Raw genomic sequence first — 138,041 nt, forward strand, 5'->3', positions numbered from 1 at the left:
TAATAAAGATAAAACTGCAGTTTTTCAACTTATTAAAAGTTTCAGTTTATGTAATGTTTATTCGATCTCCTAAGTTTTCTTATGTAAATCAAACAACGTATTTAATGAAATTATTGAATCAATAGACTACACGAGATTAATGAAAGTATAAAATCAATTTATCATTTTATACAGAACGATGATATACCACGATTGCATACAAAATTTTCTTAAAAAAACTGGGCATCAGACCATATATTACTCTTAGGTGGGAAGTTAATTTAAATTGTGAACCAAACTGAGTTTTAATGCTTTCAATTCTTATGATGTTATGTAAAAATGGAGAGAGAAAGAGAGACTCAATTAAGTTCCGATTACTAATTACACCAATCAAAATTAATGACGATATCATTGATCACACTATTTGGGTGGTGATGGAGGTGCAATGGAGACTCACACCCTCTATGCAATGTGGGAGCCACAATCACAAAAATGCATTACTCAATAATGATACCCTTCACAACATGGACCCTACAAGTGCCCATAAATAGCAACCCTCCTAAGGGATGAAGGGATATGTCACCACTTCTGATTTATCTCAATAAATCGATCTCGATATCGAGTGAGTTTGAATTTGGAATTCATATACCATTTCCTTGGTAAGAGAGCGATCGACTGCTACTCACTCTTTCACTCTTTTAACACATATTTCCTCATAGTGTCGACATGTGCTGCCAGGGGGATGATCATGAGGCGCTTTTGGTACAAAGAGTGTGCGAGTTGTATGAGCAAATCTCAAGCCTCGAGAGCCTCAAACCCTCCAAACATGTCAACACTCTCTTCACCCAACTCGTCCTCACATGCATGCCACCAACCCCCATCGATGTCTCCAAGTTGTGCAAAAGGGTCCAAGAAACTAGGTCCAAACTCATAAGACTCTGTGGGGAGGCAGAGGGGCTTTTGGAGACCCATTTTTCAACCCTCTTAGGCTCCTATGAAAACCCACTTGACCACCTCAACATTTTTCCATACTACTCCAATTACCTCAAACTCTCCAAACTTGAGCACACCATCCTCAGCCAACACCTCTCTCATGTACCCACCAAGATTGCCTTTGTGGGTTCTGGCCCTCTTCCCCTCACCTCAATTGTGTTGGCCTCCAACCACCTCACCACCACCTCCTTCCACAACTTTGACATTGACCCTTCTGCCAATTCTATGGCTCTTGCCTTGATATCATCCGACCCCGACTTGTCAAAGCGAATGGTATTCCACACCACAGACATAATGGATGTCACCAGTGCCTTGAAAGAGTACGAGGTTATTTTCCTGGCAGCTCTGGTGGGCATGGACAAGGTGGAGAAGCTGCAAATCATCGAACACTTGGCTGAGCACATGGCCCCCGGAGCGATTTTGATGCTGAGGAGTGCACATGGTGCCAGGGCTTTTCTGTACCCAGTGGTTGACCCCATTGATGATCTTAGAGGGTTTGAGGTTCTTTCAGTTTTTCATCCAACTGATGAAGTCATTAACTCCGTTGTTATCGCGCGTAAATATGAATTAATGCCCGCGGAGATACACTCATCACCATCATCATCATCATCATCATCATCGCTTGATCAGCAAGGGATTAATGTTGGTCCTAATAATCCAATAATACTTCTTCCCAACAAGTGTTGTGAGGTTGAAGCCTTCAATCCACTCAATCATGGGAACAACATGATGATTGAGGAATTGGCCTTTGAGGAGAAACTTTCATAAACCTAGCTGCTTAATTTCAGTTGATCATGATGCGTTCATCTATAATATGTTGCTTGTTTGCTTAATTCACATATGCATGGAAATAAGGTCCATTTACTTGGTTTAGTTTTTATGTGTTTAATGCATATCTGACCCTGTGTTTAATTATAATTAATCTACTCGTTAGATATCCAATTATGTATCACAGGCATCTAAATTTTAATAAAATCACACGGAAATTGGATCCTTATTATTTATCGGCTTTGATTTGTCATGGCATTCATGCCTTACATGATCATGGTGTTCATCTACTAACAAGCTAGATATAATGTTTGCATAATATTGTATTTTTTTTTTCTTGCACTTCAAAAAATAAGAAGACCCAATTCATATCGAAAGTACGTTTTGGATTCCAATAATTTTCCAAGGGAAATCCGCGGAGGGCAGCTCAATGCAGGTAAGGCCTAGAGATTTAGACTAGCCAAAACTGAAATTATAGAGAAAAAAAAATCAATTAAGGACCAAGTAAATTTTTGTTTATGTCACTTAACCAGTTAATCCTTTACAATAGTGTGAATATATATAATTATAAGGATATAAAATTAAGGCTAGTACAAGTCAGTTACAATCAATTAGCTAGCTAGGGCTGATCTCTAACTTATTCATATTCCAAGAGTTGGGCCAATTAATTAAGAATTCTCAAACCATTGATTAATTTATGTTTGATGATCACGTGATGTTTTCTTCTTCTTCTTTTTTTTTTTTTTTTTTTTCCTTAGGCTCAAGTATATATTGTTCTGTGCATGATATTTATATATGAAACAGTAGCTTGCACGGTTTCTACTTTGACTTCTGGTACTCCAACCAGTGATTACGTTAAGAAGAAGAAGAAGAAGAAGAGGTCAATTATTTGTTCACATTTTGTGGTCTATAATCTATATGCTAGCCAATAAATGGCATGGGCTGTCGCACCTACGTGTCTGATGTCATGTAGTGTCTCTTATATCTTAGTCTTCTTCGTCCTCTTCTAATGCATCCATTAATTAATATTTTCATGTTCTCTTCTATGCATATAATGTGGATAAGTTGAAGGCCAGGTTATTCAGACTGGGGAAGAAAAGAAAATGACCCATTCAAATATAAATTATCGATGAAATGTTAATATATATATGTGTCCTTTCTGATACTGATAGCAAGCTAGTCGTTTAGGAAAACAACAAATAATGTAGCTGCGTGGTTGCGTTTGTCTAACTATGATTTGTTCAAGGAAGTTGATTAATCATTAATTCATATATAGTTGTGAACTTGTGATTAATTAATTAACTTTATATCTATCTGATTTGTCTCGTCAGGTCAATCTGAACCGCCATATATCCTTAATTGTTGCTTTCCCAACATCACATCTAATCTGAATAATTAAGCAAATCAACTATCACCAAAAATTCAAGACATGTCTGGTTCTTGATCAAACTGTATAGCTCCATTTTATTTAACATTTTCCCAAGGAATGCGTAGGTATATATTCTCAAGCTAGCTATATATTTGTTTGTTCGATCTTTTGCAGTTTTGCCTTCCGGCCAGATAGGAAAGAGATTGCTAATTTACATTTGACAAGAAGTCAAGAACAATTGTTTCTTAGAATTGAAAACCCGGATGTGGACAACTGATTTATCTTAAAGTTTCATGAAAACCATTGTTCATTGAATTTGGACATCACTATCTATATTATATACAGTCAAAATAAGTATTGAGGAGTGAGACAAAATTGTAAGTAGCAATTGCTATAGGGTTTAAAACTTTTATGTAGCTAAGGTCCACATTTTATATGTGTACATCTCTTATCAACATATATGACGTAATACACAATGAGAGACACAAAAAATGTATACAACCATATTAGAAATTTTTTTTTTTTTTTTTTTTTTTTTTCAGTTCTAGATCACTAACAATAAAGCATCGCTCTAATTAAAGCTTAAATATAGTTTATGATCGTGCAAGAGCAAACTTTTTTTTTTTTAATGCTATTCACCTTTTCCAATTCATCTTCTCCACTAATCTTCTCATTTATCACCTCTCATTTTACAGTATATTTTCATGATTAAAACTGTTCATTTTTTACATAATTATTTAAAGATCATCTCTGCAAAAAATCAACTAAATCGGAAATCATTTGATTATGTAATCGTGATCAAATGAACAGATGATTTTGGTAACAATTTGATAAGATAATAAACAGTTTTAGTCATAGTTAAATCTAAAAAATGAACAGTTCCGATCATAAATTTATATTATAAAAAAAAATAATAAAAGAGAAGGTTAACAAGAAAGTTGATAACATTCCTTTTTTTTTTTTTTTTTTTTTGGGTCAAGTGCGAGTGCAAACATTAATGAGAGAGCTAAATTCTATCAAACTATGATGTATTGTTGATTAGCTAAACCCCAATTATTAATTAATGACACCAATTAAGGGTGGGAGCTAAATAGGAAAGTGTGCCTTTATAAGGCAGTTAATATTAATTAATAATGATAGCCCTTCACAGTTCACAGTGTACTCTGGGCTCCACGATTGCATGCCTACAAAATAATGGCCCTTAATTTAGACTTTAGAGAGGGCTGGTGTGGATGTTGTCATCTGCAGCTCTGAATTTAGGATATCTTGCTCATAGTGTCGACATGGGCTACCAGGAGGAAGAGATGTGGGTGCAAATTACAAAAAGTAGTCTCTGCCTCTCACTCTCTCTGAGTAGTATGAGCAAATCTCTGGCCTTGAGACTCACAAACCCTCCAAAGATGTCAACATCTATCCTCTTTACCCAACTTGTATCCTTAATAAAACCGGTTAATATTAGGCTTATTTACACCATTGTATCATGTGAGATACATTTTTTTTAACTTAGCCCTCTGAAACTTAAATCATTTCAGTTTGTCACCTGAACTTCACACAGTTGTTGCAAAAAACCCTATGCCGTCAACTCTGTCAATTTTTCCGTTAAAATAGCTGACGTGGCACCTATATGGCATGAGTGAGACCCTTTTCTAATTATGTAAGATCTATGTGAACAAAAAAAATTATAAAAAATTGACATAGATCTTATTATTTTTTAGTTAAAAAATTGTTTTTTATTTTTTTTTTTTGTTCACATGGATCTTACATAATTAAAAAAGGGTCTCACTCATGCCATATAGGTGCCACGTCAGCTATTTTAACGGAAAAATTGACAGAGTTGACGGCATAGGGTCTTTTGCAACAACTGTGTAAAGTTCAGGTGGCAAACTGAGAGAATTTAAGTTTCAGGGGACAAAGTGAAAAAAAGTGTATCTCACAGGGGACAATGATGTGAATAAGTCTTAATATTATACAACCTAATAAAAAGTGAGTAGTACTGTATATGAGATCTTGATCATTGATCATCAGTTCCAATCTCTACATATTTATATTGGTTAAATTTCACATGTTGGCCATAATTGTTGGCTTACACGGTGCATCATAGTCCGTTTTGAGTATATGGAAATAGCGCCACCAATGATTACATCATAGTCGGTTCTAAGTATGTACAAATAATACTATTACGTATAAGTTATTCATTAGTGTTAAAAGAGTCCCAACTTTTTATTTAACTTCTAAAATATAATAATTTTTTAGAGTTTTTAAAATTGTAACGTGTAGAACAGACATCCAATTAATACACGCCAACAATAACATTTAGGGTCCCTATCACAAAATCTTTAAAAATTGCTTTTGTTTCTAGTTTTTTTCCCCTAAATTGTATATTAATTTATACTTTTTCTTAACAGAATTTTATCCTAGACTTTAATAGAGGCATTGGTTCGGCATTGTAAACTTTTAAAGTATATTGGGATTTTTGCTTCGAATTTATACAAGACTACAAATTATATGTACATTAGTTTTGACAATAATTCTTAGGCAACATTGCAGGCAGACTTGCACCAAATTAGTTAATCCAAACAGCTAGCTAGCTCAACCTACTTAATGGGTTTCAATAGAACATGGCTTTGAGGTTCTCTGTCTCTTTGTTCCTTAATTCTCACAAAGTGATAATAGATATGGATTGTACGCTACGCCAATCTCACAGGTTAGGGCAATAAGACCCATAACTATTTATTTATTTTTTTATCTGAAAGAAACACTCACTCGAGTCTCAACTATTAAAAGGGTATGTATCAATCTTTTGTCTTGTGAAAAGCGTGGGCCTAGCCCGAAAGAGAATATATAAAAATGGGCCAGCAAACCCATAAGAGATCATTTCTTTAATAGAGAGAAGTAATAAGGCCCAGAAGTCATATGGCTCTGAATATCTCACAACCGTGCCCAAAACGATAAAGCAAACCCTAAATCCCAATCCAATTTACCGTGTGCTAGAGGCACCTCATTTTAGTGCTAGTAACCTTTAATTGGGGTAATTCTAATCCAATAAAATAGAAAGTTATATATATATGAAGCATATTTATGTCTAAAACTATATTATAAACGACATAGTTTTGAACATGTCATATCAGCAGAGAATGCAAAATCGAAATGGGATTCCGAAAAATGAGAGATTAAAGCAATTAAGGATGTCTATTCCTGATTATGGTGTATAACTATATGATACGTCTGCATGAAGACAGCATGTCCACCAAAACCTATGGATTTGTCCTGGTTATGTGCAGACAATGCCCTCTAACATTGCCTAGAAATAAAGTATAAATCTACATAATTATAAGGACACTAAAGGAAATATGGAATGTACAAGCTAGCTACCATTACTTTACTTGCAAGGTTCACAATTAGCAAACATGAAAAAGAGAACATAAATTTATAATCAGAGCTAACGCTAATGGTTGAACCATTCGAACATCAACCTGTGCCTACATTAATGTCACATATCATCGTTTGCAGTTCCAACCCCGGTGTGATTGAATAACATGGATGATCCTCCAATGCCACCACTGACTCCCTCCATGAGAGCAAACCTCATGTCTTCTGATGGTTTCCAGTGTCGCTTCCTCTGGTTTATGAACCAATTGTTGATCTGCTTTTGGTCCAGTCCAGTTACCTCTGACAGCTGCAATTTCTCCTCTTCCTGTATATGCATACCAAAACCAACTTTTGTATTATACATACATATTTTGGGGGTTGAACTTGCAATATTTGAAATATGGGATAAGCAACTTATGCTATTTTTTGGCAACCAAGATAATTTCCCATTTATGTCGATTTACATAACATACACTTGAAAGGTATGAACCCCATGAAATAGATACGTATGGAGGTATCTTTGAGTTTTATGTGAGCTATGGGTGAACTACATATTCAAATATATGTATGAAAATTTTCTCGTACAGAACTGTCAATTTGAACTGTTGATTATGTGCAAATTAAACATGCCAAATATCTGGCAAGATAACATATTACCCTTTCAAATATAAATTTCTTTTCTATTGATCGACTCCTTTTTATTTTTCATATTTTTGTTAAGCAACTTGAACTGCATCAGAAACCTTAGTGCAGGAACATGTCATAACATAATTACATGGAAAATGTGAAAAAATACACAAGGAAATTAAAACCAGAAAACATAGAATGCGCAGCCATGAATATTGTAATGAAACTGATTAATTAGTACCGTAGGATAAGGCCATGTATAATGAGTAGTCCACCAGTCCAAGAGTGCAGTCCTGGCAACCATTGGTAGCTTCCCTTTCTTTCTTTTCTTCAAGAATTCCTTCCTCAGACTGCTAAGATACCCACTGTACTTATGCAGCAGCATATCTTTCAGCTCACGATCACCCGAATTATGAACACCACAAGTTTCTTGACTACTCTCTGCTGCGCCTTCCACCTCCCCACAACTAAATTCCTCCTCTGAACTTCCACCCGCTTCATCTGCAAAGCTAAAAAATTAGTAAGGAATCAATGATCATAACACATCTTATTGAAGTTCAGATAACAAATCGCATTGTCACATGAATCACTCCCATGCATTATATCTTAAGCTTTGGAAACCATCAATATCGAACCTATTGCTCTATTTATTTTCTTTTATCTGAGTTGAGATTTGAACTTTGAATCTTTTCCAACAAAGACGGATTCACATTTATTGTTTTAGGCAACCCATTTTTACACCAGCCGATTGTAAAATATTCTATACCTACTATTTAAACTGGTGAAGGTGTTAGCAAATATAATATGCAAAAGTGAAGATCGACTATAAATATATAGCAGCTCAAGACCTTGAACAAGGAAAACCTTTCGAGTTTATTGTGAGAGATTGATTAGTTCTTTCTTGTAATTTCTGGAATTAGGGTCTTGAATCTTGATGTTCATTATCAATTAGGAATTACCAATTAGGGTTTTTTATGTGTAAAATTAGGGGAGCATTTCTCATCAATAAAATTATTTTTTTATCAAAAAAAAAAAAAAGTAATCTCTGACTTTCTTGTATGATTCCATTGGCCTCATCAAGTGTTTGTTTATAGCCTTCTTCCACAATGTCAAGGCCTTCAAACAGATATATATCTGGTTCTAGGGCATGTGCAAAACAAACAACATGACCCAGAATCCTAAGCAACAAGACCTTAAAAGGTCCTAAACCCTAAACAACAAGAACTAATGGATCCCCCAGAATCCATGTCATGTGCAAAACAAGATGGTCCATTTATGTTAGCAAATTACTTAAGTACTAACTTATTAACTTAAGCATAGAAACGAAAGGAGGAAAAAAAAAAATATATACTAAAGTAGTGGAAGAAATTAAATAATCTAAAAACGAATGAATACATATATACATACCAGAGTGATGGACGTCCCAGGTGGGTTTTGGGAAAGTCCCTTTACAGAGGTTGCTGAGTTGCGATTCAATGCTGGTCAAAAACGTGGTGGCTTCATCCAACTGTTTCGATAGCTCTTCCTTGTATCTATGAAGAACCTCACAGTACGATTCCTAATTGCAATTAAAACACCAATTAAACCTCACAAATTAATTAATTTAAATCTTGTAAATTGGGTTAGGATGGAACGACAACAGTTTGACACCATGTTTGTAATTCTTTTATCTTTACCCTTTCTTTTCTTTTCAAATTAAGACTTGTCGGGAACCAAATGGAAGGAACAATATCATGAGTCATCATGATTCATAAGTATGGAATAAAATACCACAAAAGAATAAATGACTGAATAAATTAATTAAAGAATAAAGTGAATATTAATTAATGTATATATATATATAATAAATGTACCATGAAGTCATCAAGTTCTGGATCAGCTCCTATCTGGGTGCTGCAAGTGTTTATTGGAAGGTGGCTTACCCGCCCAATTTCTTGAAGAAGATTTTGCATCTCCGGTGGTGCTCCAACCTTCAATTATATAACAAAGAATTACAACAACTACTTAATAACTAGTACTAATTAGGCACACAATAATTGTATAATATGCAGGTGAAGAATGAATTAACCTTTTGGAGTTCAATGTATGCAGAAACTAAATCTGGGTAACGAGGGTGGTTGGCTATCTGGGTCTTGATGAGATCAGACATATTATGATGATCCTCGGAGGAACCCGAACCCATACCCATGCCTTGTCCCCTCTGATGATCCATCGTCGTTTCGAATAGGAACGTCATGTTATCGTCCACTCCCCCATGAAACCCATCAGTACCACAAGTAGCGCTGCTAGTGCTGGGTATATTTTCAACTACTTGATGAACATTAACATGATCATGATCATCTGAGCTTGGTATCACATAGTTCAGCCCCCTATAAAAGTCTTCCATATCTATATTTTGGTCAAATTCAATCTCTGATTTCAGCAAAAAGTGGGTAATTAAGCAATGGTCTCTAGCTGCTAATTCATACTTGTACCCAGTTCAAGAATAGACAAGTGTGTGAGAGAGGGGCCCAGCTATCTAGGCAGATATTAAAGTGAAGCAGCTGTGAACTGAACTAGCAAGAATAGCTTTCAAGTTGAGTTTGAAGCCGCCACTACAGAGACAGACTTAATTTAGTTGAAGAGTTTAATGATATATTAAGTTATGTTTGCCCTAGCTAGCTAGTTTCACATGGGAAAAGGACCAGACTTTGCTTTCTTTTCCAAGAAAATAACCTGAGAAAAGAAGAAACGCAGAGAGAAAAGACGAGAAAGAAACATACAAGGAACTGTTTGTTTGCGACTTGGTGTGATGCGAGCGCGTGAGAGAGAGAGAGAGAGAGAGAGAGAGATGAGAGAGAGAGTGGACTAGTACATACTGTATATAAGAGAGGGTGACAACTGACAGAGTGAGGGAGATTTGACAAGGTTTGAGGCACATAGCCCGTATTTATAGACACAGAAACCTTGTGCTCTTGGCATTGGACTTTGAGAGCTTTATTAATAACTCTGGCAGGACGTGACATTCTGCTACGTTTCTCCACCTCATTGGTTCTCAGACTGCAACACTCACTGTGCATCATTTCCAACAATTGCCTCTTCTTTTCATCTGCACCACCCATATATCATATATCAACTATTTTTACTTCCGCCTAACTCTGCTTCGGAACGATCACCAGATTACATTATCCTAATTACATTCAAGGGAAATACCGAAATACTATCTTCTCTTTCGACTTTTCTGTAGTCTTATAATCACAAGTGTCGTGGTCATATAAATAACTTTTTAAACACTCTCTTGATGAGAGCATATATATTAGGGATTTAGGGTGAATCACAATTTATCTCCCTAATTATTGGGATTAACACTTTTCCTCATTTTTATTTTAAAAGACCGTGGGAACCCCGATAATTAAAGAAATGAATTGTAATTAACCATATATTTATGTGCACTACATCAAACCCTCACGTACGCATAAAATATGAATCTGGCCACGGTGTAGTAGGGGAGAAAAACTACAAACACTTATTCTTCACTACCCAATAGTACTGGTCCGGTCCACTTATAAATTTATGACTCATGGACCATGGTAAAACAATTACATTATTTATGATCGATTATATATATTATAGAAATTAAATTTACCATATAATTGAATCTCACATCTATAAAACATGTAATTAATACTATCAAAATTTTCTATAATACGGGACATTAAATGTGGAATGTGAGCAGCTAATATTCCCACATTTGTATCAATCCATAGAGAAACCCTCTAATAATGAATAATGTGAGTAAATGTTATATCTCTCTAAAAAAAAGGTTATACAACTTATACATATAATTTACTCCATTTTATATGGTGCGAGGGTCTTTTTAACTTTTTCGTGCCTCCTTATTAGTTATTGCTAATCATTATTCTTTTTTAACACCTAAATCTGCGGGGCAAGGAAAAGTCTAAAAGAGGATCTTGGTTTTTTGTGTCTCACACTCTCACATCATTAATAATTTTCTTAACCTTGATTACCACACAACATTGTCTCCTTTTAATCATCAAGAATTGTTCTGTAATGGTAAATACAAGACATGCCAACAAATAGAAAATGGGGTAAAGGAAAGATATGATGGTGTTTCCTAGAAAATGACTGCATTTCCCCTTAATTAACTTCAATTTAATTGCAAGATTACCAAGACATTTTAAATCGCCTTTAATCATCTCTTCATTGAAAAAGAAAAGAAAAGAAAAATGTAAGAGTAAAATAATAGGATCATTTTTGGCGGGAAACAGTGGACCTTCTATGATCATTAACATTTGAACAGAAAAATATGCATAATTAATCAGTGTATCTGCAAAGTGAGAAAGATTACTCAGGCAAATCTTTGACTCAAGAAAATTTGCCATGCATCCCTTTCAATGACCAGGTAAACTTCCAGAAAAATAAAAGGGTTGTGTTATTTATTGTTTTCCTCTGGCATTATTAGCCCTTTTCATTAAAAATCGTAGCCTCCTCAATTGAATACAAAACTAGCAAAGCCGCAAAAGCATAAATATATTAATAATTTAGTGGTGAGAATGTGAGATAGATATTAAATTAAAAGGGTCAAGTGGTCAACAACATAAAAAAGAAAAAAAAAAGGATTTAAATAGCCGGTCGTCATTTATTAGTTTGAAATTGAATAATGTTGGTGATCGTAGATTCTAGGCCAGGTGATGAAATTAAAGCTTGCTAGATAGCAACAACGAATACAAAGAGTCCCCACTCTTTCGGGTACAATTATATGCTTTCATTATCAAACAAGTGTGAGAATATAAGAATCAAGACCACCCTATACAAGGTAATATTTGCAATTAAAGGCAACTTTACTTTAGAGAGCAAATAGGAAAATGCAAATCTAATTTTATGGATTTTACACAACTCAATTGGGTGATTTTCTATTGTTAATCAATTTGATAAGTTAAAATAGTTATTTTTTAATGATTTAAATTCGCAATCTAACAATATAATATACTAAATTGTTTAGTAAAAAAGCACTTTCCAACTTGGGATTGTATTGCAACAATTTCCCAGATACATACAAAAACTACTCATTCGATCATAGCATGTCTTCTTGGTTACTTACTTAGGTAAATATTTGTTGGACCAAAATAACTTAAATGCAGGGTCAGGAACTTAGGAAAGGAGGCAAGGGTAATCTGGTCTGCTATGTATTTTTATGGTAAAATGCATACAGATGCAGTAGTGAGTTGTACGAATGGCACTCATGCATTTTCACACTTGGGATTTTGACAATCATCATGAGTCTGCTGCTGATAGATTGTACAAGCCAGGTGGTAGTGACCAGGTTCCAAGGGTGCAGGGACAAGACATATATGTGGGCAACTGGGCATGCACGTGACATTGAACCAGTTGCAATAAAAGAGTAGAGACATGAAGAGGAAGGTCAGCGAGAGAGTTCGGTTTGGAACTTAGGATTTCAGGCAATTCCCGCAGTGACAAGTAAAATAGGCAGCAACAGCTGGCCGCAATTTTAGCTTCAGGAATCAGAATCAGAATCATCAGAATATCATTGAGTAAAAGTATCACAAACAAATACAAAGTCCCCATCTTCAGTTTTCAGTCTTTGAGTGTCAAGTCTTCTCACCGATTCTGCTAGCATTGCTCAATGCATGTTTTATGGGGTTAGTAACCCAAAATATATGTAGGCCTTGGAAGATGATATGTGACCATGATTGTGTGTCTAGTATGTGTAGTCACCTTCCACCTAAAGTTCGTGTGGGGGGTTCACATTTTACATGCAGGTAGTCACCAAATGGAGCAATTTTTTTATGTGACTATTACAGTGTTAAATGGTGTTACTCGATCATTATGTTATAATATATATATATTCATTAATTTTATTTTTAAGAAATATAAATTCGTCGTTCACATATATTATAATACGTAAATTAGTAATAGTCTGCGTACAAATTTTTTTCACTAAATGGAAACCCTTTCTTGGCTACCAAACATGGCTCTCATCTGCCCAATCTTGGCCCAGTCCATGCTTAGACAAGGACTCAAATACACAAGACATGCATCGGCCGAGTTGGGTGGCCCATTTAAAACCTCACACCCCCCTCCAAAAAAAAGAAAAAGAAAAAAAGGGTGTGAAAGAATCAGTCTGGCTTAATTATATAATCTTTTGTTTCATTGGTACAGCTGGTTTTGTATGATTTTGCCTGTAAGGGGAAGGCCCTCTTACATCATAAGTCTATTCTGGAGGTGTATTTAGTTAATAATTTCTCGATAAGGTAGGCCTAATGCGGTACAATTGATATGACTCCACGGAGCTTCTCACATGGCCATTTTACATGACATTTGCCTTTTTTTCTTTTTTAAAGAAAGAGACGTGAGAAGTTACTGTAGGAAGAGGAAAAGTAGAGTATGCGAGATGGGAGTAACTTGAAAATGGGATAATGTGATTATTATATTATTCTTAATTCTTAAAACTGTTATCAAAATACCACATCTATGTAAAGTCAGCAAGGATAATAAACATTTCTTATGATTTTCTTTTTTGTCTTTGATCATAATATTTCTTATGATTGATAAAGAGGGTTTTATAATAGATAGCAGATTTAAAGTATATTCTCATCCCTCCATTCTCAACGCATTTATCTAGAGAGTGAGAGAGTTGCATACTAACTATACCATTCTAAACACTAGTTCACCTCTAGGAATTTCTCCCCACCTCTCATTCCAAACATTTGTAAAAGTCTGTAAGAGAGAGAGAGAGAGAGAGATGCATAGAAACTACACCATGTTTAACACTAGTTCAGCTATAGATAGATGTTCCATATAATCATTGATAAACTGGTCATGGGAGCCCTCAAATGAGAGAATTTAGTTCAAATTTTGATCTATTTATCCCAACTACACCATGTTTAACACTAGTTCAACTACAGATGGATGTTCCATATAATCATTGATAAACTGGGCATGGAAGTCCTCAAATGTGAGAGTTTAGTCCAAATTTTGATCTTATTTATCCCTAGTGACAACTGCCTAATACTTTACAACAACGATTATCACACTTCACAGAAGTGTGATTTTTTTAGTTCTACTAACACCCAGCTGCCTTGAGAAAGTTGTCAAATGGACTAGCAGGAGGCAGCCTCAAAGCTAACCACGGATCCTTTTGCATTAATGCAGCTTCCTGAGTATCCCCAGTTTCAATAGTTAACTGCATCAACATAAACACCGGCATTTACATGAATATAAAGCACACAAAAAAAAAAACTGATAAATCATACACAGCAGCTGTTGTGAAAAGGTTAAATGACTAAATTGAAGTAAACTGCAGCTATCATCCCCTACAAATATGGCCTGTTCTTTGTTTTCTTAAAAAACTAAAAAGGGCCTGACCTTCTGGAGTGTTGTGCGTTCATCTGCAGGAAATGCGGGAAACATTTTGTCACTGACACTGCTCTGATGATTTTCATGGGCCAACCAGTTAGTGAGCTTATTCCTTGTGCCTGTGCCAAGGGCTTCACACTGGCCAGCCATTGTGTTGTATGGAAGGGGTGACGTAGAGATAGATGTTCCCGCTACTTGACCGGCTACCTCAAGTGCCTAAAACAATTTGTTCAGTATTGTAGGTGAAAAAACTTGCAAAGTAATGATCTTAATTGATCCACATATATACAAGGAAGGTGGAAGAGGGGAAGTGGTTACCGATTCTAAAAGCTGTCCAATGCTGATAACATGCTGAGAGGGGTCAGTAACAGATGCTTCACTTATCGCATCATCCTCAACTGATGAATTTGTAGGAAATTCCTGCAACATGAGAAGTCATTGAGAATAGCCTTAATTTCATTGTACACATGACTATGATCAGATGTGGCAGGTTGCATGCCAATTCAGCAGTAGCAAGAAACTAGCCTAAATAGCATACCCCATCAAAGGACTGTGATTGTTTCAAATGGGCAGCCATTTGATTTTGGTCAAAGTCGAGCATCGATTGTGGACCAAACATGAACGCATCGTCAGGTGTGAATGACTCTGAAAGTTGGTTTGCCACATCTTCTGCCTCCATCTTTAAAAGGAAAAATAAACAAATGAGGATGTGTGTGTGAGAGATGTATACATTGGGGTTCCGTGAGTTGATCGCCACGCGGTTAAACGTCCGGAACTAATAAGCACCTGTGCGTGTGCGTGTAATATACAAATATATATATATGTATATATATGTAAACAGAGAGAGAGAGAGAGAGAGAGAGAGAGAGAGAGAGTTGGGAAGAAGAAAACAGAGGTCCATCAGTAAACCGTCATACCTCAGTAATGTTTGATAGAAACTGAACTAAAATTTCCATTGTGACATAGTCAGATTCATATATTTTGTTCCGCAAATCAAATAGTAACGAAGTAGCTATCTGGTTATCAGTAAGAGATCCATATTTACTAATATCTGCCTCAGGCTTTACATAAACTTGAAGATCACCACTGATGCCCAAATATGGATCAACCTGAATATGCACAAGATGTAAGGAATTTGCTACAGAGTAAATTCACACCACTAGCAAGTTATAAAATTGTAATATGCTCGATGATCAAAGAGCTTAAATGATCCTATTAAAAGCTAGAAACTTCATTCTATCAAAAGTGGGAAATGTGATCCTATTGCTGCCCCTAGTTTTAAGTAATAGGAGCATTCAGGATCAGGATAAGATATACTCACATCATATGGTATTAATGACTTGAGTAGATCATTCAGATCAGGAATGTGATAGATCTTAGCTGCAAACATCAACATGCCAACTGATAGAACAAGGATAGATCTCTGACATGCTGAAGGCAACATTCCTGCAAAGAGATTAAGAAATTTAATCACAAATTTTTTTCATCAGAACTGAATGATTATTTAAGGATTTATGCTCTCCACACCATTGTTAGGATCAAGGGATATATTCCTCAGAGACAGCAGAAGTTGAATGAAACGAACTATAGAGTTGTCATTTGGATTCTGCAAAATCACAAATTTAAGAAATTTCATAAGAAACTACAGTACCACATAAGAGATACATGCATACATGCACAAAACCAGATAGATACATTGAACACAGGCAAATCCGCATATCCCATTGGAATCGTGGATTTCTTATTTAGAAAAGCGGGCAAAAACCTATCACCAAGAATAAGACCACCACATAAAATGAAAATCGTCAACAGGATTAGACCACCTCAGTCCTAAAAGTAAACACTACACAAAACACTCAACCACATCCTCAGTTAGTTTAGGATAGATATGCTCTCCCTAATGGAGGTATAAATGTAGAAGTGCGAAGCAACAGAGACATAATAAAAGAAACAATTGAAAAAAGAAAAAGCAAATAACGTAAATTAAAATTTTACCTTCAAGCGTGAAGAAATAAGCATTAAAGTGAAGGAATGAGCTATAGCTTCAATATTTGAAGGCAAATTATCTGGGAGAGTGGCTTGTATCCAAAAAGCAGACAGCAAGTGTGCCATTTGATCCTCAGTAAACTTCATAACATATGGTTCCTGAGCCAATGAACAAACCAGGAAGTATACAGACTTAGTAAAGCAAGCAAAAGCTACACACCACAAATGTTACCAGTTACAAAAAAAGATGAAACTTCTTACTGGCTCCGTTAAGCTGACTAACGCAGCCGTCCTGTCAATAATAGAGCTGATTTTGTAGAAATTAGGGGAACTCTTGCAGGTACGTCCCTGCTTCCAGTCTTCCTCTACAGTGTCTCTCTCTTTCGAATCATCACGAGCATTATTATTCACAGGCTTTTCTGCTTTGGGGCCATCTTTCTCCTTCCGGAGCTTTTCAAGTCTAGCTGTAATCGAAGCAAAGGCAGATGCTGTATTCGAATCCCATCTTCTTGATTGGTATACAAAACCAGATTGTACGGGCGCAATCTCATGTCGGGGCCGATCAGAACTTGGGATGAGAAGAATAGAGAATATCTGGTGTGCTCCAACACGCACCTCAACATCGGGATGCACCATCACTTTCAAAAGTTGGACAAGAAGGGATTCGGGAAATACCTACAAGAAAACATTAAAACAGGTTCACTATGCCGTATTCAAGACAAGCAGAAAACAATAACGTTCACCCTTCATTACTTCAGTGTCATATGAATCATATCTATTAGAATGGTTCCTTCTGAAACCATTCTATCTCACATCATATTGGAAATGTTTTCTTCAATCAAATTAACTAAGGGTCATTTGAAATCGTAAACCATTTTTAAAAAAGGCGTGTGATTACATGTCCACCAATTTACATTTCCCTTAAGATACAGAATCCAAATTATGTCATCCAAAATCATTCAATCAAACATCAGTTGGTCTTCCTTAATGTAACTTGCAATTATGTCTCTGACTGTAATCAACCAAATATGAGAGTAATTTCCATGTAAGAGTAATCAACACGTAAACCCTTCTCAAACCAGCAAAGATATTTTCAACTCCTCTTACCTGCTGTGAACGCGAAGAGATCAATGCTAATGAGATCATATGAGCAAGAATCATCACTGATCCAATGGTAGCTCTGGCAACAGTTCCAGATGGAAGCTTCTCCAGAGTTATAGCCATCATGTCAAATAGTGGTAGTACATTTCCAATCTATTAAAAAACCACCACGTGATTTTAATAAATAATAGAAGCACCACAGAATACAAACAACTACAAACACCAAAAGTGTAGAATTTACCCCTCTAGCAATTTCTAGTAAGCAATCTTCAATAGAATTTTGTAGCATAATATTTATGTTTGACTCTTGCTCTCCAACCGATTCAACAGTGGCTTGAAGACTTTTCCTCAAATGCCTGCACAAGTCAGAAACAAATCCAATTTCTGCCAGCACTGCTCCAGATCGAATTTGGCTAGCCAAAGCACTAGCAACTTGAATGACATAAGATTTGAGTTGAGGATCATGTGAAACATTTTTGTGGTCAAGATGACGAATCACATAGGCTAAAATTAACTGCTGATTCCCTGAAGCCAAAATTAGAAAATAACACCCCATCAAAGGGAATAAGTGCTGACATAATTTTGCAGAGCATAATATCACCACAAAGGATTTCATTAAGTGCAGAGAAGATAAGAATACCTGAAGCCTCCATAAAGTACGACATATCAGACAAAACCAACAGAGCTAACCCACTCCGAGGAACCCAGTGCTGCCCAGCATCAAAGTAGACAAACATTGGATCCAATACTCGGCGCATTGTTGTGCTCTCCTTGGCTAATTCAATCATTCTCTGAATACAAATTTGAGCCCACACCTTTGGTGTCTCTATCTCTTCTCTAAAACAATCAAACAATGAACCGAAACTATTACAAAAGGGAAATCAGAAGAAAAGAAAATAATTATTAAGTGATGCAATTAACATAATCCAAAATTCAAACCCATTGACTGACAAGCTCTCCTTGAGAGGCTTTCAATAACTCCTACCTTGTCAGAAGAGAAGGATCCTTCTTTTCTGGTCGTGGCTTGATGATCATGCAGCTAGGGCTAGCATCACTGCCAACAACTCTGCCTTCACTTCGAACTACTTCATCCACCCAATTATGATGTGGCTCCCCTCTGACATCATCTTCATTATGTGTATCTGGCTCATAGTTATCCAAGGTGACATGTACAATCTGCATTCACAAGAAAAACTTGCAATGCTCAATATTGATGAGAGAGGCTCCCTTGATATTTGATAATGCAGTTAACAAATTGCAACTTGTATATATATGACTGTTCTTCATAAGACCTAGGGACACAACGCTCATGTTCATCTGTATCACACACTCCTTCGGATGCTTCAAAAGGCTTCACCTTAAAAGTAGAGCAGAATTATCAAGGTATATGCATTTTGTCACACGTGATTATTATTTTCACAATTATTACATATATTTCTTTTCCCAAGCAAACATATGCTCAAATATAGATAGGGCTCTATACAAATAAATAATGATAATAATAATAATAATAATAATAATAAAAGCACATATATATTGGGGTCTCATCATGTGTAGATTTTTGGAAGTTGATGTGTTGGACACCCCAAATTGGTGTTGACAGACAACACTCCTCTGTTCCCGCATATTATAAACCATTTGTATTATTTATTCCATTTGTGTCCATCTGTTTGATTTAAGATCTTAAATAAATATCCATAAGTACCATTAATTTCCTTTGGCCATTAGGTCACATCAATCTAATACAATATCAACCTATGTGTCAAAAAAATAGTTTGAAAGACAAACAGACTAGTCCAAAAACGAATGAGACATTTTCTTTTTCAGTGCAATGGGGGCCAAATGAGACATTTAAATGTCCCCAAACAGTGCAAAAAAGCTAACAGTAATTTCATAGACATTTTAATATCTTCAAATAATGTAGCTTACAAGAACTAACCTCATCAAAATCGGTAAAAATATATGAAAATTCTGCCATGAATTGCACCTGCCAAGGGAGAAATCTACCAAATTAACAATGTTCCAACTGAAAAACAAAACAGTTCGTAATAGTTTTCAAATTAATCATTATTGAATGAAAACTAGATCCCAAAAGGAGGGGGCAGGGTTAGCAATTAGAAACACTGCAGGAAGTCAAATCATAAAACTACCATGGCTGAAAGGCACTGCAAACTTGACGCTCTCAAGCAGCGCCTTTGATGGTCTTCACCACTCTCGCGCGCCAGCTTACATGCTTTATGGACCAAATTCTCAATGTTATGTGTGTAAGTTCCGTCTGTCTGTTCACAGATTGGGTCAACAAACAAGACAAGTCAAAATTAAGAAAAAAAGAAGTAATATAATGTATTTACTTTGTACAGAGGACTGAATATATCTCCAATCATCCATATTAGATTCATCCATACAGAATAAGAAATGCCACAAGTAGGATCAACAATTTATAAATCCAAGGCCAAATGTCACTTTTCGCCCCTGTACTTTCACTTTCATCCTTGTTCTTTAAATTTTGGCACCATACTTCTATTACGATAGCAATTAGGTCCACTCTGTCAAGTCCATCAATTTTAGTGACGGAAAACGCCAACGTGGCATCATGTGCCCCCCTTGTGACTTCCAAAATTAAAAGAACATGGATGAAAGTGGAAGTACTATCAAAGTACAGGGACGAAAAGTGACATTTGGCCTATTAATTTTGTAATTTTGAGGGGGGCACGTGATTCCACATCGGCGTTTTGACGGGCTTGACAGAGTGGACCTAGTTGCTATCGTAATAGAGTACGGTACCAAAATTGCCAAAATTAAAAGAACAGGGAAGAAAGTGAAAGTAGTGTCAAAGTATAGGGACAAAAAATGACATTTGGCCTAAATCCAATGACTGGATACCAAGGGTACGATACTACAATACATCCTCGCTGTTAACAAATACATTTAGATAGTAAAAAATTTGTGCCCTAGTCCACTTGAGTGACATGCATGATCTATCTCACACCAAATTCTCTAGCCTATATCTAAAAGATCTTCTACTTAACAACACCATGTAACATATAAAGGAAGGATAGCCTATATCCACAGAACTTGCGTCATGTCATGTTGAGAATGTCAGATATTCAGATTAAGTTAAGCACTGTTTGGATTCCATAAAGCTGGAATAAATTATTTCTTTTTATGGTACCTAAAAGGAATCCATTGTCTTCCTACAGATTTATGACATTAAAGCATTGATTAGGCCAATCAAATAGCTTTCATTCTGCTCGACATATGCCAATAGTTATTCTAAGAAAAGGAAACTTGTAAATCACCTGACTATAGATAAATCTCGTTAGGGTCTGGCACCCAAGTATGCGCAGAGCATCTTGCTTAGAGTTGTCCAGAAGCTCAGTAACCACATTAAGCACACTGCATGCAAAATATGCCCTAGAAAAGGCAAAACATATTCAATACAACAAGAGAATTCAGGACATAAAACCACACTAATGAACCAAATATACAACGAAAATAGCATATATCTAATACATAAGAAAATGTAAAATGTTCTTTGCCAATCTAAAAGAGCACAAACTTCCACCTAAAAGAGGATCTGTTACTTGAATTTAGAGTTTCCTTGTGAATCATACAAAAGCTAATAGTTAAACATTAGTTTCATCCAAGAGATTATTATCAAGCAGACCTTTTTTCCCCAAATAATCACCAATATACTTCTGCAATGAATTAAATGGTAAGAAAAAAAAAAAAAAAAAAAAAAAAAACAGCTTACACTTACATCTGCTCCTTACACAGGCAAAGCAACTTGTTGTAAGCCTCTGCAACAATATTGATGAACTTGATGTGATCAAGTCGTAGCTCTTTGTAGCACCTATCTTCAAGATATTTGGCAATCTATTGAAAATAATAGGCAACAGCTATACATCAGCATCAAGCTATTAATTTAAAACGAGCTCACTTTTAAAAGTTTTATTGAATAAGAAATAAAGAAATAGCATAAATGTTTTCCTACCTTTGGGATTCGAACAGGATTTTTTGCAGCATATTCGCATAACTTAACAATTTTCCTCTCATTAGGAGGGCCATCCTGGAATATGTTGGGACACTTCAACTTCAGTATTCCAGATATTTATAAGAAAAGTATAAATATTAGTCTAGATTTTGATCTTATATACATGAGCAATTGATTCCTTGTGAAGTTGCTGCTCATAAAAAAATTTCACCACTCAACAATTTTGGCTTATAAATTTCTTCGAGTCCAAAACTCCTAAGTCTATATATATATTGCTGGACAATCTGGTAGGATTTTGGCAGACTTTCAATTAACACATTCATATACACAATTGAAACGCACCTGATCAATGACCTATTCACAGCTCAACAAAGTAACATGACATGTAACGTTCATATTTATGTATATATATATATATATATCATTGCTTATATACATGGGAAGAACAATTTTGGGAAACTAAGGATGATATGTAGGCTCCATTTAGATTTAGTAATTAATAAAAAATGGAAACACAAATGCTTCAAAGAAAAGCCCTCTCTTAAGCATCCTAACCAATTTTCCAAATACCCTCATTGTTTCCTACCTAAAATGGAGGGATAATCTTCCAGAATGATAAAATACATAAACAATTGAAAGAGAAAGTCTGATTCTTGCTACAAAGTCCACACCAAGGCATGCAAGGGAATAGCAAACGCATTTTTTCTTTCCATCAAGGAGTGCTTGGTAGCACTACCAGTGCCCCGCATTACATGATCAAGTGATCAGATTACAAGCTAATATCTGTGGGGCACAGATATCCCTAGCAAAAACTCAAACAAAAACAAATACGGTACGCCATTCACCAAGGTGTCTGTGGACGTTATGGCTTAAAAGTAAAGGGTAAAGATAGTATTATACTCACAGGAGACTTGGGAAATATTTCTGCAAGCAACTTTTTGTAACGCTTAACAGGTTGTCTGGATCTTGACCTCAAAGCAGGGCAGCATACGCACATGTTCCCACACGCTGGGAAAATCTTTCTGGAGATGACACCCATTTCCTAAACATAAACAAATATAAATAAAAAGATTAAAATTGACCAAATCTTCCATGGAAATATTTAAAGCACTGTTCAACTACCCAAATTAATGGACCAAATGTATAACTAAAAGTACCCAGAACCAAAAATGAAGTACGAAAAGAGGAACTTGATCACCCCAGCAGAAAATCCCATATCACAACAAAACACAAAGGCATACTATACATGCATAAACACTACAATCTAATATCTTTAAGTACAATGAGAAAGAGAAAACAGAAATAAAATGCACCCAACAAGAAATACAAAAAAAAGAGGTACACTATACAGAAAGAGATACAAAGCTATTTTTCTTGGTTATTTACACACACTGGCACACACCAAATGAGAAAGGGAAGCTAAAAAGAGAAGACGTGAGACTTCACTAATACAAACATGAACCAAACATACACAGAAATTGCATCAAAAGAAAAATACATTGAAAAAGGAGATACAACCAAAATGATACATAACAACCTATAAAAAACCAAGTAAATGTGGGAAAAAAAATTTGAATATATAAAAGACAGAGAACGCCAGGATACCATTAAAGAGAGAATTCATAGAAAAACAACAGAATGAAGCCAAGGCAAATATGTCACTGACCCAGAATCAAAACCCACATAGAAAGCCAAATAAATGTGGGAACTTTTTTATTTTGAAAGAAACTAGAGAAACCCAGAATACCATTAAAGAGAAAAACACGGAGAAACCAAGCCAAGATCTTACGTTGTCCTGCAGAGGTAGATCTGGGGAGTGAAACCTTCACCCTCCTACGGAGTTTAAACAGCTAGAGCAAGAATCATAAGTGAGAGACGAGAGTGTGGCAAAACAAAAGAATGAGCATGGGACTAGGAAAGTTATCAAGCATAGACAGAGAGAAGAAGGCGCGTGGATTGAGACGAATTAAGAACATGGGAGAGTATGTGCTCCTTCACGTGATGGGTTGTCAGATTTTCGCTTCTTTTTTGTTTTTTCTCGTTGAAAAAGTGTACTGCTTGTTGGTTTTGTCAGACGACGCAGAACTTGGTAGACTACAAAATCTATTTTTTATTATTTTTGGTATTGAAAAAGTTTCCTAAGAATTTTATTTATTTTATTTTCAAGCTTTTGGAAGTAGGGAGTAGGGACGTATAGAAACTTTACCTTTAATTTGAACCTTTCTGGCTCCAACTTTATTTTGAACTCAAATAGCAATGCACTTTGGATTTTATTTTATCGTTATACCGTTATACGGTAGAAAGACTTATCTATCACAAATTCACAAATACAAGATATTTATTTCTCTCACGTGTTAAGTCAGTAGTAAAAGAGACAAAACGATAAAAACTCGTTATATGAAAATTTTACTCGTAATCAATTTCTCTGTAGTCTGTGGACTCTGTACCCATTTAACAAAGTTTTGTTGCCTTATTTTCAATAAAAAGAAAAAACGACCCCTAGTAAATGAGATCATTAATGGGGGTATTTAATGGTGTCCATGCTTGGCCATTTGAAATTAAAGAAGCCATGAGTAGTTAAGAACATCAATGACAAGGATCCAGTTACCAACTTACCAAGACCAAGAGGTTACATATTGATATTCTTTCCTTTCTCTTTTATTTCGCTTCCAATTCCATCTTTCAATGTTTCCATATTTAATGAGTAGGTATTCGACAGACCCAAAAAAAAGAAGATAGGTATTTGTCTTTCATTTCATTGTTTTGTAATGGGTAAACTACCTTTAAGGCTTTAACCTTGAGTCATTGCTTGACCCACATGTAATGTCTCCCAAGGACGAAGGATGTCACACTCGCACAACATCCTCACCTCCAAGCTTCATGTGAAAATAGAAAGCAATCTATATCATTTGCGAATTATCCACGTCTTATTCAGAGTTATAGTAAGCATTGCTGTAAAGGCAAGTAGGAACCACAAGTGACTCAGACAACCTTCCAAAGCAATAGGTGAAATTATTATCCAAATTGTACTGTACATTTGAATAGTATTTTCTGGCCTTAGAATAAACCAGTTTGTTGTCATAGTACTTGCTCATTGTACATCTTAATCTTCATGGGAAATAACTTCATTTTAATATATGCTTTCACCCAGCAGCTTTATATTCAAGGTATATTTATCAAACCAGAGTAATTGAATGCATTGTAAAGAGTTGATGGTCCAAGATTTGTATTTCCCATAGCTTGAAAAATGTATATATTCTAAATCAGAATAACCTGTAGACCAGATGACCATTTTTCACAAATGTATAATAAAGGGATTCTAACTTCTAATTCCTAAATTTAAAAAAAAAAAAAAAAGTAACATCATTTTTCAACACCTAACTTAGTAACCCAAATGTCTGGAAGGCTTTTATTTATTTATTTATTTATTTGCCTCAGTGAATGGTTGATCGACTTTTTAACACCAGTAATGCACTAAGTTAAACATGAGCGACAGTTTCTAAGAATTTTATATGTGATGTCCCACACTGTTCATGGCAAAACCCCAAAAGGAGTACAAATAAAGTGAGGAATCTCACGCTTAATCAACTTTAGTACTAGGACTTAGGAGGCCTTGGACCTTGGACCTTGGTTGTTGGGAAAAAAATCTTTCCCAAGGTCTGTTTTATGTTAATTTATGCAGATGCTAAGACAAAGAGGATTATATGAACTTTGAAATCATACATTCATAATCTATGCATTAGTAACCTGTATTAAGTTTCCTTTTGACTGAGGAAAACTGTAGTGCTCCAAGGGTGCATCACATGACATATACCTGGCCAATCAGATATTCCTTGGTCTCAGCCTTGAAAATTTTGTATTCTAGTTCTCTTTTTCAGTTTTTCTAATGCATGTGTGGCTTCATATATATGATTGCTAAGATGAGAAGGCCCATATCTGATCACTACCAACATCCACGATCAAAAAGTTGCTTTCATAGTTTCATATAAGGTGTCGACTTGCATGTTATGGAGGTAATAGGCATATATTATATTTAAAGTCTTTGTCTTGGTTTTGGTGGGCAATTAAGTTTTGGCTTTGAGAGACAACCAAGTAGCAATTAGGTTAACATGTGGATGGCACATGATGGCTTTGTCCTCCAAGAGACCCCAAGTTGAAGGTGACCTTGGCAGTCAATGATAGGTGGGCCATGAAGAAACAGGTCATGGCTATTTATTTGATTATGACCGAACACTTGAACAGAGTTGCCCAGGTCCACCCAACCTACACATAGTCCCTCACTAGGGCACATTAAATAGCAATGATCTATTTACTGCATGAATGCAACAGTTCCAAGTTTTCCACCATAGCATTCAAGTAAAAATCACAATGTGAACCCAGACCCCATTCAGATCTCATAGTGGAAGAGATCCAAGGCATGTTGTTTCTTCTACGGTTCTACCTTTATTGGCATCCACCCAATTCTAAGAATTCAATTCTCCCAACATACGCATCCATATTAGGCGTTGCAATCATAAACAGACAAAAGAGGATATTATACAACATTAACGCCCTAATAAATGGAATGATAGTGTCCTCAGTATACTAAAATTAAAAGAGGGGGTGGAGCATTTCAAATTTTTACAAATTCAATTTACAGTAAAGATAGAGAGAAGACAGAAACTTGATGGGTTTTGTGTTTTACAATGCATTTTATCATCGCTTGAGGCAGTACTTCGTACACAGGTTATCAAGCTTCTCCGCATATTCAATCGGAGTTGCCTCATTATAGAACACTTCATCCCATAGCTTAACATGATCTGTTACAAGGTTATTGAGTTAGTATAATGATTATGTGACATACTCTATTATATGCAAATAATGGAAAATATGAAACCTGAAACCCATAAAGATAAGCAGGAAACTATGACACTAACAAATCAAAAGACAATGCCACATTATGGGAACGTGCTTAAAGACTTTTCTGGTTTCTTTGATCCCCACATTCTTTATGTGCAGTGAGAACATTACCAGGTGCCATGGACAAGTCATTTATAGCATATCATATGCAAAATAAGACATTACAGCACATAGAATCTATTCTAAGTCTCCATTTAAAAGTCCAAATCATTGCAACAGAAAGCTAAACTGCATTGACATAGGCCTGCTCTGTTAATAAGAATCATTTAGAAACCAGGTTACTCCTCTAAGCTTCATAACATCTCAAGGGATTTTAAATTGTAAGCATGCATACCAGCCTTGTCTGTCGATGAAAGACACATGATGAGTGTGTCAAATCTTGGAACCTTGGTTAAGTTCTCCAAAAAATTGACGGCCAAATCCATTTCTTCACTGCCAAAGAAATAAATCAAAGGTGCCTGTAAGTATTTCATCAAGCTCAAGAAGAAAAACATATAGATCAGACACATAAACATTACTTACACAAAAAAGGATGCCACACACTTGATAATGTCAACTAGTATGGGAACAGTCAAAGCATTTTTGAATATCTGTGGCAACGTACTAGGAGATATAGCCTAAATGAAAAAAACCACATCAGAAATGAGAAGCACATAAATGGAAATTTAGCATGATTTACGATTTTATGAGCAAATGCCAATTGCACGTGCAACTATCTTTCTCCTTTATGCACATGTGAACATTGTTAACAGGAATGGAACAAATGGGGAACCACTTGGATGGCCCTAAGCATGAAGAAGCCAGATAATCAGATTGACAATGTGATTGCTGGTTTACTTTTGGAAACCATCCAAAAGGAACACACCCATGGTCACCAACTAATGGATGAACAGGATGAACACATGAATCTTGCATCTTGGTAGTCAATATTTATGATACTAAACCACACCAATACTTTTGCAGACCTTCAACATTCTAGCCTGTAGAGCATTATCTCCAGAAAGTCCTCGCCAAGAAACCTCAAATTCATAGGCTGAATTTGGTGGTGTGATTTTTTCTGCAGCTACAACCATGGCTCGGGAAGCAGCTCGAGAAGCAAGCTCTTGTACTGATGCCTTCACTTCTTGCTTCCTATTTGTGTTATTTCTCTACAAAATAATTGTAATATAGACTAATGTCAAGAGACTAAAAGGCATATAGATGCTAAAGCAAGGAAATTTGTCTAAAGAAAATTAAGAAGATAATGCCATAGAGGCATAGAGACCAAATCATAGAAAAAGAACACAACATATAAGTCTTATAAGAACCATAAAAGACACGCAATTGAGTACAGCTTCTTAAACAAGTCTATTTTACTTATTCACCTGTTACTAAGAGGAAAAAGAAAACTCAATTTCAACAAACAGAAATAAAGTCAAAAGGGAAACAAAACACTTATTTTCAATACCTTAGTGTGATCTGGAACTGCACTCATTTCTGTTGTTTGAGTACTACTTGAGACAGGCTGGATGGTATGTCCATTCACTTTGGTATCCAACTTTCCCACTTTCTGCATTTCCTGTACAGAATTTTTCAGTGCTCCAGATGCCTTCTGAAGAATTTTCTGGGAATAAACAATTCAATAATAAAATAAAAGGACTTATCGATACGGATGATACTAAATTGTCAAAAGCCAATCAATAATAAAATAAAAGGTCTCAAGCCCGGATTAATTCTGCAAAAGACCTCTAACAAGAACTGGAACACCAACTTAAATGATCTCATTCTCTCTCCCTCTGTTAGCATGCATACAGTTGAAAGTTTTCATATTCAGAAAGGTAGGGTTTTCTAAAGATTAAGACAATTTTTATTGGTGAATCAACATTACTGAAGTAGCCTTGAAGAAAGTTTCAAGAAAAAAGTTAGAATTAGCTACTTCAGATATGAGTGTAAATTTGCTTACTTTCTCATACAAAGATTTGGCCTCAGCATATTGTTTCTTGATTTCTTGGTTGTGAGGCTCCAACCTCAGGGCAAACTCAGCATCTGCAGTTGGCTATATTCATTACATCAGACAGATCAAAATGACAATATATCAGAAAAGAAACCATATATAATAACATCAGGAAACAAGTCATAGTTTGGTTTTTAACATACCCTCAATGGATTCTTTCAGTTTTCCAAGTTCTTTTCTTGCTGTTGCACGTCGTGAGTATGCTTTTATATAACGATCATCCAAATTCAAGACCTCCGTACAGTCATCCTCAGCTTCCTGGAATCTGATGAACAAAATGGAGAAATATATATAAATATATATATATATATGCTTCAGATAATTAGTTAAAATGTAACCTGTAAGAGCTTAGACCAGCACATAGCAAGTCTGCACACCTTGTTTTACTTTTAAAAACTAAAACACCATCACGGAAATATGAAAAGTATAAGCACTTTCTGAAATTCAAAAGTTCAAACTTTCATTTTATAAAAGTGCACAAATAGATATGGTTGAACATACAAACAAACAAAATGCATACAGTTTATGCAAACATTCGCTCAGTAAACAAAACAGAGGGTGTGGGATAACACTTGCCGTTTGATTTTGATATATGCCATTGCCCTGTTTGCATAAGCTACTGCAGTTGGGGACAAAGCAATGCTTCTTGAATAGCAGTCAATTGCTTCCTTAAACTTCTTCTGCTTAAAATACTCATTTCCCTATAAGTTAACAGATAATAGCACAATAAGCATCAAGATTGACCCAGTTGTTATGAGACGACCTTAATCGTTGAATTATAACAACAGCATAACACCATCAACTCCTACCAAATCTTTCTCTGAAGCAGCATCGGGAAGACTATCCTCAGAAGTGAAACTACTTGATATTGTATTGACTGAATCATAATTCCTTGAGTAGTCATAATGCCCCGAACTAGTTCCCGAATCTCTAGTTTTCTGAAATGACAAAAGCTTTAGAAACTGCCAATGAAAAATATAGTGAAGAGAACACTACCAATATTTAACTCCTATAAACATTGCAACCATCAGCTGAGTATAACCAATATTCACCAACAATAACTTATCACGAGTCAAAATTTTCTTAACGAAGTAATTGTATAAAGAAAATAAGTCGGGTTAATAAAAATTCACCGGCTTTTCCACGTGTGAATCTTGTGGTCTCATTTTTTTGTCCTTGTCCTTAAGGGAAAGCTCCCAGTCCTGCAAGTCACTCAAAAACCCCTGGAAATCCTGGAAACAGGGAACGAACAGGAAAAATACCAAAACGCAGTAGACTACAATTATTAACTAAAACCCTAATGGCATATTCATAATTATGCAAGAACAGAAAAAACCAAAATCTAAGCTCTTAAACTGAAACTTAATTTTTTAGGTACATGTAAAGCACATTACCCCAATCACATATCTAAGACAAATAAAATAACCTTTAAATGGGGCAGCAAGTTTTCAGTTTCAGTTTCATTTTCTTTTCAGTTCCCTCAACTTTCGCAGCTCCCAAACATATTCTTAAATCTTAAGAAAATTAATAATACTAATTGGAAAAGTTAATAGGTAAAGTGGATACCAGAGCTTGGTCGCGACCGTGCTTGCTTGGAGCCCTAGCCATGGCCTTAGGAGCGCGCGTACCCGATGATACTGGAAGAGAGAAAGCGAGAGGGACTGCGAGGCTTTTTCCCAATTCAATTTGTCACTCTTTTTTATTGATCCAAAAATAAATTTGTCACTCTTTTTTATTTTTTTCCCTCAGTTTATAGCTTTTGACGAATGAGTAACATATATGAATTTCTAGACAAGAATGCATGACAGTACTGCAGGAAATTCTTAATTATTTAATAAGTCTTGTCCTAAATTTTTAATAAGTCGACCAAGAATAGTCATGTTCAATCTGGTCCTCCAAATGATGTTTATTATTCTCATTTCATCGTAAGTCATTAATTCATATAAAAAAATTTCTTTAATTTTTTTAATAATTTCAAAATATCCATTAAGAAATTTTTTTTTTTTTAACAAGACTCAAAACTTTTTAGTAATTAATAAGTTTTTATTATGATTCATGATTATTAGTAAATACAAGAGTGAGAATCAACTTCATTTTCATTTACGTTTTAAATAGTTAGTAAACAACTTAATGAAAATCAATCCCCCCCACTCAAATTTCTTATCTCATTCATTCCTTCTTACTTCGATTTATTTTCTCTCATTCTATATTAGTAAACGTGACCTAAGAATGGTCTGCGGTAGCCTTTGTGTTCAATAACTTTCGCACCAAAAATAGGCTTTTTGATGCGGCCCAAAAAAAAAATTTGTTCCCTGATTATTATGCCACATCAGTTGATAATGAATCTTCAAGATAATAATTAATCTCTCTAATATTATTATTTATCAATCTTTCTTTTTCTTGCCAGCGTTCATATGTGTCAATGTACGCGAAGAATCGAGAGCCATATGTTTATGTTTATGATTTCCCTCGGGACCTAGAATCTCATGGCCAGCCCTGCATTTGTATCTATCTAGATTTTCTTAAGGTCAGCCATGCAAGGAGAACTTGTATATATATGAGAAAATTACCCCAAGATCCGATTTGGGACTTATTAGGAGCTATGAACACATGCTTTGTGGGGGTATTGGACAGCCAAACTGACATGGAAGCTTACAATGTTCCATGAAGAACTCAGTTCTATATATGATTTGTATATATAAACTTGTGCTACTATCACTTCAACCTATGTAACATTATACAGTACTTATATTGAATTAAAGTACAAATGAAGTGCGGGATTATGCACAATGTCCTGAGACTGCAAGCCAGTTTCACCAAATTAACAGGCAGAGAGAGGCGGCATCTTTTCATGTATTGCCTTGTAGCACTGGAGACTGCACAGAGGAAGCTTTGATTGAGAGTCCCGGTACTTGTATGGGTTCGTACAATATGGCCCAACGCACTTCTCACGGGGAGGAGGGTAACTGAAATGCACATACACACAAGAAATAAATAAGTAATAATTATCAGGACAACTTTCATGGATTAGATGTAGAGTTGCAAAGAAAGGAAGTAAAATTCATCTGCAGCTAGAGAGAATTGATTGAAAGCGAATTTTGAGACAATATGATCTCCAAAAGTTACTCTTATGACAAAAAACAAAGTGTAGATCAGAAGTCTAATTTGATACGCAGCTGCTTATCATTCAAATTTAAGAAATACTTGAAGCTCAAATAGCTTTCAAAAGCCTCTAACAATGATGGAGGCTGTTATAAATTGCTGCTATTCAAGATCTAAGAGAAGCATCACAACTTAAGCAAGCTATATAAACTGTGTATGGATTTGGAATAAAAGTTACATTACTATTAAAAGTACCTAGAATTTTCAAATGCTACTATACCTGCAAGGCTTCGAGTCAAATATAGTTGGCAAACCCATTTCAGTGGGGAAGGTTACCACCGATCCTGATGGACCCATCACCCATCGAACAGAATCTGATGGGAGTACCATAGCATTTGCAGCCCACTCCTGCAAAAGACATAAATGTAGAGTAATTAAAATAAATGCTCTTTGTCTCCTGCGTGACATATATACAAAGTATGCTAATATGCACCATCTGCTACCTGTGCCAGATCTTCTTGTCGTTTCTTTATCTTATCTTCCCGTTTCTTCCTACTAGAATCTTGGCCCAGAATTTTTCTGATTGCCTCAGCCTAAGATTCAGCCAAGTTTTAAATTAAAAAAGAGAAATGAATTCCTTCTAACTAACATGCATATAATAGGGAAAACTAAAACTTAAAAAAAGAGAAGCCAAACCTCAGATTCTCTAGCTGCCTTCTCCACTTGCATCCTGCGTCTCTGAGCAGCCTCAGCTTTCTTCAGTTGCTGCTCTACTGCACAAAGTTTCTCTTTTTGCTCTACCAATAAAACAACAAATACTGTCATGAGAGAACTCAGAGTGTATTCAACAGGACTTAATTATAATAATAACAAGCAGTTATCACCGACTTCTTGGTGGAGCAGGGGGCAACCCGTTGGGGAACTCAATTAGACTTGCACCTAAGCTGGAAGAGACATCTTTGCCAGCTTGAAGAGCCCTTTGACGAGTAGTGACTGTCATCTCCTTCTTATTATCTGAGGATGATTCGACAAACTCCTTTCTCGATTTCTTCCTTTTAGTATTGGGCTCACCATCAGTAACATATTCTTCATCTTCTACATAATCAGTATCATCAGATACTCTTCCTGATCTTGACTTCTTACCCTCCTTGCCTGATCTTGAAATGCCATAATCTCCCAAAACTACACTGTACTGGCCAACACCACTTCCCTTCAACACCCTTGAAATCTTCCTTTCTTTCCTGTTTTCTCTTTCCTCATCCTCTTCGTATTCCAAACTGCTAACTGAGGTAATCTTAGATGTTTTGAGTTTTTCAAGGTATCGAACTTCCATGTCATCATCATCTCCATCATCAATTGCTCCTTCCAGAAAGCGTCTCTTCGGAACCCGTTTGCTCTTGCGAACAGGTTCTTCAGGCATCCTACCCCTAGAAGAATTGGCCTTCCCAACATCAAAGGCACTTTTAGATAAATCCTTCAGGGGGACCCCTCGTAACCCACTTCCTTTATCTGAACTGAAGGAATGATCATCATCTGAATTTTCCTGCAACAGAGATAGTTAGATATAGTCTAGAGGCTCGATAAAATGTGTCCCTAATCTATGTGACCTAATTAAAGTAAACACCTTTCATGTAAAACTGGGGAAGAGAAACTAGGAAACCAAAGGTCTCAAGAAATATGATTTAAAGAGCTAAAAGAAGCAACCAAAAAACAAAGTTTCCATGCAAATAGAAAATAAAATGAGAATTTGCAATCGAAAATCTAAATTATGAAATTTTTTTTTTCCATCATATCTGATTGCCATAAGCATTTTCTGTAAATGCAGTTTATATTATATGCTACTCGATTCCATATGTCCACCTGCCATACGGTGGATGTTGCAATACCATGGAAATCGTCAAGATTTGTTACAGACAATGGATGTCAAATTTAGAAAATCTTGAAGAATATGTCAATGGCCCTTTTAAACCTGAAGAATCAACTTTTTCCGTGGTCGAGGGGGATCTGAAAAGTGAGAAGATTTTATAGAAGACAACCCAATAGCAGATGCACCATCTGATGTAGACTTGGCTTGAATTGTGCGTGTAACACCACCAACTTTAAGCTTAACCTTTTTCACTTTATTCTCATTCTCTAAACCATCCGAAACAACTTCAAAAGGTCCAATCTCGCTTGTGCCTTTCCAATTAGAAGGGGCAAGGACACCCTTGCTGGACCTTTTGGAATCAATCCCGCTATGCCTATGCTCGTTACTGCCTCGAAAACAACCATTATTGGAAGCTTCATCGGATTCACCAGATCCTCCCCCCTCACATTTAATCATAGTCTGCACAGAAAAAGTTTCAATAATGTTACTAAATGAAGCCCTTGGGCTGCATAGGTTCAGATTGATTTCTCTATTTCGAGTAATTGACCATAATCATCATACTCGTCACTTGACAATTTTCTTACATCATCTGAAAGAGGCATTGATGACAAGGGTGAGATATCATTATAATCCGAAGGCAGTTGTGAGTCGTTCCGAGGACGACGAGCTGTATTGCTCCTTTTCTTCCTCACAGCACTGGTTACGTCACTGAATCCCAAACCTTCAAAAACCTCCATCGAAGTCACAGGGATGAAGCACAATCCTAGTGCTGCCTTTAGTTTCCCATAAAGAAGCAGATTAAGTCATGAGCAACAAAGAATCTATGAGTTTAAAGGTCATACACATCATAAGTTCATAACAATCATCATCATTATCCTTGCCTTTCCTGCATCATACGAGGTTGGCCACACAGCATAACAATGGACAGTAAAACATATTCAATCGACATTATAAATCTAGGAAACCAATACATGCACATAATGTAACAGAAACAAGATAATAAAAAGTAGTAGAAAACTGGAATAAAGCATTGGAAAATTATCAATATACAGAAGCCGTTCTTTATGTTGTGTTAATTAGTTGTCAACCAAACAGAACTAATTGAAAACAATTTATCTTCCATTTGCTAGCTTAGAACACAAATAAATGTTATTAGCTTCCTAGAACTGAAAAGTCCACCTCAAACAAGCTGAATGGTTGCAGACTCATTTGAGTTGACAAGTTATTTTGTTCTCAATATTTCATCTTTGTATAAGGATTTGGAAAATATAGCATAAACAGAAAACCATGACCACAATTCATGACAAAAGAATATCATAAAGAATCTTCGCGCCAAAACAAATAAAAAAAATTGCTGGAAAAACAACCATAGAAATGCAAAAATGAAGATAGATTTGATGGATTTTAGGAATCCAGCTCGGGAAGACCAATATTAAATCAAACTAAGCAGCACAAATCAATCTTCCAAAATTCACAAATGGAATAAATTATAGATATTTAGAACTTAATTGAACTCAACCATCAAAGTTCAGAAAAAACCCATATGGATTATTACATCAGACAATATAAGAAACATCATGCACTAGACCCTTACAAACAAAAGCCAACCAAAATTATCGAAAACTAACATCCATAACATGAGAAATGCAATAATTGAGCCAAAATTGAAATTCCCACATGATAAAACCACAAACAAAATCAGCAAAAAACTGAACACAAAGACCACATCGAAAGATTTAACCTTTGTGGATAGGCAACGAAAATCCTCAGAAAAACATTAGATTATCACCGATAAGATGGCCACACAGCATAACAATGGACCCGGTCAGACTTAAAGAATACGAACTGGGTTTCCTTGAATAGGTGGTGTAATGTGATTGGAGCATGAAAGGCGGTACTGGGTTGAAGTTAGGGTCTTTTGCAGGGGACCAATAGTTTTCACCATTGTTGTAAACTGAGTAGTGCTGTGGCTTTGTTGGGTTATTACCATCTTGTACATTATCCTATTCTTATTGTCAACCTCTCCCTCCCAATCACTCTCTCAGTAGTCAAGTTTTGGTTGGGCTGGGGCTGGGGTTGGTGGACTTGGATCAGGGACTGTGTGGTAACGTAGATAACGGACCATGGTCCATGTTAACTTGGGCTGTTTTCACTCCCCTTGGATATGCTTTTCTGTGTTTCATCTTATTCATCTTCATTCTCTTTTCACAACTAATTTTCAACTTTCATAAGTAAAATAATAATTTATTTATTTTTTTTATGAAAGTAAAGTAATAATCTTTAAGGAAATTACAAATTTGGTTCACTTATTTTATATCTAGTTCAATTTTGGTCCATGTTATTTTTTAAGTTCGGTTTTGGTCCACTAATTATTTCAGTTATTCAATAAAGGTCCAGATTTGTGACTTTAAATTATTTGGGTTGTGTTTTCTTCAATTATAATTGAGGTATAAGTTATATTTCATCATTTCTTTAGTCATAAAAACAAATTTTGAGTATTAGAATCTAAGAGAATTAAGATTGGGTAAAATTTGAAAAATTGGCAGTTTCGAGTACTCTACTTTGGAGTCAATTATCTTGAGTTTTAGAACTCCAATTTGAATGATCTTTATATGGTTGTAAAAAATAAATGCATAACTTTAAAACAAGTATATGTTTGTTGAATTTATGTGAGATTTGATAGGGTAAAAGACATGTCAAATTTGAGAAAACAAATATGGACTTTTATTGAACAAGTGAAATAATTAGTAGACCAAAACAGAACTTAAAAAAGATTGTGCACCAAAATTAAACTAAGTATAAAATAACTAGAGTAAATTTGTAATTTCTTCATAATCTTTTGTATTTGTTTGTCTTTTTCCCACTTACTAGAGGTAAGAAAAAAAAAAAATTAGAGGTTAGAAAAATGTAACGTGTTGATCAAATTATGAGAGCAATTTCCCACATTGGACCCTTTATGGGTCCGCGACTTGTCCTCATGTACATTAGTATGATTTGAACATAATGATATTAGTTGCTCCACCCATTCAATATGGCTCCTCTTCCCTTCATCATTGTGTGCCTAGTGAACCTCATCCCAGTCATTCTCACCAACAAATTAATGCTCTCTCTTGTTAATCAGTGAATTGTGAATTTATTTTTCAATATTCGCACATTTCATATTCAATATTCATAATTTTGTATATTAAATATTTGTATATTATCATTCAACATTCATACACATGGTACGATTGGTACATTTTGTATTCAATATTTGTATATTTGGTATTCAACATTTGTGCTTTCTAGTTTCTAACTTTCTATATTCAATGTTTATATTTTTGCATTGAGATCTAACAGCTTAGAATCTATACTTTCCAGATGAGAAATGTGAACCCGTAAGATCCAACATGAGAAACGTGCTCCATCACATGTTAAAATTTACCCATAGAACTCACATTAGTAAATCAAAAGACAACGTTTTCTGGGTTCTTCTGTTGTTCAATTCTGGTTGGCACGTACGGCCAAAGAGTATCCCACGTTAGTGTCGAACGTGGGACCCACCGGCGGAACTCGAGTGAGAGTCTGAGACATGAGGAATAGGGCATCGGAGAGACAGGTCTGGAGAAAGATACGTGGATGACGCAGCAAACGTCAGTGATAGACACAAGTCTAGTCTACATGACAAGATGGTGACGTTAGAGTGACCCTTCTTCTGACAAATAATAACAACGATCAATCAGTCAATCAAGGACCCTGGCTGTGGGTGATGTGGAAGACAGATCCGACGGTTGACAGCGACGCTGAGACCCTCTTTCCATACACGACAGTAGCGCGCGATGCGCGGGTGCTTTTTTTCTTAGCCCCACGTTGTCAACTCAACGGTCATTTCAATTTGAGAGCTACTATTTGCACACCCTTTTTTTTCTTTTTGCACACCCCTATTAAAAAAAAAAAGACAATAAACCCCCTCCCTTCTTTCCCTCTCTTTTTTCTCTTGTTCACACCCCCCTTCCCCTGTTTTTTTTTTTTCTTCTTCTTCTCCAACCTTCCCCCAGCCAGCCCCTCCACCCAACCCACCTAGCCCCTCAACCCCTCACCCGACCCACCCCTCCCTCCCTCCCCCTCCCCCTCCCCCTCCCCCTCCCCCCTCCACCCAACCCACCTAGGCCTCCAGCCCCTGCACCAACCCCCCCAGCCCCTGCACCACCAAAACAGCCACCACCACTACCACATTCTTCTCTCTCTCTCTCTCTCTCTCTCTTTCTCTCTCTCTCTCTCTCTCGCCCAAGCAAATAGAAAAAAAAAAAAAAAAAGGGTGGCAGGTGGTTCGGCAAACCAGTGCCGAACCCGTCGGTTTCGTTCGACAGGTAACCGCCGAACAAACTAGGTTCGTTCGGCGGTTACCTGTCGAACGAAACAGACGGGTTCGGCACTGGTCTGCCGAACCACTGCCACCTTTTTTTTTTTTTTTTTTTTCTGCTTGGGCGAGAGGTGAGACCACCACCGGTCACCTCCTCATTTTCTCTCATCTCTCCATTTCTCTGTCTTGTCTCTAACAGAGCCAAGCTGCTGCCAGCGCCACTCCCGCGTCGCACCGTTGAGCTTCCACCCCGGAGAAGTGCCCAGCTGCTCCATCGACGATGCGACCAGGCAGTTGGGCGGGCGGGTGTTTGAGCTCAGTGCTGCACAAGGTGGCTGGAAGGAGTTGGAGCCGGCAGTTGGGCTTCGCGGAGCTTGCAGGAGAGGTGGTGTTGCGGGGAGGTGGAGTCGCGAGAGAGAGAAAGGGAGCTAGGAGAGAGAATGTGACGGGGAGGTGGTGCTGCCGGGGAAGAGAGAGGGATGAAGGTGGTGCAGGGAGGGTGCGGGAGAGATGAGCTGGGTGGGTCGGGTGAAACGGGGGGAGGGAGTGAGGTGGTGCTGCTGCATGCGGGGAGGAGAGAGAGGGATTGAGGAGGGTGGCCGGTGCTGCATGCAGGGAGGTTGGTCGGAGAGGGAAGGGGTTGAGGGGCTGGGTGGGTTGGGTGGAGGGACTGGCTGGGGGAGGGTTGGAGAAGAAGAAGGAAAAAAAAAAAAAGCAGGGGAAGGGGGTGTAAACGAGAGAAAAAAGAGAGGGAAAGAGGGGAGGGTGTGTAATGAAATGAGGGTATTTTGGTAATGGGTTGGGTGTGTGTTGAGAGGTTTTGAATTTGAGGTAAGTGTGTGGGATGTGTAGGAGAAAAAAAGAGAAAAAGGGTGTGCAAAAAGAAAAAAAAGGGTGTGCAAATAGCAGCCCTCTTCAATTTTAGGATTTTCTTTTCTAATCTAATTCCTTATTTCCTTCTCCCTTTTTCAAAAAATTTTCAATAATAAAAAAAAATTGTAGCATACCAACCAATTCCAAAGGGAAATTACACTCATCAAAAAATAAAGTGCATGAAAAATATTGGTACATAATCATAGTACTAAGTTACTAAGAGAAAGAAACTTATAATGTTACAATGACTACAGACAACATACCCAGCCTATATAATCATTTGGTACAAAAAGATTTAACTAATGACTAATGAGTAACGACCAACTAATATATATACCTACCTGCTCCACAAGCCTGAATAATATTCATAGCAATAGTAATTTTTATTTTATTTTAAAGATACCTATCTAAGATTACAAAATTTCAAAAAAGGTAAAAGGAGCAAGTTACCATCCAAGTAAATGCCTAAATGGGGACTCTAAGATCCACCAGGGCCACTCCCTGGTCCTCCAAGTGTTAAAACCACACCTTGAAGATCACTTCCAAGGTTTGGTTCTCTGGCTACGGAGGAAGTGTTGGCTCTAGTGACCGAAAATGGTCGTGCCACTAGAGCATGCCTCAGGCCCAGACCGGACCATGGCATGGAATTCTTTATTATTGGCTGCTCCGATATCCTCAGGTATGGCTCCACATGATTTGGGTTCGGAAATGGTTGTACCACAGCAATGGGGATTTGGCTTGTTGAAGATGAAAGACTTTGTGCAGGAGTTGGCCCTCTTGGGATGACCCCAGGTCCCTGCTTGACAAATTATAAGTCGCACAAACAAGTTAACATTGACACATTGCTTTGCATACCTCAATGAACTTAAAGCCTTTTTACAATATAGTTTGATTTTGGAAGCTTACTGGTGCAAATAAGACCCCTCTATATAGCTTTCCATTAACAGTTGCAGTCACTAGGAAACCTGAGTCGAATGCTCCGTCAACTTTGCCTCGAACATCAGCACCAATCTAAGGAGAAAGAAAACCCAATAAAAAGCTGTAACTATAGAGAATACAAGAGTAACAATTATCAGAAAGGGAGATTAAAGAAATGCATACCAGGTTCTGAATAGGCCCTGCCTCCAAGTGTTTCTGTTCTGCTGCTGGAAATTCAATACTTGGTCTACCGATGTTAACATGACGGTACTGCTCTCGTTTTGGTTCGATTTGATATTCTCCTAACAAGTTAAGGTCCTCTGGAGATCTTTGGATGGAATTTCTAAGATCTTTATGGTTACTTAGAACATTGGGAGATTGGCTATTGCTCGAACTCTGATTTAATTGCTTAAACAAATGAAAACCTTGAGAACCTGTGGCAGAATCAGCAAGTTTAGTAGTTGGGGTCTGTTCTTGATCTGAGTGTGAAGGTGATGAATGCTGGGAGAGTGATAGAGAATGCTCCTCTTGTTCAGATTCGATGTCACAAGCTTTTGTAGTGGTTGTTCTTCTCTTCTTTGGATGTAAAGTATCTACAGTAATGTTTAACAATGAAATCATTAGCAATGACTTCATGTATATACCAAGAGGCAAGAATATGAATTCTTATCTTATATACCAACCTGATTTGAGCTGAAAAGAATGCTTTGTTTCTGATTCTGGTTCATAAGCTTTTGTCTCTCTTACCACTACATGATTCCCCATAAGCATAGTTTTCTGCTTCAAGCATTTACAAAAACACTCCTCTTCATTATAGAAACATAAAGGATGCACTAAAGTACTGCATTTGTTACAGTAACTTTTGTACCGTGTTAAAATCTGCTCCCCTGGAGAACTTTCTCCTCTCTTGGTTCCAATGGCTTCCGAAAATTTTGCACATGGAAATATTGTAGCGACCATTGGGATGTTCTGCTCCAAGCTGCAACACCAACAACTCATTGAGAGGACGCTCGTCCTCCCCACACCTACATGTTCAAACCTGCAAATTAAGATGCAACCCACTATATGGAAAGGGAGCTATAATATAAGCTATTAGACATTGATGGCTAATTACCCTCCATAGACAGCAATGTCGGAGTCTGTAACAACAGCAGTATGAGAGAATCGGCCTTGTGGCTGTTGGCCACGTATATCCAGTTGGGTCCATGAACAAGTTCTCACATCTAGGATCCAAACATCATTGTAGTAATGTTTATCTCCAACCCCTCCAATGACACAGAGCTGCAATTTTTTGTTAGAGGTCAATGGCTTTCTGTTTTGAGATTAACTCTTAGATAGTGAAACTTGAATTCATTACATTTTTAAATAAAATAAGATAGCATTATAGAAGTCTCCTGCAGTGCCTATATTTCTATGCCTTTCTACTTTGTACATTTGATAATGTTACTTGCCTTTGTCCCAATACTCACAGCAGCATGACCAGCCCTGACACCAGGTGAAGATCCTTGAACAGCCAACTGTTGCCAAACAACCACAGAAAACCCCAATTTAACTTAATTTGTTCAAAATTTGTAAGAACAATGAAAAATTCAGATACCATTGCAACATTGAAATTCTAACAGGATAAAAAGAAAACATACCCTTGACCAAATCAATGTATCCATGTCAAGCATATCAACATCACCATAGTACCTATCGCCACGGTCCCCACCATACACAAGAAGTTTCTTTCCTATTGCAATAGCACTATGACTGTCTCTTGGGACAGGAATATCACCCTTCACCTCAGGGCAACTCCACCTCATGGTTTTGAGGTCTAGAACATGCAGATCATTCAAGTAATTTGCTTCACCTTCTCCACTACCCCCAAATATCACTAATTTTTCGTCACCAACAAGCGTGGCAGTGTGACTTTCACGGGGTGAAGGTGGAGCTCCTGTAAATTCTGGTCGTGTCCATTCTTTGGTCACGAGATTCAGTATATGAAGATCATTTACCTTCTTGGAGCCATTTGTGCCCCCAAAAACTATCATCCTATGCCCCAGAACAATGGCACTGTGGCTGTCTCTAGGACCAGGCCCTTGACCGGTTGCTACTAGTGTGTTCCAGACCATTGTTTCAAGATTAAGCACAAGAACATCACTGAAATGCATACCTCCACAACATCCCTAAATTGCATAAACAGAAAAATGAGATCAAGATGTAGCATAGCAATCGAAACTCCGATTATATTACCAAAAAAGGAAGTTTTATAGCTTCCCGTTGTACCATATCACACAGAAATCAGCCACATGCAAGATATACCAAGTTATGTGACCGCACAGAGCAAATCTAAGGACAAATTCAATGAAGTTTGCCAAATTCTTTAGTAAAACGCAAAGGACTCATCAGCACAATTAATTATTGTAAATGGTATTATAATAACACTGATTTTGGTCTCTGCATCATCTTCCTTACAGAAACCTTGGAATGCCAAAATCTGCTAGTCATATATAACAGCCAAGACATAAACCAAGTCTTAGGTATGCGATTTTGTAGAAGATCCAAGACATAGGTCTCAGAGAGTTCAGAAATATGTAGTATTTGATTTATGAAAATTTTTAGAATCAGATAGATGTAAGTTTTTTAGGATCAGCCAAGCAATCCCACTTTCTTTTTTAGATTACAGTCCTATTTCTTCATGGTACTCAGACTCTGAAGCAGTTGATGCATGAACTCAAAAGTATATTTCTTTAATTTCCTCTTAATAATATTAAATAAAATTATGCAGAACTTTCAGAATTTTGCAAAAAAGTTTGTTCAAAAGTTTAACATGAAAATAGTTAGAGAATTTCGTAGTAGACGGGGATAATTTTCAAGTTAAATTATGAGAAGGAAACCCTAAAAGGAAAAAAGAAAAGAAAAGGAAAAAACAAATTAACAAACAAGAAAAATGAAATATATCAAAAAGAGAAAGAAAATGACTACATCAAGAAAGCAGGAAGGTAACTACCACATAACTGTCCTACTAATTAGAGAAATATAAACAAGAGGAAACAAAGTTCAAAAAATATTCTAAAAACAGAGTTGAAAAAGAAGAAACGGGGAAAAAACAACAACCAGTAAGAAAAAGTGTGTTGGTCATCAGCCAGGTATAACATATTGCAGATAAAAAAAATAAAAAATAAAGCAAGGATATATACAACATGCATGAAAAAAGCATAACAACTGTTCAGATGAAACCATTTCTGCATTATATAATCACTCACAATTCACAAAACAGTAAAACTAATCCATATGCACACACAAATATCATACAGTGAAAACCTAGTTACAAAACTGAAGGGGAAAGGAGCAAAATTTAGAAGTTCTCTCTCTTTTATTGTTGACAAGAAAATTATACATACCCCAAAGACATACAAAATCCCTCTAGAATAGCAAGCAGAGTGCCCCCATCTCTCAGAAGGATTAAATCCCACAACCTTGGGATAGAGCCACATTGCCTTCTTCCTTGCAGTTTCACCTCCCAAAGACCCCATTATTTGACTCTCTCTCTCTCTAAACTTTGGTATGTGTATTACATGAACACAGTGTGTTGACAAGGATGTAGAAATAGAGAGGGAGGGAGAGGGTCAAAAGAGGACATGAACGAGCCAAGTGATGTATCAACTATCAGTGTCAAAGGACATGAAAAGATGGGCGCTTTCAAGTCCAAAACACTGTGGCAACCAACACCAACAACAACAACAGCACAAGCTTGTGGTGAAAACTGAAAAGAACATTTCTTTTTCCCTGCATCTTAATATTCTTTCATATTGTTCTTTAAATAGCTTATGTGTAAAGAAAAAAAATCTCTAAAAAAGTAAGAAAGTAAATATATTAATGGCTGGACAAGGCTTTAAAGAATTTCAACAAGTGATGTAAAATCATGGAAATGTGACTGTTATCAGAGAGAGAGAGAGAGAGAGAGAGAGAGTTATTTTATTTTATTTTTGTGTGTTAAGTATAAGTTTCTCACTTTTCACACTTGTCCAGCTGAAAATGATGGAGTGTAGGGACAGGTGGTTTGTGGGAAATGATGGTGAAGATGTTTGGGGTACTGAGGAATTGTCGACAGCATAGAGCATAGGTTATAGGTTATAGAGAAGAGGGGAGCTTTCCTTTCTGAGTTTCTGTTTTTAAAACTCTCACCCACATGGTTTACTCTGTTTTTCTTTCCTGCTTTATTTCCCACAGTGGTGATATGATATATTGGGATTGATGGGAGTGGATCTCTCTCTCTCCCACACACAACCCACATTCAATTTTCAAGGTGGGGTTTTTATTGATGTCCATCTACAAATGTCTCTCTTCTCAAGAGGGTCTTTGGGGGATGTGTAGTGGGTCTTCGTGTGTGTGTGTGTGTGTGGAAATTCTTTTGTTTTGGGAAATGGGATGCTGTTTGTTTACCTCAAAAGGTTGGGTGTTTTCTTGAAAATTGATCACTCATCACACCGTTAGTTTCTCCCCACACGAGAGATCCATCATCTTTTTCACCTATGCTCTACACCTTCACTTTCACAAAAAAAAAAATAATAATAATTATAGTAATATAATTTCCCAACTAAAATTTACCTATTTTTTATTGTATACAAATATACAATATATGAGACACAAATATAGTCACTATCACATAATTACATTTTTGTCTTACATATTATATACAACAACAAATAGGTAAGTTTCTTTCTAACTTTACCTTAATTGCTAGTATTATGATTCGAGCTAACCTTCTAACTTTTTCACTACAAATAAAAAAATTGAAAGAAGGCAAAATTGTTTTTTTTTTTTTTGCCAACAATAAGGCAAAATTGTTAAAAACATTTCAAACAGATCAATTTCTAGATAATTTTGTATTTCTTTTTAAGGCATTTTTACAAATACATTGCCTTCATCCAGTTGATTAACCTTTTTTGCTCATTTCTACCGATGCACAGAGATTGAGGGAGAGAAATAGAAGAGAGAGAGATAAAGAGATGGCGGGGGCTGGGCTGCTATTGATGGGATGAACAATTGAGGATTTTTTTCATTAATTAATATGTCCTTATTCGTCAATTTATATTAAGGTAAAATATGAAATTATATTTTTATTTAAATATTAGGACTATTAATGAATTAGTTGAGGCTAAATAATGACACCCATTTCTAAATTATTAGGCTTAACACGCGAAAGAAAATAATTTCATTTATATATATGATAAATTTTTAAGCGATAAATGAATTTCTTTAGAACCCGTTTGACACTGTTTTTAGAATTGTCAAAAGCGATTTCAGATTAGTAAAATCACTTTTGGTATCGTTTGACAAAAATAAATAAAAGTACTTTTGGCATATAAAAACGCTTTTAAAAATTTTTTTAATAAGCACATGTCAGGTGCTTTTTTTAGGAAGTACTTTCAAGTGTTTTAGTATGAACAACTTATAATTTTTATAAAAATGTGTTTGTCCTTCTTAGCAGAAGTGCTTCTAATAAAACTATTATTAAGTAGAAAAATTATAGGGTATAACCGATATACTGTCATGTGTTATAACCAATCCAACGTGTAAGAGTATTATTGGACGATGTGTTTATATTAGTAGGGTATAGTATTAATAACATTCACTCATATTATAACACATAGACTGATTATACCACGTGTCAATATATCGGTTATACAGAATAATTTATCTACTAAATAAAAATATTTTCAAAAAACAGTGTTAAATAGACCCTTAATAATTTTGTTTCACTGCTCAATCCTCACTTCTTCTTCTTGATCGATGTAAGTCTTGTTTTGCATCTTCTCCGCATCTTACGCATCATAATATATATAGACTACTTTATTATTCATACGAATATTTGCAATGGTGTTCATTAAGGATTGAATAGGAGGGATAATGCATCTGAATTCTGAATTTACTATGATACTTATTGATTTCAATTATTCTGTTAAATTCTGAACACGAGATGAGAAATGAATGGGAAGATAGGAAGATATCGCGAGAAAGAGGAACTCTTACCAACGTAATGTTGACAGCGGGAGGGAGAGACGTATAATACACGCGATAAACACGGGGACGTGATATTTAGATTTGGATTGGCGGTAGCAGCGAGGAGACTGCCTGATTCACGTGACTCAGACACTCAGTCCCCTCATCTCACTCACACTCACATTGTAACTTGAACTTCCTTTTCTTCCTTTTTTTTTTTTTTTTTTTTTCTCCTGTTTTTTCTTATAAGAAAAGAAGTCAAATTGACATGAAAGACAGCTATCTTTTCAGGATAATAGCCATCAAATTTTTTAAAATCACACTCTGCAGCACAAATAATTAGGAAAGCACTTCCTCTTTTAACAATGAAGTTTAAGCCAGAGAATAATCAGTAAAACACTGTTTGTTTTGGGCACAAATCATGTAAACCCAAAATAAATGACAACAGAATTAACTTTGATATTAATAATATACATGGGAAGATATTATATAGTATTACTGTATTAGTACGTGTTCTTGGGGTTAGAGGTGAAGCGTGACGGGTACGTGCTGCTTACAAATACGAAACCCAATGCCCGCAGATGTTAATGTATGTACTATGTAATAGGGTAATTAGGTAAGGTAATACGGAACCCAGTTACCAATACCAGATGCCATAACGCAGTTTGACACATTTCTATATATATCTATTGACTATTGTCTTTTGTTTTGGTTTGGCATCAATAACAAAGAATAGAGAATACATAGTAACTCTCTCACTGTCAGTCAGAGTAACTCTTTGACCAAAAAAATATATATCTATAATACAGAGTAACTCAAATAAACCATCCTAAATTCATGCACGGGCAGTCAGTCAGGCACTAGTTAGTCTAGTTTAGTTATGCACCAACTTTTTCAGAGATGGACCATTGGACATACCATATTGACTTTTATTATAGTTTCATATAGATCAAGAGGCCCAACAGTTAATGGGCCAGTTTTTGTTGGACCGAGTACTACAAACTTGATGGGGCCCAAGGAAGTATGAATTCTCGGACCATATATAATCAACACCACAAGGTGTAAAAAATGCCTCCCTTATCTTTTGCTGCTATTGCCATTGCGTGTACCCATAAACAATGCAGTGTCATATCTCAGTTGCATTATTTTTCTGCCTTCATGGTTTCAAGAGAGGCTACGATGCTCTAGTGTTTCCTTTCATCACTTCTATGTTTAACAAATGACAGAACCCAGAAAAGAATATGATTCAGCACTTATGAGGGCATTCAGTTCGAATCAAAGCTTGATCAGTAAAAATGAGTTTTGAATATATCAATGCTTTACAAATGTGTTGAAATGTATGTACAAGTGGGTCCATTGAAGCTCATCATCTATATGATATGATACAAACTTACCAAGGCATGGTACAGATTGTATAATACAACCCATAAAACATACGAACCGCGAGTAACAAAATATACCTCAGTTTACTATTAATAGAAAAACGTGGGCACCGTAAAATAGGTATTGCAATAACTTGGTTCTGCTTTATGTCAAACAGCCTTTGCACCAGGGCCACAGATAAAGTAAAACTGCAGAGGATAAAAGATGATTTTAGTTAGTAAAATGATCATTATAGTAGTAAAAGAAAAAAAAAATGGAGATGGTTCATTGTATAAAAAGAAAAACCTTACATCAATTATTAACACCGAGCATCAAAAGAGAAAAGAATTCTTTGTGCATCTGTTGGATTCCTCAACCACCGGCAGAACAGCCACGCAGCCCCAACTACTGCTAAGAGTGACAGAATTGCTAGAAATCCGAAATGTGAAACATCGTTGGCAATTATTGCAACTCCCAACATTGTAGACTCTGCCAGACTAGCAACAGCAACTTCTGTTGTCCCAATAATATTTACTTTCGATGATGGTATTCCAGTTTGAAGAATCTGTGCTGCCACAACATCATATGACATGTGTCCCAACCTTGATAATACCTGCATACAAAGTAGGGCAACTTTTCATCAAGCTCAAAGGAAATAAACGATACAATAAAATGTGAGAAAAGCCTGACAATTAGCCCTCAAACTTTGTGTTTAAGTAAACAAGTATAGTCCGGGTGATCCAGGGGCATCCAAATGATTATTTGGGTCAATCCTTTGCATACTTCTTTTCTTCTTCTGTTCTCTAATATCCTTTGTAGTACATATAATTCAAAGTGGAGCATCTGCTAATATAACTGAAACCTTTGCTTTATGATTAAATGATGCAGGCAAAAATCACTACTGATACCTCCAAATAGATAAGAAATCTCTCACTAATCCTGATCAGGATTTACTGACATGCTTTCGAATCCAACATTAAGTAACAAGTTCCATTGTCCAATCAAATCATTACTATGATTTTCTTAGCTGCTAATACGCAACTAACATCCCAATTATAACTACAGCTGAAGCCAAAATTCCACCCCTAAAACTTGTTTCTTAACTACTGAGTCCTTTCTCTACAAGCTTTTGTATTACAGTTGTCAGTTTGATCAATTATCAAATATATGAAAGCAAGAAATGAAAAAAGATTCTTACAATCAAACACAAGAAGAAAAGAAGGGGGCTCTGCTGGGAGGAAGATCCACTACAATAAACAGCAACAGCTATGGTGAGAAGTGAAGCCTGAAAAATTAACCCAGCTGCTCCTGCCTGGAAAACAAACTCCATGAGGAATAGACATAAGATAAAAAATGACAAAAGACTAACAGGAGAATAAAGCAGATAACGCAACCTTTAAAATGCCAAGTCGCCTGACCAGGCTTGCAGACACAAATGTTGCTGCAACACCCATACAAGCACACAGTCCACTAAAACCCCCAATGATAGATGGATTCAGACCTGTTAAACAATGCCACAATACCTTGGAGTTATAATAGGGTTTCTAAGCAAAAAAAAAAAACAAGAAAAGGTTTTACAGTGCCAAGGCTAAAAGAAAATATAAAAATATGAAAAAAGAAATCAATAATGAATATGGCATTCACATCAAAGCACGATTAATGAATTCCCTCGTTTTGCCCTTAGGTTAAAGACAACACATTATCTCCTGATAAGTCAAAAGGAGTACACCCAACACCATGCTTGTAATAAACTATATTCATTATTAAGTACGACCACTGACTGGTAGCTGTTAGAAATCCCTCTCATGCGCATTTTGTTTTACTACTACATGCATGCGGACAAGATCTATTTTGATTGAGCAATACCATTCCCTCAGAACTAGGGCTTGAAATCGAGATCTTTCTTGAGGAAATTTGCATGTAAAAGGGGAAAAAATATTGACGAGTACCACTCTGTGTTAGAAATGCTGTCATCAAACTGCCTGGAGTGAGTACAACATTAAAATAAAGCAGTACATAGGCTAGGCTTGCAGGAAGAACTGGCTGCTGCATGTATTCCTTCCATCCAAGTTTAATAGCTTCCACACCTTTATACACTGATTGCCCAGAAAACAGAACCAGTTAGTACATTATTAAAAATTTCTTTTTGATTGCAAATAGAGGTCATCAGATTTACTTATATAAAAGATGAATTATCAAATTTACCTATATCATCAGTATCAAGCAGAGGTCCTTCAGTGGATGATCTGCAACAGGTTTGTGAACATTTAGAGCGGTCAAGTACCCCACTAGAAAGCTTGTTGGTTAAACATGTGAGAACAATCTGAAAATTGGAAATTTATAGTCAATAATGAAAGATACATTTATCCAAGTAAAAAAAATGAAAGACAAAACAGAGCAGGGAGAAGAGCTATTACTGCAAAAGGCAACGACCACACCATTAAACCTGCGGCAAACTTCAAGCATGTTACTGGGTCATACTGAGAGAGAAGAATGCCAAATAGTGATGCTCCAGCTATCTGTAAATATACAAAGCTATAAGTCCCCTCAAGATCTACTACAAATTATCATCTATCACAAGATTTCATATTAAACTCATTCAGCGGAATTTAAGGTAGAATAAACTATAATACCTAGACTCTTTGTATTCAATTTAATGATTCTTTGTGTATAAATAAAAGGGAAAATATTACATGATGAATCACACATAAAAAATGCACGGAAATAAATCTAAAGAAAAAATTATCATAAGATCAGCAAATACCTCACAGAGAAGATCAATTCGATTGAGAATGGCATTTGCTTGTGCAAGCGCAATGGGCCTGTTCACTCCTGCCAACTGTTTACACAAGGATGCCAGTTTAGGGACAATGACAACTTGGAAGAACAATACTATGTGTGCGTGTGTGTATCCTAATGGAACAAAGAAAACTCAAATTAGCAGTACCAGCACCACCCAATCACGCTCCATAGCAACCCCCAATGCTACACCAGATAGCCTCTCTACAGCCCCAGTTAATACAAGTACAATGAACCAAGGACGGAGGAGGAGGGATGATGCAGAAGGAGGAACAGAATGCGCATGAATTATCATTGCTGCAGATAACAACTGAGCAGCTGCCTGAGAGGGAGAAAAGGGTTAGAACACATAACTTTAGAAGAATTTTCCTGCATACATATTTGGATTACAATGTAAATTAAACTAATCACCTGGATAATATTAAGACAGTTATAGGCGGGTACTCTGGGAAAATAATCCATAAGTGTGCCAACTAAAGGGCCTCCAGCAATTATTGCAAGCTGTTGGAAATGAAATTGAGCTACTTAGTACATTTTCCAACCTTTTTGTCCTATATACTTAATTTATCTCAATAGCAACCTTACTAAAGAAACCCATGAATGCCACAGGTAGAAGGCTTGGATATATCAATGCAATAGCAGAGGGCCAAGCAAAGTTCCAAAGTTGTTCCACCAAATTTCCAGCTATGCAACTAGCATACAAAGCTGAAACATATGCCCTTCAAGTCAGAAATCACCTCAAGGATACAAAACCACTGGAATCAACTATTTTAATAATTCAAATGACACATATAAACAACAGCTTAAAAAAGATACGTCACTATGCTTTAGATGGACTACTTGGGGAAGGCTCTTACCATATAATCCCATTGGATGGGCCGGAGTAGCAGCAAGGGTATGCTGCTCCTCTATTGATAAAACCTAGGAAAAAAAACAATGGCAAAGTAAATAATAAGACAGGAGCTAACAGTAATGTAATGTAAAATGGTATTGAAAGTGGAAAAGGAAAAGGTCAATGGACCAGCATGAAACTCACAGGCAGTGTTGTCAAGAGACTATCTACATAAGTGTCTTCAGTTAGCAAACTCAAAGATTCAGTCTCAAGGATATCAGAGTTAAGATTAACAATTGGGACCGAGCAATCAGGCTCTACAGCTGATGATTCCTCCTGGGCCTCATTTTCAGTAGCCACATGGTTGAATTGTACATCGGTGTTGGTTATTGAACACCTTGAATTAAAACTATCAAATCTGTCACCAAGGGAACAGGAAAAAAAGAAAGGGTTAATAATCACATTCAGTATTTCTGTCAAGTCATGATCTACGGTTCGAGATTTCATTTCACTTACTTTCCTCTAACTAGTTAGTGAGAATTCAATTATTGCTTCAAAATCTTAGAAATCAACTTAAATAAGGGTTTTTTTATTTTAACAGAAGTTTCATTCTACAAAATTACAAATTAAAGGAAATGACTTGATAGATACCATTAAGTATAAGTCCCCAAAATACATAACAATCCAAAATTCAAACTTTCTGCTTTTCTATTTTCTCTTGTATTCTACACTCGTAGTATTTGGCAACCAAACAGAGCTTATCACATACATGCACAGCTGAACTTGATTAGTTGATTTAAAAAACAATTGCTTTAGTTCACAACCAGTTGAGCATCAATAGAAAAGCACCAAATATCCACAACGCACTTCCCATTTTCCTTCACTTTTCAGCAAAACAAACAGAGCATTTAAGTCAACTGTAAAACACAAGCTTATCAAAAACTTCATTACAACTTTGACTGACCATTGAAGTCCAAAAAATGAAAAAGCCTAAACAATCCAAAGTTCCAAAACTTTTTTCCATTTTCCTTCACTTTCTCAGCAAAAAATACATAAAAGCTAATAAATAAAAAACACAAGCTTACCTATCAGAACGCCTTGACAGGTGGTTCAAACTCAACCATCGGCAAGAAGTGATGCGATGACGAATTCGATAGGAAGGCCGTGGCGGCGTCGATGATAGAGAAGCTTGGCAAGCGGAGAATACTTTAAAGGAATTGCAAGAGAGCGAATACTGTGAGAGAGTGACCGTCCAACCACTACCCAAAGCCATTGCTTTTGTTGCTTCAGCCTCCAAAACTTGAAACACCAATTGGGTTCTTGCCCACTCATGCAGCCTCCAAAACTAAGCTACCCTTTTGCTCAGTTTCTCAGTTTGGCTCAGAAAACTGAAGCTCAACACAGAGGGAACCTCTCAGAATCAATGAACAAACTAAAGTTGGGTTTTTTCGGGGTTAATTTTTCAGTGTGTATTTCAGAAGAGAGGAGCTTGGTGTACATAAATCAAAATTTTTTTTAAGTTTTGATTTTTCCTGACAGAATTGTAGCCACTCACAAATGGGTTCCTCTCAGACTCCATGAACAACTTTGACTCAAGGCTGGGTTTTGGGGGTTAATTTTTGTGGGTATTTTGAAGGAGAGGATTTGGAGATGAAAAATCAAGATTTTCAATTATTTTTTGTGGGTTTAAGCTTGGTTTCATGGCCTTATCCATGTCTGGTCTTTCCTGAGTCCGCCGGTTAGCGGACAGTTCAAAGTTGAGTTTTATGTCTGATCGTGTGGCCCTGAAATTTGATGAGTCAGAGTTTGAGGGTTTATGGGCTACAGAATTGGACACGTGGGCCAATAATATTATGCCATGCTGTCATAATGAATTTCCATTTTTCCGCATTAGGATATGATGCATTTGATGAAGCAGACAGAAATGGACAACTGGTTTGGGGTCCAACCAAACCCAGGCCCACTAGAAAAAAGGGCCGTGTATTCAGTAGTAGGCCAACTCCATTGTTCAAGTTCGCTGGAACTTCTTGTGGCCCACAAATAATACATTTTATTGTTGAAATGTAATTTCAATAATTGGCTATATTTTTCCAATATTTTAGGCTTTTTAGCTTACAAGGTGCACAATATCCCACCTATAAATCCATAATATATGTCATCCATGATCTTTGGTCCAATTTTTTGGTTGTCAAAAGAGGTTATAAATCGAGAAGCTAATTCCATTCCATTTTCATCACTTAGCAATTTGAAACAAGATCCAAATGAGACTCTTTTATTGGTTCAGTTCTCCCCCTTGTACATAACACAGAGGAAGTACATGAACTCTATTCCATCAAAACAAATTAGTACTGACCAATAAAGTAACATGTGTAGTACACTAATGAGTAATGACCAATAAGATCGACTTTCAAAGATTGATTTATATATTGATACAAGGGATGTATTTTAAGGATTTATTTCGGTTGCTTTTCCAACCATCCATCCTGGTTTATGAAAGAAGCTGTATTTGTTAAACTTGCCACTTCCTCATTCGATAGCTTCTTCATCCATGAGACACGATGTGCCATGTTTGCTCCAGGGCCACTACAATTTACCTCTGAATATGTAAGTAAATCCCTGTTCAATATACCAAAACAAAAAACTATGAGTGTGATATTGCATAATCATAATCACAGAATAAGTAACATATATAGATTTAATAAGTTCATACTTTTGTAATTTAAGGTATTGATTTTTGAACCGTTGGTTCTGTTCGCATCCTATACAGATGTCTGCATTAGTGACGCTCTCCATAATCACTCGACAATGGAAATAATCAAACAGAAGTTAAAAATTAAAAAATAAATAAATAAACTTACTCATGGCCAGTACTCCATGATGCGTCCCAACCTTGTGGGGTAATGATATTATCCATATATGTTTCGGCAAACAATACTCTGGAGAAATTCCTATATGCCCTTCCTAGATTTATAGGGCCTGTTCCAGATACATGACAATCTTTGAATACAAAACCAGTACTTTCATTGGCTCCTTCACGACCATTTGCTGTAATATAGCCACCACCGCCAATTTTGTCTGTTACTGAATTTATTAGGCATTTCTGCAAAACAATTTGATTAAATGTGTTAAGTTTTAATTTAAAGACCCAAAAAGAAAATATTTGTATTAGTGTGAACAAAATGAAGATTAGAAAAACTAATTAAGGATTCTTAATTACCTCATAAATTGACTGGCCATTGCCCCAAATGAAGTCTATAGCACCTTCAATAGTGCAATTGTAGAAATAGTGGCGACCTTTGGCATCACATAATGTATCTTGCACGCTAAGAAAACTAGAGCTATAGAAACTTGCTTTGTCTCCAGCAATTGTAGCTGCAGGTGCCCAAGTAATATTCCTCTTCCCATTGGCATCCAGCTTGAGGGGATGGTTATATGTATTCTGATAGGACCAAAAATAAGAATTCAGGCCAGTATATATAATTATATATATATATATATAGTAGTGGTCTATTAATTACCTAAAATAAGAGAACCAAATCTTTAATCAATTCTAATTCTAATTTAATTATTTTCCAAGTCTAACACGCTGCTAATCTCGATCATAAGATAATCATGATAGCTTAATAAGGTTCACATGCATCTTTTTCAATGTAACAAAAGAAAAAGAGTAAATGATAATATTTAAGCAAGATGCTTACCACAAATATTATATTCCGTGCCACAAAATTATCTGCTTCTAACTTAAATGTAGGACTGTTAACAACATCTCCACCATCTCCAAATGCGATTACAGGGAAGTGATCAAAGTCTCCTTCAAGAACAATATTTGGTTTCTGTATCACAACTTTTTCACTAGATATATGAAAATAGCATGTTAGACCTCAAAATTTATAGTATATATAGTTTAGAAATTAAAATTTCAAAATAATATGTTACTTACACATAAACACCATAGTTAATGTGGATACGAGTCCATTCTGAGCTATTTGAAGGTATGGAATCAATGGCTTTTTGTACTGAGGAAAAATTTCCTTGACCACTCTTATCAACTATGATGGTACTTATAACATCCTCTTGAAGATTATATTTCCATGCATCCAACCCAGTACTCAAGAAAAAGAAGAGAGTCAATAATATTGACATAAAAGAATGCATATTGCAAAACTTAAAAGATGAGCTAGCTTAAAAGATTTGCAGCAATGAGATTCTAACACACTTTTTTCTTGACTTGAGAAAATGATCATGACATTCTTCAATCTTATATACAAGATGAAAAAGTATACAATTATTTGGTAGGTAGATTGGTTTGAGACAATCGAATATCTATCCATAATAAGTATAATATATTTGGGAAAAATTTATGTGATTGAGGTGAAAAAATGACATCCACAAAATCTATAGAAATTAATTGGAATCTATTCTAATATGTATATCGATGAATTTGACATCTTGCTGATCGTATCATGCCACATTAATTTTCACCATCGGATTACTTTCCTATATTCCTACTTCAAATTTTAAGACATCATATTTTATGAGATCTGATCAGATTTTAAATGATTCCAGGGGATGAATCTATGTATAGGGCTAGCTACATAGGATGTAGTCCATGCAAAATCAGTTACCAGCTACCACTTGTATTTCCATTATGAAATGATTGAAATTGAAAAACAAATATCACTGTCCACTAGTCAGGAAAATATATTTAATTATCATGAACATACCCCACAGGCTTTAAATGTGAGAACTGAGAAGGAACTTCTCTGCAAAAGCCTCCAATATATAGTAGCCTTCCTAAGCGTCTAAACATGCAAGCCACATAATCCATTGATGAGATCAGGAGAGAACCCACATGCAGCTACAGCGATCCATTCACAAGAAAATAAAACTGTTTTTAAGGAAAAATTAAGGAAATTGGCCATGGCACGTAAGCTAATTAATTATGTGCATTCTTCAGTGTATGCATTAAAATGGTCAAGCTATTATAGTGTATATATATACTATATAGATCGTTACTACAAGGTGACACAACCGGGCAGTAGAAATGTTAACAGTCAATTAATATTAGAATAAAATTAGAAATTAATATTTCATTAAATTGTTGAAGCTACTCCGAATAGAGGCACCCAAATATTTTTTTTTATCAAATTGTGAAATTGAATTATTTATTTAATTGACTTATGACTAAATATGTATTTAGATTCGCAATAAGTTTGGCAAGGAAATTAATATTGTTATGTTGCTAAATTATTTGGCAACATATCATTATATTATATATATAAATGAATATATAACTATAACACTTTGAACTAGGTAACACACCATAAACCACATAACATTCTGAAAGAACATTTTATCGACTTTATTCTATTGAAAAAGCAAATTACACTAAATAAATAATTTAGTACAGAAAAATAAAGTAACCACCCCTAAGACTAGCTTGCTAAACCGAATTTGCTTAACTTGCTCGTGGGATTATAAGACCTTAATTACTTGGTTGCTTTTCCATCCATCCATCTTGGTTTATGAAAGAGTTTGTACTTGTTAACTGTGTTACTTCTTGATCTGATAGCTTCTTCTCCCATTGAACACGTTGGGACATATCGGCTCCAGGTCCACTACAATTCACTTCTGAGAATGTGATTAAATCCCTGCAATAATGACCACCAAAAAAAAAAACAATTAAAGCATAATACTCTTGCACAATTATAATCATTATTCTCTATCGATCACCAACAAAAATCAAATGGGGAAATTGAAAAAAAAAAAAAAAAAAAAACTTACTCATGTCCTGTACCCCATGCTGCTTCCCAACCTTTTGGGGTAACAACTTTGTCCATATACGTTCCAACAAACAATACTCTTGAATATTTCCTGTATGCTCTTCCTAGATATGTAGGAATATTTGATCCAAAAACATGACAATTTTTGAATACAAAACCAGTACTTTGGTTTTCGTTTTCTCTACCTTGTGCTGTAATATAACCATAACCTATTGCATTTATGCGACATTCCTGCAAACAATTTGAGTAGTCAAGTGTGAATACATTTTCATAAAATTTTAGGGTCAGCCCTGCTGTTTAGGGAAAGTAATATTTACCTCATAAATTGACTGGCCATTTCCCCAAATGAAATCTATAGCACCATCAATATAGCAGCCATAGAAATAGTGACGACCCATGGCATCATTGAGTGTGTCTTGATAGCTCATGAAACTACAATTATAAAAACTTGCTTTGTCTCCAGCAATTGCAGCCGCAGGTGCCCAAGTAATTTTGTTCATATTAGCATGTACACGGTCATATGTATTCTGTTAGGACAAGAATGATCAAACTGTGAATTTGAGGCTATATAAATCACAATGGCTTCAAATATACATGAATATATATATATATATGTGCTTTACCTTGAATACTATATTTCGTGCCACGAAATTATCAGCAAGCAACTTAAATGTAGGACACTCAATAACATCACCAGAATCTCCATATTCGATTGTAGTAAGACGACGAGGATGTCCTTCAAGAATAATGTATGGTTTGTCTCGAGGGATTATAACTTTTTCACTAGATATAAAAAACAGAACATTAGAACTATATTTATGGCATATATAGCTGATCAAATATAAAAACTTTGAAATAATTAACATGTTACTTACACGTAGGTACCCTGGGTAAGTTGTATACGAGTCCACACTGCATTATTTGATGGTATGGAATCAATGGCTTTTTGGACCGTGTCAAAATTTCCTTGTCCATTTTTGCCGACTATTATGGTTTTTGAAACATCGTATTTTGTTGCAATGTGGCGTGCATCCAATGTACCCCAGAAAAAGAAGAGAGCCAATATTACTATAAGAGACTGCATTTTGCAAAACTTTGAAAAAGGCTTGACAGATTTGCAACTATTTTGAAGAAGATGATGAAGTTCTTCGCTTTATATGGAAGATGTACAGGATCGAAGAGTGAAAGTGCTGTGTCTAATGCAGATTTCTTGCTGTCAGGTTGGCTTAGATTGAGGCGATATCTACTAATATTGGAAAAAAAATAAAAATTATGCATGTAATTCAGGTGAAAACTGACAACCTTTTCATCAACAAAATATTCGGAAAAATGAATTGGGATTTGTCCTAAATTCCTAATAAGGATATATACAATTAAATCCTAATAGGGAAATGAAGGAAATATTGTAAAAAAGTCAAAGCAAAGAAAAAACAAAAAGGAATTTTGATTTAGAATCTTTTAATTCACCAGCTACAAATTATTTTGCTATCATTCCTTTAAACATATAAAACTATTCCATTTTAAACGGCTGTCATTCAATATTGAAGATCCTGAAAACTGATGGCATGATATTTTTCCATCTATTTTCGGCTAAAAGTTGGTTTTTTTCCCTTCTCTTTCAAAGTAACTGCATGCTATTATGTGATATGGACCACATATCATATATATTTTTAATACAGCGATAAATAATTTTCTTACTCAATATTTTAATTTGAGATGGTGCACAAATATGATATAATATCAATGATTTTGGTACATTAATATAAATACATATAAGAAAGTTTCATATATATGACATTAATAATACATATAACATTATGGCAATTAAGAATATATGGGACATTGCCACTATCATGTGTTAATCTTCTTTGGCTTTGGTACATTATGCATGCCCCTCCTGAATTGGTGGTGTGTGGACCGTGTGGTCCTGGCTCTTGGGGTTTGTGGAGGTTTTTTTGGCTGCAGTTTGATGATGTTCTACTGTTAGTCTATAGAATATCTCCAATTCTGTTGTTCACAGTCTTTGGTGTTAAATTACAACACGAATATGAAATAGCACGAAATGAAGATGAGTCGTTAATATGAATTGCATTCTTATCTAGTCTTCAATAAAAAAGTGGGATAAACACAATAACAGGACTCTACATGAAGCTCCCTTTAATTCCACTTGATGCAAACTTTGGTGTTATGTAATGTGTGCAATTTTTAGTGTCCTATGGTCTCACCATATGCGGATTAATTATGTTTCTCGGTTTCATAATTTCATTGTACTTGAAAGTAATTTATTTTCCAACATTTTAACCCATTCCTCTATATCATGAATTATATATGCAAAGGAACTCATGGCTCAAGACACAAAGCAGATTGGTCTTGGTGGTAATTAAATTCATATCTACCATAATGGGGGGCACGTGTAAACCCACAAAGTATTCCATCATGCCCAGCAACATGAGCCTACTGGGTATGCATATTTAGCCTTTGGATCACAAATGTGAACTGTAGAGTGTAGACTGTAAGGAGGAGCAGAGTGAAGCCATTGAAGCTTTTCCCCAACATGCAAACTAAGAACGAGAGAGAAGACCCAACAGAGACCCAGATCTCTGGCTCTCAATGCGCTGGTGACATGAATCCCAATGTAGCCGTTTCTGGGTTTGATGGGAAAAGCTTGGTGGAGAGCTCTGAGACTGAGAGTTTCTATGAGAAACTCAGCAAGTTGAATGAGTCATCTGGGCTGAACCTTGTGTGAGTTTGCTAATTTTGAGAGTTTTAGACTTCTGGGTTTTCTCTTTTCTTTTTTCGCTTTTGAAACGTGTTGAAAGCAAGGATTTTTATGATGGGTTTGTTTATACTATGTTTGGTTCTTGAGAAACTTGTGGGAAAATGAAAGCAAAGTTGGAATCTTTCATCAAAATTGATAAGTTGTATTGTAATGCATGATGAGTACTTATGCGAATGAGTTCTGACCTTTGATTTCCGAAAAAAGTGGCCTTTTTGTCTGCATGCTTAATTCAGAAGTGTCACTGAATGTATTGGGGCAAAAAATTTATGGGCATAAAACTTGGAAATTTTTTGTCACATTCATATTTTGATTATGCTAAGAATCTGCCTTTGAAAGGTTTCTTACAGTTTCTTTTTCTTAAATAAACACTGGCTTACTTATGCATGTAGAGTATATAGGCAGCTGATATGATTGGAATGCTAGTTACTGGTTTAGATATTTCATCCTATGGGTTGATATTTGCTTGATTTATTTCTATGTGAAAACTAATCCAAGTATCCTCCTTTTAATGGGCAGTTTTAATGCCAGACAAACAACTCTGGACATGCATCAATTTTACAAAGAAGTTACCGAAAGAGGAGGATGTCATCAGGTTTATTTCCATAATTTGCTGATTTTACCTATTTATTTAGTGAAAAAGAAAGGAGAGTCCATGACCATGTTATATAGTCTCTTATATCTTCTTCTTCTCTCTCTCTCTCTCTCTCTCTCTCTCTCTCTCTCTCTCTCTCTCTTTTTTTCCCCTAAAAAGCTAGTTACTTTATTCTGTCTGATCTTGATTCATTGAATGGTACCTTAGCGGCATCTGAAAAGTTTGTATTGGGAAATTATCTGAACTTACGTATTTGTGATTCTGATCCTGTTGGAAGTTATTTGAAGTTCTTAATTGTTTAGAAGAGAATATGAACCATTTAACTATTAAGTACTTACATTATTGCAGTAAAAGAATAAGGTGTGTGTGTGTGCTCTGCACACAGTCTGTGCATGTGTATCACTCTTTTTATGCGAAACAAGGCTTGGATGGCATATGCATAAATATTAGTACACGATATGATGAAGTGATTTTCACCTTAAAATTGGAAGGAATGAAGTTGCAGGGCAACATATTATTGAGATCTATAATGGCTCTTTAAAAATAAAAGTGAAAAATTGCTATGAGTTATATGATGTGTTTCCAGGTTACCAGAGATGGAAAATGGCATGAAGTTGCATTCGCCTTAAATTTGGATGGGAGCAATCCAAATTATTCTCTACTTCTTGTAAAGCTTTATGCACTCTTTCTCTACCAGTACGAACAAATTTACTATTACAGGGATCCTGTGAAAGCTGCTTCAACTCCAGGTAGAGAGGAGCTACTTCAATAGCTACTTCTATATTTTAAATGTTTGACAAACTCCAAGCAATGCAAATTTTAATATGTTTTTGGTATTCAAGGAGTGTTTTATAGTTGAATGTCTCTCTTTTCAATTAGATTTACGTTTAATTGCTTGCATGGACATAAGAAGTTTCAGCAATTTTGTAATATAATTGTATCATTATTTTCCTAGTATAAATGTATTAGATGAGAGGATACTTATACTATCAGGATAAAATTTTCAGGTCATACTTTCTATGCTGGGGATACCTCAGGAATAAGGGAAAGGAAGTGTAGGGACATTTCAGCTCAGACGTTATTTGAAGATGATCTTGTGGGGGAGAAGATGCTCAACGAGAATTTTCATCCAGCCTTGACTGGTATGCCACCATTGCGTTTACTTGGTTGATTAAATTTACCGAACTAGAAAATTAATCATAACATTGTGATTATACATTTAGTGGTTATTGAACTTATCAAGGAACGGAGGTGGTCCTATTACTCAATTAAGTCAAAGCTATAGTTGAAACAGAGTTTAAGATAGGCCATGGTGATTTTATAGTTTTATTCAACTTAATCAGAACCCTTGTTTTGCAAATTTGAGTAGGTTCTGCGTCTGCAGAGCAGAAGCGATTACCCCAGCTGCACTCAAAGAGCAAAGAGATGAAACGCCGTGGTTCTCGACAAGGGGCACGAAGTGCTTATCATATCTTCCTCAAGAAAGAATGTGAGAGATTAAAAAGTACTCATTCTAATAGACACAGTGGCATAAGTGCCCGAGAAATGGCAAACAATGCATGGAAGTGCCTCTCTGAGAGTGAGCGACAGGTAGAATTTCCTCTAGATTTCTTCCCCTGTTCTTTGGTGAATGCCTCAATTTGTACATGGTCTATGCTTTTGTTAGTCACTTAAGTGTATTTCTTTTTACTTACTTTATTATAAGCTTACTCAAAGCCAAACCTTGGGGCAGAAATGCGGCCTTGAACTTTCTGAGACAACCTCATAGTGACTTAAGGCCCTTAAATCAATCAACCTCACCCTGCAATGAGGCACCAGATATCTTTTAATACTCTAGTCGGGTTCAGGCCCAATTACTAACAGGAAAGTTTATCTGCTTAAATTGTTGGAATATAAATTCACTATTTTGGTAGATTAAGTTAAGGCAATGGGTAATCTATCATGCATGGTATTGAAGTTAACAAGAAATTATGTTTTTGATTCTCAAATTTTAACATGATGGGGAGTGTTGAATTTATTATCAAGCAGTGGAAAATTTTAAGTGGCGTGACTTTAACAATACAGGTTGATTGTTGCTAGTTCATTCTTCAACTGATCTCCACCCTTTGAATATTGATATATGTGTATATGTATATATTTTGTTTATTTCATTTCCTTGCAGCCATACATTGAAGAAAGTAAGAAGGAAAGGGAAAGATCTGCTCAGGAAGTGGTTGCTGATGAGGAAAACCAGGGGATGGAAAATGCAGAGATGGAGAAGCCTCCTGCGCTGGATGGAGACTTCCATGTGGAATTGCAACCTGATACAGACCAACCCTTCGTGGAAAATCAATCATCAGTTGACTTGGCCAGTACAATGCCGAAGGAAGCGCCAGATGACACCGTTTCACAGGTTGACTTTAGTAACTGATCGATGTTGTTCACTTGATTTTGCACAACTGGATAAGCGGAGAAACTCTAGAGCTTCAGTCAGGGGTTGCTTTTTGAAATGGAAGGTACTTTATATTCAGGGGAAGATGGATGCTTGTACATATCCTAATATGACAGGTGTTTTGCATATGGCTATGCTAATTTTGTGGGGGATTTTGTATATAGTTTGTAAATGTGTTCCCTCTTGATGAACTGTGCCTGCAGCCTAATATTTTGTTGGTGAGGCAGCTGCAACAGGGTTTGAAATGTCTCCCAAGCCCCTTCCCTTGATGCATGTAATCAAAGGCTTTTGTTTTTGGCTGTATCCTCTTTTGTTTAAACTGCAAAGATTTCTAACTACGTTGACCCAATGTATAGATGAAGCTGCTTATGGTCTGCATATCTATATTTATATCTTCATAACCTTTTCTTTACTTGCACACTCACTAAATCTCCACAATACACCAATAATCTCAGCTAATTTGATAAGCAAATGAATCAAAACTCATTATTAATATTCAGGTGTTCCAACATCTAGTAACATGTATGATCAGTCCAAAAAAAAGTAACATGTGCAGTACAGAAGAAAATAGTAACATCCCACTGGACGAGGCTTTATGTTTTGATTTGTTATTCCGGTTGCTTATCCAACCATCCATCTTGGTTTATGAAATAAGTTGCATTTGCTAAGTTTATCACTTCCTGGTTCGATAGTTTCTTCTCCCACTGGACACGTTTAGACATGTTTGCTCCAGGTCCACTGCAATTTGCCTCTGAAAATGTGGTTAAATTCCTATTGAATACAATGTCAAAAACAAAAAAGAGCATACATTAAACAAGCATAATCATTCTCTTAATCATGAACAAAAATTCAAATAGGAAAGAAAGAACTTACTCAAAACCAGCACTCCATGCTAAGTTCCAACCCTCTGGGACAATAATATCATCCATATATGTCCCAGCAAACAACACTCTAGCGTATTTTCTGTGTGGCCTTCCTAGAAATATAGGGCCTGAACCGGACACATTACATTGTTTGAACACAAAACCAGTAGTTTCGTTTGCGCTATCGCGACCATTCGCTGTAATATAACCAGCACCACCGATTTTCCATGTTGTTGAATTTATCTGACATTTCTGCAAATGTATATCTGAGTGTAAGTCCATGTAACTAAATGTATCATTTTTTCAGAGACCAAAAAATAGCCAATTTTTCTGGTGGTGTTAGGGAGATGAATAGGAGAAAAACTAAGGCTTTTAACCTCATATATGGATTGGCCATTGCCCCAAATGAAATCTATTGCACCTTCAACATAGCAGTCGTAAAAGTAGTGACGACCCATGGCATCACTCAATGTGTCTTGCAAGCTAATGAAGGCACAATGATAAAAGCTTGCTTTGTCTGCACCAATTGAAGCCGCAGGTGCCCAAGTAACTTTCCTCTCTTCTATGTCCGGTTGCAGAAGAGCATTATATGTGTTCTGTTAGGACCAAAGTAATCACCAAAGTGTGAAGTTAGGCTCAATATACTATTAAAATTACAAATCAAGCAAAAAACAAGTAGAGAATCTGAATCTATATACTTAACTTTGAATGTTATATAACGTGCCACAAAATTATTTGCAAGCAACTTAAATGTGGGACTTTCAACAACACTGCCAGCATCTCCGTATTCGATCGTAGTAAGACGATTTTGGTCTCCTTCAAGAATAATACAAGGTCTGTCTTGAGGGATTACAACTTTTTCACTGGTATAAAATAAAGAACAAATAATCAGCATATGGAATTTATTGCATATCTTAAAATAAAAGCTCTGAAATAATATGTTACTTACACATAGGTACCAGAGTTGACATGAATCCGAGTACTCCACATCATGTTATTTGATGGTATGGAATCAATGGCTTGCTGCACTGTAGTAAAATTTCCTAGACCATTCTTATCGACTATGATGGTACGTGTAACATCATAACATGCATCCAATGCACCCAAGAAAAGGAAGAGAGCCAATATCTTTGATATAAACGATTGCATATTGCAAAACTTGAAGATATATAAACTTCGCAGATTGCAACAATGAGAACCTAGCAGACTAGCACTTTGCTTGAATTGAGAAAGATGAAGAAAATTCTTGGTTTTACATCTACTGTACAATTCAAGTTTTTGACACGCAAACATCGATTTATGGAAATTAGTTTAATGTCTTAGTCAACTTCTTGGTCAAAAGCATAACGACGTTTTTCTTTTGCATTATGTTACTTGCCTAATTGAGTTTATCCCTCCCCACGTCTAATAGTTTGTGTCACGTTAATTTACTTTTTGATATAATTTATATTCATCATATATTTTGTTGGATCGATATCAACAAATGATTTTTAAGTGTGGTTTGGTAATATTTCCCACCACAACAAATCAACAAAAATACGACATATCGTTCAGTGCTGAAGCGCTTTAAAAGGTTGAACAACATGTCGTTATTTCGAAAAGCTACAAACGACATGTAATCTGAGTTTGACATTATATTCTTTTTGGTCGGCTGACGACTTTATATTCTGTATCTTAAACCAAGACTGGATAACAGAGCAAAGATGAACACATCCACCACCACCACCACAAATCTTCCTTATCACCTCAAACCAAAAGAACCCTCAACAGAGAACAGAGTAGGCACCTCCAAACTCTCCCAGAAAACAATCTTAGACATCTTAAACACAAAATGCACCACTTCTCTTCAACATCTCAAGCAAGCCCATGGTGTTGTACTAAGGTCAGGCCACTTTCAAGACCATTATGTAGCAGGCACCCTTGTAAAGTGCTATGCAAATCCCAATTTCAGAAACTTTGAATTTGCTTTGAGGGTCTTCCATTATGTGTCGAGGCCCAATGTGTTTGTATGGAATATTGTGATCAAAGGGTGTTTAGAGAGCAATGAGGCCCTGGATGCTATATCATATTATTGTAAGATGGTGGCTATGAATAATGCTAGGCCTAACAAGTTCACCTATCCTATATTGTTTAAGGCCTGCAAATTGGTTCAAGCTGTAGAGGAAGGTGTGCAAATCCATGCCCATGTTGTCAAACATCAGCTTGGTGAAGATGGGCACATAAGAAGTGCTGGGATTCAGATGTATGCATCTTTTGGGCTGGTTGAGGAGGCAAGGAGAATGCTAGATGAGGCTCCGGAATCGGATGTTATTTGTTGGAATGCCATGATCGATGGGTACATGAAATGTGAAGATGTGGAAGCAGCTAAAGAATTGTTTGAAAAGCATATGCCAAGTAAAAATGTTGGTTCTTGGAATGCAATGGTGAGTGGTCTTGCTAGGTGTGGCATGTTGAAAGAGGCAAGGGAGTTGTTTGATAGAATGAGTGACAAGGATGAGATATCTTGGAGTGCTATGATTGATGGTTATATAAAAGGAGGGTATCACAAGGAGGCATTGGAAATTTTCCATGAGATGCAAAAGGAGAAAATTAGTCCAAGAAAATTTATGTTGTCAAGTGTGCTAGCTGCATGTGCCAATGTGGGATCACTTGATCAAGGAAAGTGGGTTTGTGCTTACATCAAGAAGAACGACATTCAGTTGGATGCAGTTCTGGGGACTGCTTTGCTTGATATGTATGCCAAATGTGGGCGGATTGACATGGCATGGGAAGTGTTTGAAAACATCAGACACAAAGAGGTTTCCACATGGAATGCCATGATTGGGGGGCTTGCTATGCACGGCCGAGCAGAGGACGCAATTGAGCTTTTCTATAAGATGCAGAAGAGTTCAGAACCGAATGGAATTACGTTTGTGAGTGTCCTAAATGCTTGTGCTCATGTGGGTTTTGTTGATAAAGGTCTTAAAGTTTTTAGTTCTATGAAGAAAGTGCATGGTATTGAGCCTGAGGTGGAGCACTATGGGTGTGTGATTGATATCTTTGGAAGGGCAGGGCTATTGGAAGAAGCTGAGCAGCTTATAAATTCAATGCCTGTCAAACCCAATGCAGCTGTTTGGGGGGCCCTGTTAGGTGCTTGCAGGATACATGGAAATGTTGAAATGGGTGAGAGAGTGGGGAGGATTTTGCTCGAATTGGAGCCACAAAACAGCGGTCGTTATGCACTGTTATCTAACATTTATGCAAAGGCAGGTAGGTGGGATGATGTTGCAGAAGTAAGAAAATTGATGAAGGAAAGGGGGATAAAGACAAGTCCTGGAATTAGCATGGTTGATATTGGTGGCATAGTACATGAATTCAAAATGGGAGATGGGTCACACCCACAAATGAAGGAGGTCTATTTGGTGCTGGAAACGATCATAGAGAGACTGCAAAAAGAGGGTTATTCACCAAATACCCCCCAAGTTTTGTTTGACATTGAAGAGGAGGAGAAGGAAACTGCACTGCAGTACCACAGTGAAAAGCTTGCAATTGCTTTTGGAGTTCTCAATACAACACCTGGAACAACCATTCGTATTATGAAGAACTTGAGGATTTGTGAGGACTGTCATTCTGCCATAAAGCTGTTTTCACAAGTATACAACCGTGATATAATTGTGAGGGACCGTGTGCGCTATCATCATTTTAGAAATGGAAGATGTTCATGTAAGGATTTTTGGTAAGGTCTTAAATTGTAAAACATCATATATAGAGCTCAATGAATTGATAGAGTTTATACACCCTTACATCCTCATCTAACACACCACAACAGTCACGGAGTTTCTCATGGTGTTTAGCTTAACATTGGCTGCAATATCATTTTCTGTGGAAGACATTAAGGTAAGCAACAATCTAATGTGAAACTTTTAATAAATCTTCCTGCAAAGCTACAACTATGTTCTGTCTATCTATTTGCCATAATAAATAACAGGGGTAGTAAAACCAGTGTAGAGTGTGGGTGTGAATCTAGAGTTTAGGAACTGGTGTGGGTCACCATGGGAGCACAAATGCACAAATGGGTAAAGCAAAGATTCTGACACAAAACGTGGACTATATGTAGCCATCTCTAACGTTCTTGCAAGAAAGTTGCACATTATAATTACATGCCGATCAAGGTTTCGTAAATACAGGATATCCTCATTATTTGGGTCGAAACACATGAAACCCTAAATCTCGTGATCCGGGAACTATTTGCACAACCTTCCACCTATTAATGAATACACTACTACTACTACTACGTACTATCACAGATGAATCCTACGCCTACTACATACACGTGGACTCGAGGGTTGGGAGGAAGAGCAACCCACTCCTTGGTGTATGGATTGCATATGTAGTAATCACGCTGACAATGCTCTGTTGCGCAGCACAAAACTAAATCATTATGCGTCCCTAACACAACTGGTAATAAGTTAGGGTTCTCTTAACTCTTAAATTTTGATTAGGAAGACGCAGAGAAACAAAGATCAAGATATAAGTACAACTGATCCATAGATTAGGTTAGGGATATATTTTTTTTTTTGGCCGGGTGGTTAGGGTTAACTCTAATTAACTCTTATTTTACCATTTGTTGGAGAAGGACATTTTAGACAGTTTAACAGCCTTGACACTAATCAAAACAGCTTCCCTATGCAATAGCAGCAACAGTAAACATATATATATATATATATATAATAGATCACTAACTAGCTAGCTAGATGTAAGATATCTTGGACACGTTAACTGCTTAATTTTGGGTCAAATTATAGATCCACACACCACATCACATATCATGGAGAGTCATGGACCTCATGGTTTTTATTTAAATTTACAGCGTTAGGACTGATCATTAGAGGGTATTTATTACTCTCCACACACTATTTTCTAAAACATACTAGACTTTAGTACACATGATACAATTTATGCAGCTTAACAATTTTTATTAGGCTCGCAATGACCATTTGTATAAATACGGTGGGTGTCAGTTGATGATCCTGAAGGATTGCCATAACTCCCATAACTTTCATTAATCCCCTCATCATCTTTGTTGATATTTTTACTATCACCAGCTTTGGTGTTCTTGTCTTCATTATTGGCTTTCACTGTTGGAACTGAGCCACTTAATGGATTTCCATTCTTGCCTGTGTTCCCACTTTCATCATTTGGCTTAACATTGCCTACACTAATATCCTTGTTAATAGGTGTTACTGTATTCTCTTTCTTCCCCTCCTCCGATAAAAACCTTTTGGCATGATCACCTTGAATGCATGATAAAAATACAAATCCAATAGCAAGTATTGTCTTCATGATTAACCTGCACAGGTACTTGAATTCAATAATCGACCATAGGCTCATAGCAATTAAATATAACACATAATTAATCAAACACTAATCAAAGCAAATTAAACTCAAATTCTTAGCATACCTTACCCTTCTTTCTTAACCTTTGCTAGTTGTTTGATAGAGATGGTGAACATACTGAATTCAAGGTAGAGAATTTATAGAAGAAATTAATATCGATCTCTGCATAATTATGATTAGTGAAAAGGGTAAAATTTTGATTATGGGCACTAATATGAGTGCCAAAAATAGTGGAGTAAGTGATCACAATTTCTTCGGCCTTATTGGGAGGGCATCATTTATTCATTTGCACGTCTGGTCCAAAGTGGCCAACCAACGTACGTAATAAATGTGGATAAGAGTAAAAATAAAAATAAATCAATCCATTTGGTCAATAATGGTGTGAGGTTTTGGGGGTGTTATTTATATGGGTGATGCTAGGACCATGTCATTGTACGTACCACATTTGTGGTACCTAGGGGTGTGATTTGGATTGGAAAATCCGAATCCGACCGATTCCTATATGAAAATTTCTAATTTTATTCCGAATCTGAAATTGCCGAATCCGAAAATGCCGAAATCCGAAAATTCCGAAAAAAATTGGATTGGAATTGGAATGTTTATGTAAATTCCGATTCCGATCCAAAAAATTCCGAAATGTTCCGAGGGCATTCCGATCCAATATTTCCAAAATTATGCCAATTTATTCCATATTATATATTTTATCATTTATTTAGTATGATACATATAACATATATTTTAAAAAAGATGACTAATACTATTAATATAAACATATGTACATTATAAATATATGTGTATCATAATAACATAAATGGTAAGTTGGTAACACAAACATGCACCCACATTTTCCGTACATGTAATTACTATTTTTTTTTTATTAGGGAGGGGAATTGAAGATATGGAGCAATTCTACAGTTATTCCAACTGGAATATCTTACCAATTGTAATTACTAATTACTAAATATTTAAGCTTATTATTTTCAAAATTTCAAACATGATATATATATGTGAGTAACATGTATCTACTAATGACATTTATTCTAACAATGTTGGATGAGCTCCAAAGATTAATCCCCCACCTCTAGATATGTGCTATTAAGCCTATTATACATTCATAGTGACATTTATTTCTCTTATATAATATGTATGTTATAATATATAATATATAGCATTAAACATACACAATATATATCATACATAATTTATTTCTTAACATACATAATCTAGCAATGAAAAACTTGCTAAATTGCATCTTTTTTTTTCCTTCTTTTCTAGATTTTTTTTATGGTAATGGTATGAGATGGTATGGTTCTAAATGTTATTTAAATTAATATTTTGAATTTTCTTTTTAAATTGGACATATATTTTAATTACATTTTAATATAAATATTGAAATGCATCATAATCTATTGTCTTTTAATTTTTGTTTGTTTGTTAATTTCATCATTATTCTAAAAAAAAATCCAAACATGTTCTAAAAAATATTATGAAAATGTGAAAATTCCGATTTTTTATTCGAAAATTTCAAATTTTATCCGAAAGTTCCGAAAATGTTATATTCCGAAAAATTCCGAAAATTCCGAGAAATCCGAAAATTCCGAATCGGAATGAGATGTTGAAATTCCGATTTTTTGGAATGGAAATTGGAACATAAATTTCATTCCAAAATTTTTTGGATTGGAATTGGAACACCCTATTTCCGATCCGATCCGGCCGAAACACACCCCTAGTGGTACTGGTACCACATGATGTGACTTCCTAATCTAAAAAGAGAGAGAAAGAGAGGGGAAGAGATTAAGAATGACTAAAAAGCCACATCATATGGTACAATGACATGGTCTCTCTAACATTACCCTATTTATATTAAACTTTGATATATTATATATGTTGGCATTATAGGGTTCCACAAGTATGTGCCACTTCTATAGCACACAGTTGCACTCACTATATGCAAGCAATACATTATATACATAGTGATGGTTGGATGACAGAATTATAATGTCATTAAATATAATAATTTTTTTGAAATTTATCTGGCTTTGATCACAAAAATACTAGTCTCTAGACTCTCTACTCTCTACTCTCTACTCTCTAGTTAATAGTTATGGTGCATTAAGATCCAGCTCCATCTCTCAAGCTTCTACCAAACCAGTTGAATGATAAAATGTGGTGTTTGGGCTACTGAGGCCCAATTATGGCTTAAGATCCAAACTTATGTCGAGCTTATAGTGACCCAGCCCATTTAGCAGACAACAGCACAAATGAGAAATATATTGTTAAATTAAAAAAAAAAAAAAAAAAAAGACCAAAAATATATTACAATTTATGGAGGGGATGCAGGATGCTTGAACAAGTGGATAATATCATAATAAATTGAATTTGAGCCCATTTTTCCACCACTAAAAACAATTTCGATTTCGCGTGAACTACCGGTAAAACCACACGAAAATTTCGAAATTACGAGAAGCCCATGGTTTCTTGAGCAGACATTTCAAGAAACAAGAAGGGTAATTTCGTCCCAATAAGACAAATTATAAGAAATCACCCTCCCCGCCACTCGAAAACAGAATCAACTCAAACCTCCCATGGCAATGGCCATGAAACTACTATCACCACCCTCTTCTGTCGCACGAACCACCAAGATCTTCTCCTTATATGCTAACTCAAAAGGACCAAGACCCATTTCAGTCTCAACCTGCCTCTTCCAATGGAGGCCAAAACGGTTCGTCTTCTCGAAGAAAATGGTTGTGAAATGTGTGAAAGTGGAAGAGAAAAATGTTCAAGAATTTTCAGGGAGTGAGTGGGGGAAGGTCTCTGCTGTGTTGTTTGACATGGATGGAGTGCTCTGCAATAGTGAAGAGCCTTCTAGAAGGGCTGCAGTGGACGTTTTCGCTGAGATGGGGGTTGAGGTCACTGTGGAGGACTTTGTGCCATTCATGGGAACTGGTAAAATTTCTTTGGAGTTTGAAATTTTTTGCATTGATGTAGTTTTTCGTATGTGTCATATTTCTTTGACTTGTCTACTTTAAAAATGCATACAAAACTATAAGAAATGTGGTGGTGAATTTTGTAGTTGCCAGTTCAATGATTTGTATTTGAAAATTAAGATGAGGGTCCCTTTAATTTTGGCCTTTCTAAATTACTAACAATACCCTATTATTAACTATTGTGGAAAAAAGAAAATTGTCAGTCAGTTGAAACTTTGGGGTTATTTGTGCCAGTTAGCATGGGTACAGGTTGCAATGAACTAAGTAATGTAATTTGTTCTTATTATCTGATCTTTTATCTGCTTAACTGCCCATTATGTTTTTGTGTAACTACATTGTTACATACGCCTGCTTACCTGGTGATATTGATAAACAATTTATGAAAACTATAATGTGAGAATAGTATATGTGATGGACCAATATTCTGATCTACTAGGTCTAAAGTTTGTTATGAACAATCTTTTTTATTTTTCTAATGTTGCCCATTTTGCATAAATGTACTAGGTGAAGCAAATTTCTTAGGAGGTGTTGCTTCTGCTAAGGGGGTAAAGGGATTCAATACTGAGGCAGCAAAGAAGAGGTTCTTTGAGATATATTTGGATAAGGTTATTGATAACTGTATTTTCACTTTTGACTATTCTTTATTTATAATGTTATCAATATAATGCAATGTGACTATATCTTGATATGACACTAATTTTAGTCATCAAGTTGGGACTAACCCCTTATATTTTTCTCTGTTTCTTGTAGTATGCTAAACCAAATTCTGGAATAGGTTTCCCAGGTGCCCTTGAACTCATTACTCAGGTATCTAGGAAATCACTCTTAATTGAAATAATCTTACTACCCTGCTACTCCATTTAGTTATTCTTTAATAATATGCTCTGCTGTAAAACAGTGTAAAAGCAAAGGCCTTAAAGTTGCTGTTGCATCTAGTGCTGATCGAATCAAGGTTAATGCAAACCTAGCTGCTGCCAATTTACCATTGTCAATGTAAGGCCATTTAGTCATATGCTGTGCGTCTCAAGTTTGTGTAGTAGTATCTAATAATTTTCATTTTTTTAGGATCATTAATTTTACTCCAGTTATTTTGTTATCATCTTTTATCAGGTTTGATGCAATTGTGTCAGCAGATGCCTTTGAGAAACTGAAACCTGCTCCTGATATCTTCCTGGCTGCATCAAAGATCTTGGATGTGCTCCCTAGTGAGGTACACCAGAAGATTCTGCAATTTTGTTAGAAATAATATTTTTCAATAATGGAGTAGGAGAAATTTGAAAACATCACTCATCATTGCAATCGCCCTTCACCAAAACGAAAAATAAAAAAAGAGATAAATATAATAAAAGTCTAAAGCTATAATAATAAAGGCTTGTTTTCTTAACTGCCGTGCAAAATTTTCCATGAAAGGTTGCTTCTATTAGATTTTACCATAGGCTAAATAAAGAGGTTGTTCTGTATCTTATTCTGTTCTACGCTTGTCTTTAAGGAAGTTCTCTTGATCCTCTAATGGGTAACTGTACTTGACCTTTATCAGCACATATTTCTGTATCTTCAAAAATATATCTTGTTGCTTTTTTTCACTTCTTTCCATTTTCATGGTTATTTCGGGTTATATGTCTGCCTATGTTTTGGCAGTGTATTGTTATTGAGGATGCACTAGCTGGAGTGCAGGCTGCCAAAGCTGCAAATATGAGGTAAATTTGTAAATTTTCCATATTGGATTCAATTAAATTGTTGGAAATGAATCAACATATTGAGTTGGATCTCTTCTTTTTAACCTTGTATCACCAAGTGTATTAATCATCTTTGTGCCGCTTCTATTGCTTTTCTTTTTCCTTTTAAAACTTTAGAATTAAGGATTATGTTTATGTTGAAACTGCTAATCTTTTCTGCTGCTTGCAGATGCATAGCTGTCAAAACTACTTTATCAGAAGAGACTCTAAAGACTGCTGGTCCATCCCTAATTCGAAATGAAATAGGAAATGTTTCACTTGATGATATTTTCAGTGGTGGCGCTGATGGCCATAGTATGTAGTCCCGAGAATATGCTGCAATGTCATTTTGTACCATCAATAATGTTGAATGGTGAAGCTACACTAGTACAATTTTTTAAGGACTATAAGATCTATTTTCTTATGAGGGGCATCCTCTGTATTGGAACTCTTCCTTATTTTTTGATAAATGGTGGAGCTGATTGATCTATAGTTTGGATTGTAGTTCCATTAAGATGGTGTCTCAAAAGTTTATAACGTTACTATTTTCCTATCATTTTTACAGGGTAATCTTATATATATATCTATTGAACATGAGATCTTACGTTGGCATGCCACTGCAGATGGGAAGATGCAGGAACCTCAATTTCTTTATAATTCATCTCAAGGTGCAACATCACAGCTCACAGAAAGAAATACTCAGTTGATACAGAACAATGGTGCTGCCAATGACGGGGTTTTCTTGGTTGGAGGGTAAGAAGGGTTCTGTAATTGCAGCCTTTCAATGGGACTTCATTGTCATAATTTTGGTAGATCAACTTCATTGCTTGAACACTCTATAGAAGATGGTATACTTACAATCTGATTGATGAGTGGAGTCAGTGTCATGTAGTTGAATGAGAACAATTATCATGCACTTGCATTAATGATAAAACAGAAAAGCTGTCCTGTCCTCCAAAATGTGGCTTCTTCTTTGTTTTTGGTGTTCAACTTCATTGCTTGAACTGGCCCAAAACAAAATCATTGCTTGAAAAGAAAATTGGAAGATTTATAATTTACAATTTTAATATTAAGTAGTGTCATCTGTTAACATGAGAATATTTATCACACAGTTTCATTTTCCAATGGAACGAACAGCATATTGAACCACCTTAGCTTGAGGCTGCAGAATAATTTATGGACAGGTTGCAGGGTTCTCGGCGAGATATATTGAGATATGCAAGCTTGGGGATTGCTTTGTCTTGTCTTGCTTTCACCATCTCAAACCGGAAGGTATAACTCAATAGAGTAGAATTCTGGGCAAGGGAGAGAGGAGAGAGAGAGAGAGATATGTTGAATTTATCCATTGTAATTTTCAAATGACCATAAACATGCAACAAATGACATCTTAAATTTTTTTTTTCTTTTTTTATTCTAGTTTCTATAAGTTATATATTCTACTGAGATTCCTGCACAGGCAATGCAATATGCATCACCTAAAGCTATTTGGAATATGATATTTGGGGTCAACAAGCCATCTATTGAACAAAAGGAAGGTACTGATGTCACAAACTTCTGTTTTTGGTATATTATTTCCCTCCGCTACATTTTCTTTTCAGTTTTATTGTCTACCTATTCCTTTTTTATCATTTGAAATTCGTACGTTTTTTGTTAATTTTTTTAAATCTATAATTTTGAATAAGTTAAATTGAAACCTAATTTTTATTATCTGATTAAGTATGTCTTTATTGATTCATACTTGGGCACAAATGAAAACCACAATTTTGTTTTCTTTCATTAATTTTAGGTGAATCCAAATTTGAAAGAATCCAACAATTTGTGAACTATATATCTGACCTTGAAACCAGGTAAACAAGGATGTCGCTGCCTAACCTTTTTCAATAAGCTTTGTGTTCTAGCTGTCTTTATTGTTGTTCCTGTTCATAAAAATATATGTATAACATTCTTCAATGAATGATCTTTTACTGTGCAAGGAGAACTGCTCCTATTGTGCCAGAATTTCCACCAAAACTTGATTGGTTGAATACAGCTCCCATTAAGTTTAGCAAGGTAATTTTTTTTGAACTTGAACTTCTATTTGGTTAAGCCAAGATTTATATTATAGCTTTAATTTTGATAAATAAAAAATTGGCAGGATCTGAAAGGAAAAGTGGTTCTGCTAGATTTCTGGACCTATTGTTGTATAAATTGTATGCATGTCCTGCCAGATCTTGAGTTTTTGGAGAAAAAGTACAAGGATATGCCGGTAATCCTTTTTATCTGCTTCTTTTCATTTCAAATTTCTCGATCTGTCTTCTATCTCAAAGATATAATTGTTTCTCATTCTTATGCAGTTCACTGTTGTGGGAGTACATTCTGCAAAATTTGATAATGAGAAGGATTTAGAAGCCATTCGCAATGCAGTGTTACGCTATGACATCACTCACCCAGTAAGCTTCATTTCATGCTTTGTACTTCATATAAGCAGAAATAGTCTCTCCCTATCATTGATGTTATTGTTAAATCAATTCAATGATCTTTCTTGGTTTAATATGTGCTTAATATTGCATAACATGTATAAATTAATGTAGTGCTATGTAGACCCACTTAATTTTTCTTTATACCCACCAGAAATTTTTCTTTGCAATAAAGTTCCTATTTTACCCTTCAAATTCTTTCCCCTTCCATCCGTCTCCTCCTCGTCCTCACAAAATGCCCACCCTTTCCAGCCGCCGACAATATTGCCGGCATTCCCCTTCCCTGTTGCAAACCACTGGAACCCCCCTCCCTCGTTGGACAGGGGTTATTATTATTGAGTTCAATTGAATTTCTTGCTTCTCAACCATAGAAGTGGTGAATAGTATTTGAACAGAACACTCCTGATAAAATCTGTTTATTTAAATCTTTAATTGCATGTTGAAGTTTCTCATATGCATGCCTTTTACTGTTTTAGGTTGTCAATGATGGAGATATGTATCTATGGCGAGAGCTAGGTGTGAATTCATGGCCAACATTTGCTGTTGTTGGACCCAATGGCAGGCTCCTTGCGCAAATATCAGGTGAAGGTCGCCGCAAGGTACTGACAACCTCTTCCAAATATTTCTTTCATTTCAAGACTGTTATTTGTAGTAGTTTTAATTTAATCTATTTAGAATAAATTTCATGGATTTCCACTAAGTGCTCAATAAATCATAATCTTTTCTTTTGGAAGGATCTTGATGATTTGGTGGAGGCAGCTCTTCTGTATTATGGCAGAAAGAAGATGTTGGACAATGCACCAATTCCTTTGAGTTTGGAGAAAGATAACGATCCTCGTTTATTTACATCTCCATTAAAGTTTCCTGGAAAGCTGGCAGTTGATGTCCTAAACAATAGGCTCTTCATTTCAGACAGCAATCATAATCGCATAGTAGGCTCCCTCCCTCCCTCCCTCACTCCCTCTCTCTATTCCTGCTAATTTGAGATAGCAGCGAGTGAATGTGAACTGGATTGTTATCTAAGAATCCTGTTGTGCATGGAGTTCAGGTGGTAACTGATCTAGATGGGAATTTTATTGTTCAAATTGGTACCGGAGAGGAAGGTCTGTGGGATGGTTCTTTTGATGATGCCACCTTTAATCGGCCTCAGGTAAGGAAAGAGTTGTCTTTAAAAGCATGTTATAAGTTATAACTACTGTGTTGACCATAGAGTTATTTTCTGATCGTTAAATTGGTACTCTCCTTCATTATGAATGCATACATGCATTTTGAGGTTTGTCGTCTCATGTTTCATCTTGAATATTGGCTGTATGCACATAACCTTTGGTCATGTGCTTTCCTAGGGCCTAGCTTACAATGCAAAGAAAAATCTCCTCTATGTTGCAGACACTGAAAACCATGCTTTGAGGTACGTGGTGGCTACAGAACTATACATTGTTCATTTGACAGGCGTAGCTGGCTGTGTTTCCTGCTATTAGAGTATATAAGAAATAATAATAAATAAGAACTATCTGAAATCTTCACATTTGTGAAGCTCTTTTTTTTTTCCTGAAACATGTACCGTAAAGAATGATTAACTTTTTCAATTTCAAGTTTTACTTCCCATGCTTGTTCCCTTACACAACTATAAAAAAATAAAAATAAAAAAAAGGGATTAAATTGGGGCTAATCCATCTATTGGCCTTTTATGAATGATTATGTCATGATTTTGCTTCTGTTGTTGTAGGGAAATTGATTTTGTTGATGATACAGTGCGTACTCTCGCTGGAAATGGAACCAAAGGATCTGATTACCAAGGGGGAGGAACAGGGAGTAGTCAGGCAAGATTAAAACACATGAACTTTGAAGATTAAAAACCTTTTTTGTTTGGGAATAGTAAAGAACTTCTGGTGATATATATAAAATAATTAAATTGAATTATAAAATTCTTGGATAAACATCTCTATTTTATTGAAAAATTTCTAGTTATATTCTGTCAGCTCCTCAACTCTCCATGGGATGCCTGCTTTCATCCGGTAAATGAGAAAGTTTATATAGCCATGGCTGGCAGCCATCAAATCTGGGAACACAATACAGTTGATGGAGTTACTAGAGTATTTAGTGGTGATGGTTATGAGAGGAACTTGAATGGATCAAGGTATAGATAATGTGAAGATGCTCAATGACGTAATCAATATTTTTATGCTAGTATGTACTTCCAAATTTGACAGTCATTTTGTTTTGTCCTTGGGATAGCTCTGCAAGCACATCGTTTGCACAGCCTTCTGGAATTTCATTATCTCTTGGTAATATATCGTAAACTGAAACAGTTCATGATTTTCAATCATGATATCAGTTTTTTCTTTTATATATGTAATCAAATTTCACAGATCATAACTATTTTTTGGGTTATTGTAGATCTGGCAGAGCTCTATATCGCTGATAGTGAAAGTAGCTCCATTAGGGCACTTGATTTAAAAACAGGAGGATCGAGATTGCTAGCTGGTGGCGATCCAGTTTTTTCAGACAATTTGTTTAGGGTGATATTAAAAACTAGTCTATTATGGACATCATATGCAGCCATTAATTAAATATCTTAAAGTTCATGTTTTCTTTTGTACATGATCTGTTTCTATTACACCTGTTTTCTTATAATGATTCCTATGGCGTCAATTCTTTACAGTTTGGTGACCATGATGGAATAGGGTCCGAAGTGCTTCTTCAACATCCACTGGGCGTTTTATGTGCAAAGGATGGTCAAATTTATGTAGCAGATAGCTATAACCACAAGGTAGTTTGGTCATGACTAGTAGTATGTATCTTATGAAGTAGCATGCGCTTTTGAAGGCATCAAGTAATTTTTATGTAAAGTTCAACTTGGAAAATATTGTGATAGCTTTTAGCAGTTTGTGGTCAACTTTTAACTTATTCTTTTCTCTTTCCAAATTCCAGATAAAGAAGCTAGATCCAGGTAGTAAAAGAGTTAGCACCTTAGCAGGGACAGGGAAATCTGGTTTCAAGGATGGAACAGCTCTAGAAGCTCAGGTTGGAAAATATGTTTGCTTTTATTCGAGGAATTCTTTTGGATAGTAATAGTGCAGGAATTTAAGTTACTCAAAAATTACACAGGTTGCAATGAAGTTTATGACTGATCTTAGTGTACACTATATAGAATTTAGCAGATAAGATATACACCTGTTTGTTAAATGATCCAAGACAATGGGATAAGTTCAATCATTTATTATAATATATTTACACCTGTTTGTTGTATCACAATCCAGAAAAATAAAACAGATTAAAGGGTCAACATATTGATTCATTCTGCTGATAAGCTATATCTTCTTCCAGCTTTCAGAGCCAGCAGGAATGGTTGAAGCGAAAAATGGTGATGCCTTCTTTTTAATTACATATGCCACTTAGAATTCTGCATCAGTCATATTTGGATGCCTTTGTGAAATCACATTATAATCTTGTAATAATTCTAGATGTTCTCTTCTCTATCTTTCTATCATGGAAAATTAGGAAGTGAGATTCAAATGTATTCCTTCTATCAGTAACAAGCTTGTATTCAAAGTTTTATAATTTTTTATTTTTACAGGAAGACTTTTCATAGCCGATACAAACAACAGTCTAATCAGATATTTAGACTTAAGCAAGGAAGACGCTGAACTTGTTACTTTAGAGCTGAAAGGGGTTCAGCCTCCCATAGGAAAATCCAAATCTTTGAAACGCCTCAGAAGGCGATCATCGGTTGACACACAGACCATTACAGTTGATGGTGGTTCATCCAATGAGGGCAACCTGTCTATTCAAATATCAGTGCCCGAAGGGTATCATTTTTCAAAGGTCACCCTCTCTCATTTCAAACCACTCACACTTGCAGCTTCCAAATCGTAGTGATTTTCTCATCCTATTGTCAAATTCTCTTGTGTAGTATGGCCCTTTCCATAGTTGTCATGTATAAGCTTTAAATGCAGGAAGCTCGCAGTAAATTTAGTGTTGAAACTGAGCCCGAAACTGCAGTTACTATTGATCCCCTTGATGGATATCTTAGTCCAGAAGGATCAGCAATTCTTCATTTTAGAAGACCCTCTTCCACAGCTTCTCTGGGGAGGATTAATTGCAAGGTATGGCTTATTTTGCCAAGAAAAGATGGAATTTTTTAGCTGTTTCGACAAATGTGGAACCACATTCTTTCTTTGTACGACTACTGTTAAACCACATGCTTTTTTTGTACTACTACTGTTAAACCACGTGCCTGTTCAATTAAAAAGGATTAGCACAGGCTAAGCTCACCATTTGTCAGATTTGATGTTAAATAAACTTGGCTTATCTTTGCAGGTTTACTATTGCAAGGAAGATGAGGTCTGTTTATACCAATCGTTATTATTTGAAGTACCCTTCCATGAGGAAATTCCGGAATCCAACCCAGAAGAAATCACGCTTGAATATGTTGTAAAGCCCAAAAATTCCACAAGCAGCTTACAGCTACCAGTTGCACGCTGACATTGATATTTTGTATAGATCTTGTAATATCTCCTTCTATTGCTTGTTTCACCATGAAAATAGGATACCAAAATGCATATAGCAGTTAGTTACCAAAAACTTAAGAAAGTAGTACTTTGAAATCTTATAGTATGGATCACAGTCAAATTATGAGTATGGATCACAGTCTGTAATATTCTGGTTTTCAAAATCTTATTGCCCTTCAAGCATATGAAAAACATGGTCATCTCATGTTACTTTATCTTTCAGAATTGTATGAATTTATTTCCTGGGAAGGCTTTTGTAGTTACTTTAATCATCTCTCAGCTTATGTTGACAAATTCAAAGAATTTATGCATTGACTGGTACAACAGGGGAGAATTAATGAACTGATCCAGGGGAACAGGGCATAGTCCTCTACACATTGAGCCAGGTCCAGCACACTGATTAGCAGTAACAAAGGGCTGACATGAGCAGTTAATGCACTATGTCCAATCTTATACAAGATTGTACAGTGAATATTGATGTAAGTGTCATACTCATACCTGGGTTCAGCAAATTAGATTGTACGAGTTACCATGTGAATCTTATTGCATGGTGTGTACAAGGCCTCCCAGGCCCAGGTGTAGCCTTTTATCTTCAGGGTATATCACTTCACCAATTGCCACTGTTTGTGTAGTTGTGTTAGACCCCCTCCTTCTCCCTCCCTTGACTTTTTGGTTGTCTATCTATCTTATTTTTATATTCATTACCATTGTTAGAAGTTTGGATAAATTACAATTTATTACTTCAATTTTATCTCGAATTTTAAATTAGTATTCTAAGTTCAAAAAGTTACAATTTAATGCTTTAACTTTTATTTTGTTTCAATTTAGTATCTCCGTTAGATTTGTTAGTGAGTCATTATTTTTGATAACGTGGCAAGAATATTTTGTCTTTTCACTTTAATTTCATCCATTTGAATTCTAATTAGCCACCTAAGCAGCCGCATGTAAAAAAAATATTTTTATATTAAAAAAACAGAAAAATCATTTACAAAAAAAATTCTTTTTCTTTTTTCGGTCAAAAACACAACCCCCATCCCATCCCCTCCCCACAACCCAGCCCCTCCCCGGCAACCCAACCCTTCCCTGCAACCCAGGCCCTCCCCATAACCCAGACCCTTCCTCGTCGCCGCTGGCACATCCGAGATCTCCCTCCTTTTCAGATCTGCCCCAGCCTTCGCCCCGAGTAGCGTTTTGGCGACAATGACTGGATCTGCTCCAATATGACGACTTCAGACAAAGACAGGGTGGGTGGCTGTCGGATTGGATCTCGGCGTGGGGTCGGCGGCGAGGTGTGTGTTTAGGAGGGAAGGGAAGGTTGTGGGTTGGTTTGGGTTCTTTTTGGCTTATCAACTATCCCTACAAACATCAGCAGCCAACAAATGAAAATGGTGAATTGGGTCTGGGTTTTGGTGTGGATGCTTCTTGTTTCCAATTGAGTTGAATTGTGTTTGATTGCGTGTGTGGAATGTGAATTAAGATTGTTCAGGTTTAAAGCTATGGCATTTTTAAATCTCAACTCTGAATGGGGAGGGAGACATGGGCGGTGGGGGAGGGTGCGATTAGGCTGGGACTGGGTGGGGGGTGGCCGACGAGGGGAGGAGGAGGGTTTGGGGGCGGGGGTGAGGGGAGAGGGGAGAGGGGGGAGGAAGACAGCTGGGGAGAGAAAGTTGCAGAAAGAGTGAGGGAGTTGGGGAGAGAGATGGTAGGTTTGAAGATTTTTTTTTTTGACAAAAAAAACTTTTTGTTTAAATGATTTAAAGTTTTTTAAAATATTAAAATATTTTTTTTTACATGTGGCAGCTTAGGTGGCTAATTAGAGTTTAAGTTGACAAAATTATGGTGAAAAGACAAATATATCTCTGCTATATCATTAAAGATAACGGCCGATTGACAGAAAATCTAGTGGAGGTATTAACTTGAAACAAAATAAAAGTTGAGGCATGAAATTGTAATTTTTTAAACTTGAGGTACTAACTTGAAATCCGAAGTAAAGTTGAGGTATTAAATTGTAATTTACTCTAAAAGTTTTGCTTCAAAAAAACAGTAGGCATGTGGAAGACTGCACTGTACATATGCATGTGAATGAATGTGAGCCGTTGATGTGTATGAAACTTATTGTTGAAAAGGTTAAGGCGATATTCTCCTTAATTGTTGTTATTAGTTTTATATCAAACACATTAATCATTATGGTTCTTGGATAAGCAAGGGATGGATTGCTTACCAAGACAAGCACCCGTGTGCAGTCTTTATTTGATGAAATGATGAAAGTGTGTGTGATCACTTATATTAAGCTGGGGAGTAGATTGATTACACCCCTGAATAGTGCGCACCTACAAAAGAAAATAATTATTAGATAGAATCAATCTTTGACAAGTCTCTTAAGACTTAATCAAATCATGTGAATGGACCATGTCTGGTTATTGGTTAATTAATTAAATTAAAGCTTAACACACACACATACACACACATTATAATATTAGAAGTTGACAGCCTAAAACCTGCTTCTTCCACCAAATTCCATATTTATCTTCTTCCCAACATTATTGTCTGATTCTGAATATTTAGTGCAACGCACTATCTATTTGGCTTTGTGCACCCACTTGCTCCTCATCCATCGATTTAGTGGTTCAAGCATGGACCAAGTTTGTAATCGTGCAGCTGAAAATCTATTAAGACTGGTGTTTGCAATTTTGGTTTCTGCAAAAGATCAAGCAGTTCAAGTCTTCAATTTTCATAATTTTTCAAGACCATTAGGTTTTACATTTTAGGTATTGTAGTTATACGAGCATTCATTGAGAATGGGTGGAGAGACTCGTATCATTATATATATATACAGTAACACAAGACTTTACATTTCGGTTGTGGGAGTCACTCTCAACGAGAACCAATAGAGGCTTGACTATCCAGTTCAGGTTGGAAATGCTGCTACATTGCATCAGAGTCAATAACCTAACAATTTAGAAAACATCCTCTGTGACAGATGAAGCAAATAGATAGTTTGCTTGTCAAATTCAAACATTCATAAATACTTATCCATGGATGAGAAAATTAATAATAATAATATAAATAATAATTAAAAATAAGTAAATGACAAACATGTTATAAGAAATTCAATAAAACCCATGTTAGGGAGCAAGGCTGCACCAGAACCAATCAAGGTTCCTTGTCCTATGCAGTCATACAACTCACAGGACTTTGGTTCAAGTTTTCTATCCACTTATTTGGTTCCATTCAAATTATTTTAACAAGTATTTTATTTTGGTGGGGAACACCAAATGAAACCTCATTGGCTAATTTTGCAAGTGGTTAAGAAAAGGGATAAGTAAGAATATTATGCAAAATGCAAAGAATTGTATAGCTAGCCAACCCAACTAATTTCTCACTAATGAGGAATTTTTGTTATTTAATCACATAATTACTAAAATAAATACATAAATATTCCTTTTTTTTTTCTGAGTGAGATAAGCAACAAAGCTGTAAGATTGGAAATCACTACATGCCAAATTCCATGGATGATAATTAAAAGTGTTAAAGCTCTATGAGCCTAATTAACCCTTAAAACTGACTTTTAAGATGAAAATTGTCCAAAGTTTATACACTGTACAACCCAAGTGGTATTCTACCAATGTGAAATATTTAACAAGAAATTCATGAGAGAATTGAATGGTATAGTTATTGTTCCTTGGTGAAACTTGAAAGACTATATATCTGGTCTAGGTGTTGTGCACTGAACCATGTATAATATATATATATATATATATATTTGTATATAAATATAGACAAATTTGAATTGAATCCTACTTTCTGGTATGGAAGTCTGTCTCACACTAGGAGACAAGCTCTCTGGCATGTAATTAGTAGATCTGATTCTTTCAATTCTTAATTCCCAATTTGTACGATCAGACCCCCCCCTCCCCCTCACCCCATATATGTTTAACTCATATTCTTGGATTTATTAAGATAAATTTAATCGAATGGTGCCTTTAGTGCCCTACTTGCATGTGCTACACCTCTCCAAACTACTATTAAGAGTCTTGTTGATAAGATTAAGTAAGACTTAATCAGAAGAGAAGATGTAAACATGTTGTGCCATTTTTCTTGAGGAATATAATATTTAGAGAGAGAGTAGGAAGATAAACTGAGGAGGCAATGTGGATGAAACCCGGCCACATCCTACATTTGGAGGTCGGTCCAAAGCCGCTGATTATAAAAAACAAAATAAAGGCTGAGATGATAGAAAGTGCCATCAAAACAACCACATGCCTCTCTCTCTCTCTCTCTCTCTCTCTCTCTCTCTCTCTCTCTCTCTCTCTCTCTCTCTCTCTCTCTCTCTCTCTCTCTCTCATTTCTATTTGATGCATCACCCACTAATCATTGCTAAGCTAAAATACAAATTCCATAGGTCCCATGCCAAAACCAATCAGTGGAAGCCAATACATTTGGTGCTTTCCAATAACCAATTTCCACATCATCAATCCACCCAAATTAGCAATTAAAAACCCAATTTCTTTATTTAATTATTACATTCAATTTAATGGAATTTGGGTTATATAACAGAAAATAGAAAGTTTTTAAACCCCTAATTAAACAGAAAAAATAAGTGAGATTGCAAATAATATTAGAACAAAAACAGTGAACAACATGATACCGGCCTTGGAAGACAAGAATGAAGATGAGCAGACAGACAGACCCATGTTTTTTTCTCCTTCTTTTCCGGTACCAACTTGTCCTTGCTAGCAATATTCATTCAATCTGGACCATGGATTAGAGGTTGAGATAATAAGATTTGACTGTTAGTGATTGGTAAATTTCAAGCTTCATACAGTATATGTTAGGTTTAATTAAGACAAGGGATATTGTGGCACGTTGGAAATGCTTTGCAGTTTGCATTAAGAGGAGACAAGAGAAAATGTTTCACCTGCCAGGGGGTGACCGGTGACGTACAAATCAAAACATTAATATCACCAAACCACTTGCCAAGCCCCTTTGAATCATCATTAATCATTATGTTGCACCAAATCAAGGTTTAGCTTAGCTACTTTGCCTTTGCTGCCTTGAGCTTGACCTACCTAATTCATCTTTTTATTTCTCTCTTATTTCTAATTAATTATATCTTATCTTGTTTGCGAGGTTGTGTGTGAGATATCTCATTCAAATTAACACAAAATTACATAAAAGCATTACATTTTCTCAATCACTACCCATGTTCAATGCGACTATCTTTTGTTAAAGTTCAATTTTACGCTAATTCATTCCAAGTTTCCAACCTTACATAACTGCCACTTTGAAATATTAATATTTCTTATCAATCATTTCTTTTATTTTAGTTCAAATATCAGAAAAAAAAAAAAGAATAAATATAACCATCGTTCCCAATGCTTCAAGGAATATACAATTTTTTTTTTCATTATTCAAGAGATGTTTTTTTTTTTCACAATATTAAAAATGTTTTAAGTTCGAATCTATTTTCCTCAATACCAGAAAAAAAAAAACAGGACAAAAGTCTAAAAAAAAAAATATTAATGTTGTAGTTATAAATTCAAGTGAAAAATAAAATATATGAGATGGAGGTGGAGGTGGTTAGTATTATATGGAAGGGTTAGAGCATCTCCAACCGTTTAGATATCTTTTCCTCCTTAGCTATATTAGCTAGTTTTATCTCAAATTCATTATCCAACAAATTAGTTATCCAGTTAGCTAATTTAGAATTTATTTTTTACTTAACTAAATTTGGGTAAGAGGGGAAAGAAAATAGCTATAGCCAAAGCAAAATAATGAGAATAATTTTTGAATTCTTTAAATACAACAGAACAAATTTATTTCTCATGAGCCATAATATTATATTTAAAAAATAATAAAATATTAATGTTAGCTAAAATAGAGAACGTTATTGGAGTAAGATTTTAAAAGCAATTAGTTAAAATAAATTTTTCAACTTTTTTTTTTGGTACAAATTTAGTTAGAATATAGCTGATTTTGGTTGGTTAGACTTTCATTAATCAAGGACAAATTTAGCTTAGAATATAGCTAGAATATAGATTAATGATAAAGATGAGTCGTGAACTCGTGATGCTCCTATCAACAAGGACAACAACGATGAGTCGTGATGCCACGTGTAAAATTAGAAAAAGAAGGACAATGAAATATTATTTAGGCATAAATTCAATTTAGACACATAATTATACATGTCATTTTAATGGGGTCTACGAACTTTAAAATATTTCAAATATATACCCGATTTATTATCTAAATTGAAAAATTGACTTCTGTCCATCAATTTGTTGAGAGATCAGTTAAATGTTAGCTTGGTTTTTGCTGACGGGGATTAATTGGTAACGTGACGCCAACTCAACATACATTTCCCGCCAAATGAGTGACACATATCCACTTGACACGGGCTCACACACCCATTACATCTTTCTCGCTCGTCGAACGCTCTCCTGACCATTTAGTCTTCAAAAAATATCACTTTTTCTCCCAAATTTGAATATAAATCTTTCACATGTGTTCGACGAGTAAGAAAGAAATGATGAGTTTGTGGGCTCGTGTCAGGGTTTAGGTGGACATGTGTCACCGTGTCGCTCATTTGGCGGGAAAAGTTTGCTGAGATGGCTCCACGTCACCAAGTAATCCCGGTTAATAAAAGTTAAGCTGATATTTAACTGATTTATCAACAAATCAATAGACGAAAGTCTATTTTTCAATTTAGATAGTAGATCGAGTGTATATTTGAAATATTTTAAAATTTATGGCGTTGAAATAATATATATATATAGTTACGTGTTTAAATTAAATTAAAAAAAAAAAAAAAAGGAAGTGAAAGCTGGAGGGGAAAAAGGAGCTAGGAAGAGCTATATAGCGGCAATAAATGTGATTAAGGAAACGACGCGTGGTTCCCGTGAATTGCTTTTATACGCTTCCCTCTCCCCATTTCCTCTGAAGTTCTCAACCCATCTCTCTCTCTCTCTCTCTCTCTCTCTCTCTCTCAAATACGAACAACCTGATATTACTCTATAACCGTCTTCTGCGCTTGCTCTCCACTGCATATATATCTCTTTCCAGGTATACATATATACACATGCGCACATATATATCATGGATGTCTTTGCTTCTGTTTTAATTGTTTTCATCGCAACAATTTTGTATATATGCAACTTTTTAAAAAAAAAATTATTTGTGGTTTATTTCAGGTGTGTGAAGTGTGAACACATATATATTGGAGATTGTTGAATTGGAATACCTGTCATGGCGGCTTCGTTGATCTCGAACCTCGACGCGAGTATGGACGCATCGTCGTTGATAGAGTCGAGTCGCAAAAAGCGACGGAAAATTGGAGGAGTCGAAGAGGATCGGAATCCGACTGCGAAAACCGATCAAGTCCGGTGGAGATCCGAGACGGAGCAACGGATCTACTCCACGAAGCTCGTGGAGGCGCTCCGGCAGGTGCGACAGAGATCATCATCATCTTCGTCGCCGGCGGCGGCTCCGAATCCCTCCGGCGCCGGAGGAAGCGAGGTGAAGGAAGCGGCGGACCGAGTTCTGGCCGTGGCGGCCAAGGGCAAGACTCGGTGGAGCAGAGCGATTCTAACGAGTCGACTCAGGCTGAGCAAAAACCTTCAGAAGCATAAAAAGGTCACGAGGAGGGTGACCGGGAGCAGCCGGTCGAAGAAGGCGGACGTTAGGAGAGAGAGGAGAAGGCCGTTACCGGTTGTGCAGAGGAAGGTTCGGGTTCTCAGTCGGTTGGTTCCCGGTTGCCAGAAAGCTTCGTTGCCGAACCTTCTAGAAGAAACGAGCGACTACATAGCGGCGTTAGAGATGCAGGTCCGCGCCATGACGGCTCTCACCGAGCTTCTCTCCGGAGGCGCGCCGGCGAGTCGCCTGATCGGCTGGAGTCTCAACTCTTCGAGTTGACACTGAGAACCGCCCGCCTCGGCTTATTGTGCCAGGTGTTGCTCTTTTTTTTTTTTTTGTAATTTTTATAAATATTTTAATTCTACGAAATTTTTAATTCGTGTATCTTATTGTATACATAGCTTTTTTTCTTTCTTTCAAGCTCCGCTATCAATTTTTCCTTTATTTTTATTAATTAATTTATTGAATTGATTGAGTATGTCACCTAATTTGATTCCCATTAACGTTTTTTTTTTTTCAAGAGAAAGATTCCCATTAACGTTTAATCAATGAGACTATTAAACCAACTTTCTGGTTTTTTGGGGTTTTTTTTTGGAATAATTTTTTATTTATGTTGTACCTAACTTTGAACAAAAGTAGCCATAGTCATTCATATACATGAAACACAACAATAGAGATAGATGTTTAGGTGTAAGGGTAAATCTTACCTAAACAAAATTAGTGTTTTCTATTCAAAATGAAAAATATTATTAAGACGTGTTTATAGTGGTTAGTCGCAAAAGTGGCAATGGGTTTCTATAAAATATTTGAAATGTTATGTTGTCATATTATAGAAAAATTAATATATATGACTATAACACCACGTGAATAAGTGGTATACATTTTATAATAATTTATTGATCATATATTCAAATAGAGAAAATGATAGCAAAATGACTATAACTATACCCCTATTTTTAGTTGAGGATCTCGTTTTTATTTTGCTTCAATCAAAGACTATTATTTTTCAAGTGCTTCAATCAAGAATTTTTCGTCAATTCTGTTAAAACTTCCGTTAAAATTAATCACGTGAGTGTCACGTGACCAATTTATAAGGGCAAAAAAGTCTTTCTCATAAAAAAATAAAACTAATAAATTTAAACAAATTAAAAATATAAAAAAATCCCTCCATCTCCCACCTGCGCCACCCCCCGCACCATGTCGACCTAACATTCCCCCCACCCAGCCCAGCCCCACCCCGCCCCTCCCCTCCCCTCTCCTCTCCTATCTTTTCTCTCATATCTCTGCCTCTCTTATCTTGGGTCGACATGGTGCAGGGGGTGGCGAAGGTGGGAGATGGAGGGAATTTTTTTTGTTTTTAAATTTGTTTAAATTTATTAGTTTTATTTTTTTATGAGAAAGACTTTTTTGCCCTTATAAATTGGTCACGTGACTCTCACGTGATCAACTTTAACGGAAGTTTTGACAGAATTGACGAAATATCCTTGATTGAAACACTTGAAAAATAATACTTTTTGATTGAAGCAAAGTGAAAACGGGATCCTCAATTGAAAATAGGGGTATAGTTATAGTCATTTTGCTAACATTTTTCCTATTCAAATATCTTACAATATACTGCATTCAACTAAGACATTCTCTTCGTATAAGTGGAGATAAAGGCATATGATCACATATTTATAGAAATTTTTTGGTGAAATTAACAAAAGTAACATTAAGCATTCGAATGATAGTACTTCAACATTTAACATTCGAACCCTCAAATTTTTATAAACGGCCACACGTATTTAACTTTTCATTATCCACTTGCCTTTAGAGCCAAATAATATTAACATAAAGTTTAAAGACTGTTAAAATTATTATGAGCATAAACTATTTTTAATGTTTGGCTAATAAGACTATACCCAATAGAGAATCCCATTAATCAAATCATGAACTCAATTTGGCTCACTCGACCCCTGACTTTAAAATGTAGAATGTTTCTGACAACGCATGCCACATTCCGATATTAGAGGCTTAGAGCACAACAATCAATTACTCTATGACTATTAATTTTGTTCAATTATGTCCTTTCCCTTAAGGCCCACTAGAAGATGATGGAGATTGACCATGTTCATCTTTAGCAAAATTTCCTCTTGCAAATGCTACTACGTACTCCTGATTACCGCACACAAATGGAACGACCTCTTCACTTTTATGGCACCAAGAATTGCACCTATCTCATTATAACCAAACCACCCTCAACAAGTATCAGGCACTCACTTAAGTTTGGTTCAATCCATTTGGGGTCAAAACAAAAAAAAAGATTAAACGTTTGGAACGAACCCCAAAAAAAAAACAATAAATAAATAACAGTAAAAACGAGAATTGAAAATGAAATTTGAGAAGGGGTTGCACTGGCAAGTTTTGGATATTTGTCAGATAGGAAATCGCGAAGAAGAAGGAGGTGGTCGGGAAACTCATCCCCACAGCCTGAAAATTGAAGGGTTGAGAAGGCAACTTGGTCTTACAAAGAAACAACCGCACATCATGTGCCTTGGCGACCCTACAAGTTCAAGTGCCACTGCCCTTTCCAAAGGCCCTTGCATGTGCCTCTAAAACAACCTTCACATGCTCTATTTTAAGCAAATGGGATATGCCCAACTCCATCACAACCATCCAAATTTGCTCCACAATGTTCAGTATTGTTTGTTGTAAAAGAATATATATATAAACACATTACATATGGTCTAATTAAGACAAGAGGTGGTGGTCTTTTCATTTTTGATGGACCTAAAACCCAACCCCACCACCAACATGTCGCTCTTTGGGCACTTCCTTTTCCTATTTAGCATGTTTGGCTACGCCAATCAACCAGCTGTCACTGTGTGAATGGTGACAGGCAGATGCTCTACATACATATATATATCCCTTTCAATTTAAGTATCAAAAGGGTTTTTGGGAGCCAAATTGGTCATCATATTCATACTCAATCGAATCAATTCATGGACCACATTGATTTATATTGTTTTGTTTTTGTAGCCTTTGCATGCATTGCTATGTCTGTCTAACGAAGCACATTATTTGTGTGCTTTCCCATTTATTTCTTCATTTCAGCACACACCATATATCCACATGCATCCATGTGCCTTCTTTTAACAACACCCATCTTTTTCTTTTCTTTTCTTTTTTCTTATTATCATATTGTTATAAATTAATTTCCAATTTACCATTACAGCAACTTTATATATAAAAGTGAGTGTATCAGTGACTAGTGTATGATTGTCCTAGCAATGGTTTTACACTTTCGCATGCTGAGGAGTGAGGGGTCCTCTGTAATTTCCATATAAATATAAGCATCCCGAATCTGCTAATTAAGCTTGGTTTAATGGTTTAGCTAAGTTTTTTCACACTATTAGATTAGTTATAGCTTTTGTTTTGAATTATGTTTCTTGGTTTAATGGGTAGCTGTAGTTTAAGCACTTGATCAGTTTTATGGGCCTATGGCACACATATATGAACAATAGGCTAGCTCTAAAGCATGTAAGGAGCATTAACTCTTATGCAAATTAAATTTTCAAAGGTTTTTTTTTTTTTTTTTTGGCCATTAAAATTGTCAAAGGTTAATTGTATCATTTGTATGTATAATGAAGCTTTCTTTAATTTTGGTTCTTTAATTATGGTGAGTTTAATTTTGAGTCTCGTACCAACAATTTAGAGCTTGCTTTAACTCTCAATCGTACGATCTCCTGCAGTGTTTGTTATAGCCTTTATTAGTGATCACCATATCCCATGAACTAGCAATGAATACTGTAAACAACATAAGCATGAATGACTGAATGATTTAGGTGCATCCATCTTCACTTTTTGGTTGCTCTGTTTAATTCAAGTTTGCTTTACGCTAAAACATTAATTTCTTTCTTCATTCCACATTAATTCGATCCACTTAACTGGCAGCTGTGTATATCTCTGCATTTATTTATATTCTAGTCTTGCACCAATTGACAGGCTGCAATGTTTTCGACCTAAGTACAATAATAATAATAAAGACTACTACTATTCTTGTACCATGTAACCAACTTGTGCATTAACTTGTTCTCACATTTCAAAACAAGCCTTGATCTAACATTATGTGAGCAGTAGTGAATCCAGAAATATTTGCTCATAGAATAAAAATTAAGAAGCGAATGAGGAAGTTTGAAGAAGATGCAAACTGAATTAGGAAATCAACAGCCTCTTTGAGGCACTTCTACAAATATCATCGCTCATTCCAACTTAATTTAAGTAGGGTGTATTGTATGTGAATTTTAAAAGACTTTTGTGGAGTTTAAAAATCATGTAGTATTTAATTAAGACTTTAGTTTATATGTATTTAATTAAGAATTTTAAGAAGTCTATAAAAGTCATGTGGTATTCAATTAAGACTTTTAAAAAATCTGTAAAAAGCTATGTGTATTTAAAAAGTCATTGATTTTTATGAAATTCATTTGATGGATTTCAGTAGATTTTGAAAGACTTTTATGTGTATTTCAAAGTCATTATAAATCCGACTTCTTCCCTGCGGATTTTTAAAAATTTCTATACAACTCCGTAAAACTTAGTAAAAATTTGTAAATTATGCAAAAGTCTGTCACTTAAAAAAAGTCAACAAAAATCTTTATAAATCTATATACACTACACCCTCTTAAGGATCAAATAAAATTTATGAGGTCAAGCTTCTAACATGTATAGGAAGAAATCAAAATTAATAGAGTGGTTCATTAACCTCATTTGTCTCAATGTAAATCCGCCCTATATGTGAGTGCACATTAAAAGAATATGAAAATGATAAAGCTTGTTGGTTTACCACTGTTCTGAAAAGCTTAGTTTTAACATACAGATGTTTATTCAACAAATTTATAACGGTTTTGATTGAATTGTTTGGGAAATTTTGTGTAAGATGGTCAATACCATGTAATAATGGTGTAATATGGTCCCAAAATTTGGGTTTTGGATGGTGGAGGACATATATTGGGTTCACAACTTCACATTCTTCCAATTAAATTGTAACATCTGTTCCAACTTGGCTTGCAATGTGTCTCTTTCTGAATGGTACCTGATTCTGACATACAGTGATCGAATGTGCCAAATTAGCAGCCCTAGCAGCCAAGTGACATGTCATGATTGGACCAAATCATCAAATAAAGCCCGCATATTCTTCTCCATTATTTTCTTATATTCTGCATCATTCTCAGCTTAATTCCCAACAGAGCACACCTCCTCAGGTCATATATTACTGCACCCAAAATGTTATATCAACAATGGTTTGGCTGCAATTCACGTGTGATAAGTTCATGTCATCACACCTCTACCCTCTCTTGGTTCATATCACATGCATTTTGCAGATTTTCTAATACCAAAAGTCATATACACACACACACATGCATATGCCTCTTTCTTTTTGCTCCCACCATTACCAAATCACATCTTGTCACACCCAATTTATTCATTCACTAGCTAAATGTGATGCTAAGCCTACCCAATATCAACCACTAGGCCTTGTTTGGTTGTTGGAGCAAGACAATATATGATAGGATTTGTTTTTTCGTGACCCATATCTCAGTTCTGGTCAATTGGGCTGAGGTAATTTGAACTATGTTCTAGAATTTTAGTCCAATCCAAAATCTTAGTAAGTGCACGAAAATATGAGTTAGGACTTGGTACTGTGGTCTATTTTAATTGAATTTATCCTATTCGATCTCAGCGTCCAAACAAGTCTTACGATTCAGGTTTGGATTTGGATGAAAGTTGGAAGTAAATTTGAGCAAACCTATTCTAGTTTGATCCATATTCTATACAAGAGAGTAAGAACAGAGAAGTGGGGATTTGTCAAAACCACATAAATGAGGCTAATAGGAGGAGGGGGATAAACGACAAAAATGGAGGGAGGGACTTTTGAGTTGTCAAAGTCCAACAACCACCCCATAAAGGAGGCCCCAACAACATTGGTCACACTTGGAATTGGGCCCAATACAAAGTAAGAGGACAAATATGTGTCAATTGTCAAACAGGCTTTTTGGGACCCTACAGAGGCTGCAAGTCCACTTTGTTTTGTGGTGCAATGAAAATAGATAATTGGCAACTCGTGGCACAACTTATTAGCACACACATATACACACATCTCTCAGCTGTGATTCCTTGTCTTGTGACATAGTTGACTATAAAAATACCTAAAGTTAAGGCCGCACGTGGCTACTTGGTGGCTAAAGAAAATGACCCCTTTCTGCATTGCTCTGCTGCTTCACTTGTTCCCAAACATCATTTGGTCATTTTGGTATTGGTGGGGATAAGGACTCAAAAGTAACCAATCCACCTTACTCTTTTGTCACTGTTGTTAGGTTTATTCATAGTGAGACAAGTATAGCCATTTTGGGTCCTAAATTGTTTAGATTTTTTAAATTTTATAGATCCCCTATATCATTACGTATAATGATTTTTGTAGATCAAGAATTTCATTTTTATGGTTCGCCTCAGATCCCCATAACCTATCAAAATCTCAAAACGTATCTGAGTTTAATTTTAGAGAATATGAAAATGAGAAGACAACACATCCAACAAGAATACACCTAAAAACAGATAGAGAAAGCCCAACAAAGAGCAAACCCAATCTCATAGAACAAAATCTTCAAAGCCCATCAAACAAGAACATACTTAGAAGCAGAGGAAAACATCAAGCATGCATGCAATTCATGATGCAGCCTCTGTTTTAGGGAGGGGTGAGTACGAGAAGCTTGATGATCAACATAATGTTTTGATCTGTTTGGTACAATTAATCAATATTAATGCGGCCACCAAAGAAGTAAACAATTGATCAATTGATTGATGAACAAATATTTCGTTGGACCCTAAACAAGAAAAACAGAAGATGAAGCCCAGCCCATACTCCCCATAGAATTAGGATCCGACCCAGAAAAAAAAAAACCTAACAAATCCAAATCATAAGGAAACGAAGAATCTGGCGTGGCGGGCAAGGCATATATAGCCTCTTCATGTACTGACTGCTCTATTATTTCTCTTTTCAACTCCAACCCAACCTTGAGATTTGAGGGATAGATTGATATTATTGATTTGAAATCTTGAATATGGCTGACTGGTCCCATCTTCTTCTACATCTTCTCATCCCCATTGCAAAACAAGTAGTTTGCATGGAGGATTATACTGCTTTTGGTGCAGTTTGTAAATCATAGAGATCAGCCGCGACCAAGGAAAAGTTTACTGGTGAATTAACACGTCAAGTTCCATTTCTTTTGCTCCAAGAGAACGAGAAAGATGAATCAGTCACGCCCACCCATGAGTTTTATAGCTTGAGAAAAGGTAAGTATAACAAACTTAATCTGCCAAAAGCTCAGGGAAAGATATGTTTTTCTTCTTTGGGATGGCTTATCACTGTTTTCGTACCAGATTTGAAAGTTAATCTGTTGCATCCTTTAAATCATGCCCAAATTAAGTTGGCAGATTTTCACATATATCAAATTTCTAATGGACTACTTAATTTATCACTCCAACCCTATACGCAAGTTTGTTTATCATCGAGCCTTCTTGGACATCAGACTACATAGTTATGACTCTTCATGACAATAATTTGGCATTTTGCAGACCAAGAGATGATGATTATTGGACAAGAATATTAATAGATTCACAAAAAGGATTACATGATATAACTTACACTACAAGAAATGTGAATAAAGCATACCCCTCATTGGTGACACAAAATGGGGTGGGCAATTGGAAACTTTAGTTCCTATTGCCCAATTGCCACCAATTTTTGTTAAAAAAGAGGTACTTCAGTCCCTATTGCTCAATTGTCACCCTATTCTATGCCACTAATGAGGGTGAGTTTTGCTCACATTTCTTGTAGTGTTAGTACAAGGGACAATTTTAGGGTGTTGACGAAGATGGCAGTGCTTTCGTATGTGACATTGAAGACCCTAAGCAGGCGCATACAAGGATTGTTCTTCCAAATATGATAAGATTGTTTTCTCATGATAGGTTGTATCTGGTGGAATCAGCAGGAGCCTTATTGTTGCTTTTGTTTCATATAAGAATATTTAGGGTTTTCAACGTTTCATTTGGTAATGGCAAATGGCAGTCAGACTTGAGGGTAAAGAATTTGGGAAATAGAACCTTGTTTTTGGGCATTAATAATTCTTCATTAATTCTCTATTGAGGCATCAAAATACTCGGGTTGCAAGGCCAATTGCATACACTATTGTTTGGGAGCAAACTCTATATTTTCATCCAACAGTTACATGGACATGGGTACTTTCGATATGAAAACTAAAAGATTGAGAATAAAGTTTGGCAGGTTCCCTGTCTTCTTCATAAGAAGAAAATCTCCAAATTTAGAAAAAACATCTTGTCTATGGATTCAACCGAGCTAGTGTCTAATTAGGGATGGCTTGGAATGAGGGCATCGGAAACATTTGGATTGAGTCAGATTATGTTTGTGATAATCTTTAATGTTGTCGATCTACTTGTGGCTACTACTTAGGAGTTTTGATAATTTTGTGTTGTTACTTCTTAGACTAAAATATGTTCTATGTCAAGTTCAAGTTGTCAACCGAGTAAATTCTATTTATATTTAAACCATGAAAGTCTTTTTCATCTTATTTCTATATTGCTCTATTTATAGTATTTCTGTAATTGTTCTTACCGAAAAAAAGTAACAAGAAGAAAAGAAATTACTATAGGTTCGTATGAGCTCGAGTGATTGAGATATTTTAAACTCCTCTAATCTAAAATCTCATTAGATGCACCAAATATGGGCTACGACTGTTTAACTGTTTAATTGATTTTGAATTTGGATAATAGTTGGAAGTAAATTTGAGCAAACCCAATTGCACCTCTAGTGTGATCCACATATTCCATACAAAAGGAGAGCTACATAGATGAGGCTAAAGGGGGGAGGGGGCCTAAGAGGCAAGGGCGACCAGCACTTTTGAGTATGCAATTCATGATGTATATGCTTCCTATCTTGTTGGGAACAAGCTCTTGGCCATGCTTTAATTTTATATAGCCAAGCTATCTCTTGCTTTTATAGCAAGGTTGCATATGTATTCCTCATTTTTGTAATAAAGAGAGATTTCCTTAAAAAAGAGTTACACCAATCTTTGATCGAGTAACTTTTTTTTTTGTTTCCATTTTTCCTCCAACGTACGTTCACTGTAATTGCAAGTATTCCGTATTTTTACATGTAATCTCTTGTTTAGACAGAGTTCCTGCACAACCTAGCTAACTCTTTGATTCAAAACTTAACTGTTGAATATATTAATATGATGGTGTAATTCATGTACCCATTATGTGACTTCCTAACGTTACTTGGAGAATTTATCCGAGAATGACACCTCAGAAAATTCTGTCAAAATTGGTTATTGTCTTCTAATTGCTTGTTACTAGAGAGAGAGAGAGAGAGAGAGAGAACATATATGACACTGACGTACAGTAGGATGAGCTTCAAAGCCCATCAAGCAAGAATACATTTGAAAACAGATAGAGGAAGCCCAACCAAGACCAAACCCAATCTCAGACAACAATGCCTTCAAAGCCCATCAAACAAGAACACACATGAAAAGCAGAGGAAGAGACTATGTTTATACTTCCTATGATCCTATCTGATACTTTAAATAGAAGCCTTTTCTTCTGGAGGGGTGGGTGCGAGAAGCTTTGATCGATATAATGTTTTCGTTGTGGTACAATGAATCAATATAATGTCACCATCAGAGGACTTTTGACTTTCCACTTCCCTATATGACTATATCAAATCATCATTAAAGCCTTCCCTATATGACTATATCAAATCATCATTAAAGCTTTAAAGGGTCATAGGAATCGTCAATATATATATGAGTGAGGCTATGCAGACCACACTGCTGAGTTGACCACCCTAACATATCTTTTTCAATTTTTTTCTTATTTTACCCTTTATTGCAAAAACATGATAAAATAATCTAGATCCATTCGGTGGTCATCTACCGAAACATCCATCAATATTCGGCAGATAAGTGTCGAATAAATATAAATATTTCGACAGATAACTGTCGAATGCCTTTTTCATTTCCATTCGGTAGTTATCCACCGAATAATCCACTAATGTTTAGTAGATAACTGTCGAATAACCATAAATATTTCGATAGATAACTGTCGAATAATCCGACGAACAAAATTAAAATTTTTTGTTTTTAGGGTAAAATTAAAATTTTGAAATAAGGTGGTCAACTCAGTAATTTAGGGTGGTCGGAATAGTCCTGGCCTATATATATATATGTGATTAACTCCCAATAAACTCATCTAGACACAATAAGTAATTTAATCCCATTAAATTCACCAAACTTAGCCACATGGTTATATATGAACATCTTCTTGCATGTTCCTTACTCACTAGTAGTTGTCGTTTGAAGACAACTTACTAGGGATATTATTTCATCAGCATGATACCTTATGAATTCCTGTCAAAAATGGGTCATTACCAAGTTGAAGTTCATGGTGTTAAAGTAAAGGTAAGTGTAGTGGCCGATGAAGCTCGTTTGATTGATAAAAAAATATCTGAGTTAAGGAGTTTGCTGCAAAGGCGTGTTATGGGACTTGATTTTAAAATGAGCAACAAATTCAATTGTCCCGCAATGTTGCTTCTTTGTGTTGAAGGTCATTGCTTGATCATCCCAAAGCTTGACCGTTGGTTCGAATATTATCCAAAAGATGCTTCTAAATCTGGACTTGGGCAGCTTCTTTCTGATCGGACAATTTGTTTTTTGACTTGTAATTTGTGCACAAATATAACTACTTTACGTTGTTATTATGCTGACCTGCGTAATATGATAGAGGGGACAGGTGTAGAGTTGGGTCATTTGGCTGGTAGGATATTGAAGAAACCCAAACTCGAAAAGTGTGAACTAGCAAAGTTGGCAAGTGAAGTTGGTATTGATATTAAGCCCCTGTTGGTCCAAAAAAAAGAAGAAGATATTAAGCCACTGAGTGGGGGTTTTCCTGATGATTGGGTTGACAAAGTAATTTTTTCAGAGGAAGAGATTAAGTACGCAGTTCATAATGTTTATGGATCCTATCTTGTTGGGAACAAGCTGTTGGGCATGCTTTAATTTTATATAGCTAGCAATGCTAGCTACATATGCATGTACCCATTATATTTTAATTTGCAATAAGGAGAGAGTTGCTTCTATTATTTTGTATTTTCACATATAATCTCTTGTTTTTACATATTATATGTACCCATTTTACATAAGAAAGAAGTAACAGATGAACTTAAGACAATAGTTTGCATTGAGTCACGTTAAATCAATTTTGACTGTCCCTGCAGATCGATTTTAATCCACGATGAAAATCATGAAACTGATACTCTTTACCATTCAATAGAAGACACCAAAGCAACACTAGCCTTTTCTATTATTTTGTCTATTTTTATTACTAAACAGTCTGTGCTGTTGCACGTGTACTAGTAACGTACAGTTGGGTATTAGTTGATCCATTTACTAAACAGTCTGTGTTGTTGTAATTAATTTAATTAAATCCCAATAAATTAACGAATGACCACATGCACCTAGCCTACATATGAACGTACATCTTCATTTGCTTGGAATTAATTTATTATCTATTTGAGAATGATACATTGATACCTCACAAATTTCTGTCAAAAATGGATAACTAGTTAACAACAAGGTTGAAGTTGACGGGGCCAAAGTAAAGGTATGTGTAGCGGATGATGCTTCTTTGATTTGATGAAATGTAGAACCTATTATTACAATTTTATGTATCTTAATTGATGTGATATTCATTTCATTTGTTCATTACTAGGTTTACTAAAAACCTCATTTATTTTTAATCAAACAAGTCATATCACATCAGGTGATGACAAAATTTAAGATAATTAATAGTTATGTCTTCAGTATTATTGATTGTAATGTATCTAATTTGTTTTTTCTTTTGAGAAAGATGTTTCTAATTTTTTTTTAGAACACTTCAATTTTAGCACTTCATTATGTTAAGCGTACATATATATATACACGGCATATACGGATCTCATATGCCAATTCTATTCTTACATTAACTACATGAACACCATAAGACAAAAAATAAAAAAAGCAAGTGGTGTTAAAGAAAACTAAAACTTTGAAAATCACAATCAAAACGGAAGAGGAAACATTTTGTTTTGAAGCTCCAAATAAAAATCACAAGGCGCGTATTAATTAATACCTTTTCTTAATCTTTTTAGGGTGGGGGGCGATCGAGAAGCTTAATTAATCAATATAATGCTTGTGAATTCCGATACATTAATCAATACAATAACATTGGACTTTTCGCTTTCCACTGTGGCCTGGATTCATTTCATAATTTTCATATAATCATCATCAAAATCATGGTGATATTCATTAACTCCCAACTAAACAAACCCGTCTGGATGCAATGTAATTAATTAAGGGGGTGTCTCCAATTATGTAATCTATGAATTTTAAAATTCATTAAAATCTGAGTTAGGGCATCCCCTTAAATTCCAATAAATTCGATTCACCAAACTCAGGCTATATGCCTATATATGAACATCTTAAACATCCTCAAGTTATATATTCAACTTGGTACTTCAAATAATATTCTAATTTCATCATCAGCATGATTCCTTATCACATCCTGTCAAAAATGGGTCATTATGATGTTGAAGTTCATGGTGTTAAAGTAAAGGTAAGTGTAATCGAAGATGTTCGTATGCTTCCTGAAAAATTATCAGAATTAAGGAGCTTGCTGCAACATCGTGTTATGGGACTCGAGGCTAAGCTCAAATCTGGCTCTGTCAAACTGTTGCTTCTTTGTGCTGGAGATCGTTGCTTGATCATCCCACCCTTTCGTAATGCATGGCTACGCTTTCTCATCAGTATATAATTGTGAACAAGTTAATAAACTTCTCGGTGATCACAGTATCTGTTTTGTGGGTATACAAATAAAATCAAAGCTCTTTCCTTCTCAGGTGGGTGTAGAGTTGGGTTACTTGGCTGCTAAGATACTCAAGAAGCCCAATATCCAAAACTGCGGGCTAATACAATTGGCAGGTGAAGTTGGTTTGGATCATATTAAGCCACCCACAATCCCTGCTCGGAAACCTGATTGGGAAGCCAAAGTTTTCACAGTGGGAGACATCAAGTATGCAATTCATGATGTTTATGCTTCCTATCTTATTGGGAACAAGCTCTTGGCCATGCTTTAATTTTTGCACTAGTTCTACTGGCTTCTACAGCTCTACACCACATGACATGATAATGGGAATTTTAGCTTTCATGTTTCTATGTTTTAATTTTGTCAATGCTATTGTATTCACTCAGTTTCACTTAGTTCACATGTTGGTGACAAATATTATATGGAGTTCATGTTTTCTTTTAAACCCTAGTTGAATCTTAGAGAACGACTTATCCTGGTCCTATTATGGTTAAAAACGATATAAAAATGTGAGCGACATGTCGCAATATCAGTTTTAACGGCATGTCATTTGAACCGCTATGACATCTTGAAAGACTATAATAGCCCAAGTTGTGTGTAATATATATTTTCCCAAATGACCTCAATGAAGCTCAGCTGGCTCTCACAATTGCTCTCTCATTCCTTTAACAAACATTCTCCCTCTGCAGCCTAAGGTACGTGCGTTGATACTATTATAATGCCAATTACGCCTTACAAATCTTATTTCTGTTTGGATGCCGAGAAATGATAAATAACCGAACAAAGGAACGAGCTTTTTGATTCTTTTAATTCATGTTGTCTTTCTTTTGTACTTTGCTAAAGGAAACACAATATTGGGCAACCCAATTTTGTCCTATCTTATAATGCCTCAGTTAAGATTTATGTTTTTAACACCTTATAATGAGAAATTTTGCATCCAATTTTTATAATTGTCTGCTTTCTTACATTTTCTCAGGTAACAAACAAACCATGAAGGTTATTATAATTCGATTTTTTCATCTTTTACTTTTTGCAAACTGCATGATTCTTTAAACGGATTTAATCATAACTATTCTACAATTTTCCTTTGTTGATTTTTATATTTTGGCTATTTTGTGTTAAATGCCAGGAAGAAGAAATGAGAACAAATGGGCACTTTTTTGAGGTTCAATTGATGATAATTTTGTACCCTTTTCACTGTTTGGCATAGGTTTTGGTTATGTAATTGCAGAAGCAAATTTTATAGCTTTTATGTGTTCATATAGTAAGAAAAGTTGATTTCTTGATTAACATTAATGGTTTCATGTCCATAATTTTTTGAATAATGAGATGTCATTTGATCTTAGAAATGGGTTAGCTGATTTAGCTGAACATATTCTATGGGATTTTCTATATTTGGTTTCAAGGTTTAGCTTTGTGATGTTAGAGGGTTGGAGGGCAAATCCGATATAATGCATGTAATGGATCACATAGGTTCTAGCGGAAGTGATCTGAATTTTGACTTGGAAAGTGGTGGGACTGAAACCACCAGTGAAGAATATGGAAGTGAAGAGTCGGGTTCAGATGGTAAACATTACAAGAAATTATTGAGTAGGTCAAGGAGTGGATACATATTTGTTGATGGATCAATAACAGCTAGTGATGGGATAGGCGCAAGCAAGAATGTGCTAGATATTGGTGAGAATATGGATATGGAAGAAGGAGGAATTGAGAACAGAATGGTGGAGAAACAGAAAAAGAAAAGCTCTGAGCATCCCAAGCCACCTCGTCCTCCTACAGGTCCGTCTTTAGGTGCAGCCGATATAGAGTTGGTCAAACAAATTTCAACACGTACCAGGTTGCGGCGTGCAAGGAGACAAAGAATGAAGAAGAAAATGAAATCTGATAAAGCATCATCATCGAAGATCAGCATTATTGCAATGGTCATCACTGCTTTCTTCTTCTTTGTGATAATCTTTCAAGGTAATGTGGTCTCTACTTGTGGTTACTGCTTAGAAGTTTTGATATTTTTGTGTCAGTACTTCTTAGACTGAAGTATGATCCATGTAACTCGAGTCAATTTTATTTAGAATTGAACCATGTAAGTTTTCTTTATCTTATTCCTATATTGCTCTAAAAAGGTTGTCATTGAATCAGCAATATCAATAGTACTCTTGTAACTTTTCTTACCTAAAGAAAACTATAATAAGAAATTAGTGTAGTTCGGTATAAGCACTCTGTTTACCTTTTCTCTACAATAACACTATCATTTTTCTCTTCAATAACATGTTCTCCTATAGTTCTTGGTATCAGAGCAACAAATCTCAGTTTACCCTTTTTCCTAATATTTCTTTTTTAGGGCAAATTTTAATGTTCAATTACAGAAATTCTTGACATGACTAGTACTTTTAAGTTTTTAACCGTAAAACGATACTCAATCTTTAGAATTCAGAATACATATCTCAAGAGCTTTGCGTTCATGAATTTTAGTATGTCGTAACATATAAGAAAATATCATAATAGAAAGAAGCGACAACATTGCCCAGTAGGAAGCTGAGGTAATGAACAAGAAAACAGCTGGCTGGGATTGTGTTTGTTGTGTACTTTTGGGATATTAGGGGCTGGTGGTTGATTTTTGCCAATTAAAAAACATCCCTTTGTTGAATCCTATTTGTTTTTTTTTTTTGTAATGATAACAGCTTACTAAGTATGATATGTATGTTTGTTGTCGACTCTCAGGAATCTTGGGTGCTCGTGTATGATTCAAGTGCACCAAAATCCCAGAGTTTGGGATTGAATTTAAAAACATCCCATCTGCGAGTGAAACCCATGTCCCAGCTTTGGGTCCCCCAGGTAAATGTTGTTTTCCCTTTCCAAGTTATATATGATGTAGAATAACGTCTTCAGCTATTATTTTTACACATGTTGGGCAATGCAGAAGAGGAGGATTGCAAAGTAAAATTGGAGCTAAAAGAGTGAATATCGAATTGTTGAGAGTGATAGACCTACATTAGAGCATTGCATCTGCAGGCCCTCCCATCAGTTTGTATTTGTATTCTTCTTCTTTTTTTTTGGCCAATGTATTTGTATTCTTCAGCTCTATATGTTATGTATCATTGTATCATATCTAATTTTCTCACATTTTTTCGGTTCCTATCTTTTTTAATTTTCTTGTGGTCTGCTTGCCTTTTCAGTGTTATGTGATTATGTATGCACCAGTAGTGTACTTGGGTCAGAATATCAAATGGGTCGAATGAATTGCAGGTAGGCAGTTTGTTGATCCACTAAAATTAAATAAATATATATATATATATATATACATAACAAAAAGATATCAAATGAATAACCTGATTTTATTTCGCGTATTTAGATTAGGAATGATTATATATATCGCAATTTCTTAGTCTCAACCGGATTCATTCTTTCCTTTACCATTCCCATCTGAATTAGGAAAAAGAGGCTCCCAAATCGCAATAGCATTAATAAAAGGAGGGTTGCTTGGGACTGATCCAACAAACTAAAGTAACGAAAATCTAGAACCTGTAGCCGAATCTTGGAGGATTATAATGATGAACTCCTACTACTACTACTGCAGCAACAACCCAAAATTGATAGACCTACCCTCGGAAATCCTCGTTGACATCCTCGGTTTGTTGCATCCGTTGTGTCTGTAAGAGCTTGTTAAACATTGTCGATTCCCCCACTTTTGTTGCAATGCACACATGGGGTTTACTCACTGCTACTCCTACAAGTCTACAACCAACCCTGCTCGAGTACCACCTGTACCTCGCCAGGCACACCAGGCTGCGTTCTTACTTAATCTGAGAGGATCACTGGCTATCACGACCGTGAGTATTACTTCACTTGGTCTAGATATCTATATTGAAATCTGGGTGTTAAAAGATTATGAAAAGAAAGATTATCGATATTTACAAGTTGTGGTGAATGGGAGCATGGCATATATTTCACAAATGAAACTAGCAGTGCATACTTTTTGGATCTAAGATTTGGTTCCGTGAATCATATACATTGTCCATGTTTAGGTAAGAGTCATGAATTTTGGAAGACCATTGAATGTTATACTGGGAGCCTAATTTCCTTAGAAAATTTTGGCAATTTGGTTGAAGCTCAAACAGGTAATTGGGAGCCTAATTGCCCAAGACAATTATGGCAAGTGGTTGAATCACCAGGTAACTGATCAGTCATATTATGGCAATCTGGTTGAAGGAGAAGCATGTAACTGCAAGACTACTTTATCTAGAAAGTTGTGGAATGAGAAGATAGCACAATTAAGGCTTAGAGCTAGGAAGTTTGTCTTGTTCGTTTTTATGTATTCGATGCTCTGTTGCAATATAAGAAAAGAGATGAATGTTGACAATTTAATGAGTGTTATTAGTTTCTCTTTTTAGTTTCTTTGAATGTTGCTCATCAAATAATAAAACAGAGGAATGTTACCAATCCATGGGAGTATTGGACAGAGCATGAGTAAGTAGGAGGAGATCCATTTTTCAAGCTTTTTCATTACACTGCATGAGTAAGTTGGGCAGAGCACTATAATAAGAAGTTAGTATATAGTTTGGTATAGGCACTCTGTTTACCTTTTCTCAACAATAACACTATCATTTTTCTCTTCAATAACATGTTCTCCTATAGTTCGTGGTATCAAAGTAGCAAATCCCAATTTACTCTTTTCCTAATATTTCTTTTTAGGACAAATTTTTCTGTTCAATTACACAAATTTTTGAAATGTCTAGTATTTTTAACTGTAAAACAATACTCATCTTTAGAATTCATAACACATATCTCAAGAGCTTTTTGTTCATAAATTTTAGTATTTCAAAAGACTCAGAACATATAAGAAAATAATCATAATAGAAAGGAGTAACGACATTACCAAGAAGGAAGTTGAGGTAATGAACAAGAAAACAGCTTGGTTTGTTGTGTACTAGTGGGATATTAGGGGCTGAACCAAAACTATTGTTCTTGTTATTTTATAACTATATATATGTTACTTGAAATGTGATTTTGTGTGCCCTTTACAGCTGATATGCCAATAAGAGAGAAAAAGAGCTCAAGGAAAAGTTAGTATTTTTGGATGATAGAGTTACTACTTACTGGCATCAGCTTTCCCATAACTCACCTTGCATTGTACAAAGTTAACAACAAAGATAAAACTCTCACATCTTGGGAGAAGGTTGCTCAATGCACCCTCCGGTACAGTTAGTTCTCTTATTGTAAGTTTTTATTAAGACAATGTCCCCTTGTGATCAATAACCAATATGGGATTTGTCTTTACATTCAAATATTCAATATGGTCTTTGTTCTTTTCTTGGAGTACTCCATTAAATATGTATGTTCAAATTTTGGTTTGATATTCATTACAACCTTATTTCCACACCTTGATAGTGATGGATTGGTTTACTTTTTAATACTTGAACTGCCTGTTGAATATAAATAACGTCAAAATTTGATGTAGTGCCCTTGGGAAGAGAAATAGAGATTGGGTCCTAATCTGTTTTATAAACAAATTCATAAATCTGATTAGCTACTCATAATATTGGCCAATTATGATTGAATTATTTCAAATATTCTCTGTTTTTTTTTTTCAGGATTCCTTCAAATATTCAAAATCATTGATACCCAAAAACCAGAAAAACAAAATTGGAATTAGAAACCAACAATTACAATTTACAACACAACAATTCCTTGATAGAATTCAAAAAAGAAAAGAAAAAAGAATATAAAACTCTTCTACAACCAAAAGTCCAAAACAAAAAGAAAAACAATAAAAAAGTAACAAAAACATCACCACACTCACGTGACATAAGTCACGTGGTCAAGGTGAGCGTGAGCTGAGTTCATCGGCATCTCCGCCTCTTAAGATCGCTGCAACCAAGTCCAATTTCAGATAGTGCAGCCACAGAAGACGAAGAAGAAGAAGAGCATGGAGACCAAGGCCACGGACTCGAACGCCGTGACCAGCGACCAGACGACGTCGTCCACCATCGACAGGCTCAGCAGCCTCCCCGGGGTCCACCCGATCGATGACCGCAATGCTGACGTGGACCACCGCCACCAAGACATTCTCACTCTCTTTGCCTTGTATTTTAGTTTCTAATACTTTCTAGCAAGTTCATAAATATAGAGGAGGGCGTGAAACTGAATTATATATGCAGGTGGGTGATGGTAAAATGGTAATTGTGACAGTGATCCAGCGGTGGAGATTGAAGAGATTTGACAGCTGTTTGTCATCCTACACTAGTTTCGGAAATCTGCTGTTAATAAGACAAATATTGCATTATTTGAAAAATGATTTGGAGGGAAATTTAAAAGCACAGCTAGATTTGTATTCAAAAGATTTTAAAATAGTGGCTTTCTTTGTTTGATTATGAGAGTCAATTAGATATGTACTCTATTGGGGCAAATTTTCAAATCGTGGGACGTCAATGTCATGAGAAAAATTTCATGAAAGGATCATATGGTCATATTTAAAATGACAATGCTTAATTTAAGTCTTTATGTTTGAAAACCAACATTGTCCTCGTGTTCAATCAAATGAGTTCTATCATGAGAGAGAGTCAAATGAGTTCTATCATGAGAGAGAAAGTTAGGATGATGAATTTCATTATGAGCTCGTTAATTAATTGGCCATGAAAATAATAAGGTTGATTCTCAAAGCATTGTTCTATTTAGAATACAGTCACATCAGTCATGTCTCATGTGACATAATAAAAGAGATTGACAGATATATTTTTATATAGACATTATTCCATTGCACATGAGAGGGATAGATAGACACTTTGCAAAATAAAGGCCTATTGAAATAAAAATGACTGAATTGAAGACTATCAGCCCAAGCCCAATACAACAAAAACTATAGAATGAGCCATAAGGAAAAGGAGGGTTGCAAACTTGCAATTGCATTATAAAACGAGGGATTTGCTGCTGCTGCTGCTGCTCAAGTACCTCAACTTATGCTTTTTTCTTTGTGCTATCCTAGCGATACTCCCCCCTGGCCAAAAACAAATCCTTGCGGTACTCGACAGTTATTGGCCTTGCAACCTCAATAAGAAGACCAAGCATGCAGCTGTTGTCTTCTCGGATGTTAAATTGCATAATAGATATGACAATGGTTATAGAACTTAGATGGTTTCAACCTTCCAAGTTCATAAGATGCGGTCATGGCGTATTTTTTGTATGTGTTTTGAAGTATGCATATTTTTTGGGTCTAAGATGTGGTGATTCCGTGAACATCTTAAACCTAAGAGGGATTAAGGAGGAGGAGTTTGGTCTTCTTAATATTATCAGTTATACTGGGAGCCTAATTTCCTTAGAAGATTATGGCAATTTGGCTTAAGTGGCTGAAACGGGTAATTGGGAGCCTAATCTTCCTAGAAAATTGTAGAGTTTTTTGTTTTTTGGTTACAAAGGGAGGCCAAGGAAAGAGGCCTAAAGGGGGGAGGGGGGGATCGAAACCGGTGAGGAGGGGGGCAGCACAACTGCTTGGCCAACCGCCCTACCCCAAGTCCTCGAAAAATTGTGGAATTTGACTTGAAGCACAAGCATGTGACTAAGTTATATTAGAAACATATGTTGTTGCAATTTGGTTCAAGGAGAAGTATGTGACGAAAAGACTTCTTTTCTAGAAATTAGTTGTGGAAGTTGGTGAGCATGGTGAAGCAGTGAGTTAAAATTAGGATAGATCAAATGTTTGATTCTATCCATTTGGAAATTTGATTGAAGCATAAAGTAGTGGAAGAAATATATATATTTTTTAAAATATTTAATTATTGATGTTCGTATGATTAATCATCTCGGCATAACGACAAGTCACATAAGACTTAACATCATGTCGTTTGGGCCTAGGCCCAAAGACTAAGCCCTTCCTAGGCTCTTGGGCTCCTAGCCCCTGACCTCTTAGGCTCCGGCCCTCTAGGCTCCGGCCTCCCAGGCTCCGGCCTCATAGGCTCCAGCCTCCTAGGCCCCGACCCGTGTCAACCCACTCGGATCCTCGAGACCGGTGACACGTGGCGCTCCTACAGTGCAAGTCATCACAAGGGACACGTGTCATCACCGGATTGGTTGACACTCTTCCAAAGGTACTATAAAAGAGGTACCTTCTTATCACAAAGAGGACAACTGAAATCATTATTATACTATTCACTCACTCTGCTCTCAGATCTCTCTGAACACTGACTTGAGCGTCGGAGGAGCTTTGGCCGGCACCACACCGGTGCCCTTCCCGCTCACTTTTGTGTACTTGCGCAGGGTGCTTTGGATATCATTCTCTCTCATTACTCACCAGTCGGACCCAGCTACCCGTTCCTGCCCCACTTCGACGTGTCATCCACTCAGTGGTGGGTCAACGAGCCTACGTGGTTCGACTCGACGTTGACTGCTCTACCATTTTTGAGCATCAACAGTTTGGCGTCGTCTGTGGGAAACTTACAACTTTTCCCCATTGAATTCTCTACCCTCAGTTGAGGTGCAAAAACCTTCCGAGCTTCCGAGCTCTCGAGCTTCCGAGCTCCCTAGCTTCCGAGCTTCCTAGCTTCCGAGCTACCGACCCTCACAATGTCTGACGGAGGTCCTATCCTCGACCAAGTCGACAACACCCCGCTGGTTGACAAGCGAGGTAAGAAGACTGCCGAATCTGATCAGGAAGAGTACATCCAACGATTGGAGGCTCAGCTCCAACGAACCCAGGAACAGCTCGACCTCCAAAAAGGTGCAACACAGCTTTATGAGCGACTCCTCCGTGACAGGGAAGGACATACCACTCCCCGGAGTGGTGAGAGGAGGAACCCCCATGACAGGGACGAACACACCACTCTCCGGAGTGGTGAGAGGAGGGATCCCCCCCGAAGGGACCAAAATGTTCCGCGCCAATTGGATGTAGGGCAAGGTAGCCATCCGCCCCCAGGTTTCCAAAAGAGACTTATCCACCCGGTCAGCCGGGCTCGATCTGGCGAGCATCCTACCCGCTCTGAGGAGTTCCACATTTATCGAGACTGTCGTCATCTGCTCGATGACAACCGCTCTCGGCGAGAAGAGCAGCGGACAAACCGGGACGAATCCAACCCGCGTCCCCACGACTTGGAGGAAGAGCAGGCTTCTCGTCCCAAGCGACGACGGGGAGAAGAGCAGGTTCTCTCAGCTGGGCGCCACGCAGAAAATGACACTTTTACAAGTGAACAAGTCGCTGACTCTGGTAATAGCGGCTCTCTTCCACCAGACCAGCTCCAGCAACTTCTCATGGACATCAGTGAGCGCCTGAAAAGAGTGGAGGGAGGAAGTCGGGGTGGGCACCCATCTTTAGAAACAAGGGAGCTGCCTGGACCTTTCACAGCTCGCATCCTATCCACTCCTCCGGTTGGCGACGTCCGACCTCCCAAGATCACTCCATACACAGGGAAGGAAGACCCATATGACCACCTCATGAGTTTCCGGTCTGCTCTGGAATCTAAAGGTGCTGATGACATTACGAAGTGTCGAATCTTCCCTTCCACCCTCTCTGGCAGTGCAAGGGACTGGTTCTACCAACTTCCTCCGGGCTCGGTTGATTGTTTCAACGAGCTCCGAGAGCTCTTCCTAGGCCAGTATATCATCCAGACCGATAGAATCTACACCACGGATGACCTGACTCGAGTCCGACAGGGCAGCAGGGAATCCCTCCGGGAATACATCACTCGATTTCAGCTAGAACGATCCCGGTGTCGTGATTGTGATGAGAAGGTAGCCTTCGCTGCTTTCAAGGGTGGTCTTCTAGAGGGGGACTTCCTGTTTGAAATCAACCGCCGCAATCTGCGCACCTACAAGGAACTCATGCACGAGGCCATTGCCTATGCCACGGCTGAATTCAAAACATATGGGAAGAAGCCGCCTACCATGGATCGCCCAAATACCGACCAGGCCATCATAGTGCCACCCCAGCCCAAGCCCTACTCGGGTAACCAGCATGGGGGGTCCGGGAAAAAGTTCAATAAGTTCACCAAGAAACAATTTGGTGATGGTAGAGGTGGAGGACAACGAAGGGAGGAAACCTATCAGACATCCTATGCCTCCAGGTTCAAAGTCTATTCAATTCTTACTGTTACTTATACAGAGTTGTATCCCCAGATCAAGGACATACTTCCTAAGCTCCCACCCCGCCCACCACAAACACGATACCGGGCTAACAAGAATTTCTTTTGCCTTTACCATGACGACCATGGCCATGACACCGAAGCATGCAGAGCTTTTAAGGAGGCAATAGAAACTTTGGTACAGGAAGGAAAGTTGGATGGTTTTATAGACAAGGAGGCCACCGAGAAGGCCAAGACCGACGGACAACGCCGGGGGCGGGTCAATACCATCTGTGGGGGCCCGACCCTCGCTGGCAACTCCAACAGAGCTAGGAAGGAATACGCTCGAAGTGCTCAACCATGCTCCGGCGTTATGGCTGTAGACTTCCACCGTAGCAAAAAGACTCCTAAGCTCGGGTGGTCACCCATTTCCTTTGCTGAGGAAGAGGAACGTGATTTGATCTTCCCACACGATGACCCCTTGGTCATCGAAGCCACCATAGCTAATTTTGATGTGGCTCGGATCCTTGTCGACTGTGGTAGCTCTGTCAACATCCTCTTCGCTCCAGCCTTCACCGCTCTTGGAATCGACCAGGAGAGGCTTGACCGGTCGGTCGCTCCTTTGCTCAGCTTTTCGGGCGACATGGTCACCCCTCTTGGTGGGATCTACCTTCCCCTCACCCTCGGGAGGTATCCTTCGTCCGCTACCACAACTACTCAGTTTTTGGTGGTCGACTGCCCCACAGCTTACAACGTCATCTTAGGACGACCGGCCCTTAACCAATTGAAGGTTATGATCTCCACTCACTTGCTTTTGATCAAGTTCCCGACCCCATATGGAACGGGGGTGGTCAAAGGCAATCAAATATCAGCCAGGTCCTGCTATATGACTTCAGTCAAGAGAAAAAAAGAGGTCAAGCCCTCTATGGCTGTTTGTGTCTCCAACACCTGCCCTACCCCAGACGCCCTACAAAACCATTGAGGTCGTCCGTCCAGGCACATACAGGCTCCGCGCCACAACCGGCAAGGAACTCGGCCGCCCTTGGGGCGCCGAGCACCTCCGCTACTTTTACAAGTAGACACATGTTGTACCCCCCGGGGACTTTTTTCAATTTCATCTATGTTATCGCTTTCATAAATGAGAGTCCTACCACGGACACATTTTTTCTTCATTTTCATTCAAAGTGTTAATTGTCTGTATGGGCCCCCGGGCCATCCGGCATCCGCCCCTACCCATATCCGCCCCATGCATTCAAGGGAAGCTAAGTACCATGCATTCAGGGCGCGGCTATGGCAAATGCATTCAAGGGAACCAAAGTACCATGCATTCAAGGGAAAATCAATATCATGCATTCAAGAGAAACTAAGTACCATGCATTCGAGAAAATCCCACAATACCATGTATTAAAGGGAAGGGCATCCTACCCCATAAACGGGTTGGACACCCTCCAAATCATCCAAACATCATAAAGTACAAACTTAATAATCGAAAGAGTTTGTAATTTGGTACGGGCCACATCCTATCCGACCATCTGACTCAAACAAAAATAGGGCGATGGTCCGCCCACCCCTGCCCCCGGGCCATGTTTGCTTCAAACATTTATTTGGGATCCTCTCCCATGTCAAGCTCCCCACCTGTGGATGCTCCATCCTCGGGCTCTTCCCCCTGGGCACCTCCCTCTGGAACGTTGGTATGTCCATCATTACTGCCAGCCCCTAACAGACCACCTGCTTGGCTTGGCTCAGCTCCTCCTCGCACTGCTCCAACTCTTGCCTAGCCTGGTCTGCCTCCTTCCTGGCCTGCAGTAGCTCGGCCTGCAATGCATTGCTTAGGCTTCCTGCCCCGGCTCGAGCCCAGGCTTCCGCCCTGCTCACCACCCAGGCTTCCGCGCCGCACACCCACTCAGGCTTCCTCGCCGCGCACCCACCCAGGTTTCCGCGCCCCTGACGCCAGCTCTCTCCGAGCTTCCGCCCAGTGCACCACCAGCCCCGGCCCGAGCCCAGGCTTCCGCCCCGCACACCTGCCCGTCAAAAAAAAAACAACAAAAATCAAGATGGGAAGTACTCGGAATACCATGACAACCCATGCCTTACCAGTCTTCCGCGACTTCAACAGCTCGGACGGGTTCCGACCCACTAATCTTGTTTCCTACGTACCTGGCAAAAAACACAACAATACCCAATAAATTACAAAGTCCAAAGTGTAGGCGTGTGGCCTACCCAGTGCTCGGCAAGGTTCATACCCACCTGCCCCTCCACCTGCCTCTACTCACATTATCCACAAATTCACAAACAGACTTCCAAGGTCCGCCTCAGGCTGGACAACCACAGTTGCTCACATTTCTCAATTTTCCAAGGCAAACAATTTTCACAACACAGAGCTTGACAGGATTCCAAACATTTTTTACCTTTAGTGCTTCGAACAGCTCAAAACCGAGCTGTGGTTTTTGCGTCGCTCCTGAGCAGCCCCCCCTGCGCCGCTACTGAGCAGCCACACCCGAGCCGAGCTGAGCAGTCCACGCAACCCTCCTGCCCGAGCAGCCCGTGCACAACACCTCCGACCACAGCTCCTGATCCGACCCGAGCCCAGCCTCTTCTGCCCGAGCAGACCTGCACACCAGCTCTGCACACATCACAGCTCCGCGCCGCCGACCCCAACGAGCAGCTCCCCCGCGCCCTCCGCGCAGCACCACACAGCCCAAGGTCGACCCAGCCGCAGCCCAAGCCACCCCCCTGCGCAGCGCCTCTGACCCGGAACCAGCCCCTCCGCCCCGCGCACAGGCGTTCCGAGCCGCGCACAAGAGTTCCGAGCCGAGACACCACTCTCACCCGCGCACCCGAGCTCAGCAGATCCGGCCCGAGCCCACCACCCCGAGCTGCGCCAGAGCAACCCGAGCCCGCCCAGCAGCTCGCCCGTGCCGATCCGAGTAGCCCGCGCCGATCCGCGCCTCGTGTCTCCGCGCCGAGCACCGCGCACCAGCAGCAATCCGAGCCGAGCCCTCCACTCCGACCCGACCACTCGATCCGGCCTCTTCCCTCCGACCCGACCAGCTCTCCCTCCGACCCGAGCAGCAGCACCACCCTCCGACCCGCGCAGCAACACCACCACCCTCCGACCCGCCCCCCTTTTTTTTTTTCTCTTCACTGCTATAGCCGAGCCCTATTTCGGTTATATGTATAAAAAAAAACAAACACCAAAAAGGGGTGCAACTCTCTCAGCCAGTCAGCCACAATAGCCAAAAAAAAAAAAAAAAAAAGAGAAGGGAAGCTGTGGGTGCGGAATCTTTATATTTGGGCTCTACCATTTAATTCAAGATTTTCATTTACGAAGGGCGACATCCCACCATTAAAATCGGACGACATTCACTGGGATTACACGAAGCGTCTACTGCTCGGAATACAGGGTGATCAGAAATTCAAAAAAAAAAAAAAAAAAAGGGAAAAAACAGATCTTTCATATGTAACCCCCAAGCTTTCCTGCAGTACAGCTTTTCTTGCTAAGGAACTTGGGGGACTTCTGGACAGTATCTTAAGCAGGAACAAGTATGTGGACACTTGTCGTTCTGCTCGGACTTCTTTGTGTGCAAAGTTCCCAACCAAGAAGTATCTTTTGCTCGGAAACTTGGGGGACTTCTGTTCGTATGATTAATCATCTCGGCATAACGACAAGTCACATAAGACTTAACATCATGTCGTTTGGGCTTAGGCCCAAAGACTAAGCCCTTCCTAGGCTCTTGGGCTCCTAGCCCCTGACCTCTTAGGCTCCGGCCCTCTAGGCTCCGGCCTCCCAGGCTCCGGCCTCATAGGCTCCGGCCTCCTAAGCTCCAGCCTCCTAGGCCCCGACCCGTGTCAACCCACTCGGATCCTCGAGACCGGTGACACGTGGCGCTCCTACAGTGCAAGTCATCACAAGGGACACGTGTCATCACCGGATTGGTTGACACTCTTCCAAAGGTACTATAAAAGAGGTACCTTCTTATCACAAAGAGGACAACTGAAATCATTATTATACTATTCACTCACTCTGCTCTCAGATCTCTCTGAACACTGACTTGAGCGTCGGAGGAGCTTTGGCCGGCACCACACCGGTGCCCTTCCCGCTCACTTTTGTGTACTTGCGCAGGGTGCTTTGGATATCATTCTCTCTCATTACTCACCAGTCGGACCCAGCTACCCGTTCCTGCCCCACTTCGACGTGTCATCCACTCAGTGGTGGGTCAACGGGCCTACGTGATTCGACTCGACGTTGACTGCTCTACCATTTTTGAGCATCAACAATTGATTTATACATATTCCCTCTCAAATAATCTGATTCACAATGTTGTCATTTTGTTTACACCATTCAATTCATAGGAATACATGAACGAGTACATTGTGTGACTGTGTCCAATAATTGATCATGAGAAATTGAGAATTACAGAAATCACATACTCATGTATTAGATGTGAGTTTGATTTGTTTTCTAGTTTGGTATAAAATGGGAAAAGTTAACCAAATTCTAGATCACCAATTATCTGTGATAAATATTGACTACCCTTTCTCAACAATTAATTGCGTCATTTCACCAAAAAAGTATGATAGGTACAATGGACGGTTGAGATTTGCGGCATTTGCCATATGGTTTGAATTTAAATCTAAAATAGATGAAAAATATATTTTAAAAATCAGGGATGTGATATTCGAATGTATTTGCGTCGTAGACGAATATATACGAATCTACGAGCGCGGCCAAAGGCAATAGCATTTAGCAACTGAGAGAGAAAACCCCAAACCCGCCTTTTGATATTCCCCCCAAACCCGCACTTACAAGCTTGAGCCTCTTTCTTTGCTCGCGCTGATCTCTGAGTAATTTCGTCGAACACTTTCCGAGCGCCGTTTCACAGAGACCTAGTAAGCGAAAGCAAACCCAAACCCGAAGAAGACGACAATGTCTCTGCGACCGAGCACACGGACTGAGGTGCGCAGGAAATCGTACAAGACTGGCGTCGATGCGGACGAGGCTCGGAGGAGGAGGGAGGACAACTTGGTTGAGATCAGGAAGAACAAGCGCGAGGACAATTTGCTCAAAAAGAGAAGGGAAGGCTTGCTTCAGTCCCACCAGCAACTGCTCGATGGCTCCCAAAACCCTGTCGTTTTAGAGAAGAGGGTACTACATTGTTTGTTTTGTTTTTGGTGATAATTTATGCTTTTTGATTTCTAGGTTTAGTGTTTTAGGGTTTTTGAATCGTTGTGATAGTGGGTTTTGGTTGATTTCTATTTTGATTTTTTTGTGGGATTTGTTTTTATGGCTTTGTTTGGTCGCTGAGAAAGTGAGAATAATGGGAATGAGTTAAAAAAGGGGAATTACCATTTTATAAGAATTTCATTAGGGTGTGTTGAATCGTTGTAACTGTGTTTTGAATTTTGTGGGATTTGTTCTTGTGTTCTGTTTGGTTGGAGTCAAAACTTCACGAGGATGTCTTTAGAATATTAATATATACTTCTAAGACTGATCTGTGGGCTTTTTTTTGGTGGGTTTTGTTTTGTGTTTTTGGAGACTGAGAGGGTGCATGAAAGAGAAGGAATCTCAGAGGTTTCAGTCAGAGTCTTGAACTTGTCCTTTCTACTACTATCTGATAAATTTGAAGATAACCATACGAAGTCTTGAGTCATGCACTTTAGTGGTTATGTTAGTAATTGTTCATCAAATGGAATGAGCCTTCTCAAGAAGTGCTATAGTTTAATTGTTATTGCTGTTGTTTAACAGTTGGAAAGTATTCCTGCAATGGTGCAAGGAGTGTGGTCTGATGATCCTGCTTCGCAATTGGAGGCAACTACTCAGTTTAGAAAGCTACTATCAATTGGTTTGGAAGCAACTTCAATGCTTGAAATTCATTTCTTATTCCTATTGAGATAGAGTATCCATGTCATGTTGTTGACCTTTGGTTTTCATATCTGTGTAGAACGCAGCCCTCCAATTGATGAGGTTATAAAAGCAGGTGCAGTCCCTCGGTTCGTGGAGTTTCTTGGAAGGAAAGAGATGCCCCAACTGCAAGTATGGTGTATTTGTGGAGTTTCTTGTTAAAGTGAAATAATACTTAAAAGGTATAATCAAACACTGAGGTTGACTTCCTTCTTTATGTGCAGTTTGAAGCTGCATGGGCTTTGACCAATGTTGCATCTGGAACATCAGAGCATACACGAGTTGTTATTGAACATGGTGCGGTCCCCATGTTTGTCCAGCTTCTCAGTTCTGACAGTGATGATGTTAGAGAGCAGGTTGTCTCTCACTACCTTTCACACCTTTCATCAACTTGAAAGCACTGTCTTTGAACTTTCTGAAATCTTAGTCATGCATATCTTGAGAACTTTCCAATTTCAATATGAGTCTTAGATAACAATAAGTTTCAGAGAGTATTCTGCTCATTATTGTGGTATATGCTTCCTAATAGTCTTATTTTAAAACTCAGTTTTTCTTCTCTCGCTGTTGGAAATTTTCCAATTGTTTGATTATACTGGGTTACAATCCTTCCTTTCCTCTCTCTTGAACAGGCAGTATGGGCTTTAGGTAACGTTGCCGGTGACTCACCAAGTTGTAGGGATCTTGTTCTTGGTCAAGGTGCACTAATGCCATTGCTAACTCAACTAAATGAAAAGTCAAAGTTATCCATGCTGAGGAATGCTACATGGACTTTATCCAACTTTTGTCGTGGCAAGCCACCAACACCATTTGATCAGGTTGGGGGACATTTCTAGTGTTTTTTTCTGGTTAAAACCTTGCAGGTGGAATAATACATTAAATGTCAGTTTGTGGCATTTCCTGGCACAATATGGGTGGGTTCTTATTGTGATAGTAACAAGTATCCTTTCTGCATGTTTTTTTTTTTTTTTTTTTTTTCAGGTGAAGCCAGCCTTGCCAATTCTTCGACATCTTATTTACCTGAATGATGAAGAAGTCTTGACAGACACTTGCTGGGCCCTATCTTATCTCTCAGATGGTCCCAATGACAAAATTCAGGCCGTGATTGAAGCAGGCGTCTGTCAACGACTTGTGGAGCTTCTGCTGTAAGTTTCTGAACCCTTTACAAACTATTCATATGTGGCATTGGTCATTTGGCTATCAGTGGTTTGATATTCTTTAGCATATTCACCTTGTGTGCTTTTTACTGACTTCATTTCGTTTTTGCCAGCCATCCATCGCCTACGGTTCTTATACCTGCTCTTCGGACGGTAGGAAACATTGTTACGGGTGATGATTCCCAAACTCAGGTATTAACTATAATTTATATATGTACTTTATATTCATACCCTAATGTCATCTGAAATCTGCTCTTCCTGCAGCGTAGGAGTCCAATGTTTTTAATTTTGATGATTATGCTTTGATTTTCTTCAATATATAGTAACAAAATAACCTCTGTATGTGTTCCAGTTTGTTATTGAGAACCATGTGCTCCCTTGCCTTTTTCAACTTCTCACACAAAATCACAAAAAGAGCATCAAGAAAGAAGCTTGTTGGACGATTTCAAATATTACAGCTGGCAATAAAGCTCAAATACAGGTATAAAATTCCCTTAGGTTGTATTTGGATTTGTGGATTAAAAATGAGGGTTTTCGATTTGACTATTTGGCTTTAATTGTCTGCATCAAATGTTTAAAAAAAAAACATAAAAATAAAGGTGTGGTACTTCTTGTTATGAACTCAGAAGAAAATTATATATTTTAAGTCATTTAGAGAGTAAATCTGAAAGAGGATGATTTTCTTGAGTGTTTGAAATGAATCATGTTTCAAATAATCCATTTCACATGTGGCTTTTATTAATATAAAAGTTAATACTTCTCTCATTAGACAATTTAGACTAAGAAGTCAATTCATATATTTTCTTCTAGAGCTACCAATCCAAGTGCAACAGAAGTAAAATTTGCATTGATAATCTTTTTTTTCTTTTTTCATGCATTTTATTAATTCATGGCTCCCCCTAAATCACTTTACTAGAGTCATGATGTTTTGGGTGGATGTCTGTTGTTGGTCTATAATTGTCTTTACAAGTAAGATGACTGTGATATCTTTGAGTAATTTTGGTTGTACTCTCTTATTTAGTAGTAGATAGGTTGGGGATATTGGGTAAGAGAGCCCCACACTCTCTCTACACAAGGGAAGAGTTTTTTTTTCTCTCTATATTCATATTTTTAATTTGATTATTTTATCACTTCCATGTTGTTTCTACTGATATTGTTTCTTAAAAGTTATATCATTGCTTTGCAAAGAAAATTTATACTTGTTCTGCATGTTCCTTGGTAAATATGGTGGAAGATGTTTTCTTAATACCTTTTGCTGGTTGGGACTGGGGAGATTCCTCGACCCTGTTGCTCTGTTTCTTTGGGAATTTATTTGATCTGCGGGGGATGACACATGATACTTAAATTCTATTTTACAGGCTGTGATTGATGCCAATATCATTCTCCCACTTGTGCATCTTCTCCAACAAGCAGAATTTGACATAAAAAAGGAGGCTGCATGGGCCATCTCAAATGCCACTTCTGGAGGATCTCATGAACAGATTCAGTAAGCTTTACCGTTTCCACTTAGATATGTATGCTCCACCATATACATACTCACATGGAAAATACTGTACAGCCCAACACTATTTCTTAATTGTTTTTCCAACTCTCTAACATAGGATGGTTCCCACAATGTTATGGGTTCTACCTCATGTGAGAGAGTTGAAATAAAGTTGGGCCATGCAGCATTTTCCAGCTAGTTAATAAATGGAAATACATGGGTGCTTCTTGGCTTTGTCAGCTTTTTGAGTATACGTTCTTCCCCTTCATCCCTTTCTTTTTTCTTTGACTTCTCTACTTTCCACTTGATGTAACTAATGAATACCATATCTAGAACTTGTTGTCAGTTGTTTTCGGACAACTTCTGAAATTCCTTTTGTTCAAACTTGAAAGCGATAGATCGGCTGCCATTGTAATGTTGAAAACTATTGATAGTGAATACGAATAGGCCTTCCGATACATATTTTTACAATGGCAATGACAATAAATACTCTCACTGTCCTTCCCCCACCTCATAATGCAAAATTTACCAATTTCCTTTCATCAGATCCATTATTTGATAGGGTTCATACATTATTTGTTTTGCATTATAAACATTTTACAAAGTCTAGTGTTTACATGTTCGATTATTGTTCTTGCAGATTCCTGGTGGCTCAAGGTTGTATTAAACCGCTTTGTGATCTTCTCGTTTGCCCAGATCCAAGGATTGTAACAGTGTGCCTTGAAGGTCTTGAGAACATTCTGAAGGTGGGTGAGGCTGACAAAGAAATGGGAATGAATGATGGGATCAACATTTATGCACAAGCTGTTGATGAATGTGAGGGATTGGATAAGATTGAGAGTCTGCAGACACATGATAACAATGAGATTTATGAGAAGGCTGTCAAGATCTTGGAGAGATATTGGGCTGAGGAAGAAGAGGAAGAACAGAACCTCCAGGAGAATGGAGATGGAAATCAACATGGTTTTACTTTTGGAGCAAACCAGCCAAACCCTCCCCCTGGTGGCTTCAAATTTGGATAAATAGTGGTTTAGGGTTCTGTTTTCTTGCAGTGTAGGCTTCCTTGTTTTGATGAATTTTAAAACCTCACTTTGATTTCCCTCACTGCCAAGGGCTAGGGTTTTTGGATTGGCACATAGGCTTGTCTATGGAATTTGATAGAAGTGCTAAAGGCTGCAAGCGGCTGTTTTCCTTTTTTATTTTGCATTTCCATACTTCTAAATTTCTACTAGACTAATAGGAAAAAGTTCACTTCTGTGTTAATGTGGAATTAGCACTAAAATGTCTACTTCTGCGTTGGTGTTTGTCTCTGTTATTTTATTACTTTATTAGAATCTTGGATTGATGATATTGATTTGACTTGGTGATTGGAAACAATGATGTGAGTTTTGGCATACATTATGATAAAGAGTAAACTTACCGGTGTATACACTCATTGTTTTTTATCTCATTATGTGATAAGTTTTTTTTTTTTCTTTCCGTTTTAGATAAAATCTATACTAAAGTTGTAAATAGCAAGGGTTCAGTTTATGATGGCCTAATATGTTTTTATTGACTCTTACATCTGGTTGTTTAAATTGTTTGAATTTCGAAATAGGAAAAAGTAATCAGTTTTAGAACGAGTATAATAATGCTTGACAATGCCGGCCATTTTGCTTTGTTCAAATTTTCAAATGCTTGAAACCGAAATGTAGGTTTAGCAGTGGTTCAGCATGTTATAAGGTTTATGGGCTAGGGTTCAGCATGTTTTTTTATTTAAAACGGTCGGCCCAATAGGCCCAATTATGCCTCGTGTAACAAATTGGCCATAAGTGGCGACTCCTCGAATTTTAACTTCTTTTCTGCTCTGTTGCTTCATCTCTTTGAATAATAACTATGCAACTCTAAGCTGAAGAAGAGCTTTCAACAATGAAACCCAGTATTAACAACAAAGACCGAGAAGAAGAAGAAGAAGACGACCAATATGGAGTTCTTCTATATTACAAGTACACTCAAATTCCAGACCTCGACGAGCTCTTCACCTTCTACCACTCCAACTGCAACTCTCTCTCTCTCCTCGGCCGTGTTCGACTCTCTCCTCTTGGCGTCAATGTCACGGTACGTTGTCTCATTTTAACTCAAAAAAGCGAAAATTTTATCGCTCTCCATTTTGAAGACATGGGTTTTTCATAATTGTTCACAAAGACTGACAATTCTTTCATTTGCCTCATTCCGAAGAAATGTGTTTTGTGTGGTTTATCATTCTGGGAGTTTTGTAATTGATAGTTTTGGATTGATTTTAGGTTGGTGGGAAGTTATCTGCGTTGAAGAAGCATATTTCTGCGGTTGAGACGAATAGTTTGTTCCAAGGAACCGACTTCAAGCTCGCGGCTTGTGATCGCCCATTGAATGACAAGGTTGCCAAAGAATGCGGGTTCACTTCTCTCTCAATTCGCATTGTCAAGGTGACTGCTTGCCTTGAAATCTTATTTGTACAACTAGATTCAGTGATATGTGGTTCTTGTTTGATTTATTCAAGGATTTGGTTCTAATTTGCAGTGAAACTTGGGTTTAGACATGTGTGTGCATTGTATCTTTGGGTTGTTAGAGAGATTTGAATCATAGAAGGGTTCTATGCTTCTAGTTCTAGGCAGTTAACTAGTTGGTACATTAGAGAGAGATTTTGATTTTTAATTTCTTTTGCTAATAAGAGGGTTCAACTATAGTTGGGCATTATGCTTCTTACCCTTTTTGATATATTTTTATCTTGGGCTCAGGAATTGGTTACTCTTAGCTCTAATCCTCTGCTAAAATCACCAGAGATTTCAGATGCTGGAAAGCATCTATCTGCGGTTGAGTTTCATTCCGTTCTACAGAGGGCTGGTTTGTGACTCCCCCCGTCTGAATTTCTCCATTGCTTGCTGTGACTTCCAATTCGATTTTTTTTTTTTAACAACTAGTTATTATAGAAGTCAATTTTACTCGTTCTTACTTAATGCCATGATGAACTTTTCTCATTGGCTGTTATGCCTGTTGGATACTTTCTTTAGAAGAAACAATTGAGAATTTACAGCTATAATGGTATTGGATATTTTGGTATTTTTTTTGTCCAGGACAATTAGACAAAGATAGCACATGGCACAAAAGAGACCTTGTTCTGTTGGATGCAAGGAATTTATATGAGACGAGAATTGGGAAGTTCCACACACCAAATGTGGAAACTTTGGATCCAGGCATTAGGCAGTATAGTGATCTGCCCTCATGGATAGATGATAACTCTGATAAGTTGCAAGGGAAATCTGTTCTTATGTAAGTGCTTATATAAATCTTTCAGGGCTTTTAGTGTCACATATTTATATCTTGAATATAAGTTGTAACGACCATATCTTACTTGCAAATTATTTTCTGCTGTTAGTTTCTCAGAGAAACTCTTTCAAGGTAACTAGTTATCCTTTTTTTGTTGCATAATCAGTAAGTGTTCAATGGGCAGAACTTCATCCATGAAATTTATGTGTTGCATACTTCATATGTTGGTTTCTGTTACAGGTATTGTACTGGAGGAATCAGGTGTGAAATGGCATCAGCCTATATTAGGTCAAAAGGTGCTGGATTTGAGAATGTGTTTCAGGTATGCTCTTGTAAAAGAGGAGGCCTTTTGTTTTCATACAGAGTAAGATTTGTGCTTCTTGATGATGATGGTGACAACCTCTGTTGCTATATGAATTTGTTTGCAGTTATTTGGTGGAATACAGCGTTATATGGAGCAGTTTCCAGATGGTGGTTTTTTCAAAGGAAAGAACTTTGTTTTTGATCACCGGTATGATTTTTTAGGCTCCCAATGCCTCTTATTATCACTAAATATGTTCTATTTGATTTTCCAAATTGGACTGCCAATCTCATGCATGGAAAAAAAAAGAAGAAGCCTATGAGGCCGTGAGTTTGTATCTACACAAATGCCCTATATCTGTTTATATATATATATATATATTATTGAAACAGATCGATTTACTTGGATGTCTATCCTAGCGAAATGGTCTGACAATTTTAGTTTTCAGTTTAATTACTTGTCGTGAAAGTGCCTTGACCCCATTTCACTTTACCATTAGTACATTATGTAAAAAAAAAAGTTGTGCTTTCCTCTCTCTCTCTCTCTCTCTCTCTCTCTCTCTCTCTCTCTCTCCCCGCCTCCCTGATATGTCTAAGTGCATATAGGTAAGTATCATTAGTTCCTAGCCATTTGCTTGAGACATAGACAAGAACTCAAGCTTTTGAATTATTGAATTCAGATTGCTAATGTGTTATACTTACAGCAACATGTTAATGAGTTTTTGGGTGATATGATATTCAAAATAAGAAAAGTTTGAATATTTCTTTGCATTGTGACTGTAGGATTTCAGTTGGGAGTTCAGATGCAAATATTCTGGGTAACTGTCTTCTCTGTGGCTCGTCGATTGATGATTATTCTTCACGCCTCCGTTGCACTTATTGTAGAATGCTTGTCTTAGTTTGTGATAGTTGCCAGGTATGCTCTAGTAACTTTTATCATTACAAATTGAGTGGTTGACTGCTTTCGTTGCAATCTCATTATTTTAGTGTCCTAGTTCTAGTTCAAGCTTCCCAGTGAATTTAGTCACCAACCTTCGGGTCCTATATTATATTGGTGTGGATCAACAAGATTTATGCTTCCGTGTTATCAAAAATCCTGTATTTAAAATGTTATATCCTTTGTGTCTAACAGTCTGTCTGAGTATTTCTTTGGTGGCACTTTCCCTAGATTCATGTAATCATGTATTTTGTATCCTGGTACCTGAATAAATTTGTGTCAGCAGAGGAAGGGATCTGTATATGTTTGTGAGCTTTGCCTGAATCATCACAAGGGTGTTGGGTTGATTTCTTCCACCGAAAATGGCAGATTAAGTTCAGTACCACCCCAAATCGACATTGAAACTGTCTCTTCAGATTCTAAGCTCTCACCTCAGGGTAAGGTCTGTAATCTGAATCACTTTGAACAACCGTGCTTTCACATGTACCAACTCATCTTGCATTTGTATTTTAACATATTGTGTGCCTGTGTGCATAGTCATGTATGTTTATATGCCTTGTGCAGAGCAGTTTTTTTGCCACAACTATCAGTATATTTCATTAAAGTGTATATTTCCCCTATTAAAGTGTCTGTGTGCATAGTCATGTATGGATTCTGAAGATTTAAAAGTAGGGGTTGATATTTATATTTCCTCCATTTTCATTGTTCTTAATGTTGTAATATTCGTTACGCCACAGGTATTGGGTCTCCAAGAAAACTCAGAATCTTATGCCTACATGGGTTTCGTCAGAATGCCTCCAGTTTTAAAGGAAGAACTGCATCGTTAGCCAAGAAACTCAAAAACATTGCTGAGCTCATGTTTGTGGATGCACCTCATGAATTACCATTCATATACCAACCAACCCCGGTCATGAAGTCGTATCACAATTGTATATCATCACCACAACAAGATCCTCCTCCACCCTTGCAGCATTGCAAGAAAAAATTTGCATGGTTTGTAGCACCTGATTTCAGAGGAAAGAGTGAAAGCGGGGACTGGAAAGTGGGAGATTGTCCATTCGATCCTCTCCAGTACCAGGAGCAAACTGCTGGGTTTGACGAATCATTAGCATACATCAAAACCGTGTTCGCTCAGGAGGGTCCCTTTGATGGGATTCTGGGATTTTCTCAGGGAGCAGCAATGGCAGCTTTAGTTTGTGCCCAAGCCCAACATAGGAGGATACCAAAAGGTGAAATGGAGTTTAGATTCGTGATTTTGTGCTCTGGGTTTGGGATTAATTTACTCAGGGAGTTTGAGGAGAGGACAATGACGATGACGATGATGAAATGCCCTTCACTTCACATATTTGGTAGTGAGCATGGTAATGACAGACAGATTGCAAAGCAAGAAAGCAGGGAACTTGCTTCTTTATTTGATGAGGGCTGCTCTGTCATCATTGAACATGACTCTGGTCACATAATTCCTACTCGTCCTCCTTATATTGAACAGATTAAGGATTTTCTGGGCCGCTTTCTGTAATTGGGCCTTTGCTTAGTGTTAGGAGGCCTAGAGGACTTTTTGCTTCTGTTGTTTGCAGGTTTGGTTCTTGTAAGCCCATTGGGTTTTTTATGTCCGCTCCTTTGCATATCTGGGGTCTTTTTAAATGACTAAAATTTCCTTTTGCAAAAAGAAAAAGAAAAAAGAAAGTCGTCTTTGTTTGGATTGGAATATTGGATTGCATGTTAGTCAAGTCAATAGTATTACGTGTCTGTCTACTGACAGTAAAGTAGAGGCGAAAACTTTAAAATTGAAAAGCGGTAAAGAGAATAATTATAAATAAACAAATTGGGAGGCGAGCTTACGCGTTAAGTCGATCAGCATGACGCGGCTTCACCGTCAAAAGACTCAAACTCAAAACTCACTACAAATTTACAAACCAACCAACCGGTCAGTCCCTCTCGCAGTGACCACTGACCAGTCAACCCCAACCATGGTTGAGTAAGAGTAAACTACTTATTATTAATCTAATTTGAGTATTATTAGGGATTTTGGAATTAGATTTTAAAAGATCCTTGCAATATTTTATTTTGCTGATCCATATTAACTTATTAAGTAATGTTATTTATTTCATTTTAAGCTTTGTGAATTATTGAGGAGTGAAACTCTGAGACTCTAAGTTTGAAAATCCATACAATTATTGAATTAAGCTACTGTTACTAACCATTAGCGTCTCCTTTGGCTAAGCTAGCTAATTAAATTATAAGCAGTGGTAGCAGTGCAGCATCAGCAGCTTATAATTTAAAAAAGCGTACGGAAAATGTGACGCGTGTCCCCGCGAACAACGCGTTTTCTTCATCCTTTGCCCACCGCCCTATATATGTCGTCTTCTTCCTCAGTACTCAGACCCCCACCAAGACTCCCTTGTTATCTATACTTGAGAGAAGACTTGCGGTCAGTCAATCTAGCTTAATACTCATACACAATACTCTTTTCACTCTCGCATCACCTTTTCTCCTCAACCCACTTTTGCAGAACAAAGAAAATGATCTCTACCCTCATTTCATAAACTCACACGCTCATTCATTCCGACCCTTTTCAGCTTTTGCTCCGGTAAGTAAAACCCAGACTTGTTTTCATGGCGTCCTCGGACAACGTTGCGAGTATCGAGTCCTGGGCCTTCAGGCCCACCACCTTCGCCGATTCGTGGATCTCCGAGGCCTTCGCTCGCGACACCAAAACCCTCACCAGGGCCCTCCAGAAGTCCCTCTCCAACAACCCCTCGGAATCGCTCGATTCCGACTTGTTCTTGCCGTTTCTCAACAACGTCGTCAACCCCCCAGAAACGGCGTCCACCCCGACCGTTTCGGGACTTTCGGGCTCCGATCCCGAAACCCCTGCTGCGCCGAAACGCCAGCGAAACTTGATTCCGGTTTCGGGTGGCGGTGGCAAGGCTTCGAAACGGAAGTCCCGAGCGTCGAAACGGTCGCAGACGACTTTTATCACGGCGGACCCGGCCAACTTCCGCCAGATGGTGCAACAGGTGACCGGCGTGAGATTCGGTAGCGGACAAGTCCACGTGCCGTCGGTTCTCAAGCCCGAGCCCCAGAGACCCGGTAGCCGGTTGCCCGGAAATGGTGGCTGCTTGCCTACCCTCGATACGTCAGCGTTTCTTTTAGACCATCATCAGCAGCATCAGCAGCATCAACAGCAGCAGATGGTGGGACCCCCATCGACGACAGCTGGACCTAACATGCCTGGGTCGGGCCCACTGTGTTTTGGAGGGAGCGTTGACGTGGCGGATTGTGGTGGCGTTGGCGTTTCTGCTGGGGGATTAGGTTTTGACTCTTTTTCGAGCTTTCCCACTTTGGAGTCGTGGAAGGTCATGTGAGATATTTTGACGGACGATCGACCCTGTGACATGTGCTGTGGTGGTGTTACGTGTATCTGTCTATATACATATTATATGTTCTATTTTATTTTATTTTCGTTACTACTTTTTTTTTAGTTTCTTTTATTTAGCAGATGGGATGGCCGTTTATTGGCTCTTGCTAAATTTGTAATGGGACTTTTTTTTTTTTCTCTCTTTTTTTAGGAAGTGATGAGACTTGTTTAGTACTTTATATTAGCTCAGCTTAATGAATTACAATTTTTGCATCTTATTTTTGCATTTGTTACTTTCCGAAATTTTAATTGAAATTAATTTATTGAACATACTAAAAATGTCATTGCATTCATTGTATGTATGGTGAATAGATGTGGCTAATTTTGAACTTGATGTACTAACTAATAGTATGTTTCTTCACTTTATTAAACTTTATCAATTGGGATCAAATGGGACCCTCGCATTTTTTAAAGTTACATATATTGTTTTATGGATGCTTACAAAATGCCACTTCATTTTGTATGTGTCCATCTCCTCTTCATTTTCTCTGTAAAGAAGAGAGTGATAGGTATAGAGATTTTGTTAACAAGTAATAGAATTTTGTAGAAACAGAGAGTTTTAATTGTTTGAGCTGTTCCTCTTATCTAAATTTTCACACTGCCACACTATCAATTGAATTCATATGATAACATTTTATATTCAATTTGATATCTTTAATTAATTCAACATTTATCCTATTCATTTATAATAAATGGATTTGTGTCAAGCTTGATTCAAGTTTATAATTATGATCAAATTTATCCAAATTTGAATCATACATTCTTCATAAAATGTCTACCATGATCACAAGAATGATCTTCTGATTCTACAATTATCCATAATAATATTATGTCAATAAATTATAATATTAGTTAAATTATCCATAATAATATCATGTCAATAAATTATAATATTAGTTAAATAAAAAAGTAAATTGTTCTAAATTCTATTTTACAACCCTTAATGATAAACAAATTTACCTAAAAAATTGCAATGATAAATAAGTCTACTTTGTTTTAGCCCACGTTATGTTTTTTATTTTCGTGTTTTTGGTGTTGAATGCTTGGTGGGGTTTTTTTTAAAAAAAAAAATTGGACAAATTGTTACTGTTGCCCAATATCAAACTGTGACAATTAATAATAGTATAACACGAGTATTTTTTACAATTTAAATAACTACTGTCGTACAGTGACAATTACTGAGGGTTTGATGACTTTCGTGTCACGCGCTTCTCATTAAAGTACATCGAATTGAGATTTTCTATAGGAAGTAAAATGAGTTGCGAGCCTAATTTTTGAAATGAACTTTAAAAACAAGAACCCTAAATAAAATTCGGTTTCGTGTTTTACAACAATTTAAGTAATTTGTGTCAGACAAACGTATCAAGCAATGATCAACTTTTTTTGATGGGGGAGATGCCAACTTAGGACACAGGGAGCCTAGGGAGACATATAAATTAGGCTTATTATTTGGTTTACCCCCTGAAAGTAATTTGAATTCTCACATTACCCCCTGATGTTTTTTTCGTCTCACTTTACTCCTTGAAACTAATTTTTGTGTATCACTTTACCCCTTGTCCTATTTTTACAAATTTTGAAAATTAATTAAAAATAGCTTCGGACTCAGAAAAATATATGAAAAATTTCTACGGACTCATCTTGACTAGTAAAAATTTATTGTGGGGTCAAATTCTCAATTTTCCCTTCGACTATATTAAACTTTTAAGACTTAACACTTTGACCCCACAAATTTTCTAGAAACATTTGAAGAGAAAATTTGTAATTTGAGCTCATAATAAATTTGTACTAGTCAAGATGAGTCCATAAGAATTTTTTGTGTATTTTTCTGAGTTTAAAACTATTTTTAATTAATTTCCAAAATTTGTAAAAATAAGAAAATAGTAAACATAGGGTAAAGTGATACACGAAAATTAGTTTTAGGGAGTAAAGTGAAACAAAAAAAACATCAAGGGGTAATGTGAGAATTCGAGTTACTTTCAGGGGGTAAAACAAATAATAAGCCTATAAATTATAAGGAATCGGGGTGTTTCGGTAATTTGGCTAAACCCCCGACAAACTCGTCCTAACTTAAACCCTTTCCGATAACTTAAAAAATAAACTTAAACCCTAGAGACTAGTCCAAGTCTCAGGTGCGTGGATTGCCATCTTCAAACAAACAAATACTGCAGCTTTTGATTTTTGTAGAATAAAAGGATTGTGTGAAAGAAAAAAAAAGAAGAAAAGAAATGGTGATTCTTGTGCGAAAAATTCTGCAGAGAATGTCACTCAAGAAGGTACGGTACCTCCCGCTTTCAATTACACTTCTCAGGGAATCTTTTACTTTTAATTTGTCTTCTTATTTGTACACCTTTGTTTAATTTTAACCCTGTTTATTTGATTTTTGATTTGAATTATGAAGTTAATATTTCATAAATTGCCCATTAGAGTTCAAATTATCCAATTTTTGCTGAACCGGAGCTTGCGTAATGTATAGTCAGTAGTCTCCACTAAGTTTAAATCCTGGTTGGAGATTATGAAAATGATGCTCGGAAGTCCAATTCTTTCTTGTATTTTGATGATAAAAATGGTTTCTTTAATTTAACGCATATGGTTCTGTTTTTTGTAATACTTTTTTATTGAAATTTCCATGAGTTTTGCTCGAACGCTCCATTAAGTTAATAATAGTGGAGTGCGCTAAATTGGTATTTAATGAGTTGGATTTACAGGCTATTGGATGCCGTGCATATTGTACCAAGAAGATTGTTGACATTGGACAGCCAACTCCTGCATCTCATCCACAGGTGCTGATACTTAACATCAATACATGTTTGATAGCTGATACTCAACATCAATGCATGTTTGGTAGCTGATACTTAACATAAATGGATGTTTGATACACAGATAACATGTTTTACACGGTGCACATTGTAGTGTTCACTGTGATCACCTTGAAAGTGAGAATAAGAAAAAAGGGATTTACGATTTATTTGATATAGATTATTCCATTATAATTGTTGTTGCCTTTGCAGTTATTGAAAGATGGGGAGATCACACCTGGAATAACTTTGGAGGAATACATATTGAGAAGAAAAAGGTTGTTGGAGGTCCTCCCCGAGAAGGGTTTGGCCATCCTTGCAGCTGCCCCTGTGAAGATGATGACCGATGTCGTGCCTTATACCTATCGTCAAGATGCTGATTATTTGTATATTACTGGCTGCCAACAACCTGGCGGCGTGGCAGTTTTGGGTCATGAATGTGGTTTTTGCATGTTCATGCCAGAAGCAACACCTCATGTATGCCCAGCCTTCTATGATAATATTTTCTAATGCTATACTAAATATTGTTCTATGGCTTCACATTTCTATTAATATGGTCATATAGACTAGCAATTTGAGACATGTTATTAGAATAATAACCATACATCAAATATTTATCTTATTTTTGGTGTTCAAAGAAGGATGTTTAAGTTTGTTGTCTTTTTTTGAATGTTATTCTGAATTGTGCATGTATCATGTTGCTATTTATCCTTGTAGAGAGGCTGAGAAAGTTGTCATTTCACAAGGTAGTTATACTAATCTGGGTATATAGTTTAGTTGTTGCTACTACATATTTTAGGCAGATTAAGCAGTTGATAAATTGATTATCTAATTTATTTTTACTATTGTTTGGTTAGGATGTTATCTGGCAAGGGCAAATTGCTGGAGTTAGTGCAGCATTGGACGTATTCAAGGCAGATAGAGCATATCCAATGAGCAAATTACGGGAGGTGAGTTGAATACTCAGACAATTTGAAATTAGAGAAAAGTTCCACTTTGAAATTAATAACAAATTATCTTAATGCAATCTCCTAGTTTCTTGAATATGCTCGCTTCCATAATTTCTGTAGCTTTGGATCGTCAGGATTAACCATGCACTGTTTGGTAAGAATGCTTAAGGTCAACTACATAGAGATTTTACATAACCAGTATCTTAACATAGTGTCACTGATACAACTGAATATGACATTGTCATAGCTGTACAAAAATGTGACAACTTGTTTAACCAGAACAGCTCTTCCCTGAGCTGATGTTTTAGAATTTGAACTTCCAAGTACCAGGCAGTTGTGGCATGAATAGTAGTTAATTAGTTATGCCATGCCCTTAAGCTGTCCTCTAACCTTCTTATAACTTAAAAACATTCTGATTTTCTTGGAAGGAGTGGTTTGACAGATACTTGGATTCCTTTCCTGTGTATGCTATCATTATATGTACATTTCCTTTTCTTTTACTGACTGCAGATCCTGCCAGATATTATGATGGGATCGTCCAATTTGTTCCACAATGCTCAGACAGCTGTACCGACATATATGGAAGTGGATGCCTTTCAGAAAGCGGCTTACTCTGGAAAAGTGAAAGACGTTTCGGTTTTCACCCATGAGTTACGGCTGACAAAGTCACCGGCAGAGCTTAAGTTAATGAGGGAGTCTGCATCAATTGCTTGCCAGGTACTTCCAAATCAATTTTGTTGCTAACTATTTCATCACCCCATATATCCTACAATGTCTTGTCTCATTGCACAAATCTATGTGTATGTGGCTTTACCTGGGAACCATGTTGGCATATTACAATTGGTAGCATTTGAGCAAGTGTGGGGCTAAAATTGTAAGTAGTGGTCCTATTTCTAATGCACTTAGTAATTGGGCATTTACTATGGGATTTTTTTTTTAATTCATATTAGATGGCCCATTATATTGTTTAAAAGGTATACCTGCAACATCATGTTGTAGTTTTTGTACAAGTTCATAGTGGTGCTATATCTTTGAATAAGGTTAATAACTTAATATTGAATGTCCAATGGATTATTCCCTGATTTATATTAACAATGGATGTATTCTTGGGCAGGCTCTTTTACAGACAATGTTTCACTCAAAGGCACATCCTTATGAGGGTATGCTATCAGCTAAGTTTGAATATGAATGCAAAATGAGGGGTGCCCAGAGAATGGCGTAAGCTTTTTCCTTTTCTGGATGATCGGTTCCGAAAATGTAATTTATTATTTAACCCAGTCTATAGGTGCTATTTTGACACTTGAAAATGTGTGGTGGATGACAGAAAAAATTGTAACTGAAACTTGGTTTGTAATTTATTGAGAGTTTGCCAATATTTTACAAATTTCATGAGGATTTGCTAATTTCATTCTCCTTTACCAGATTCAACCCTGTGGTTGGTGGTGGGCCTAATGCTAGTGTAATACATTATTCTCGAAATGATCAGAAAGTGAGTTGATTATCAAATCCACCATCTACTTTTTGTGGTCACGATCTAGAATAATAGAACAGAAACATTCTTTGTTTTTTTTTTTTTTTTTTTTTTTTTTTTTTGTAGACCAGTATGCTTACAAAGATTTATGTACATTGTTTTGCAGATAAAAGATGAGGATCTTGTCCTGATGGATGTTGGTTGCGAGTTTCATGGCTATGTCAGTGATCTTACTCGCACCTGGCCACCCTGTGGCAGCTTTTCTTCGGCTCAAGTATGGATGGATAAATGTTTCTCCACCTTTACCACATTTGTCAAAATCTAAATAATGATTTATTTGCCACGTCTTTTCCACAGAAATTTTAGAACATCTGTTAATGCTGTTACAAATTATTTCATTAAACTATGTAATCATGTGTCTTATTTTTGGACAAAATATTTTGCAGGAGCCTAGTACTAAGAATTCAAACTTAATTAATTGGGGCATTTCTGCTTCTTGTACAAATATTGTTGATTACCTTCATTTTTATCCCTTTGTAATTCAAAAGCTGTTATTATTTTTCTTTATTTCTATATAGGTTGAGAGTTTATCACTGTATTTTCATACTGGCATGTAATCTTAATAAGAGAGATATGTTCCAAAGTCGAAGGGTTTCTTTCTGGTAAACATCTAGTATTTCTATCCGTCTCCTTTAACCACAACTTCATAGACTTTTGCTGGCAATAAGACTCCTCAAGAGAAGCCAAATCTTGACTGCAGCTTTCAGCTTCTCTTGGATTTTTTTTTTAATTAAATATTCTGCTATTGCATTGGAGCATATTATTGATAAACGAGGCTTATCCATGAGAGGTCTATATTTCAGGAAGAGCTTTATGATCTTATTCTGCAAACAAACAAGGAATGTGTGAAGCTTTGCAAACCTGGTTCTAGCATTCGACAAATACATAACTTTTCAGTAAGATTGTCTGAATCAAAGTTGTTATTTGTCTTAGATTGACTTGAGAATTCTACCTTTTCTGCATCCTCTCTCATGATTAATGAGATCCTAATCTTTCCTTAATCACTCACTTGCATAGGTTGAAATGCTCCACAAAGGACTCAAGGAGATTGGAATTCTGAAGGATTCTAGAAGCAGTTCCTACCATCAGCTGAACCCAACTTCCATAGGTTTCTCTATCCATCCCTGGACAGAAATTTCAGTTTGTTGTTTTGCCAATATGAGGCATGAATATACAGCCATAGTTTGCATAGTTTGTCTAAGTTTGAATTGATTAATTAATACAATGAGCACTTCAAGTTTGTATTATGTGATTGATCACCTTTTCTTTTGCTTTTTTGTTTTTTTTTCTTTAAAAGATTGATAGGATTTGTTAAAAGTTTAAAAATTAGGATATAGGTCAACATTTATTTTATAATTAAACACTCACCACCTTCACGTGTAGACCTCTCCCACCACTAAAGAGCTCAACAAGTGGAATTCAACATAAATTGGGAGATTGCAGTTGCAGATTTGAACTTAGGATCTCCTTCCTTATATGATACCATGATAGGATTTGTTGGTTTATCATTGTTCTCCAAAGTTTAAACTGTTGAGATGTGTGGCAATAATTACTTTAAATCCTGACAGAGATTTCAAATAATTTAGTTTGTCAAACTTTGAATTGGTTAATCAGGATGTTATGTACCACCAAAATATTTTGTGATAGAAGTTTTTATTTCTCTTTTGTTGTCCAGGTCACTATCTGGGAATGGATGTCCATGATTGTTCTGTGGTCAGCTATGACTGTCCTTTGAAGCCAGGTGTTGTAAGTTGTCTCCCTTATTGAAAAAAATGAATTCTTCTAACTTTATGGTTTTTTTTTTTTTTTTGTTGAAAATTTACTTGTTTGTAGTCAAAATGATGATGATGTCTCATTAGTATTGTGTGTGTACACGTGCGCAAAAACTGAGGTTGAGAGTTATTGTCTTGCCTTTTCCCGCGGAATTAGTTGTTCGATGCAGGCACTCCCTTGTGTTTCTGCTGCCGTTACTTCTAAGTTATTTTTGTTTATATATGACATAAGTATGGGTGGGGTGCTGCAACATAATTAAAAAACAGATGAGATTTCAAATTTTCAAAGCTATATGATGTGCTTCATAGCATATATGCAGACACATCATACATTGAACAAGACATTGTTGAGAAAGAATATGCAAACACATCAGACATTGTTGTAAGTACATATATTAGTACTCGCACATGCACACCCCTCAAATTGTCTTATTTTTCTGACATATGAAAGAATATTTTGTGGTTTTGCTTGCGAGGGCATGATAAGACAACAGTAGTTGGTAGTGTGTCTTTGACCATTTGTTTGCACATAAACTTTGGCTAAATGTTTGTATTGAATCAGCAAGGCTGCTTCATTGTATTTAGAATTTTTGTTTTTTTTTGTTTTGACAAGATCATTCTGTTTGTACACAGGTGATAACAATTGAACCAGGAATCTACATCCCATTGTTCTCTAACGGTCCTGAAAGGTATTTTCTGAGCTTAGCTCAATCTGCAAAATAATTGTTTTTACCACCTTGAGATGATACAAATCAGATTTCTTATAAGCCAGGCCCTTGGGCAATTTACCATTGCCCTTGGACAAGCAGTTGAATTTCAAAGGTCTAGTCCATGTCACAAAAAGTGATATAATGCAGTACGCTGACTGCACAAGCATCATACATTTCTTTTAACCTTTTGCTCTACTGCTCTGCAGGGTGAGTTATTACCAGTTTCTTGCAAACATTGTCATTGCAATTGGCTCCCCATCTTTTTATAATGTTCTGTAGTTAATTTCCAATTTGAAAGATACCTCAACGAAGTATTCTTGATGTGAAACTTTTCACTCCGCTGGATGCCTCATACTTAGGACATCAATCATCCTACCATGTCTTTCAACCTTCTTGCTTTAAATGTTCTGATACACCATTGATGTATTGAGGATATATAATGCAGGTATCGAGGCATTGGGATAAGGATTGAGGATGAGGTCCTTATTACGGACACAGGTTATGAGGTATAATTTAATTTTAGGCTAAGCTCGTATTTATTATATGGCCATTCTGAGCCATAAAATATTTAAAAGAATCCAAGTTTTATACCTAACGGATGAGGTACTGATTAAACTCTATAAATTGTTTTCATTTACTATATGTCATCTTTACATAGTGTCTTGATATTCAATATGGCCTTGATTTTTATTATTATTAATATTTGATATGATTTTAGTTAGATGATCATTATCAACAGTTAAAGAATGTTGAGATTAAAATAAAAAAAATTCATTAATGAGAACTGTCATGTACTTATTAAAGTGCCGGATTCCATTATTTTGTTTAACGAGAACAATTTAGATAGGCTTGAACCCTCGGTGGGTCTCTGATGATGATCTTAGTTCTGTTATTTTCTGTTTTATTCTTGCCTCTTTGAGTAGCCAGATGAATTGGATTTGGATTTCATATGTGGTTTAGTTAGGAGGCAGATATTAATTCAATGTCTATTACGATTTACGACTGAGGCCGTTTTGAGGGGACAATGTCTCTTACTCATCAATTGTCCTCCAAGCAGCCTGACATATTCTCTATCTTCCATTCTTCTTGCTTATAGCGTGTTTTTTTCCATCTGGTTTGTTACTTGGTCAAGTTCAGATGTTACAAATTCATCCGACTTTTGATCAATTTACTTCAAATGGCTACAAATTCATAACAATAATGACACCATTATGCATACCAGGTCCTAACTGGGTCAATCCCCAAAGAAGTTAAACACATCGAATCCTTGCTGAACAACTTTCACCATGGAATTGTGATGGACAGCCACAACAGTGAGAGAGCTTCATCCAGTTGATTTTCCCTTGTGAATTAATTAAGGGGTTGTCGAAGACATTCTTTTCATTTCCGAAGCGAGGAGGAGCTTACTAAATGTTCTCATTCAAGGAATTTTCCTATTTGACGTGGGCTTAGCCAACGTAATTTTTGTGCATCAATATCTTGAATCTTATCTGTTGCTTCCATTTGTTTATGTAATCGCCAAGAACTATAAAACCAGTCTGGCTAATTTAGAGTCACCGCTTATGTTATTGGGGTTCATACATATTGATGTTATAGATCGTAATGCATACATATATGCTACAAAACAAGTTAATGCAAGTATATTATTTTCAAGTTGCTGATATATGATCTCTATGTGTCTCTCTTCCTCCTTGTCCCTCCCCCTCCCACCAGGGATTAGTTTTTTTTTTTTTTTGGCCAAAGACCCACCAGGGATTAGTTAAGCAGCTGCTTTTTGATGTAATACTGCCTTTAGAAAAATGGATGGATTAAGAATTAGTATACTATGTTTGAGTGTATGAATGAAGCAACCTGCATTGCATTGAGTGTATAAATCTTGAATGTTCAAATTTGATGCAGTACAATCGATTAAGGCTTACAAGTGTAAACCTAAAACAACAAAGACCCAGGAATTCACCAGGAAATTGAGAGAAAATATCAATAATTAATTTGATAAAATAACATTATAATCGTCTAGCAATTGTAAAATTGCGTAAGTATGCTTAAAGAAACCGTATGGCGTAAACAACCTTATAATTAAGGCCAACAGGTAATTACAAACCTAAATAAAATATAAACGAAATTAAATAAAATGTCTGAAAGTTTAAAATGCAGTTTTGAGGCCCTAAACGACCTCAGAAAGTCGAAAAAGCCCATACGTCGTGGCATAGCTATGAGTTTGACTTGTCTCGCAATTCCTTTCGAAACGATATGCAATAGTGTCACTTTCTGAGCCAAACCTTCCGACTAGTAGAAATCATTTTCTAAATTTTTTAAATTTATAACGATCAAGTTGTTGCATAAATTTCTCCGTCAACCGTTTTACGTCAATGATGCTACCTGCATTGCATTGAGTGTATAAATCTTTAATGTTCAACTTTATGACCCATACCAGAACCAAAAAAAAAGAAAAGCTTTGTGGCCCATATGCACGGAGGATTTATACCAGTGCAGATAAATTGATTCAATGTATTTGTTCAATTCATAAATGGGTTTGGTTTGGAGTTTGGACATTGATACTCTTGATCATTGCTACCCACAACCACCAACTAGAATCTAGTTTGGGCTTTGGTGTGTTATGCACCATTAAAGAAATTATCCTAAAAGGTCCAAACAGTGTACTTGATTATATTATATATAGAGTAGTATTAGAGATATTAATTATTTTCTTAATTTTTTAAATCTAAGTTGATGTAACAGTATGTTAAACTGACATTCATGCCTCTCCCATTAGTTGATAACTTAAAGTTGATGCCTCTATTTATTACAATTATTATATCATATATATATAGCCAGCGCATGCAATTTTTGTTTTTGTTTCTTTTGGGTGGCATTGTTATAACTTATAAGAGTTAGAACCCTAATCACCAAACTATCTGTGAATGATGATAACATGAGCTTAGTGTGATTTCAACTCCTGTCCTTGTGGGAAGTTGTTATAGATTCATGGATCAAACATGATTGAATTCATCAAATACTAACCAAAGTAGTAAAATATATTTTTAAAATCCTTTGCATGTCAATCACATTTTGTAGGCCCAACTTTCCTCCAAGGATTTGTAGTTGGGTATACGAAATCATTTCTATTTTAGTCAAGTGACACAC

General features: G+C 36.8%; 19 protein-coding genes, 1 non-coding gene and 1 pseudogene across 25 annotated transcripts; 12 read left to right on the plus strand and 9 right to left on the minus strand.

Annotated features, from left to right (window-relative positions):
- The first annotated feature begins 590 nt into the window (after positions 1-590).
- Positions 591-1,969, plus strand: NAS4 (nicotianamine synthase 4). Its single transcript, XM_086247853.1, has one exon. The coding sequence runs from the start codon at positions 706-708 to the stop codon at positions 1,738-1,740; it is 1,035 nt and encodes a 344-aa protein (XP_086103979.1). The 5' UTR covers positions 591-705; the 3' UTR covers positions 1,741-1,969.
- A 4,630-nt stretch (positions 1,970-6,599) lies between these two features.
- On the minus strand, positions 6,600-9,491 carry LOC147281137 (homeobox protein knotted-1-like 1). Its single transcript, XM_086247095.1, has 5 exons — positions 9,174-9,491; positions 8,959-9,075; positions 8,513-8,663; positions 7,347-7,606; positions 6,600-6,803 (listed from the first exon to the last, which is right to left on the minus strand). The coding sequence occupies exons 1-5, from the start codon at positions 9,489-9,491 to the stop codon at positions 6,600-6,602; spliced, it is 1,050 nt and encodes a 349-aa protein (XP_086103221.1).
- A 4,411-nt stretch (positions 9,492-13,902) lies between these two features.
- Positions 13,903-23,629, minus strand: LOC147281138 (protein SEMI-ROLLED LEAF 2). The gene is made up of 20 exons (XM_086246769.1): positions 23,353-23,629; positions 22,468-22,605; positions 21,564-21,638; positions 21,330-21,445; positions 20,869-20,983; positions 19,720-19,848; positions 19,509-19,556; positions 18,555-18,745; positions 18,210-18,406; positions 17,811-18,094; positions 17,576-17,722; positions 16,730-17,143; positions 16,478-16,627; positions 16,010-16,088; positions 15,804-15,928; positions 15,400-15,591; positions 15,021-15,161; positions 14,801-14,902; positions 14,492-14,698; positions 13,903-14,309 (listed from the first exon to the last, which is right to left on the minus strand). Exons 2-20 carry the CDS (start codon positions 22,600-22,602, stop codon positions 14,190-14,192), a joined length of 2,967 nt encoding a protein of 988 aa, XP_086102895.1. The 5' UTR covers positions 22,603-22,605; positions 23,353-23,629; the 3' UTR covers positions 13,903-14,189.
- A 2,448-nt stretch (positions 23,630-26,077) lies between these two features.
- On the minus strand, positions 26,078-30,230 carry TPR5 (Tetratricopeptide repeat (TPR)-like superfamily protein). 3 transcript variants are annotated; one of them, XM_086247037.1, is made up of 11 exons: positions 30,022-30,230; positions 29,589-29,687; positions 29,265-29,393; positions 29,032-29,156; positions 28,599-28,720; positions 28,405-28,487; positions 27,910-28,020; positions 27,428-27,610; positions 26,985-27,079; positions 26,797-26,894; positions 26,078-26,362 (listed from the first exon to the last, which is right to left on the minus strand). In XM_086247037.1, exons 1-11 carry the CDS (start codon positions 30,061-30,063, stop codon positions 26,259-26,261), a joined length of 1,191 nt encoding a protein of 396 aa, XP_086103163.1. In that variant the 5' UTR covers positions 30,064-30,230; the 3' UTR covers positions 26,078-26,258. The 3 variants fall into 3 exon arrangements, with proteins under 3 accessions (XP_086103163.1, XP_086103162.1, XP_086103161.1); XM_086247036.1 differs by having other exon boundaries at positions 27,910-28,065; positions 29,589-29,657; positions 30,022-30,229; XM_086247035.1 differs by having other exon boundaries at positions 27,910-28,065; positions 30,022-30,228.
- An 858-nt stretch (positions 30,231-31,088) lies between these two features.
- On the minus strand, positions 31,089-34,193 carry LOC147281140 (HIT zinc finger and PAPA-1-like domain-containing protein). Its single transcript, XM_086247181.1, has 7 exons — positions 34,009-34,193; positions 33,527-33,883; positions 32,446-33,100; positions 32,254-32,354; positions 32,061-32,150; positions 31,838-31,965; positions 31,089-31,421 (listed from the first exon to the last, which is right to left on the minus strand). Exons 1-7 carry the CDS (start codon positions 34,159-34,161, stop codon positions 31,277-31,279), a joined length of 1,629 nt encoding a protein of 542 aa, XP_086103307.1. The 5' UTR covers positions 34,162-34,193; the 3' UTR covers positions 31,089-31,276.
- Positions 34,194-39,048: 4,855 nt separating this feature from the next.
- On the minus strand, positions 39,049-43,075 carry LOC147281141 (uncharacterized). The gene is made up of 9 exons (XM_086247182.1): positions 42,944-43,075; positions 41,198-41,725; positions 41,009-41,074; positions 40,672-40,838; positions 40,426-40,582; positions 40,241-40,337; positions 39,741-40,150; positions 39,546-39,650; positions 39,049-39,435 (listed from the first exon to the last, which is right to left on the minus strand). The coding sequence occupies exons 1-9, from the start codon at positions 43,073-43,075 to the stop codon at positions 39,118-39,120; spliced, it is 1,980 nt and encodes a 659-aa protein (XP_086103308.1). The 3' UTR covers positions 39,049-39,117.
- Positions 43,076-46,827: 3,752 nt separating this feature from the next.
- On the minus strand, positions 46,828-52,259 carry IREG3 (iron-regulated protein 3). The gene is made up of 14 exons (XM_086247043.1): positions 51,624-52,259; positions 50,743-50,956; positions 50,564-50,627; positions 50,287-50,411; positions 50,118-50,207; positions 49,855-50,028; positions 49,672-49,746; positions 49,325-49,426; positions 49,113-49,230; positions 48,857-49,003; positions 48,302-48,408; positions 48,106-48,219; positions 47,219-47,520; positions 46,828-47,116 (listed from the first exon to the last, which is right to left on the minus strand). Exons 1-13 carry the CDS (start codon positions 51,809-51,811, stop codon positions 47,227-47,229), a joined length of 1,812 nt encoding a protein of 603 aa, XP_086103169.1. The 5' UTR covers positions 51,812-52,259; the 3' UTR covers positions 46,828-47,116; positions 47,219-47,226.
- A 732-nt stretch (positions 52,260-52,991) lies between these two features.
- Positions 52,992-55,366, minus strand: LOC147281143 (putative pectinesterase 29). Its single transcript, XM_086246494.1, has 6 exons — positions 55,263-55,366; positions 54,479-54,646; positions 54,237-54,390; positions 53,756-53,977; positions 53,397-53,638; positions 52,992-53,154 (listed from the first exon to the last, which is right to left on the minus strand). The coding sequence occupies exons 1-6, from the start codon at positions 55,364-55,366 to the stop codon at positions 52,992-52,994; spliced, it is 1,053 nt and encodes a 350-aa protein (XP_086102620.1).
- A 657-nt stretch (positions 55,367-56,023) lies between these two features.
- On the minus strand, positions 56,024-57,405 carry LOC147281144 (putative pectinesterase 29). The gene is made up of 5 exons (XM_086246495.1): positions 57,197-57,405; positions 56,945-57,104; positions 56,639-56,848; positions 56,323-56,552; positions 56,024-56,189 (listed from the first exon to the last, which is right to left on the minus strand). Exons 1-5 carry the CDS (start codon positions 57,403-57,405, stop codon positions 56,024-56,026), a joined length of 975 nt encoding a protein of 324 aa, XP_086102621.1.
- A 1,464-nt stretch (positions 57,406-58,869) lies between these two features.
- LOC147281145 (putative high mobility group B protein 11) lies at positions 58,870-62,449 on the plus strand. Its single transcript, XM_086246536.1, has 6 exons — positions 58,870-59,063; positions 59,617-59,692; positions 60,279-60,441; positions 60,700-60,834; positions 61,062-61,282; positions 61,854-62,449. The coding sequence occupies exons 1-6, from the start codon at positions 58,876-58,878 to the stop codon at positions 62,100-62,102; spliced, it is 1,032 nt and encodes a 343-aa protein (XP_086102662.1). The 5' UTR covers positions 58,870-58,875; the 3' UTR covers positions 62,103-62,449.
- A 282-nt stretch (positions 62,450-62,731) lies between these two features.
- Positions 62,732-64,135, minus strand: LOC147281146 (putative pectinesterase 29). Its single transcript, XM_086246498.1, has 5 exons — positions 63,936-64,135; positions 63,690-63,849; positions 63,364-63,582; positions 62,997-63,238; positions 62,732-62,894 (listed from the first exon to the last, which is right to left on the minus strand). The coding sequence occupies exons 1-5, from the start codon at positions 64,133-64,135 to the stop codon at positions 62,732-62,734; spliced, it is 984 nt and encodes a 327-aa protein (XP_086102624.1).
- A 554-nt stretch (positions 64,136-64,689) lies between these two features.
- LOC147281147 (pentatricopeptide repeat-containing protein At5g48910 pseudogene) lies at positions 64,690-66,897 on the plus strand (annotated as a pseudogene).
- A 3,902-nt stretch (positions 66,898-70,799) lies between these two features.
- On the plus strand, positions 70,800-80,280 carry LOC147281148 (haloacid dehalogenase-like hydrolase family protein). Of its 2 annotated transcripts, XM_086246534.1 has the most exons (28): positions 70,805-71,308; positions 71,854-71,954; positions 72,100-72,156; positions 72,248-72,342; positions 72,460-72,559; positions 72,988-73,046; positions 73,255-73,379; positions 73,688-73,817; positions 74,249-74,336; positions 74,521-74,599; positions 74,851-74,911; positions 75,038-75,113; positions 75,199-75,309; positions 75,398-75,493; positions 75,997-76,119; positions 76,255-76,452; positions 76,569-76,670; positions 76,864-76,928; positions 77,247-77,340; positions 77,500-77,657; positions 77,756-77,805; positions 77,918-78,039; positions 78,183-78,290; positions 78,452-78,544; positions 78,848-78,884; positions 79,098-79,345; positions 79,477-79,626; positions 79,841-80,280. In XM_086246534.1, the coding sequence occupies exons 1-28, from the start codon at positions 70,948-70,950 to the stop codon at positions 80,003-80,005; spliced, it is 3,252 nt and encodes a 1,083-aa protein (XP_086102660.1). In that variant the 5' UTR covers positions 70,805-70,947; the 3' UTR covers positions 80,006-80,280. The 2 variants fall into 2 exon arrangements, 1 of the variants encoding a protein (XP_086102660.1); XR_015122825.1 differs by lacking the exons at positions 79,477-79,626; positions 79,841-80,280 and having other exon boundaries at positions 70,800-71,308; positions 78,781-78,884; positions 79,098-79,114.
- Positions 80,281-86,961: 6,681 nt separating this feature from the next.
- On the plus strand, positions 86,962-88,057 carry LOC147281149 (basic helix-loop-helix (bHLH) DNA-binding superfamily protein). The gene is made up of 2 exons (XM_086248475.1): positions 86,962-87,093; positions 87,222-88,057. Exon 2 carries the CDS (start codon positions 87,277-87,279, stop codon positions 87,940-87,942), a length of 666 nt encoding a protein of 221 aa, XP_086104601.1. The 5' UTR covers positions 86,962-87,093; positions 87,222-87,276; the 3' UTR covers positions 87,943-88,057.
- A 10,048-nt stretch (positions 88,058-98,105) lies between these two features.
- On the plus strand, positions 98,106-98,771 carry LOC147281150 (uncharacterized). The gene has a single exon (XM_086245964.1). The coding sequence runs from the start codon at positions 98,106-98,108 to the stop codon at positions 98,769-98,771; it is 666 nt and encodes a 221-aa protein (XP_086102090.1).
- A 3,303-nt stretch (positions 98,772-102,074) lies between these two features.
- Positions 102,075-103,355, plus strand: LOC147281151 (uncharacterized). The gene is made up of 2 exons (XM_086246502.1): positions 102,075-102,576; positions 103,333-103,355. The coding sequence occupies exons 1-2, from the start codon at positions 102,075-102,077 to the stop codon at positions 103,353-103,355; spliced, it is 525 nt and encodes a 174-aa protein (XP_086102628.1).
- A 12,010-nt stretch (positions 103,356-115,365) lies between these two features.
- Positions 115,366-120,541, plus strand: LOC147281152 (importin subunit alpha-4). The gene is made up of 10 exons (XM_086246250.1): positions 115,366-115,803; positions 116,404-116,500; positions 116,600-116,691; positions 116,784-116,915; positions 117,189-117,374; positions 117,538-117,701; positions 117,827-117,905; positions 118,066-118,194; positions 119,072-119,199; positions 119,837-120,541. The coding sequence occupies exons 1-10, from the start codon at positions 115,585-115,587 to the stop codon at positions 120,216-120,218; spliced, it is 1,608 nt and encodes a 535-aa protein (XP_086102376.1). The 5' UTR covers positions 115,366-115,584; the 3' UTR covers positions 120,219-120,541.
- Positions 120,542-121,070: 529 nt separating this feature from the next.
- Positions 121,071-125,482, plus strand: LOC147281153 (rhodanese-like domain protein). Of its 2 annotated transcripts, none has more exons than XM_086247937.1 (9): positions 121,071-121,293; positions 121,479-121,640; positions 121,953-122,058; positions 122,289-122,484; positions 122,722-122,803; positions 122,910-122,992; positions 123,565-123,697; positions 124,002-124,155; positions 124,456-125,482. In XM_086247937.1, the coding sequence occupies exons 1-9, from the start codon at positions 121,105-121,107 to the stop codon at positions 125,235-125,237; spliced, it is 1,887 nt and encodes a 628-aa protein (XP_086104063.1). In that variant the 5' UTR covers positions 121,071-121,104; the 3' UTR covers positions 125,238-125,482. The 2 variants fall into 2 exon arrangements, with proteins under 2 accessions (XP_086104063.1, XP_086104064.1); XM_086247938.1 differs by having other exon boundaries at positions 124,005-124,155; positions 124,456-125,477.
- A 616-nt stretch (positions 125,483-126,098) lies between these two features.
- On the plus strand, positions 126,099-127,352 carry LOC147281154 (calmodulin-binding protein 25-like). The gene has a single exon (XM_086247793.1). It carries the CDS (start codon positions 126,334-126,336, stop codon positions 127,084-127,086), a length of 753 nt encoding a protein of 250 aa, XP_086103919.1. The 5' UTR covers positions 126,099-126,333; the 3' UTR covers positions 127,087-127,352.
- A 1,906-nt stretch (positions 127,353-129,258) lies between these two features.
- Positions 129,259-136,540, plus strand: LOC147281155 (Metallopeptidase M24 family protein). 2 transcript variants are annotated; one of them, XM_086247461.1, is made up of 15 exons: positions 129,259-129,412; positions 129,845-129,919; positions 130,148-130,411; positions 130,792-130,884; positions 131,005-131,038; positions 131,405-131,601; positions 131,999-132,102; positions 132,307-132,373; positions 132,522-132,629; positions 133,219-133,311; positions 133,433-133,523; positions 134,091-134,161; positions 134,821-134,876; positions 135,343-135,403; positions 136,120-136,540. In XM_086247461.1, the coding sequence occupies exons 1-15, from the start codon at positions 129,365-129,367 to the stop codon at positions 136,231-136,233; spliced, it is 1,476 nt and encodes a 491-aa protein (XP_086103587.1). In that variant the 5' UTR covers positions 129,259-129,364; the 3' UTR covers positions 136,234-136,540. The 2 variants fall into 2 exon arrangements, with proteins under 2 accessions (XP_086103587.1, XP_086103588.1); XM_086247462.1 differs by lacking the exon at positions 131,005-131,038 and having other exon boundaries at positions 131,395-131,601.
- LOC147281156 (small nucleolar RNA U19) lies at positions 135,847-135,966 on the plus strand. The gene has a single exon (XR_015123194.1). It is a non-coding gene; the product is annotated as a small nucleolar RNA U19 (small nucleolar RNA).
- Positions 136,541-138,041: the final 1,501 nt, after the last annotated feature.

Source organism: Dryas octopetala, chromosome 6 (genome assembly GCF_963921425.1).
Source record: "Dryas octopetala chromosome 6, drDryOcto1.1, whole genome shotgun sequence".
Classification (NCBI taxonomy): Eukaryota; Viridiplantae; Streptophyta; class Magnoliopsida; order Rosales; family Rosaceae; genus Dryas; species Dryas octopetala.

Coding starts and splice junctions, on each gene's coding strand:
- NAS4 (XM_086247853.1), top strand. CDS start 706: ATGTGCTGCCAGGGGGATGATCATGAGGCGCTTTTGGTACAAAGAGTG.
- LOC147281137 (XM_086247095.1), bottom strand. CDS start 9,491: ATGGAAGACTTTTATAGGGGGCTGAACTATGTGATACCAAGCTCAGAT. Junction 8,664..8,958: donor CAGAACTTGATGACTTCATG/GTACATTTATTA, acceptor AATTGCAATTAG/GAATCGTACTGTGAGGTTCT. Junction 6,804..7,346: donor ATACATGGCCTTATCCTACG/GTACTAATTAAT, acceptor ATGCATATACAG/GAAGAGGAGAAATTGCAGCT.
- LOC147281138 (XM_086246769.1), bottom strand. CDS start 22,602: ATGGGTGTCATCTCCAGAAAGATTTTCCCAGCGTGTGGGAACATGTGC. Junction 18,407..18,554: donor GATCCTTCTCTTCTGACAAG/GTAGGAGTTATT, acceptor TGATTGTTTTAG/AGAAGAGATAGAGACACCAA. Junction 15,162..15,399: donor TTCTATCAAACATTACTGAG/GTATGACGGTTT, acceptor TTCCTTTTAAAG/ATGGAGGCAGAAGATGTGGC.
- TPR5 (XM_086247035.1), bottom strand. CDS start 30,063: ATGGCTAGGGCTCCAAGCAAGCACGGTCGCGACCAAGCTCTG. Junction 28,066..28,404: donor CCAAATCTTTGTATGAGAAA/GTAAGCAAATTT, acceptor GTTTATTCCCAG/AAAATTCTTCAGAAGGCATC. Junction 26,895..26,984: donor TGTGTGGCATCCTTTTTTGT/GTAAGTAATGTT, acceptor TTTCTTTGGCAG/TGAAGAAATGGATTTGGCCG.
- LOC147281140 (XM_086247181.1), bottom strand. CDS start 34,161: ATGGAGGTTTTTGAAGGTTTGGGATTCAGTGACGTAACCAGTGCTGTG. Junction 32,355..32,445: donor GCCCCCTGCTCCACCAAGAA/GTCGGTGATAAC, acceptor TTTTATTGGTAG/AGCAAAAAGAGAAACTTTGT. Junction 31,422..31,837: donor TTTGACTCGAAGCCTTGCAG/GTATAGTAGCAT, acceptor TGTGCATTTCAG/TTACCCTCCTCCCCGTGAGA.
- LOC147281141 (XM_086247182.1), bottom strand. CDS start 43,075: ATGGGGTCTTTGGGAGGTGAAACTGCAAGGAAGAAGGCAATGTGGCTC. Junction 40,583..40,671: donor GACATTGCTGTCTATGGAGG/GTAATTAGCCAT, acceptor TTGAACATGTAG/GTGTGGGGAGGACGAGCGTC. Junction 40,338..40,425: donor GGGGAGCAGATTTTAACACG/GTACAAAAGTTA, acceptor AAATGCTTGAAG/CAGAAAACTATGCTTATGGG.
- IREG3 (XM_086247043.1), bottom strand. CDS start 51,811: ATGGCTTTGGGTAGTGGTTGGACGGTCACTCTCTCACAGTATTCGCTC. Junction 50,412..50,563: donor CCATCCAATGGGATTATATG/GTAAGAGCCTTC, acceptor CATATGTTTCAG/CTTTGTATGCTAGTTGCATA. Junction 50,029..50,117: donor ACTGTCTTAATATTATCCAG/GTGATTAGTTTA, acceptor TCTCCCTCTCAG/GCAGCTGCTCAGTTGTTATC.
- LOC147281143 (XM_086246494.1), bottom strand. CDS start 55,366: ATGGATTATGTGGCTTGCATGTTTAGACGCTTAGGAAGGCTACTATAT. Junction 53,978..54,236: donor CACGGAATATAATATTTGTG/GTAAGCATCTTG, acceptor TGGTCCTATCAG/AATACATATAACCATCCCCT. Junction 53,155..53,396: donor TCATGGAGTACTGGCCATGA/GTAAGTTTATTT, acceptor TATATTGAACAG/GGATTTACTTACATATTCAG.
- LOC147281144 (XM_086246495.1), bottom strand. CDS start 57,405: ATGCAGTCTCTTATAGTAATATTGGCTCTCTTCTTTTTCTGGGGTACA. Junction 56,553..56,638: donor ATGGCCAGTCAATTTATGAG/GTAAATATTACT, acceptor AATTGTTTGCAG/GAATGTCGCATAAATGCAAT. Junction 56,190..56,322: donor GCATGGGGTACAGGACATGA/GTAAGTTTTTTT, acceptor TCATTATTGCAG/GGATTTAATCACATTCTCAG.
- LOC147281145 (XM_086246536.1), top strand. CDS start 58,876: ATGCAAACTAAGAACGAGAGAGAAGACCCAACAGAGACCCAGATCTCT. Junction 60,442..60,699: donor GAAAGCTGCTTCAACTCCAG/GTAGAGAGGAGC, acceptor TAAAATTTTCAG/GTCATACTTTCTATGCTGGG. Junction 61,283..61,853: donor TCTCTGAGAGTGAGCGACAG/GTAGAATTTCCT, acceptor ATTTCCTTGCAG/CCATACATTGAAGAAAGTAA.
- LOC147281146 (XM_086246498.1), bottom strand. CDS start 64,135: ATGCAATCGTTTATATCAAAGATATTGGCTCTCTTCCTTTTCTTGGGT. Junction 63,850..63,935: donor GTCAACTCTGGTACCTATGT/GTAAGTAACATA, acceptor ATTTTATACCAG/TGAAAAAGTTGTAATCCCTC. Junction 63,583..63,689: donor CACGTTATATAACATTCAAA/GTTAAGTATATA, acceptor TGGTCCTAACAG/AACACATATAATGCTCTTCT.
- LOC147281148 (XM_086246534.1), top strand. CDS start 70,948: ATGGCAATGGCCATGAAACTACTATCACCACCCTCTTCTGTCGCACGA. Junction 72,343..72,459: donor GCCAATTTACCATTGTCAAT/GTAAGGCCATTT, acceptor ATCTTTTATCAG/GTTTGATGCAATTGTGTCAG. Junction 78,040..78,182: donor TTTCAGACAATTTGTTTAGG/GTGATATTAAAA, acceptor AATTCTTTACAG/TTTGGTGACCATGATGGAAT.
- LOC147281149 (XM_086248475.1), top strand. CDS start 87,277: ATGGCGGCTTCGTTGATCTCGAACCTCGACGCGAGTATGGACGCATCG.
- LOC147281150 (XM_086245964.1), top strand. CDS start 98,106: ATGATACCTTATGAATTCCTGTCAAAAATGGGTCATTACCAAGTTGAA.
- LOC147281151 (XM_086246502.1), top strand. CDS start 102,075: ATGGATCACATAGGTTCTAGCGGAAGTGATCTGAATTTTGACTTGGAA. Junction 102,577..103,332: donor CTTTGTGATAATCTTTCAAG/GTAATGTGGTCT, acceptor GTCGACTCTCAG/GAATCTTGGGTGCTCGTGTA.
- LOC147281152 (XM_086246250.1), top strand. CDS start 115,585: ATGTCTCTGCGACCGAGCACACGGACTGAGGTGCGCAGGAAATCGTAC. Junction 116,501..116,599: donor TAGAAAGCTACTATCAATTG/GTTTGGAAGCAA, acceptor ATATCTGTGTAG/AACGCAGCCCTCCAATTGAT. Junction 117,702..117,826: donor CGACTTGTGGAGCTTCTGCT/GTAAGTTTCTGA, acceptor CGTTTTTGCCAG/CCATCCATCGCCTACGGTTC.
- LOC147281153 (XM_086247937.1), top strand. CDS start 121,105: ATGAAACCCAGTATTAACAACAAAGACCGAGAAGAAGAAGAAGAAGAC. Junction 121,294..121,478: donor CTCTTGGCGTCAATGTCACG/GTACGTTGTCTC, acceptor GATTGATTTTAG/GTTGGTGGGAAGTTATCTGC. Junction 122,059..122,288: donor TTCCGTTCTACAGAGGGCTG/GTTTGTGACTCC, acceptor TTTTTTGTCCAG/GACAATTAGACAAAGATAGC.
- LOC147281154 (XM_086247793.1), top strand. CDS start 126,334: ATGGCGTCCTCGGACAACGTTGCGAGTATCGAGTCCTGGGCCTTCAGG.
- LOC147281155 (XM_086247461.1), top strand. CDS start 129,365: ATGGTGATTCTTGTGCGAAAAATTCTGCAGAGAATGTCACTCAAGAAG. Junction 133,524..134,090: donor GCTGAACCCAACTTCCATAG/GTTTCTCTATCC, acceptor TTTGTTGTCCAG/GTCACTATCTGGGAATGGAT. Junction 135,404..136,119: donor TTACGGACACAGGTTATGAG/GTATAATTTAAT, acceptor TATGCATACCAG/GTCCTAACTGGGTCAATCCC.